A 144,179-nucleotide genomic window follows, 5' to 3' on the forward strand; every position below is an offset into this window, starting at 1 on the left:
GATGATCATAGTTTTTTATAATCTGTTTTGGGAGGTATAAATCATATAAGTAAATAAACAACATTCTTACAAAAGAGGGGCTTCCAACAAAGAAACCCCAATGACACACAATAAAATGATCATTTCTTATTACAGATAACACACCTTGCTTTTTAGGAGAAACTTAAAATGGAACATGGGGGAGCAAGTTTTGCAGAAGTCAGAACAAACTAATTTCATTTTCCCTGATGGGTTGAAAAGTTCCTTAGCAAGGATCAGGGAGTCTCAGACTCTGTGTCAGACATTTCCAGGAGAGTCTTTTTAGAATTTTGACAAGCAGAAGGTTATAAAGACAGCCATATAAAAATGTGGTAATGCATCTGTGATTCAATGCAAGTAGGACCCGGGGAAAGGGTAGAAAGAGGTGGGATTTGTGAAGGAATCTAACTATGGTAGGTGGGACTTCTTTGGACCTTGTGACCAAAGAGGACAAAGGGTAAGTTACCTAGCTCTGACTACCTTTGTTCTACATATTTGTCCTGTCCAGAACCAGCTCCTTGCATTTTCTGACTGCTGGCTTAGATCCAAGAGGAGGAAAAAATCAAGGCTTGCTTTCTCTTTGTTCCCTGCAGAGCATGGAACCCCCTCTTCAGCATGGCGCCCAGTGGCCCTGACACTGCTGACTTTGTGTGTGATGCTGCTGATTGGACTGACAGCCCTGGGCCTTGTGTGTAAGTCTGGGCTCTGCCTTGGGGATAATTCTGTCTCTAAGGTCAGTCTAGGAGGAGAAAACATTGTTATGGATTTTTCTACTTTAATTCTGGAGTGTGGGGCTAATTCAGTGTTCCTCCTTCCAAAAGCCACTGTAGAAATGACAAGTCATAGAAGTATTAAAATAAAATCATCACTTGCCAACTAGAATTAAACACTTGTTTGAGAGTAGAAGGATTTTGTCTAAGTATTCATATTTAAAACCATCATTTATTAAGACATACAGGCTTCATCCCTTTCAGATACCACAAGTGTAGAGCAGCAGTAATTTCTGCTCTTACTCTGCATGACCCAATGAGCTAGTGCAAGAGGAAGAGAGTTTTATCTCTATGCTTATACTAATACAAGGAAAGTAGATAAGGTACTTAATAATTGATATTTGTCAAAAAGCCTTGGAAATTATAGCCACTTTGCAAAAACTTGTCAGAAAAGGTAGAATGCCTGCACAAAAGTCTTATGTGTTCCTTCCTTCCTTCCTTCCTTTCTTCCATTTCTTTTGGCAGTACTGAGGTTTGAACTCAGGACATCATGCTTGCTAGATAGGCACTATACCTAGATAGGTTGAGTCATGCCCCAGCCTAAAAGTCTTTAAATTTTAAAGTAGAAATGGGTAAATTTGCCTCATTAGGTTAAGACCTTACAGCTAGTCATATTTCCTAAACAGTTAAAGAAAGTGATTCAAGGCAAAAGATAACATAGAAGAGCAGATTTTTATGTCAGGAATGGGGTTTTTATAGGAAATGTTAAAACTTATGAAATTAATTTAAAAATGAAGATGGTTTCTTCCAACTTCTAAATTTTCATTTCTTTTTGACATAACTACTGCTTTGCAATCACCATTCTTCTTAAGAATCTAAGCAACTCTGATGACTCAGGAGGGATTTCACTAGATTTAGAAAACTAAAATTCAAAGCTTTATTGAAATTTTCTAGTTAAGTGACATTAAGGAAGTTGCTTGTTCTTACTGATCACAGTTGCACATCCATGAAAGCATGGAAGTCATAATTGAATGAGCAACAATATCCGGCGTATTTCCAATACTGAATATAGTGATCAATAGAGAGATAGATTTATGGTTTTAGATTAAGTAATAGTTTGAGTGTGTATAAAAGTATTTTAAAGGCTTACAGCTGTGATACTTGAGAGACTGAAATCAGGAGGATCACAGTTTGAGGACAGCCTCGGCAAAATACTTCAGAAGATCCTCATCTCCAAAATAACCAGAGCAAAATGGACTGGAGATGTGGCTCAAGTGCAGATCACCTGATTTGCAAGCATGAAGTCCTGAGTTCAAAAATTCCAGTCCCACTGAAACAAACAAAAGAAACATAAACACTCCCATCAGTATTTGTTGAGCAGTTTGAGAATTTACTTCAGAAGTTAGGAACTGCTATTTTGGCTCCATATTTTCAGACAGACTGAGAGAAATTAATTTGCCTGAGGTAACACAATTTATCATGTGTGTAATGAAGCCTAAACTTGAGAGCTTGTTTGGAGCAAAGCACAGCTTAATTGAGTACCAAGAATGGGAAGAAGAGTCCTGTATAGGGGAAGGTTGTCCTCTTTTACCCAGGGCTCACAGCTTCCAAAGGGATACACATGGAGTGGTGAGGGAGGAAGGGACACCCAACTAGCCAGTGAGATTAGTGGAATCAACCCTGGAGATCAATGGAGGGACAGATGTCACAGCCAGATCACCCTCACATCCAAGTCCAAACGTGAATATATCAATGTGAGGACTCACAGTCTGACATCTTAAACAATATCTTTTTTTCTTTTTTTTTTTTGTATTTCCTGTAAGTGATAGAAATAAAGAAAAAAACTCCTGTCTGACTTGGTCACTTGGATTAGTTTTTCAGTTCTACCAGCTCTCCAATACTCAGCAAGACAACATCTCTCAGAAGGAAGAAATGTTGGGGAATCTCTCTCTACAGCTGCAGTCTCTCCAAGTCCAGAACAGGAAGCTTGCAGAAACTCTGCAGCATGTGGCTGAAAAACTCTGCCGTGAGCTCCATAACAAAAGTGAGGGTAAGCATACTCTTATCACATTTCCCTGTGTATCTTTTAATCTAGAGCTGGATTTCCCAGCAAGGTGACAGGGAACCACAGTTTCTTTAACTAGTTTTCTTGCAAATGTGATAAAGAGTTTGGACTTCAGGATCATGACCAATAATGTTAAGTTGGTAGCTGATGCATGCCTGTATTACAGTGTACCAAGGTGTTCTTCAAATGCAGACATTTAAAACAATGAAAATAATTAACTTGTAATAACTACAGTGACACTACAAGTAAACAAAATATAGGCTCATGCCTCAATTTAACTTGGCACATGTTACAAATTCACCGTCATTAAGAAGTTAATAAAGTTACTATAATTCTCAGATTCTAAGGATCATCTAAGGATCAGTTTGTAGATAGCATAAATTAAATCATAGTTGTTCTGATCCAGTATGACTTGGCTTGGTACCAAAAATATGAATTTTAATAATGACCATAGACAACGCCAATGCCAGATGAGCCATACTTTTATAAAGAAAATAACACTGAAGAAGTCTAAAAGCATGACAGTCTCTCTCTCTCTCTCTCTCTCTCTCTCTCTCTCTCTCTCTCTCTCTCTCTGTTTCTTACTATTCTCCTGTTCTTTCTGGGTTTCATGATAGCCTGCTTCATTCAAGTCATCTCTCTCTTCCACTCTCTTTATCATGCATGAATAGCTAGCAACCTACATTTTCATGTCTTCATTTTTTATTTATCTTTTTGGAGCTCTAAAGTAGGATGAAGTCTGTTTATCTTCCACACACAGAGCACTTCCTACCAGAAACAGACACCCCCTGATTATGTCAATACTCAGTAAACAACATCAATAGGCAAACCTCCACCTCTTTAAGAGATTCTTTCCCACATGACCAATGACTTCACTGGCCATAATTGTCTATCTTTTCTTACTTTTTTTCTCACAGCCCGAACTTTTCTGTGTTGGATGCTGAATTATCAAAATGATAATTCAAGTTTTTGTGAAACCAATGGTGTCTGAAATTTTCATCTAGCTGTATAAAAACCAAATAAATAGAAAATCTATGTAAATAAACCAAACTTAGTTTAAGTATAAAATTGACATATAAAATTAAGAACCAGGAACAAATGCTGTCTTAGGAGTTGGATACATAAGAAATAAGGTCTGGGCTACATACAGAAACTTACTTACATTTCTGTGCCCAGAGTCCAGGAAAATAAAGAAAACACAGAAACTGAAAGGACTATAAAAAAAGATGATCTGACTTTTTGGAGATGAGATATTTTCATGTATTTATAAAACTGAAGTGCTTCATTGATCACAAACAACTGTATCTGTCATTTTATGTCATAGACAGGTAGGAAACTTATAGGTAAAGAGAGTTCACAGAAAGCACATACATTCAGTTTAAAAATGCTTTAGTATTTTCAATTTTCCTAGTTGTGCACTCCATGAGCACAACATTTTAAAGCAGCCCATTTTCAGTGCACACATTAATCTGACCCAAAGTATATATTTCTTCTGAAATATATTTTGCATGTATTAGTGTCCATTCATGTGTGTGTCTGTCCAGGGGAATAAAATAATGTATTTGGAAAATTATATAGGTAAAGTGATATCTCTACCTCTATCTCTTTAGTTGCCTGATGTCTCTACCCATTTCACTTAGGCCCCTAGACTTTACTCTTTCTCCTTTTAATATAATTATTCCTATTTCTTCATATACATTCAATGAAATTACATCAATTACCATAGAAATATGGAACTTTATTAGTACATAAAGTACCCAGAGGTGCTCATTTGTGAGTATTACAGATATGTAAGAAAACATAATTTGGAAGGAGAATAAGGTGTTAACTGTATCAGTAGTTCAATAGTAATGGTTTATGTCTACAGAAACCATAGCAGATGTTATAATAAATTGAGATTCTTCTTCCTCCTGAGCCCAGATGCAGCTTCATAATTTTTTTTCAGCAGAGCATTACATTACCTCCTTCCTTCCCTCCCTCCTCCCTCTATCCCTCCCTCCACCCCTAATAGCAATGATCACAGTTCAAACAAATATGTGTACAGTAATGATCTAGTGAGGGTAATTAGCATCATCATCTCTGCAAATATTAATTATTTCCTATGTATTTGGAAACTTCATACTCTTCAACTTGTTTTGAAATATATCACAGATTGTTGTAGATTACCTAAAGCTATTAGAATACCAGAAACATTTTTTTCTCTTTAACTGTGTTTTTGTATTCTTTATCTAACTTCTAGCCTTCCTCCTGCCTCTTCTCTTGCCCAGTGTACAGTGACACCATTCCACTCAATTCTTCTAAGAGACCATTTTTTTAGTTTCCATAAATGAGTGAGAACATACTGTATTTGTCTTCTTGTGCCTGGTTTATTTCACTTAACATGATGTCTTCCATTTCTTTACACTGTGATACACATGACAGGATTTCATTGTTTTTTTATGGCTGAATAATATCCATTGCATGAACATATTTCATTTTCTTCACCCATTTATCTCTTCAGGGACTGACTCTTGACTTGATTCCATTTCTTGACTATTGTGAATTATGCTTCATAAACATGGGAGTGCAGATAACTCTTTAATATCATGATTTGATTTCCTTTAGGTTTATGCTCAGGAGTGTGATTACTAGATTATATGTTAGCCCTATTTTTAGGTTTTTGAGGATTTTCCACACTGTTTTCCATAGTGGCCATACTACTTTTCATTTTCATCAACCATGTATGAGTTCCCTTTTCTTTGTATCTTTCTCTGTTATTTATTACTTTTTTTATATTTTGGATAATAGCATTCTAACTAAGTAGGGTAAAACGATATCTCATTGTGGTTTTGATTTACATGTCTCTGATGATTAGTGATAATGGGCATTTTTCATATACTTTTTGACCATTTGTATGTCTTTTTTGAAAAGTATCTATTTATATCACTTGCCCTTTTAAAATTGTATTATTTGTCTACTTGGTTGGTGTTGAGTTTCTCATATTTTTTTTGTCTAATGAATAGGTTGCAAACATCTTATTCCATTATGAGTGTTGTTTCTTCACTTGGTTGTTTGTTTGCTATGCAGAAGCCACTTACATCCCATTTGTCTATTTTTACATTTGTTGCTTGTGCTTTTGGGTTCATGCTCATTGCCTACACTAAGGTTGTGTACTGTTTCCCCTGTATTTTCTTCTAGGACAGTTAGTTTTTGTTTTTATATTCATGTCTTTGATCTATTTTGAGTCAATTTTTGTGCATGGTAAGAAATACAGGTCTGGTTTCATCCTTTTGCAAATGTATTCTAGTTTTCCCAGCACCGTTTACTGAAGAGACTGTCCTCTCTCCAATATATGTTTTTGACATCTTCGTTAAAAAAAAAAAAATCAGTTGACTATAGGCACGTGGTCTAATGACTGGATTTTTAATTTTATTCCATTTGACTATTCAGATTTAGGCATGTTAACAGTTTGACACTAATTTTTTAATATACTGAAACCATTATGGAGATGATTAAATTTCCTACCACAACACACATCCACAAGAGATTCTGTTGCAGAATCTGCTTCTCAAAGACTGAAGGCCAGGTATCTTTGTAGACCTAAAACCATGACTCTCAGGAGCTAACTCCCATGTATGCAACCAGAACCTGTGTGGTCCATCTTACCCTCAACCTGTGCATGTACTTCTCTGGCTTGAATGCCTATCATGTTTTCTGACACATTTAAATTAACTTCATGTTTGTCTCAAGTATTTTTTTCTAAAATTTTATTTTTGTTTAGAGTGAGAAAAGAAATCGTCTCATAATGGTTTATGTTGTAATGTAAAAAAATCCCTTTACTATTAAATAAGATATTTTAAGAAAGATAATTATAGATTCTACCTTTCTTGAATAAAATTCATTTTGAGTTTCTAAACATAAGAACAGCCTTATGAAATTGAATATTCTCTCCAGGACTGAATTGTGTAGCAAAAGACAAGGAAGTTCCAATCATTTATTGCTAGGTTTCACTACAGTGTCTCTTTTTAATTTCTACTGTATACTCAGCACCAACTATAATTCCTGCCTGCAGGAGGTGTTTGGTATAATTTATATTTATCATTGCCTAGAGAATTAAATATCTAAGAGAAAAAAGGAATCAATTCTTTCTTGAGACATCAAATACTATATCATTTTATGAAAAGAAACAACAGACCAGGTAGAAAATAACTTATAAATTTTTTCCCCAAGGACATAAGTGCAGCCCTTGTCCAGAAAAATGGAAGTGGCATGGGGACAAATGTTACCAATTCTATAAAGAAAGCAAAAGCTGGCAAGGCTGTGAATATTTCTGCATTGCTGAGAACTCCACCATGCTGAGGATAAACACACAGGAAGTGCTGGTAAGGTTCTGAGGCTTCTCAATATTTGAAGGATTCTCAGGAAGAAGCCTTAAAAGATTAAGACAAAAAATTCTAAGGAGGTAGGAATATTGGTCCACAATTTTCCCACTTACTTCAAGCAAGGCCTAAGTCTTATCTCTATTGCTTTTCATGATTCCGTGTTCTTTATCAATTTACTTCCCCCATATAAATACAAGAAATAGCTGCCATTTTAATCAGGGATCAAATGCAGAATGTCTTGTCTTACCTCTTTCAGTTTGGTAGGAAGGGAAAAATATTGATGCAATATCAGAAAAATGATAACAACACTGCATGCCCTTCCATTATGAGTGACGAAGTTTTAAATGAAAAAATATTCAATTAAATCATTACCATAATCTGCAAATAATACGTTGCCTTCCAGAAGACTGGCCAAGGCAAATATGGGAATAAATCTGTAAGTGGGTGCACATTGGGTTAGTACATGCAATTAAAGTACACTATTAAAATAGTGCAGTTATTTCCCTTTCCCTAATGTTCATTATTGCTCCTGAATTGAATTCCTCCATCAGTGTTATTATTACTTACATTGTTTCTCTAGAATTTAGCTGAGGTCTGGTGCAGAGCTGATTATCAATAATTAAGTGATCAGATCCCTCTACAGTTTCTTAGCATCCTTGTAGTTACATGTTAGTTTCTACCCACTCCTTAAAATCTATGGAAATGAATCTTTGTAATACTTATCACTACCAAAATAAGGTTTTTATCCTTTCTTTTTGCTCAATTTATGCATAAAGCAGGGCAAATTGTTTTACTAATACAATGTATATAGGCCTGAATCCTCTTAATTTTTCTTATTCTCTTTGGTTTCACTGCCCCCAGTCCATACTGAAGACTCAGGTATATAATTGAATTATAAGTACTGGTAGGAAATTTTGTTGTGAAAGCCTATGTAGTTATTTCTGTTATCTATTTCTTACATTTCTATGTATCACTTTCATATGATTTATTTTCAGAGTTTTTAATTTGAAAAGAATTCTATTTATTTGCAAACAATATTTTTAAACACAGCTCTTTTCACATGTTTATTGTTTTGTGATACCCTCACTTTCTTTCCAATAAACCCTTGTTGAATTCACATGTAAAAATGATTATTCAAAGACTTGAGATAATGATTGCTAAGACAAAGCATTGCCCTTTATAAAGCTCATAGTATAGTAGAAAGAAAGGATATAAAAATGGAAATGTAATAAATACAGGTAATTTCTATGTTAAAATATTAAGGGTATAGCATAAGAGTGATAGAAGAGAGTAAATAACATTCAAATTTCAATAGAAGAGGAATTGTCATGTATGTTACTCTGTGTGTGTGTTATGGAAATTTTGAAATTACTCTTCTTCCTCTTCCCACTTTGATACATAGTCTGAATCCTTCTTTTATTTGTTTTTCATTGAGAGTAGGTTCATAATTGTCTCCTTATTACCATTTGTTTCCTAGATGTTTGGAAAGGTTACTTCCTCATTCCTATACTTTTCCTTCTAAATTCTTCCATTTTCTAGAATCATTTCACATGTCTTTATAAATGCTCCTCCTGCATTTTTATACCAATCTTAGTACTTACTCTTGTATCTTAAAAGTAATGGGTCACTTTTAAATCTTAGTTGATGTGATTCTTGGTTATAGAAAATCAGAATGTATTCCATATTTGCTAAGACAAAATATCCTATATATCAATGTGTCAATTCCATACTTCACAAATTTCCTAAGGACCTCATAACATTTTTTTTTTTTAATTCTTAAGTCTACTACTATCTATGGGAGGATCACCTTCAGGAGGTAGGACTCATGTTGTTCTCCTATGAGAACCACTCTGGCCCTGCATATCTCTGCATGGACATGTCGCAACACCCTTAATGTTAAAGGGTTTCTTGTGTCTTTCACAGGAGTTTGCCATGCCTCAGAGCTACTCTCAGTTTTTCTACTCTTATTGGACAGGACTGTCCCGCAATGGGAGTGGCAAGGCCTGGCTATGGATAGATGGATCACCTTACTCCTTTCAATTGTAAGTCTTCAGAACATTTTGTGGGAAAGGCATATAATAGGGATATTAATGGGATTTCAACAGTTTGGTCAGAAAGCATTAATCAACATCTGCTTTGTCCTGGATACTGTGTTTACAGTAGGATGTCTAGAGAAGTATGAAACAGTGCTTGCTTTTGAATGGCTTGTTAAATGGTGAGGCAGGCAGATACATAGCATTAGTAAAATATCAGAGACAGTTCTCTGGCTATTTTCAAAAATGTGTGTCTACAAAGAGAAAGAGAAAGAGAGAGAGAGAGAGAGAGAGAGAGAATTTTTTATATATGAATACAAGAGCCCAGGCTGTAGTGGTTGCCTAAAGTCACATAACTGTCCATAATCAGAGACAGGGTAAAACCATAGATTCCTTGGATTCTGTACAGTGAAATAGAGAGCACATCTTTAAAAACACACTTACTGAAAATAGATTTGCTGACAATATAAGCAGACGGTTATAAAACCACAGTTTTACTTATAATGGGACATTTATGCATAGAATTCTTTGACATAAGGAAATATACCTTCTGTACCAAAGTTTATTACATTGAAAGCCCAATTTGAACAGATACCTTTCTTCCCTATATAATGTAAAACATTTATTCTCCCAAGAGACGGGACATATTAATATAATAATTTATATTTAATAGTTAACAGAGTCATAGAAGGTAGATTTAAAAAATCAGTAAGACCATAACATAAATTTGAATTAGAATGTGTCTTTGTTGTAGTTAGAAATTGTTTTTGCTGTTTTGTGTGACTTGCTGCTTCTAAGAATGACAACTGAAAATGAAGTGACCCCATCTTCCCAGTTACACTCATTCTGAGTATATATTTTATGATTTTATTACCATGGAAAGGATTCTCTTATACTTTATGGGTGCTTAATATTTCATTATACATACAAACTCTAACTAAATTAGCTTTTTTTTTAAAGGTTTGAGATTATAATAGATGTCAACAGCCTAAGAAACAGAGACTGTGTGACTATCCTCAATGGAAAGGCTTTCTCAAAGGACTGCAGAGAACTGAGACGCTGTGCGTGTGAGAGGATGGCGGGAAGAGTGGAACCTGAGAGGCTTAAGTAGCCTTCCTGAAGCATTCAATGGGGGAACTGTGGAGCTTCAACTATCAGCAAGAGTGTTGAGCCAAGTGAGGCCAGTGCAAAGGACCTCACATGAGACCTTGAAAAATGGAAATCGATCAGGAATGGCAGTAGAAGAAGGGTTCTCATGCTTCCTGTTCAAGATCACCAACACTTCTGAATTTGGATCATGCATGTATTTACCAAAGAAGTCTTATTCATGGACATCAACCAACCCCAGAAATCCATAGAGTTGTTACTGCTCTTCTTGACTTAAGAGACAACTTTCTAGTTTTCTTCCTTAACAGCATCTGACAGTGTCTCCTTGTTTCCATGTTTTGTTTTGTTTTTTTTTTTCATCCTTGGAGAAGTGATAAACTTACCAAAGTAGAGGAATTTAATTTAATTTAATCCTTTGCCCAACCAGTCAGGAAATCTAGAAGAAATTTAGCAAGCTTTCCCTACCCTGTACTGCTAAATATACAACTAGTTCTTTTTATTTGTTTCACATTTTTTTGTGTTTTCCCAGATTCCCAATAAGGACTCCAACTATGGAGTCTATGACCAGATTTCCAACTGATTATAATTCTCTTTATGAGACTCTTAACTTCATACAAACAAATCTCTCCATGCCTAGTAAGACTCTAATGATTGCCTCTCTTCCCTAAGGATTTCTCCCAGGGAAGAAAGGGTCTCAGCTCAGTTCCACTTCACAATCATTGCCCCTAATGCTCCCTTCAGAGAGACTGAAGAACAGGAAAATCTCTCTTATGTGCACTTGAAATAGTTTAGCTTCAGTTCTGACTTCTTTCTACTTGATCTATGTTTGTCTTTCAGGTACTGAAGATTTAATAATAATAAATGTAATAATGTGAAGTGTGTGTAGTTTTAGAATAGATTTGTGATATGGGGAAAATTCAGCTAGGGAATGCTTTTCACAAAGTGATAACAGTCATTGTTTGATTGCTTGTGCCTTGAGAATTTGTAGGAACTCTAAGCATATTGATTATGTGATTATATGAGAAAAAATAAGTCTTTGAAATACATGTTGCCTTCAAGAGGATGATTAATAGTTCCAGTGAAATGTTTTGAGGCAAAGTCATAACATCAATGCATGGTCAATGAGCAATCTAAGTTGCAGTAGACCACATGATTTCCAATCAGGCCATGGAAAGTGAAAGAGACTGTGATATTCACTCACCAGACTCTTGACCAGACATACTATATGCCCAACCACAATAGAAGTCTTTGCAAATAACATCCTCACATAATTGTCTTTATTGGTTACACATAAATCAATTTTAGGGGCTTAACATTAGAAGGGCTCATCCATTATAAATCTTTAATGTTTCATCAGTGAAAATTGGGGCCTCTCAGTTATATTTCCTGCAAACACCAATCTCATTGTGAAGTTACATTAAGTTAGCAATCATATAACAAAAAATAAATCTGCGTTCACTTTCATAAGACCTCATTTTGATAAGATTGTCACTTAACACTACCAAAGATTCTTCCTTGAGAAGTTTTCTTTTCATTTTCTTCTGATTAGCTAGGAAATTGCTTCAATGTTGAATGAATTTTGTGTTGGTTCATTGTGTCATGCAAAGAGATGTGCATTTGTGGACAGAAAGTGAGGGTTTTAGACGTCTTATTCTGACTTACTAATTAGGCAAATCACTTTACTTAGTGGAGATTATTTCATTAAGTGTAAAGTGGAAATATTTATAATTTCTTCAGGACATTACTGTGGTTAAAATGAAATAAATATGAAATTGGTTTCATAATCTAAGTTGTGATAAAAATATAAGGGAAATTAAGGAAATATTAAAATATTGATTCATTTTTAAATATAGGGAAGCATGAACATACAAAAATAGCCATCCTTGAAGATTCATATTCATGAACAAGTTATATAGGAGCACCTATACTGGGGAGCTGGGGATATCCTCAAATATTTTCTATGGTTAAAGTGGATGTTCAATGAAAGTGGCTAGTAAAATAGGCTCATAACAAGAAATGAGGACTAGGCTTGTTGTGAAGCAATTGTTAGTTAAAACTTACTATTGCAGAAAGAAAATACTATTAACATGGAAAGTCAACAATTATGGATTCAACTGTAAAAGAGGGGCATAACACTCATTTATGTTTTGGTTCCTGGCATCCTACACTCAGGGAGGGATAACAAGTGTCTCTTTAATTGTCATTGTTTTGAAGAGTCTAGCTAGAGTGAAAGGTGAATTGTATTCTCACTTCCAATCTGGGACCTAAAGGGCAGTGTCATTTTAGAAGGTGAGCATAAAAAAAAATAGCATTTATTTGACATACTTTTTTTTCTTAAGCTTATTCTTCATCTTTGCCATCAATCGCCTTGTCCATATAATAGAACACAATACTGATCAAATTGTGAATAAACGCTTCAAAAGGACAGAAAAATGATAGCACATTTCCCCCCACATTTTTTTATTTTAAAAATATGAAATGCCATAAAATCAATGTGAAAATATGATTTTCTGAGAACAGTTTTCAGTTGGGAGTCAGAAAGCAGCACCTCAGGAATTGATTTTTCAGAATGAGAAGACTTTTTCTCATCTAGTCTCTGACGTGTGTAGGTAATTCTGAAGAAATCACAGGGAAAGTAGAACAAGGAACACAGCTTTTCCTGGTAGGGTGAGTTCTCTAGGGTACACAATGAGCTATTTCTTTCCTGAGGATACTGAACCAGCTCTCAAGACTTATCAACAGGAAGCAGGTCATGAGCCCTGTAACCGCAGGAAGTGCAAGAAGGGTAATGAGGAACTTTTATTTGGGGAGATGCAAGCAGACTGTGAACTAAGTAGAAGAGTTTAGCAGATTGTCTCAGGGCCAGCCTTAGTGTTTGGGAGTCAAGTCCTTTGTGGAGTGATTCTTACACTTTTTGAGGGCTACAAAAGCAGCACTATCTGATTTAAAGTGCACAAAACTTATATATTGTATGAAGAGATTTTCAGAGTAACATTACTAACATCTATGGTTATCCCAATAATTTTTTTTTGCATATTTAATGATACTGTCCCACCCATGGCATCTGTGAAGAAGCAGCACTGTGGCTGGGGACATCATAGGAGATATGCCAGCTGCATTGTAAATAAACTTCTAACTCATAAATACAGCGTCATATACTGGCTGGATAGCTTCAACTGGAGGATGTTTGCCTTTTGTTTCATTGTACTTTTTCTAAGAATTGTGTATGCTTCCTACCCTTTCTCTAAACATAGCTCTGTGACAATACTTTGAAGAATCCTAAAGACAAACAGTCTTTGCTACTGAAAATTACTGCTTTTTTTCCTCCATTATTCCTGGTTATTATATTTAGCTGCCAGCTGCCAGCTGTGAAACCAAACACAGGAGCCAATTCATACTTTTTTTGGAGGGCTATTCTTTTTTTTTTTTTAATTAGCAGAATACTAGAGAAAATTCCTTTTTTATATACTGCTATCATTTAAACTCCATGTCAAAGGTAAATACTGGAAAACAAAACAAAGACATAATCTTCCTATTTTGACAGGAACTTATCTGTTATAAAAGGACATTTAGGTTAAGGATTTTTAGTTTCATTTAAATTATTTCTGCAATCTCAGCAAATGAGGTACTATTTTTGCTTTATGTATTTAAATTTTTTCTCTATTATAGGCAGGAAAAGATAAGAGTAAAATTCATCTCAACTACTATAAGAAATGAAAGATTAAATAAAATTATATTGAATTTAAGAAATATTTTTGAGGGCATGCTATATGGTAAAATACTGTTCTAGGGATGGCAATATAAAAAATAATTATGTAACAAAAACAAATAATATAATAATAATTAATGAATTTTTCCTTCCAGTAGATGACAAGGTACTTTCATATCAGCTGTCTTTTGGGAATACAATGGTCTATGCTTCAAGGTGTCTACAGACATAGCACAGGGATTGTCTATAAGTTTATTTGAAGAGGGTTCATCAACTTTAAAATAGTCTCTTCAAGACCTGCAGACAATGTATGTACCCATTTTATCTTCTCAATATCCCTGAACAATGAAAGAGGATCATTTTTTGCCTAGAATACAAAAATAAGCTCAGTGAGTAGAGATAATTAATAATCTACTCCAGATAGCCACAACAGGCAATAATATGGTATTCAATTTAGTGAAAGGCACCATTCTCAAAAGCTTACATGTACTCATGATTAAGTCTTCAAACAATAGTTTGAAGTAAATCCTATTATTATTTTACAATGAGGAAATTAGACCACTGAGAAATGCAGTTATAAGCAATAGATGGAGTTTTTGTTCCCATTTCCTGCATGGGGAACAGGAAATGTCTCTCTCTTCTCCTCCCCTTCCCCCTGCTTTCATTCTAGAGACAACCCTTAGACTGAAAGTTATTCCTCTCCTAATAAACTGTACTGTTACTTTCAATGAATCTTTACATCTTGCTTGAATTCTCCTACTGGATGCAAGGACTGAGACGCAAGCACTGATGATTATGCAATTTTCTCCTTAAGTCTATTAATTTGGAAGAGATCCAAGATGGCAACTAGAGTGCAGAAGCAGACAGCGTGAGCTCTGTAAATCAAAAATTTTGCTGAGACGCTGGAGGCACACTTGGCAGAAAAAAAGCACCAAGAAGAATCAAAAGTTTGACACCCTGAACTCCCAGCCCATACAAATCTCCTCCATGCCACGTTAAACTGAGAAAAGAGGAGGTCTCTGGTGCCACTAGATGCTGGCTCCAAACCTACTTGGGAGACAGCCAGCAGACCAACAGGTGAGCACCAAGTGTCACACAGTATTCCCACAGCCACCCCTGGAATAAACCAGCATAGCTCCCTGCACAGACTGACCTCCTGCCCTCCAAAAAAAAAAAAAAAAAAACCAAAAACCAAAAAACTGAATAATATACAAGGAACTGAAAAGGAACATGCAACAGAGGTGACAGGGTGCTATAGGTACACTGGAGAAAGGGGGAGAGGCAAGGAGCTGATCCCTGTGTGAACTTTCAGTAAACAAAGACTGGAAAGGCAGAAGGGATGACAGCAGGCAAGTGATAAGCCACTGCCTGAAATGGGGCAGATAGTGGTCCACAAAACTCATCTCCTGAGCCAGTGAGCAACATCCAAAGTCAAACGAAGCTGCAAAATGGAAAAACAATCAGCAAACCATCATAACACGCTGACAGCAGGGAGTCAGCTAAAAGATCTCTGACCTTGCTCCAGAGAAAGGGAGCAAGGCAAAGAAACAAGCCCCCAATAAAACAACACAGCAAAAACCCAATTCCAAAGCAGGATGGCTGGTGGGCTATAGAGCTGTTCTCTGGAACCTAAGGGCAATATACAAACTCAAACTGCCACGCCTCACTGAAAGAGGAGCTGACTAAGCATCTGCCACCAAAAGAAAAAAAACTAGTGAGACTCCCCACCTACCTGGTGAGACTAGGACAGAGCCTCTGCTTAAATACCAACACCAGAACTGCATGCTGAAGGAGTAACACCAGAACTACTAAGACTGAAATTCTATTGTTCCTGAACCTGGAATTTTTTTGTGTGTTTGTTTGTTTTGTTTCCTGTTTGTTTGTCTATGTGTGTTTGCCCATCTCCCCTTATAGATTTCATTGGTTTTTTTGTTTGTTTGTTTTATTTTGCTTTGTTAGTTTTATTATTGTGAGTTAGCTAATACTAAATTGCACACAGACCAGGGACAGAACTAGCATACATACACTAACCTAAAACCCAACATGCCAACAACACAAAATTAAATCAAGAGTAAGAAAACAGGTGACTGACACAACCAATAGCCTATCAAGAACATAGTTACACAGTACCAAGTAGAGTGATGGGAACTCTAGAAAAAGGGATGAAAACCATTCTCTCCCCAAATATAATTAAATACAGGATTCAGAGGGAAATGAAGAAAACAGCTACCCAGTTCCAGATTCCAATAAAACAAAGATAAACTACACCAAGGAACCCAACAAAGCCCACAGAACAGCCTCAGAGAAGAAATTCTGCAAGTAATCACTAAAAATTTTATGGAGATGTTATTAGACATGGTCAACTAAAACATACAAGAGGCACTCAAGAAATTCCAAGACAGCAAAAATAAAGAATGAGAAGACACAGAAACAAATAAATGAACTCATAGGAGCCCTAAATAAAACCAAAGTGAAACAGAGAACACTATAAATAGAGAGATAAATGAATTAAAGTTGAAAATTGACAATATTAAAGAGAAAGTGACCCATTATATGGAAAAATCTCAGAAAAAACAATAAAATGGAAATACAAAATACAAAGGAAGGCCACTCCAGCAGACTAGAACAAGTGGAAGACAGAATCTCAGAACTAGAAGATGAAATGGAAATTAAAGGAAAAATTGAAGAGTTATTAGTCAAACAACCCAAGACCTGTGAAAGGAATGTGGAAGAACTCACCAACTCCATCAAAAGACCAAACCTGAGAATCACGGGCATTGAAGAAGAAGAAGAGGTGCAAGCAAAAGTAATCTGCAATATATTCAACAAAATAACAACAGAAAATTTCCAAAATCTGGATAAAACTATGCCCATTCTGGTACAGGAAGCCTCCAGGACACCAAACAGACTTGACCAAAATAGAACTACACCATGACATACTATCATTAAAACAACAAACACAGAGACTAGAGAAAAAATATTGAAGGCTGTAAGAGAGAAAAAAAAGAATAACATACAAGGGTAAATCCATCAAAATCACAGCAGATTTCTCAACGGAAACCCTGAAAGCAAAAAGAGCAAGGAGTGTGGTATTCTGGACACGAAATGAAAATAACTTCAACCCTAGGATACTCTACCCAGCAAAACTATAATTCAAAATAGACGGAGCAATAAAAGGCTTCTATGATAAGAAAAACTAAAACAATATATGACCACCAAACCACCACTACAAAGGATTCTTCAAGGAATTCTGCACACAGAAAATAAAAGCAAACAAAACCATGAGAGGACAGGCAGTACCAAACCACAAGAGAAGACAAGGAATCAGAAAGTAACATTAATTCAGCTGTATACAATCAAACCCTTAAACTTTAAAAACAACTAAATGACAGGAATCACCACACACCTGTCAATACTAACACTGAATGTTAGCGGATTTAACTCCCCCTGTATTAAAAAGGAAGATCCAACAATCTGTTGTTTACAGGAGACCCATTTCATTGACAGAAACAAGAACTGACTTAGGGTGAAAGGCTGGCAGAAGATTTACCAAGCCAATGGCCACCAAAACCCAGCACGAGTAGCAATACTAATCTTGGACAAAGTAGATTTCAAATTTACATTGATCAAAGAAGATAAAGAAGAACACAAGTTACTCCAGAGGCACCTGCACACCCATGTTTATTGCAGCACTATTCACAATAGCCAAGTTATGGAAAGAGCCAAGATGCCCCACCACTGACAAATGGATTAAGAAAATGTGGTGTCTATACACAATGGAATTTTATGCAGCCATGAAGAAGAATGAAATGTTATCATTTGCTGGTAAATGGATGGAATTGGAGAACATCATTCTGAGTGAGGTTAGCCTGGCCCAAAAGACCAAAAATAGTATGTTCTCCCTCATATGTGGACATTAGATCAAGGGCAAACACAACAAAGGGATTGGACTATGAGCACATGATAAAAGCGAGAGCACACAAGGGAGGTGTGAGGATAGATAAGACACCTAAAAAATTAGTTAGCATTTGAGGCCCTTAATGTAGAGAAACTAAAGCAGATACCTTAAAAGCAACTGAGGCCAATAGGAAAAGGGGACCAGGAACTAAAGAAAAGGTTAGATCAAAAAGAATTAACCTAGAAGTTAACACCCACACACAGGAAATCAATGTGAGTCAATGCCCTGTATAGCTATCCTTATCTCAACTAGCAAAAACCCATGTTGCTTCCTATTATTGCTTATACTCTCTCTACAACAAAATTAGAAATAAGGGCAAAATAGTTTATGCTGGGTATTGAGGGGGTGGAGGGAAGAGGGTGGTAAGGGAGGGGGTGGGGGCAGGGGGGGAAATGACCCAAGCATTGTATGCGCATATGAATAACAAAACAATAAAAAAAAGAAAGAAAAAAAGGACACTCCTTACTAATAAAAGGGGAAATACACCAAAAGGAAATAACAATTATCAAACTATATGCACCCAAAGTCAATGCACTCAATTTCATCAAACATACTCTGAAGGACTTAAATCATAAATAGACTCCAACACAGTGATAGGGGGAGACTTTAACACCCCCTATCATCAATAGATAGGTCATCCAAAGAAAAAATCAATAAAGAAATCCTAGAACTAAATCACACCATAGATCAAAGAAAAGTCCAGGACCTGATGGATTCACTGCTGAATTCTATCAGACGTTTAAAGAAAAACTAATACCAACTCTCCTTAAACAGTTTCACAAAATAGAAGGGGAAGGAATAACTCATTCTATGAAGCCAGCATTAAAATAATCACAGAACCAAAGACACCTCCAAAAATTAGAAATATGGACCAATCTCCTTAATGAGCATCGATGCAAAAATCCCCAATAAAATAATGTCAAACCACATTCAACAACACATCAGAAAGATCATTTATCATGACCAAGTTGGCTTTATCCCAGGGATGCAGGGGTGGTTCAACATATGCAAACCTATGAATGTAATACAGCACATCAATAGAAGCAAAGACAAAAAAAGCACTTGATCATCTCAATAGATGTAGAAAAAGCCTTCTACAAGATCCAACACCACTTCATGATAAAAGCTCTAAGAAAACTAGGAATAGAAGGAATTACCTAATATTGTAAAGGCTATATATGACAAACCTATAGTCAACATCATACTTAATGGAGAAAAACTGAAGCCATTTCCCTAAAAACAGGAATGAGACAAGGGTGCACACAGTCCCCATTTCTATTCAACATTGTTCTGGAATTTCTACCCAGAGCAATTAGGCAAGAAGAAGAAATAAAAGGAATACAAGTAGGTAAAGAAACTGTTAAAATATCCCTATTTGCAGACGACATGATCCTTTGTCTTAAATACCCCCAAAACTCTACCACAAACTCCTAGAGAGTAAAAACAGCTTCAGCAAAGTGGCAGGATACAAAATCAACTTACAAAAATGATTAGCTCTTCTATACACCAAAAAACGAACAAAATGAGAAAGAATATATATAAACAATTCCATTTACAATAGCCTCAAAAAAAATCAAATACCTAGGAGTTAACTTAACAAAGGTTGTGAATGACCTCTACAAAGAGAACTACAAACCCCTGAAGAAAGAGATTGAGGAAGATTGCAGAAGGTGGAAAGATCTCCCATGCTTATGAATTGGTAGAATCAGCATAATAAAAATGGCTATAGTACCAAAAGAAATCTACATGCTTTATGCAATTCCCATCAAAACCCCAATCAATGACATTCATCACAGAGTTTGAAAAATCTACCCTAAAGTTCATTTGGAAACACAAGAGACTGTGAATAGCCAAGGCAATTCTAAGCAAAAAGAGCAATGCTGGAGGTATCACAATACCCAATTTCAAACTATATTACAAAGCAATAACAATAAAAACAGCATGGTACATGCACAAAACCAGACATGAAAAACAGTGGAACAGAATAGAGGATCCAGATATGAATCCACACAGCATGCCCACCTTATTTTTGACAAAGATGCCAAAAATATACGATGGAGAAAAGACAGCCTCTTCAACAAATGTTGCTGGGAAAAGTGGTTATCTGTCTGCAAAAAACTGAAACTAGATCTATGTTTATCAGCCTATACTAGTATCAACTCAAAATGAATGAAGGACCTAAATATCAGACCCAAAACTCTGAATTTAGTACAGGAAAGAGTAGGGAATACTCTGAAAGTAATAGGTATAGGCAAGGACTTCCTCAGTAGAACTCCCAGCAGCTCAGCAACTAAAAGAAAGGATGGACAAATGGGACTACATAAAATTAAAAAGTTTCTGTACAACAAAAGAAATGGTCTCTAAATTAAAGAGACCACCCACAGAGTGGGAGAAAATATTTGCCAGATACATATCAGACAAAGGACTGATAACCAGAATATATAGGGAACTTAAAAAATTAAACTCTCCCAGGATCAATGAACCAATAAAGAAATTGGCAAGTAAACTAAACAGAAATTTTTCAAAAGAAGAAATTCAAATGGCCAAAAAACACATGAAAAAAATGCTCACCATCTCTAGCTATAAAGGAAATGTAAATCAAAACCACACTAAGATTCCACCTCACCCTGTTAGAATAGCTAACATAAAAAACACCACTAACTTTAGGTGTTGGCAAGGATGTGGGGAAAAAGAAGCTCTCATACATTGCTGGTGGGAATGCAAGCTAGTTCAACCACGCTGGAAAAAAATATGGAGGCTTCTTAACAATCTAAACATAGATCTGCCATTGATCCAGCAATCCCACTCCTGGGGATATATCTGGTTACTCCAGAGGTACCTGCACACCCATGATTATTGCAGCACTTTTCACAATAGCCAAGTTATGGAAACAGCCAAGATGCCCCACTACTGATGAGTGGATCAAGAAAATGTGGTATTTATACACAATGGAATTTTATTTAGCCATGAAGAAGAATGAAGTCTTATCATTCGCAAGCAAATGGAAGTAACGGGAGGACATCATTCTCAGTGAGGTTAGCCAGGCTCAGAAGACCAAAAATTGTATGTTTTCCCTCATATGCAGACTTTAGATCTAGGGCAAATGCAACAATGTTGTTAGACTTGGGTCACATGCAAAGGGGAAAGCACATATGGGAGATATGGGGATAGGTAGGAAACCCAAAACTTGAAAGTATTGCTGTCACCATTGGAGAGAAGCTAATATAGAAACATTAAAGCAACAGAAGTCAATATGGGATGGTGGTTGGAACTAGTGAAGAGGTCAGGTAGAGATGAATCAATTTGGGTTGTAACACACTTGTGCATGAAAGCAATGCTAGGAATCTCTCTGTATAGCTATTACCTCAACTAGCAAAAACGCTTTGTGTTTTTTATTATTGCTTACGTCTTCTCTTCAACAAAACTGGAGAAATGGGAAGAACAGGTTCTGCCTGGAAGTGAGGGGGCTGATGGGGGAGAGGAAGGGGGTGTGGGGAAGGGGGGAGAAATGGCCTAAACAATGTATGCACATATGAATAAATGAATAAAAGAATAAGTGCTAGATTATTAATCTTGATGTTAGAGACCTTGAGGTGTTTGATTTGTGGGGATGGCTAGTGAGAAGGAGCAAGGCTCACACCTTTATTGGAGGACATACAGATACCAGCATCCATTTATGTTAAGTTCTAGTTCTTCAATTCTCCAAGTGGAACTCAAAAGAAAACAACTGGACTGCAGAGAGGAGCCTTCTCCCTCCTTCCTTCCTTTTCTTCCTTCTTCCTTTCAGTTTAGAAATCCATCTCTGTCTCCTCACTCTATCAATTTAAGAATGTAATGCTTGGAAACTTAGCAAACACATAGAAACATCTGGCAGCCAGTAGTTTAGAAGGCAAATTTATTTATTTAAAAAATCAGCCAGCTGCACAACCTCTGGCAAAGATTTATAGATTTCTGAATAGTATTTACAGTTACTTTGAATTTTTCTAAAAAACATAATAAAGTTAAATCAATTTGTCCTCAATGCATTTGATTTTTTGGTCCTCTGCAATTTCAAGTCACTTTTACTCCTAATAATTTTCACAATGTCAATTGGAATCAAGGAAGTACTAAAGATGATTATAAACTATAAATACAAAGCCAAGTTTTGAGATCCTGGAATCAGGTTTCATAACCCATACATGGGTTCACTTCTGTATTTGCTCCTAGGCTTCTTGTGGCAGATTTTCCAATGGTGTGTTTCAAATACATGTAATAGGAGATGGCTCTGAGCAATTTCTTTCAGATACAGGATCTGAGTATGTGCATCTCACATATAAAATATTTGTAATTGTGGCAGTTATCTGATAAAAGGGAAGTGCCTTTGAGGTATCCACAGACCTGGGTAGTTGAATGGAGGCTTTTAATTGGCAACCTGGAAGACAAGTCAGCAAATCTGAGGTTAGATTTGAGGGTAACTCTTGAGAGATGTTTTATTTTGTTTTAACATGGCACCCTCCTGTGGTGGTTCTATCCTACTTCTTCAGTAACAGCTGCTTTGTCTTAGTAAAAATATGTTAATATAATTTGAAATAATGGCTTATACAGAAAAAGAAGTCATGTATACACAAAGATACGCTGTAATTAGTATCTCTTTCCTGACTCTTAATTCTCAAAATAGTAAGACACTTGATCCTGTTCACCAATCTCTTCAGTTCTATCTGAAAACCTTCAATGGATATTGCTTAATTATTACAGTCTCTTTCCCTTAGTGTTCTTAAATATTAAGTGATACAATGGATGCATACTCAATAATTATACTATATTGTTCATTCAGACACTTGAATTTTGGCATGAATTTTCTAGTATCAGGGATAAGAAGGATGAAGATGTAGAAGCTGTGAAGCTAGCTCATCATTACATTAATTCCAATCAGTAGACTAAAAATATCAGAAGACTAAAAATATGTCCTCTACAGGAAATCTAAGGTATGAAATAAAATAAGGATTCGAACTCCCTTTGTTTGTAGTTTTAGAGTCTTACAGGTCAGGGGGAAGAGAAGAACCATCTTGCCAAAGCCAAGCTCTGTTGAGTCCATCTTGAGATAGTCCCACCCAGTAATTGTAGCCCAGTTTGATCTTCTCGAAGTTGTGGGTGATAAAATCCTACAAGAACAAGACCTAAAATGTGAACAGAGAAAAACCAACAACAAACAAAACTCCTGTGAAATATAAAGTCTGATATTTTGCTTAGCCAGAAAATATCTTGTAGATTTTTCCTATTGCTGTATTCTCAATATGGTTAAAAAGACTATGGGAAAAATGGAGTCTGGTATGAAAATAGTTTCAATAGATTCAAAGTCTAACAGTATGTGTTGAAACAAGGTAAATATTATGCTGATCATTATCAGAAGTAAAAATATCCTTGGCATCATGTGCCACACAGACTACTCTTTCTGAGCATACTTCACTGTGGGAGATAGCTTTGAAGATTCCAGATGCAACTTAATGTAAGCACCTTTTGTTAAAGGAAACACTTTTAATTTTGTCATCAAGTTTTCCTAGAAAGTAATTTTGTGAAGTTATAATAACTTATTTCAAGTATTTTTTGTTTACTGCATATCCTTAACAAATTTGCTTTCCATTATTCTTGTAGAAATGAACTTCACTTAATTAGTAAACATAGCATATATGCATTTTCCATAAGGTGAGAAATGTGGTAATTATGAATTATATTCCAGACATTTACGGGTAGAATGATTTTAGGAAGCATCTTATTGTTTACTTGTTAAGACATTAGTGAATTAAACATTTCATTGAGCAAGTATTTATTTTTATTAGAACTATTCATCACTTTAATTTTTTCTTCTACTCTTTTCTTTCTTTCTTACTTTCTTTTTTTTTTTTTTTTTTTTGAGGCAGGATCTCACTATGTAGCCTAGGATGGCTTGTGATCATCCTGCTTCAGCTTCCAGTGTGCCATCACACCCAGCATATCACCTCAGTTTTCATACTTCTGTTTCTTCTTGATGATTACAAGATTATTACAGGTTATTTTATTTCTCAGTGACATTGAAAACAATACATATAAAATGTATGTACAATTATAATGTGTGTATGTCTTGGAATGAATCAGCATGTTCGAATATCCATTCTGCTCCCCCACTTTTCTACTAACCAAGAAGATAAAACTAACATAGTCTCGTTGATTTCTGGAAAACCAACCTGTTTTTAGTTTTTCCTCATTAAAGGAAAATAAATTGTACTAATTTTCTAATTTCTAGTTTTTCTCTTTTAAGCTTTTCACTAGAAACTATTATTATAGAAAATTAAGTTATTTTATCTGATGAGAATCTGTGTTTTCTTTTAGTAACAAACATAGTTTTTTCAGAATGACGTGAGCCCTTAAAACTGTTTACCATTTCTTCTTTGCTGTCAATTTGTAGAAGAGATGAGCCCTCCTTCAAACAATACTCTTTACTGGTGTGCCAGATACTCCAAATTTCAGAGGCATAGTAACAACTTCCTCCTTTCTGAATCCAGTTGTGTGGACAAGATCTGCATTTATGGGTTGCAAATATAGAATTTTCCTTATTATCATTGTAAAATATTAGTCACACATATCTTCCAAGTAACCTCTGGATCACCTCCAGTAAAACAGGACATTGTAACTAAATGGTACCCACGTTACAGCACTTATTAATTCCAGTTTCTTTGAGGCTAAAAACAGTAAGATTTTTATAATTTCTACCTGAAATAAATCTCTAAGAGTTGGTTTTGGTCAAATTAATTTGGCAATCTTTACTCAAATCTTTCTCTGTAAAAATTGATCTCATTTTTCCAGTTTTACCCATCTTTCTTTCCTTGAATTAACATCGTTTGTAGTCGTTGGTTTGCTTGCTGTTTCATGTCTGTTAATCTTACTGAAATGGGTTGAACTGTAAGCCTCAAGTTGATGTTTAAAACTCTGAGATTTAAAGAAAAAAATATTTGATATATAATGAAGAGAGCAAATAATGTGCCTTTGGGAGTGACTTGAAAACATGTAGGGGAGAAAAATTAAAACAGCATAAATCAGCAATATGCTCATTTTAGGACTTTGCCATAACCAAGAATGAAGCTTTAATATTTAGTAAGTTTTACAGAACCTGTCTTAAGAAAGTATGTATTCACAAAATAAGACCTATCAATTGCATAGAACCAAAGAACAAGAATTTAACCAAGAGAGTGTGGCACAGTTCTATACAGGGAAAAACTCAGGAACTTCAGAACTCTAGTTGGTAGAGAGTGGTCCTCTATTTATGGTGAAAAGTTTTCATCAATAGCTCTTATTGCTCAGGTACTGAGTTGCATAAAGCTCTTCAATATCCTTTGGAATCATTGCAGATCAGAGTCCTGGTTAAGTTAAAGATATAGTGTAATCAGAGATGACAATAATATCTGGAGGGTTAGCAAACATGTTGGAGGTACAGGTTTCAGAAATGGGTAGTGTCACTGTATTCAAAGTTAATGACTCAGAGGTTGGCCTCACTCATGTTTGGAATAGTCTGTTATATAGAAAAGCATTGTTAAGCACACAGCTATTCTTCAAGCATCTATTTGATTACATTCCAATCAGAAGGAACTAGATTTTTGACCTAACTCACTGACGATTACAGTATTTAAATGGTATCCACTATAGGGAACTTCATTCTCTAAACTATGTGCTGGAGTATTACCAAATTAAGTAATCATAGAATACTTGACAAACTGTAAAACAGGTAGAAATACTATTTTAAATTTAAAAAACTCATAAGCAATATAAAATTTGAGTAACTTTGAAAAAGATGAATACTAAATGCTATAGTTATTTTATGGTAAATACTCTCATTTAAAAAAAATCAGTTTTCTGCCCAAATGGTTACCTATAATTGAATGTAAAGCAGAAGCTAAACTAAACATATCAGAAATTAAATACATTTACAAATTTGAGTGGGTAGATAAAAGGTAATGTTGCCTTTTCTTTGGTGGGACTGGGGCTTGAACTCAGGGCTTTGTGTTTTCAAAGCAGGTGCCCTACCACTTGAGCCACACCTCAAGTCTATTTTGCTCTGGGTATTTTGGAAATGGAGTCTTGAAAGCTACTTACCTCTACTGACATTAAACTGTGATCCTCCTGCTGTCAGTCTCCTAAGTAGCTAGCACTATAAGCATGAACCACAGGCACCTGGCATAATGTTTCTTTTTAAAAATCTATCCTACTAATCATACACATTCCACCTTGACATTTTACTATACCTTTTGTTTAGCTAAACTTTTTGGAACCTTAGTATTTTTCCACATACTACTGGAAAATACATATAAGACTGAACTACAGAGCAGCCAAAACTATGTCATCCCTTCTATGAAATTCTGACTAGTGATTTAACGGCATGTGCCACTGCTTCCTTTGCGAATATGTGCATTTATTTGGATCCCCACTGTGAACATAGGCTTTATGTCAATTACCTGACCTGGAAGAGTTGTGCATCAAGGTGTGGCAGTATTGCATCTGAAGAGTGTAGTTGCTCTTCCACTGTGTAAAGTTCAGCAATAAGCTGTCCTGGTGCATGAGTTTTTCTTGCTGCTGCATTGCAAGAATGGACACCTGGAACCCTGAAAACAATGACACTCATCCCTAACAAAATACTGACACTTTATAACAAAGTCATCATTCAACACAAATGAAAATAAATTACTGGTTATTTTTGAGACTTAAGTTTGTGTTGTTTTAGGTTTTGTTTGAACTTCACATTGTTCAAGAACCAAATATTACAAAGATTGCAGAGCTGAGAACCTCTTTGTCATCTCTGTTTCTTTATTCACCTAGTCATTTCACTCCCCAAGAGAAGATAGCTTTGCCAATTTCTTTTATATTTTACCAGAGATATATTTAATTTTACAAACTAATACATGTAAAATTCCCTCTCACTCCTCTACAACGATGGTGACAATCTGCTTACCTAGTGTACATTTTATTTTATTATTTAGGTATTTATAAGTTCTCATTCCATGTCAGGACATGAACTTTCTGTTGTTCTGTCATTATGACCATTCAGGATTCCATTGCATGGATGTGTCATGATTAACTTCACCAATTCTCTATTGTTTTTTAGACAATAGATAATTACTTTGCATTACAGAAAGAAAAATTGCCTCATTTCACATGTGTGCAAGTGTATTTGTAAAGTAAGTATCTAGGTCAACAACTGTAGACATTTAAATGATATTAGATATTCCCTGATTATCTTCCACATGGTATTTCAACATCATTTGAATTTGAAGCTACCTTTTTATGTTTGAGGCTGAAATTATTTTTTACTCTCATTGATGAAAGTCAGATAAATTTTTTCTATGAAATGCATGATTATTTCCTTTGTAATAACCTAAATTGAGTTTCAAGTCTTTTCCTTTATTTTATTGTGCTGTGAGAAATAGCAAGGAATTAGTTTCAGCAGTGTTTCTGAAGTTTTCTCACATAGCACCAACCTTCAGACAAGTAAAGCATACTGATGAATAGTGTATCTTTGTAACCATGGGTCTGAGAATTTGGGAGCCAGATTATAGTAGTTTGATATCTTCAGTTATTGGTAAGAGTATAATCGGTGGTTTGTCCCCAGTCATAATGAGACCCTGAAAGACTTCTGCTGCTTAGGAAGCCTGAGCACAATTTTGCCTTTGTGATCAGCAAAACATAAAAATCCTCAAAAGAGACTCCCGCAAGCTCCTTGGTACTAACGTACCAGCCCTGTGTAAATGTCAATGTTTCCTGATCCAAGAAAGAAACTTACAGAGGCAGGAAAAGGTGCCTGCACCTGGCCTCTCCGGACCCCTTCTAGTGGAACAAACTTTGGCTGATACAATAAGAATGCAACAGCATTCTTGTTTTGTAATAAATCAACAATTAATAATTAATTATGAATTAATTCCTATTTTGTAATAAATTAGATTTATAAGCCCTGACATTTTGGTCCTATGAGTCTCTTTTAGAAGCCAACCTTCCTATCTGATATGTTGGTGCACTTACATGCTATGAAGGTAGATTTTTGTATGGTATAAACTGCACTGTGTTTCTTCAACTTTTCTTTTATCTTTGTGGTAGTTTATTCCACACAGATCCAATATTTTTAGCCATTTTTAGTACAAGAGTATTAAATTTGGGACTATAGTTTCACATGTATATTTTCAAAATTATATTTTAATGTGTCTCAAATTTATTTCATTGTTTATTGTAAAGTATGACTTCAACATTAAACATTCAACATTTTCTCCAAGATGTCTACACAGTTGTCTAATTTCATTTAAACACCCTCCCCCTATATTATTTTAGTTGCTACCTTTAGCTCACTTTAAATTTCTTTCATTTCTTTTTTCCAGTACTGGGCAAGTGCTCTACCACCCCTTTTTGTTTTAGTTTGTTTTTGGTAGGGTCTCACACTCTTGCCTGAACCAGCCTTGGACTTTGAGTAGCTTAAATTACAGGTGTACACCACCACAGGAGGCGTCACTGTAAATTTCTAATAAAATCCTTGGATTTATTTCTGTTTTAATTGTATTCAAGCCATATACTTATTTATTCATATGTCAGTAACATGGCCTTAATTACTTTAAGTTTATGATTTATTTCAGTATTAGACACTTTCCTACTATTTTTTGTTTTTATTTTCTCACAATTCTCACTAGGTTATTAAGCCAATTCTTTTTTAAGAGCATATTGTGAAGTACTTATCTATTATTATTTTATTAAACATCTTTCCTTAAAATGAGTATTGATCACTTAAAAAATAAAGGGAAAGGGTAAAATAGGTTTGTCTGGGGATGGGTACCACTGGGAAAGGGGTGGGTGTAAGGAAAGGTTGAAAGAGGGTGAATATGGTGGATGTGTTTAATATCCATATATGAAAATAGAAGAATGAACCCTGTTGAAATTGTTCTAAGAAAGGAGGGAGGAGGAAGAGGGAGAATTATAGAGGGAGTAAATCTAAGCTATACAGTAAGCACATATGTAAATATCACAATATATCTCCTTGTACAACTAATATATGTTAATAAAATTTGAAAAATAAAATGAGTATTTTTTAATCATACTTGGTTTTTATAAAGTTTCTTGAACTTAAAGCTTTATGTTTTTAGTCAACCTTGGGTCTACTGGTACACATGTGTCAGTTGGACATTTTTGTTGTCCAATTAACTGACAGAAACAACTTCAGAGAGAAAGATTTGTTTCAGCTCAATCCATAATGGAAGCGAGAAGAGAGAAAGAAAGGGAGGGAGGGGAAGAGAAAGAGAGAGAGAGAGAGAGACTCAGTGGCTCTCTTCTCTTTCCCTTTTTATTTTTTATTGCACCCAAACCCCCAGCCTATGGGAGGGTGCCATCCATATTCAGGAGCAGGTCTTTCCCCCTTAGTTAATCCTCGCTGGAATCAGCTTCACAGACACGTTCATGGTGTGCTTTACTGATCTCCTAGGTGCTTTTCAATGTAAGAGTTGACAATAACGATTAAGAATCACAATACATGCTAATCTTCTCATATGCTCTGTATCTCTCACTCTCTTTTCTGTATTTTGCTATCTTTTCACAAAGATAGCATTCATTCTGTGTATTAATTATGCTTTATCTTCTAGTTCATTAATTTATTCTTTAGCTGAGGAGATATATTAATTTTTTTTGAAGGGAGAGTAGAACAGGTCATTGCTTTTACAATTTGTGGATGCTTTATTAAGGTATAATTATCATCACACATACAGATTTGAAGGGTACCATCTGGTATATTTCCATGCATGTATTCATTCAGTGAACCATCTCCACAATTGAGGTAATGAGCAGGTTTAGCACACAAAATTTTCTGGCTTTAGTTTTTAATTCACATTTTGTTTTGAGGTAATTGTGGATTTACTCACAGCTGTAGGAAATAATAGTGATGCTACATGCCCTTTGCCCAGTTTCCACCCAATACTAGCATCTTGCAAAATGCTAAAAGTTCAATGTCACAACCAGGATTTTGATCTTGATATTATTACTACTCAGTGCTTCTTCATCACTACATGAATCCATCACTTTGGTCTTTTATAAAGCACACTCATTCCCTCTGTCTAACCATTCCTTACCACTACCCCATGCTCTAGTTCTATAGATTTGCCATTTCAACAATGTTAAATAAATGGCATCTTATAATATGTGCAACATTTTGTAATTGGGATTTATTCTTTCAGAATAATTTTCTGGAGAGTCAACTGGATTGCTATATAAATAACTAGCTAATTACTTTTTAAATTATTGACTAGAATTTTTCAATTTGGTTACCACATTTGTTTAATCATTCACCCACTAAAGGACATCTGAGTAGTTTTCTGGTTTTGCTCATTACAAGTAAAGTGGTTTTACACATGTGTGTAGCTTTTAGTGAACATAAATTTTCATTTCTCTGAGGTAACTGCTCTGGAGTGCAATTACTATGCTGCTGTGAGGTATCAAGTGTAAGCTTTTAAGAAACTGTGGTACTGTTTTCCTGAGTGGCTATAACACTTTACATTTCCACCAGGAATGTATGAATGATACATCTTCTCTGTGCCCTCACATTCATTGATGTGGTCACTAGTTCTTATTTTTAGCTTTCTGATAGGTGTATAGTAAAGTCCCACTGTGATTCAACACCATAAACCATGCTTCTTTTGAGAAATATCTTTTCATGTCTTTTTTCCATTTTCTGATTAAATGGCTTGGCTTTTCACTTTTGAGTTTTGAGAGCATTTTTATACTTTAGATTAGTGACTATGTGGTTAGCAAGTGTTTCCTTCATCTGCAACTTATGCTTTTATCCTTGTAGTAGTTCATTTTGCAAGGAAAACACTTTTAATATTGAGGTGTGTGCAGTGTATCAATTTTTCTTTTTATTATTCTTTTGATGTCAAATCCAAGAACTCTACCTATCTTTATAACGACAAAATTTCTCCTACATTTCCTGAAAGTTTTCTATTGTTATGTTTACAGCTAAGACTGTGATTCATTTTGAATTAATTTTTCATTTTTTGATTTTTTTTGCCAATTTACTCAGAATTATTTGAAAAGGCTGCTCTTCATTTTATTGATTTTGTACCTATGTCAAAAATCAGTTGAGCATATTTGTAGTATAATATAGAACCTAGAACCTGTCCACTGGTCCATTTAGCCTTGACAGCTAAATGTATACAGCTATATGATAAATTTCAACATCAAGCAGTTTGTCTATTCCCATTTTATTCTCATTTTAACAATTCTAGTTCTTTTGATTTTCCATATACGTTTTAGAATAACCTTATCCACGTCTACAAGAAATTTTGGAAGGAATCACATTAAGCCTTTCCCCTGCTGAGTCTTACAATCTGTGATCATAGCACATTTCTCCACTTCTTAGATCTTTGATTTCTTTCATCAGCATTTTATAGTTTTCAGCATATAAGTTATATACATATTCTGTTAGGTTTATTACCTAATCATTTTATTCTTTGAACAAATATAAATGGCACTGTGTTTTTAATTTTGGTGTCCATGTGTTCATTGCTAAATACATATTTTTTACATATTTACTTTGCATTCTCACTTTGCTGACCATATGGTCATTAACTCTGGGTTGAAGGTCTCTGATTGTTGCATATCATTTATGGTATGTTTTAAAAATACATGACGAAGAAAAAAGTTACATTAAAATTTTCATAAAAACTTGCATTAGAAGAAAAACATGAAATCTTATACTTTATATATATTTGTTATGTTTCTCTAGTTCAGTATATTGTTTAGTTTTTATTCCTCACTTGCTGCAAATGATTTACAACCTCAACACCAATAAAAGTAAAGTATTTTGCTTCCCATGTAGGATGAAACTTAAAAGAGCAGTCTCATTTCCCTTTCTCCCATTTTACTAAAGTTTCAAAGTGACAACAACTTATAAAATGTAGGTAACTTAGAAAAATTTCATGATATTTTAAAAAATATGTTTCAAGTTTCTAAAAAGGAAGATCATTCTGTTTCATTGTCTAAATGTGATAGATTCCTTATAGGATAAAATAAAGAGCATCACTGTCCTACTGATCACTCAGTTAGGCATAAACTTTTGCTAAAAAGAGGGAGAATAATCAAAGCACTTTGAATCCTGGGTTTCTTGAACTATCCATGGTGAACTAGGACAGGAATGTCTGCTTTCTCTCACACATGGTTCTTGATTCCTACTGTTTTCTTAGCAACATGTTCATTATGGTTATTTAAATACATTTCATATACCAGACAAAGAAGAGAAAATTATATATATATACTGGACAAGATGTATTATTGAGGACATGTAAAATAGCATGTATTATAGGAAATTTGGCAATTTAATACTTGTAATTGGAAACAGTAGTTTTATTTTTATACAAAAGTCAAATTATATACTTATTCATTTGACAATACTGCTTCAAGACTGTATTGTCAATTAATTTTGTTTTTAGTTGCAAATGATTTTATACTTTAAGCTTTTCTTATCTTCTTAGTGTTTATACAGAATCACTAAAATTCATTACATAGAATTAATATTTAAGCTATATATTTTTGATATTTGCAATGTGAGTTCAATGTGTATCCTATTTATTTATTTAGGGACTGGGGTTTGAACTCAGGCCTTCCAGTTGGGTTTCCAGACCAATCAATGTGGATTCTTACACTGTAAAGTTAGAAAGGAACTTGGCAATATTTCACTAAAAGTCCACAGTTTTTACAGAAGAAACTGGCTTCACAAATGTTAATTGACTTACCTGCTATTTCCCTTTCAACTAATTTGTTTCCAGTGAGTGTGATAAACAGATATTTAATGAATGAACATCTCAAAACTGGACATTTGCTTAAAATAAAAAATTTTAAAAGAACAGAGAGAACATAAGGGGAGATAAGGAAAACTTTCTGGAAGTTCTAACAGTTGTGCTGGGCTGTCAAATTGCATTTGAGGTGATAGACAAGGTAATAATTATTGATTGAGATCTTAGTAATGCATAAAACATTTCTTCAAGAACTATGAGGAAAATGAAGCTTTTAGCATTATGTGAGCCAGATCAAGCTTTTTGAAATCTAAACCTTTCCTTTCCCATTCTCAGACATCATAGTGTGTCCTGTCCAATGGATGTCTCCCTGATAGAGAAATGATTTCCCAAGGAAAATGAGAAAGGAAAGTTATCCAAACAACAATCTTCATCACTACTTTTCTGAGCATATTTTGTTAGTGATAGCATGAATGATATTACAAGTCCTTAGTTCTGAAACTGAAGCTCTACGATTATTATATTTTATAAAAATTTCACTTGCCAAAAAAATTTCACTTGGAATATAAGGAATAAAGCAGTGTGGGTAAATGTGGATGATCCGAATAAAGGTTTTCAGGATTGCATTAAACATTTGAAAGTATACCTTGACTAATGTAAAGAGAAACACATTAAAATAAAAGTCAAGCTTGGAGTAAAGGTAGAGTAGAAACAGAAGACTGCATTCTGAAATCTTTCAAAGTGCATGTTTTGCATGCTAACATGACTCAGAAATCGAGTTATAATAGAATAATGGGGATATAGCTTAGGGTAAAACATTTATCTAGCACACATGAGGCCCAATGTTTGACTCACAGCACAGAGAAAAAAGAACCAAAGAAAAAAACGTGTGTATTTACATTCTTCTCCCAAAGAGACCCTAGGATGTTAGTTTGAATTAAGTAACATATAATTGATCACTGAAGGTTATATGTTGCATTCAAGAGCTCAGTTATACCAAGTAAATGTGTTAGAATTTAAATAAGAAAGCCTTTACTTCATATCACATAAACAAGTATACCTATTCATAGTTATCGACTTCTTCATCCACTTACACATTTTGACGTTATATTATATATATCATTAGATATGTAAATCATAACAAGTATAACTAGATTATTTTGAAGATATGCCTTTGTACTTACACATGATGCCCAAGAAAATGGATGTTGCTAATAAGCCCATGCACAAAATACAGGAAATCACAGTCACAGTACACCATGTCCCTAAACATGGAATAGAGACAAAGGACATAGCGTTAGAGAAAGAACATGACAGGAATGGAATGGGGTGAGATGAGACTGAATGAAAGAAAGAACTAACATTGGCATTCCTGCTGCAGAATCGTTGAGGCTTAAAGCTTGTAATTTTGTGTAACAGGAAAAAGGGGACCTTTGCTTGAACTTTAAAATGAAAGTTATAACTTGGAATGCATATGATTTGGAAAATACCAAATTAAGTGATTTAGTAGAATATACCTCTAATTCTTATGTAAAATGTTATAACCTTACTAATTATATGTGTTCTTTTTCAACATTCTTTAAGAATTATAACAAGAGGGTAGCAATCGTGGACTTTTGAGAGCAAGATTCTCCCATCTCTTCAAAGTCACCTGAACATAACTCATTAAAATATATTTGTTTTAAAACAACAATCTGATGAACAACTTTTTCCAGCTAGGTTTCTAACTCTCCAGAGGGAAAAATGAAAAGCGTATCTTAACACTAATCAGAGAAAAATAAATAAAATTTAGTTTTAGATATTGTGAATGGCTAAATAATACTCTGCCTAGGATGTCTGTACCTTAATCCCTTGAATCTTTTGTGGACAAAGAGACTTTAAAGATGGTGTTAAGGTAGAGGTCTGAAGTGGGTAGTCACCCTGGAATATCTGGGTCTTTATCAGTAATAGGGAGGAGATTAGAGGGGTAGAGTATGGTACAGTGATTTAAAGCAGAGTAACATGTGAAGATGAATGTTGTTAGACTTGAAGATGGAGAAATGAACCAAGAAGCAAAACAAGTAAAAAATGCAGCTCTACAATATACAAAAAACAAGAGAATGGGTTTTGTCATTAGAACGCTACCAAAACCTTATTTTGGCAAAATGAAATTCATTTCAACTTATGACTTCTAAAACTGCAAAGTGAAAAATTTGTGTTGTATAAATACTTTAAGTCTGTGATTTGTTAAACCAGCAAAAGGAAATGAGTACATATATTAAACAATGAAAATATAATTGATTACTATAGCAAATAATTCCAAGATGATGAGATTTTGCCATATTTTCAACCTTTTTTCTCTATTACTTAGTTAGTTATCAGATAAATTACTAAGCATTTTATGCAAGAACAAAAATAGTTAAAATTACATGGGAATTACTTTTCTTTTTCAGAGAAAGAGGGAAGGAGGGAAGGAGGGAGAGGAACAGGGAGAGAGAGAGACAGGGAGAGCCACATATTTATTGCCCACTACTCTTTTCCTTTTTCAATTTTAATCACTCCTCCAATTTATATCACTTAGTGTATCAAGCACAGTAAATTACCTAAGTAGGTTATCTCTGATTAGAAGAAATGTTGTGAATTCATCATAGAGCAAGAAAGAAAAAGGAAATTCTAGTCTTCCAGTAAATAATTAGAATTGGTTACCTGAACATTTGTTGGAAGACAGACATTTCTGAGAAGGGTTTGATGGTGGATTATCCCACTGAAGAGAGGTGTATATTTCTTCCTCATGCATGTCTGAGGTGTTTTAATAAGTAAAGCAGTCTACACAAGAGCAGGATGGTAAAAAAAAAAAAAAACCCTAAAATTGGCTACGTTCCACACTACTGCAGAAATATACCTGGGTTTAAGGACAGATGTATCTTCATCCAGAAAGTGGAAGTTTTTGAAATTTAAGACAAACATATGGTAAAGAAGGAAATGAAAATGGAATGAACAGAGCATGCCCAAGTCTAGGAGATGTTATTGCAATGACTTTGAAAAGGCAGCAGATTTCAAAGATAATAGCACTGATTAGTATCAAAGTGAACAGTTTATCAGTGTAAAGAATGCACTTCTATTTGATATAGGATATGAAGCACAGAGATGATTTAGGTAATGAGGATATGAATATAGTTTAAATTGTGCAAACCAGGGTGTAGAAAGCTTTGTATTTTTTAAACAAGAAAGCTAGGAAGGGATTTTAGTCCCAAAATGAATTTCATTCTTTGCCTTGAATAGGGTAATGCTAGCTGCTATGATAAGTAAACTTCAAAACATCAATCACTATTACAGAAGTTCACATCTCATTCACGTAACATTTTAGCTCCAGTAATCTTGGATGGTGGATAGCTTTCTCCCTAATGGAACTTGGGTTTCTTCCATGATGTGGGACACTAGAAAGAAAAAGAGAAGATGACAAATCACACTTGCTTCATGAGAGCCATAACCTAGAAATACTAATGGCATGCCCATTTGGATTTAAAGGTTTGACTTGAAAATGTAAATTTTGTCTGGGAAGTAAGCTTTCAGTAACTTCACTCTGGAAGGGAGACATGAATTATTGAGTGGACAGCTGGCCATTTCTGTCACATCCTGTGACTACAGCATTAATATTGAGAAATTTGATTCCTTAATTATCATTTATCTTTTGGCCACTTCTTATGGCCAAGGACAATTTTCTCAGTAATTTATAGTCTATGAGTCCCAATATTCTGCAAAATTGCAATGTTCTTTTTGTTTCAGTATCTCACTGGATCAATCATTGTTCTTTACTATAGTCAGGTTCCCAGAAGTAAACTTTCAAGGGGGTAGTCCAAGGGAACATGCCAAAAGGACTAAAGTTTTCAAAAAGGTTAGTAAGAGAGCCAGAAAGGGCAGGGTGTGGGAGAGGAAGGGTAGTGAAATATGCATTGGGAAGCTATTATCACCTCCAGGGCTTAAAGACTAAGTGCAGAGTGTTTATTGGAACTTTGTGACCTGACTCACCAGGGCCATGGATAAAGATGTAGAAATGCAGCCTTTGCCAAACCAAGGCACTGTAGAGAGAGAGCCAGAATTGGAATCAGTGTTCTACTTCTGATCATTATCAGCACCTCTCACTGGCTGAATTAACTGGAAGCCAGAGGTTGAGCTTGCAGAGTTCAGTCTTCTAAGGCATAAGGAGGGGGTCTTCAGTGACAAATGAAAAATATCCAGCACATTCCTCAAATACTCCATATGATGTTCCTGTGGCCCAAGATTCTAATTGGATAAATAAGGTGCCTCCATACCACCTTTTATGTGGGCTAGGTTCTATTGTAACAGAAGCAGACACCTAGATATGTTCACAATGGTAATTTCAGCTCTGTAACTAATTCACCTTACTAGTCAGCCTGCTGTTAATTGCACAAGTTTTATTTATTTATTTATTTGGTAGTACTGAGGTTTGAACTTGGGGCCTCATACTTGCTAGGCAGGTGCTTGACATCTGAGCCATGCTCTCAGCCTTCAATTATGCAAGCTTTAAACAGACATTTTTCTTTTCTTTTCCTTCTTCTTGTCTTTTCTCCCACAACCCATTCTCCCATGTGAGGGAACTCAAAAACATCTTCTCAGTTCTGGGCAAAGTCATCACATGCCTCTCTTTATCTCATTGACACTGGGAGTGAAGGAATATTCCGAACAGCAAGACATACAGCTGCAGCATCTAGCACTAGTATATGGGGAAATACATAGACTCAAGGTTCCCTTCTGGCTCAAGGTCATGCCTCTCAGCAGGTACATCCAGAAGCCCGAACTGTTAGATTTTCTTTTAAAAGCCCATTTCCCCCTCCCTAGTGGGAAGGACAACAGCTTTGAGACTGAGTTTTTGTCCTCCTCATTTTCCTTGCAAAATTAATAAACCCTTACTTCCTTTTCTCTAAAAGTTTGCTTATGCTATATGTGAATTGACATCAAGTTCAGAGGAATAAATTTTCAGAATCACTATCTTGAGGTGAAAAAGATAAAGAAACTATAATAATGCCAAATATGTATTGAGACTAATATTGGGGATGAAAATTCCAACAGCAGTTATGCATTTCTACTCGCTCTTCAGATTTTATCAACAGTAAAAATCAGGTGCAGAAAGATACAGTTTTCCCAAGCACAGTATATTCTCTCATAAATTCCTTTGGGATAGCCATTGGCTTCTCCCAATAAAAGATCAATATGTTATTTATGTTGCTTTTGGTATTTTTAATCATGTTACCTATTATTTATTATTCACTGTACCCATGGCTTTCACGTGAATTATTTTGGTGCTCAAAACAGTTCCAAAATAGCTGCTACTATTAATATAGTATAACTTAATTGTAAATTGAGGTACCGAGAAGCTAAATTTTGATGAATTTTACTTAGTAAGTTTCACATTTAGTAACTGAAACTGAGTAGTCTCATCACAGCATCTATACTATTCTGATTTCATGTATAAGATGCTTTAAATATAGGTACCAGAAAAATAAAAGAATTTTCATAGGCATATTTGATTGACTTACATTTTTTATTTGTGTTTAGCCATATATAAGATATTATTCTTCTAAATTTGAGTGTGATAGGCCATATACTGTAGCTCACGCCTGTCATCCTAGCTACTTGGGAGGTGTAAATAGGAGGATCGAGGTCTAGGCCAGCCCAGGTAAAAGAATGCTAAACCCTATTTGATAAATAACTGAAAGCAAAAGGTGTTAGAGGTTGGTTCAAGTAGTAGAGTACCTGCTTAGCAAGCACAAGACCCTGTGCTCAACCCTAGGACCACCAAAACATTAAAATTGGCAAAAATGATATCTTTTGAGACTATTCCAGGAATTGAGGGAAGAGGGATGAAAAAGAGCAGCAGAGGGGGGTGAATTCAAATATGATATATTTGATACATTGCAAGAACTTTTGCAAATACTCCAATATACCCCCACCCAGCATAATAATAATAAAAATTTTGCATGACACAATGATGTGTAAACAAATGCTTTTGCATTGTGGAGAGATGAAACACTAAAGTCTCAGAGATACTATTAATTTTTGGACAATTTTCCAGTTCCTATTTGGTTTCTCTAAATAAACAATTAAATGTAAGATGCATAAGGTCTTGTGTTCAAATTCTAGATCCACATCTGACTCCACATCTCCCAAAGCCAAAGTCTCTACACCCTTGAAATGCAAGCAGAATTTGAAGAATTTCTGTTCTTTTCCTGAAGTCTCCTAAATCTGCTTGCTTACTCACAGTATAAGAAAAGATAAAGATTCAAATGTCCTTGGGTGTCAGTGCACAAAGCTACAAAAGTAGCACATATTCACTGAGTATTTATTACCAGCCTGATGCTATGATCAATATGTAATTATATCAAGTGATTCTCACAGTTACTTTCTTGATAAGGTAATAACATTAAAGTCATTTCATAGATGAAGAAATTGTGTTTTAAAGAGACTAAATTACTTACCAAAAACCCACATAAGGAAAAAGTTCTACTGCAATGTTTATTGAAATCTATTAAAGACTACTTGTATCCGAATCACGTGGAAGTGTTTGTTTATCGACAGGTCTTTGTTTCTCCTTAGCTTTCTGCCTGCCTGCCATCACTATTTGTGTTTGGACATCTCCGTGTTTATACAAACATGTCAGTTGAGCGGGTTGAGAATCATGTTTATAAGTTGTATTTTTTACTAGTTAAAGAAAGGAAGCTGTAGGAAAAAAAATGCATTTTTTTTTTTTGCCTGTTATCCTGTTAAGGGAGCCTCACCACACATTCTATAAATACTCCCAGAGTTATTCAGCAAAAGTCAAACATAGAACTGTTAGGAAAAGAACCCGATGAAGCATTTCTACTTGTTTCTCTATCTTCTGAACTTTGGGGCTTGATAAGAAGCATTTACTCATTTTACAAACCCCATGAGGTTTCTTGCAAACTTTGCTTTCCTTCTTTTGCAAAGAAAACTGCTGTGGTTGAGTCTGATCAGAGGTGGACTTGGAATAGTAATTTCATTGGATAGTGTTTTACGTATTAGGCTATTTTCTAATGTGAATAGAGAAGTCATGGTAAAGGTTCTCATTTAGCTTCTGATAATAACTAATACTCTGAAGTTTTCTTTCAGCTATATAAAATGTTTACATATGAATAAAATAAAGCTCTGAAGTTTATTTTAGGTGAGGTATTTAAAATGACTAATAACCTATTTTGAATATAAGAAAATGAAAGTTAGGGAAGATGCAGAAGTGGTTTATGGGTTTGCTTTCTAAATTATTCTACTGATTCCAAACTTAGTATTATTTCTACAACTTTATGCTGTCTTTATTACTTAGATAGTTTGAATTATTCTTTTATTTATTTTACTTTATTGTGGTACTGGGGATCAAACTTAGGGTCTTGTACATGCTAAGCAAACACCAAACCACTGAGCTACATTCTCACCCTCACTTAGATATTTTGAATTGCTTAAGTCAATTAAGCATTAACCTTTTTGTTCTAACTTTACTTTTATATGCATATATCTGAAGACCTAGTGAATCACAGTATGTTTAGAAAAGTAGAAATGGAAGGCATGAAGAAAATTAATGAAAAATTTAACAATTGAAAAACAAACTCACATGTTGGCTTCTGCATGTGTAGAGGGCTGGGCAAATGGTGTTGGAAGTAAAGATAATATAAAAAAATGACTCCACGGGGAAGAAAGGCTGAAATAAGCAATTTTGTGCTAGGGACTTCTTTCCTTCAGATCATTTATTGTACAATCAAACATTTGTCTGATATCCTGTCCCTGTTTTTGCATTAAAGTAGTTGGTCCACCTTTGCCACGCCAGCTTTCCTCTCACACATTAAATAATGTTTGTCCTCACAGAAGGTAGGGCGGATTTTCCCATTATGAAAATAAGCGCAATTCATATTTTCTCTTCTATCTCCAGAAAGGTCAAGCCTGTGAATAAAACAGAGTGTGTTCCTTTGAAAAGTGAATAAACAAGCAGCAGTCAAACTCTGTGTTTAGGACTTTGTTGCACAAACTGGAGACTCCAGGAAAAATGTAGAAACAAAATAAAACAAGTTGATGTTCTCAATTGTGAGAAACTTCCAGGCTTCTTCAAAGTATACTCTATGTGTACTTGAAAAGCTCAATAGCAAATTAATATAGTGTAAGATGAAGGAGCAAGTGAATATTACATAGTAAGAGTAAGGAACAGGTAGATTTGGCTTTGAAATGCTGCAAAAAGGCTGTATCTACAAGTTCAGGGTTTGATTGTGTATTGAAGGAAGAGTAGGATTTAGATACAGAGAGAAACTGGAGGCTCCTGTAGGGCCAGCTGCTACACAAGATGGAGAATGTTCAAGGAAAAGAAAGTTGATCAAATATTTTGAGCAGAGATTTTACATTATTGAGAGATGAATCTAATGTAGCATTCTACATTGTAATTGTCCACTAGCTTTTATGTTCTCTGCTGATGTATATTTATTACATTATTTGTCAAATAGCTATGAAACACCAATCATGAGATGAGGTTATTTGATGTGTGGAGGGTAGAAGGGTAAAGAAGACAACATACATTACATTACAGTGGATGGATATTGGCAAGGACCTACAAATAAACAGGCAAAGAAATTTCAGAGTGGTAAAAATTATGAAGAAACAAAAACAATGAAGATATGATAGACTGTATGGATGTTAGTCAAAGGGAGGCTAATTTACTTTGGGCAATTAGAGCTGGCCTCTCTAAAGAATTAATGTTTAAACAGACTTAACTCACAAGGGTGAGCCAGTCATAGAGTCATAGAGATTGAATATTCTAAGGGAAAATAAAATACACCCCCAAACCAAAAGCAAACAAACCCAGAAGTACAAAACTCATAAGCCAAAACAAAACAAAACAAAAAAACAAACAACAGCTGCCCCTCACCCCAGCTTGACTTTTTCATAGACCAGAGAGTGTACCACTCCTACTGCAATGTTTGAATAAGGCAGCCAGTAGACAAAGCCCAAGATCTGAAAGATGTTCGCATGTAGTTGTGGTATTCTAAGATCCCATCCAAAGCAAATATTTGTTAAATATTTAAATTTGAATAACTTCACAATTTACATAATAAGATTGTTTAAGTTTTGGTTATCAGTTGTTATTTTAGTTGGAGAAAGACTGTAATCTTAACACATAGGATGAACGAAGGGTGGTGAGTTTAGAGACTGGAGAGTAATATTAAACAATTCAGGTCTTAAAGCAGATGGATGGAGTCTCATGACATGAACATTACAATTGCTTTGTGTCCTACAATGTACCTGATTCTTGGAGACTCCTAAGGCAGACAAAATGATACTGAAAAGTTAAGAAAACCCTTAAGGTAATAACTTTCAACCATAAAATAATGAGGATGATAATTTTGTTCTAAAATATGTGAAGATAATCAGATCAAGTTACACACACATGATATTCCAAAGGTAAAGCCAGACTTAGAAATAAATGTGAACACTATTGGCTTAGATAAAGGGAAAGAGAGAGAGAGAGAGAGAGAAGTAAGATGCTTTTATTTATCAAGCTTCTTTGGTTACAAACAGGGTTTAAATGACAGCTGTTGCTTATAAAACCGACAGTAGAGTAAGAAACACATCTCAACTTTTAAGTAATTTGTACTCAACAGGAAAGATCTTAGAATAAATCTAACTAGTAGTGCCTTTTATTCTGAGTGTCCAGTGACTTACATATTTTTGGGAGGAACTGAACCATCTTCCCACATCCAGATCTTATTAGAATTCTGGCGGGACAATCCAACCCAACGAATTAAAACAGTCCTGGCTTTGATGTATTCCTATTAGAACATAAATAAATATAAGGGTCAGAATGCCTCCACAGCTCTTGGATGTGACTAACACAGAGCTTTATAATAAGACCTTGCCCACATGAGCTGGAGAATATATTATGTATATTATATATATACATTATATATGTATATTATATAAATTATATGTGTATTATACAAATATATTATGTATTTGACATTTAGAACTGTAACAAGCTGAGTTGTTTTCAAATATAAAAGAGCTTATAGTACACAAGAAAAATTATACACAAAATTGTATTCTAATCTTCATATTTGTTTATATTATATACTCACATTTCCCAGCAATTAAAGTCCCAAATATACTACCAAATATGATTCAAATGTTAAGCAACAAAAGAAAGAAAACAAAAAGAATTTCATTGTTTATAGTCTTTAGAATTAAACTCTACTTGCCTTGGCTTTATTGATTACATATAGAAATATTAATTTGTTTTAGTTGATTGGATAAAGGAAAAGTATCTGATGGCTTCGTTAAAGAATTTTACAAATACATACAACTGCCTTTCCCAATTTTTGTTTTCTTTTCTTCTCCTTCTTCTTCCTCCTCCTCCTCCTCCTCTTCCTTCTCCTCCTCCTCCTCCTCCTTCTTCTTCCTTCTTCTTATTCTTTTATTAGGTATCCCAGGCTGGTCTCAAATTCACAATCCTCTTACTTCAGCCTTCTGCCTGCTGGGATTATAGATGTGTACCACCACATCCAGCTCTGATATACTTTTCTCTACTCAACAGTTATCACTATTGTCCTATATGCTAACCTCAATTTTTAAATTCATTGCTGCCCCAACTAGAATACAAGCTTCTGGAGGTTAGGAGTATCTATGTGCTTTATTAACTTCATAAGAACAGGTCCTGTGTGTTCCAGCACATATTTGTTGACTAATAGATGAGTAGGCAATAAATCTCTGGGCAACAAAATTAAAAAGGAGATGAAATGTTCATATACTCTCTACCCTCCTAGAATAACAGATAAAAACCCATTATTGGAAAATAAAAAATGACTTGAGTTTCTTGACAGGCATGTGAGATTCAGAATGATATCTCAGAGGCAATCTTGTGTGAATGTCACTTTTTGCTCCTTAATTCTTAATTCCTGACCTTTTCTTTAAAACATATCCACAAAGCATACTTCCTTTTAAGACCTGATGGTTAAATTCCACCTGAAATTCAACTATTCTTTATTTCTCAAAAATTATATTACTTCTCTTAGTTACAAATTTCCAACCTGGCATCAGCCTAACAAGATAGTAATAAGTGTCATTAAAATCCAGAACATGTTTATATGTCTCAAATTAACCTCTGTATCCTGAAGTTGAGATTTTAGGGCATTCCTCTGTCTGCCTGAGTGCAAAGAAAAGTTAATTTGTATATCTAAATATCTCTATGTGTCTAATTTATAGAAAGCATAAGCAGATGGTGCAGAAAGTCAGAATAACAGGGCATACAGAATCATGAATGTTCACGAGCTGACTCACTATAGCCCTTAAAAAGGTATATATCAGTTTTACTGTCTAGTGATAGTGATCCTGTGAAACATGCCCAGATTGAATATTTGAGTTCTGCAATTTTTATTAAGCTTGATAACTTTCTTAGATTAGAGCAAACTGGAAGATATAAGAACAAATTTTGTTTTTTTTTTTAAATAAGCCAGTGGCTCACTGTGGTAATCCCAGCTACTTGGGAGGTGAAATCAAGATCACAGTTTGAGGCCAGTCCAGAAAATAGTTCACAAGACCCCATCTCCAAAATAACCAGAGTAAAATGGTCTGGAAGTGTTGCTCATGTGGTAGAGCACCTGCTTTTCAAGCGCAAAGCTGAGTTCAAACCCTAGTCCCAATAAAAAGAAAAAAATGTCAAATGTTACGTTTGAGATTTTTCTCTTTTTTGCATCCAAAATATTTGACACAGATTCTCCTTACCAGAATATTCTGGTTGGCAATCTTGATAAGAGTTGCATTCTTGTCAGTGCAGAACTGCTTACTATCTTCCCATGTCAAGTTGTGCCTGAAGAATCCATAGCAACTATCTCCATAATATCTCCAATTTGTGTCACAAGGGCTGCATTTATGATCTGAAGGAGAAAGCAAGTATCAGGACCACTTCACTCTAAATCTGGCTTGCATTTCCCTCATATGCTGTGTTTCCTGTCCTTCGGTTACCATCACAGAAATACTTCAAGAGTTCATTAGATAAAGAGGTTACCAATCCATACTTACCGTAACTGCCCCTTTGCTTTTGTTCTAATTGTCTTATTAAATCTTGGCAGAAGTTTTTTGCTAGTTGTTGCAGAGTTCCTGAGAGATTTTCATTCTCAGCTCGCAGGTAATTTTGCTGTGTGAAAGCTAGATGTAAAAAATTACATAAATTAAAATTTGTAATTGACATCATTGTAAAAGTTATATAAGAATCTTGCAAATCAACTTTCATTTCCACAGAATTACTAAAATCTGAAGAGTTTACTAGATACACATGAGTAAATGAGTGGTAAAAATGGGGGAAGTTATTGAAGGAGATAATCACCAATAAATCACATTTTCTTAGGTACATGTTTTTAGGCAGACTTCATAGAAGTGAGTGACCTCAGTTACTTTATGCTCTTCATGTAATAACAAAATATTAAATCATTTAAGAATGCATATTGAATTCTTGTTATGCTTAAAATACTGTGATATTCATGTAAATAAAACATGATGAAAGATAGCTTCTAACATAACTTATAAAAATAGTCAAACAAGCAATAACTATACAAACTAAAATGTGACACTGTAAACCCTTACAATTAGATTTACAGGAATAGACTTATAATTATTGGACTTACAGGAACAGAAAAAGAGTATTTCAGTGAACAAAATGGGAAAGAAGAAATTTTAGATAAAGGAACTAGATGGAGCATCACATCAAACAGCAAGACATAGATATAGTTATGAAATTAAGAAAATCCTGCATTGGCTGGGTCTTAGAATATGCGAGACAATGAGAGAAGAAAACATTGCAAAAGATAGTTTGGATCCATACTTAAAGGCCAGTTTTAAATTTTGAAAATCATTTTAATTGGTAAAGAAACTTAAAAGTAATTATAATCAGAGGGAAAGATCAAAGTTCTCCATTATTGAGAATAAACATATTGGCAGCTGTGTGTAGGACAATTGGAATAATTGTAACGAGACAAGTAGTGACAGTTAGGTAGGTTAGTAGGACACACCAGGACCCTTAAGTACTGCCTTCCTCAAATCAAATCTTTGGCAAAAAGTCAATACTTACACATAATTCCCAGAGCTACCAGCCCAATGACCATCCCCAGAGACAAGATCAGCAGAATTAAAGCCATCACACGCCACCAAAAAGAGGAAGCAGGGTCATCTGTAGGTATTACAATAAATACGTCAAAGAGCAGACAGAGGTGTCACCCCTTTCCCTGCCTTAGGGTTTTCCACGTACTATAAACAGCAGCATGAACAGATCATCTCTGCCTTCCCTTGATGATAAACAGCAGTAAGCATATTCTACTCCCATGCCACACATCTATTTCCATTCACAATGGGTTTTCCCTTTCTAATCCAAAATATAACATTGTTAAGGCCTCACCTAGTTGTCTATGCCTTTCCTTTAGTAAGCAACCACTGGAGAATCATATCCATTAACTAGCATTTAGAAAATGTAGTTTTCAAATATTCCTTCTCCCCTTGGCCTCTGGGACCCTAACATTAAATTCTAAAAGTTAATTTAATGGCACCTGCCATTATCCTTGTTATTGATATTCTAAGTATGTCTGCATTTGAGTCAACGCAGACACTGCTCAAATGCTTCAGGGAAAGAGCATCACTGAAGAAAAAATAACAAAATAAGACTGACCTATTTTTCTAATTACTTTCCAAATTCCTGGCTGTGGACCTTCTTACCTGAGGTAGGAACTGGTTTTCGAGGTTTAATATTTAGAGTGATGTATCCGTCTTCATCCTGCATGGCTTCCCTTGGACTGCAAGTGAGCTCAAAGTTCAATGACTTTGCGAAATGCAGTGTCCAATGTTGTAATTTCAGTGTTTGTCAGCATGTGATCCTCCTCTCCCGGTTAGGGTAGAACATTTCAGCTTAGACACATTGTGTGTGTGTGTGTGTGTGTGTGTGTGTGTGTGTGTGTGTGTGTGTGTGTGTGTTTGTCTTGTTTTCCAGGAAGCTCTTTCATGGTTGCTCAGAGATACATGGACCTTGAACATAAAAACACCAAAATAATAACAATGTGTGGTAAAGGAGTAGATATGGTATTTGTTTCCTGTTTCTTATCTTTAACTTTGAAGGAAAGGATGTTCCATCATGTCTGTTCTTCCAAAGAACAAAAGTTCATGCTTCATCTTAACCCTAGAAAAGTTAAAAACATATTGCTTAAATGAACTGATTTCTAATGAAAATTCATGGATAAAAATAACAGCATTGTGAGGAATAAATCTAATATTAATTGATTCGATGTGGTACTAAGGTAGATATTCATACACTTATGTTAGAAGCAACCATTCCTAACTCTCACCTTGAATTCACTCAAACTCTTGCATTTTTGTAAATCAATTTTTTTGAAAACTTGAGGACACCATGAGGCAAGTCTCATATATTTAGATTTGGGCATTGAAGGACAGCAATCAAGAAACGTGAAACAATACAGAGCTGGTGACTTAACATATTTCTCTTTGATAATGTTTGCACTTTAAAATTAATTTCCTAGAATTAATTTAAAAAATCTTAATTTCAAGGACATTATTTAACGCCAAGTGTAGTAGTGCTTAGATAAAGAATTTTATGGGGAAGAGTATTTTTGGATATAAATATGCATCCCACACATTTAACTTTATGAAATGGGCTTTTAAATGATTGTTTTGGCTTATGTTGTAAGTATTTATAAGAACATCCATACAAAGCTAGCTGATATATTCATTTTAGGAATATTAATGAGGATGTTGTGTAGCGTGGGTGGCTATTATATAATTATAAAACATTTAACTTTGTTAAACCTACATGGTCAATAAAGTTTCTCTTCTGAGTGATTCATAGGCATTTGTCTTACAAATGATCTTATTTCTATTTTGCTCTTCAGTTAAGAGAATCTTAGACTTGACTTTTCAGTATCAGAATCACAGGGACTCTCATGGCGAATATTTTGTTTCCTACTGTTCCCTTTGGTATGTCTTGTACATGTCTTTTCCTCCTCCTTATTTGCCTCACTGTGGATTATTTGTTAATTTACTGAAAATAATCCTATATTTTAATTTTTCTTTCCCTATATACCTCAAATTATTTTGAGAGTGAGGCAAAGAATACAGTAAACAGAATAGATAGGAAAGACATTGTCTTATTTTGTAAATCCAAACCTAGCATAATCCAAATATTTGCACCATAAATCAATCCTTAATAAAAAGAATCTTATTTCAAATAAACATGAAATCTCATAAAAGTACTAGAAATAAGTTTCTTAAATTCCCAGTGCAGCTTCTGTTCTCAAACTTCTTATCTCAGGTAAAATAGTGATTTTTCAACAATAAGCAGTATAAATTCAGGCTATTCTTCTACCATTCATCTATGACTACCTCTATTCCTGTTACTTCTGCTTCAGTCAGAGGGTTCTTCCTTTTCTTGATAGTGCAGGATGACCCCAATCTTCCAGCAAAGCCTGACCTTGACCCTCCCTTGCTTCCTTTGTCCACATCTTTTTATGCACTGAGTTCTGAAGCTTTTTTCTTTCTGTTTCTTGTTCTTTCTGTTGTTGACTTATCTTAGTTTCTTTTCCTTAATTATGTACAGAAACAGTAAAAGACACTTAAAGAAATAAAAAAGACAAAGAAATAAAAAAATGGATATGGAGGTTATAGTTCAAGTGACATGTTTTTCAATAGTTTTACTCTGTTCTAATGAAATAGGTAACTTCTGAAAAATTTAATCACTTAAATTAAGTGGAATATGTAACTGTGATCTGAGAACATTTGGAAACATTGTATACTGTTGTACACATTTTCTTTTTCATTAACAAACAACTAAACATAACAATTATCTTGCTTTGTTGAATTGAATTCTCTGGGTCTTAGGCAAGTGATTTAATTATGAAAGTGTACCTTTTATTTTTATAAACCACCAGGAACATTCCAGGTTACTTCTTGATCCGTTAGCATGTAACCGGAGTTATAGGCAAAGGTCCAGTTGCAGTGGTTCCGCATGTCAGATCCTGCTATTCGCCCCTATAGGCCAAATAAAGAGCATGTAGAAAGGAGATTTATTACGTGGCATGGGAACACCTCAGGAAGAGGCAAAGTAAACACTTCAGTCTATCTTTGGGGTACAGACACAAGCTTTTGGTTTAAATAGAGAAAAAACTGGGACAGGAAAAGAGAAGTATGGATGATTAAACAGTCCCCAGCAAAGTGTGGCCTGGTCATTATCTCAGTTCTGATTCTGTAAGGGGCTCTGGAAAAGTTGTTATTGCTGACATCATTAGAGGGGAGCAGTCTGGTTCCCATGAGATGATTGCTCCTGTTCCAGAGTGTAGACTCATCATTATAGTGATTGTCTTCATTTGGGGGTATTCTGCTCTGTGAGGCTCTGCTGTTCCATTGCTTGGGGGCAGTTCAAGATGTTATCAACCAGGGATTGCAGAAAAGAGACTCAAAGTAAAGTATTTACATGGAGTCAGGGAAGCCACATTTTTCTCCTGATTTTAATTTGTGGGCCCAAGTGAGGAGTCAGTGACTTTTAGCAAAAACAGTTTCTAAGTGCTTTTTATAAGTGCATGGAACAGTAATTTGGCATCAGAAGAAGATACGTATGAAATGAGTAAACCTCAGATGATATATTATTTCTTTCTTTTATCTGAGGCTCTGGAATTTCCTTTGGTTCTTTCCTCTTAATGCAATTTATCATTTTTTTTTTTGGTCTTTGGTAAATCCACCACAAATTGAGGGACTTATGCCTATATCTATGTACTATAAAATATGTATCTGTCTCTATTTGCATTTCTCCAAACATAACTTTTTGGTGGCAGAAGCATGCAGCACAAATACAAAGAATTGCAAGATGAAAAATTCTCTGATAACATTTAGTCCTACTTTTGCTTCTCCTTTGCTTCCCTTTCTGTATATCCTATAAATACATGTAAAATTACTCAGCAAAATTTAAACAGGGAAGTGCAGAAAAAAGAGATAGCTGTAACAAAATTTTCTTCCTTTTATAAAATCCACAGACTTTGTTAGGCATCTCTTAATCATTTGACAGGGCCCCTTATTAACATAACTTATTTCCATTTGAATATTTTCTCCTCCCATCTTTTCTTCATTCAGGAATCAGTAGCCAAAAACAAGAGTACTTTACTCCAATTTTCTGATGAGTCTTAATTTGTAATAAAAATGTTTCTTTATTTAATGGTTCAGGGACTAAAAACACTATTACACAAATTATCTTTTGTTTTAACTCAAATATTTAACTAATACTAATAATCTTTCAGACACTGAAATTGGTGCTTAGTGATTGGAGAAAGTCATAGAACTGGTCCTCGCATAGCATAGTCCTGAAATTTAAGCAACTAATCTTTATTTTTAAGGATTGAGAACATCTTCCTCAACCCCACTAAACACCATTTTAATTCTTGTCCTTCATCCTTACTTTATTCATTTCCATAACATACCACACATATATACATAGGGAAAAACCTTATATATATTTGTTGAATGAATGAATAAATGAACAAACACATGTACAATGGGCATTAGTATCCTAATTTTATACATGTGGATGAGACATTTAAGGAATTTGGGAAAGTTTTCTATGATTCCATTTCTTTTAAAAAACAGCACAGTGTTTTTGTGCTGTTTCACTACATTATGATGTCTTTCAAATGTAAGTGATTCCCAGCCGCTGCCCCCCGCCAAAGTTTATGGATAAAAACAATTATCTCTGTTTATGCAGAAGAATGGGTAAAAGAAGTCAGTCTAAGAATTAACCTGGTGGATGGGATTGATCAATATACAATGATGGTTTCTGGCTGGGGAAAAGAGAAAGATAAGGGAATGATGCTGACTACTGTGGGCATTATCACAATGCATCCAAACGGAAAAAACATATTGGAGAACATGTTGCCACTCATGACACATGTACTCCACTTTCCTGTACATCACTTTTAAGTCAAAGCATTAGGTCTTTTTTATCATTAATAACCTGTTCTTGCTCTTAGCACTCTCCATTAAAATTGGCTTACCTTAGACTTGCTAGCTTTGCACACACATATTAAATGTTGATTATCTTTGGAAATGATGGGATTACCTGTCACTGAAAAAAAAGCATAGTTTAATTAATATTTTCTCTTTTAATGAAGGAGCTTCTTTAAAAGTACTTGAGTTAAACAGCAACTATCAGACAAGAGTTATGACAGAGCATATTGTTACACATAGCAGATAAAATGCAGGAAAAATGTGTTAGACTGTATCTGTTACCACTAAAGTCATCAAGCATATGTATATAAAACGTGTGTCAGTAAAAAGTTAGTCACAATAAGATGGAAAAAGAGATTCCAAGGAAAGGCAAATAATGCACAAGACCTGAAGTTGAGAGGTGAATGTTTATCACCAGGACAAATATCTGAATAAGGGTATGGGAGTTTGAATAAGTATAGTATAATTGAGAAAAAGTGAATTGATCAATCATATTTGAACTGAAGATCATGTCAGGGTATTCTGAGATATAAAGTACAGTACTTGCCTATTAAAATTACCACAAAACCTACACGACAGGGAAAATTAACTAATCAATTATCCAAACGTATTTATTTTTTACTGTGTGTCTTAGATGTTGTTCTATTTTCTGGGGACTGAGTGGTAAATGGAATACATGAGTTGTGCTCTTAGTGAAGAAAAGGAACTGAAAAAATGAAAAGGCAAAGAAAGCAAAAAGAGAGATATGTCACATTGTAAGTGCTATGAAGGAAAAAAAATGATGTAATATACCACAACTGATTGTGATCATTGGGTCGATTTGTTCAATCTTTGCTGTAAAATGTTGGACAATTGCACAAATTTCTTCCATTTTAAGGATCATCCAGAATATCTCAAACTTACTGCTGATATAATAAAGTGATAACTGCTTCTGTATGTTTTTATCAGTTACTTTTGTGGTACTTACTTTACTTATGCAAATTTTACTTATTAGGAAAATAAAGCACAGAGGCTCAGTAGTTTATCAAAAGTCACTGTGATGCAAGTGAGATTCAGGATTTGGGTTCATCAATATGTCTTGATGGCCTGTTATTTAATTCAGAATATCTTATCTTAATTTGGTGAATATACATTTCCAAATAAATTCCATTCTATATTCATCCTCTGTCTCCTCCTTGTGGCTGTTTTTTTGTTTGTTTGTTTTTTGTTTTTTTTTAGTTTTATTCCTTTGGGACTTTGGTATCTCTGTCTTTAATCTTTACTGTATTCCTACTCCTATTTCATAAAAATATTCTGAATTAATTCCCACTCTGGTCATTCCTTGTGTACTAACTAATCTAGACATTCTTCCAAAGCATTCTCTGATATAAACACAGTATTTGGGAATGGAATGATTGCTTTAGAATAGAAAGAGAATTTAACTTCTTATTATATAAACTCAGCATTTCTTACAACATAATCCAAATCTACTTCCTCATTTAAGACCTGGGTGCTGTTATTTTCTGCAGTAAATATTTCTAATGGATATAGTTCATGCAAGAGCAACAAGAGAAGTCAAAGGAGATTTCAAGTTTTTAGCTGAGGAATAGGTAAGCATGAAGCTCCCTTTTGCTGAGATGTGGAAACAATTTGGGAAGGGTTACACTCTTTTTTTTTTTGATGTATTCAGTTTTAAATCCTATAATATATCTAAGTAAATATATGAAGAATCACATGTGTAGTTCAGGAGATCAAGTATGGATTTGGAGATATGAATTTAGACACCATAATGTATGGCTGTGATATCAAGCCATCAATCTAGATGAACTCATCCAGGGATGAGTATAACAGAAAAAAAGAGGGCCAAGAACTGAACTCTGGACAAAACACTTTGAAATCAGTTATGGAGAAGTGAACCCCAATGGAAGATTGGGAGTGAGTGAAATAAAAGGGAAAATGAGAAAATTCTGTCCCAGGGAATTTTGGAGAAGACAGTATTTAAAGTAAAGGAAATAATCAATTATGTAAAATGCTGCTTATAGGGTAAGACAAAGTCCAATAAATGCTTATTGGACATGTTGATATTGAGGTTAATGATGGCTCTGAGAGGTTATAGATATAGTGTGAGGGGAAAAGCTTGATTAGAAAGTTTCAATAAAAGTAGGAAGAGAAAGAAGACATAACTTCTTGAATCCTTTGTTGTCAAGAACATTGGAGAAATGAGTCAGGTAGGATGTGTGAGACATGCAAAAGAGATATTTTTGCTTGTTTTTAAAATGGTAGGTATCATGTCATATTTATAGAATACAGTGAGTGAACCAGTACAGATGAAAAAGGAAAAATTGATGATGCTAGAAAAAGAGAAAGAGAAAAAAAAATCTTTGTATTAGGGTTGGGCGCCGGTGACTCATGCCCATAATACTAGCTATTGGGAGGATGAGATTGGGAGGATCATGATTTGAAGCCAGCCCTAGTAAATAGTTTGCTAGACTCCATTTCCCAAATAACCAAAGCAAAATAGATACAGGTGTGGCTCCAGTGGTAGAGAGCTTTCTTTGCAAGTGCAAAGCCCTGAGCTCAAACTCTAAACCCACCAAAAAAAAAAAAAGAAAAAAAGAGTAAATAAAAAAAATTGTATTAGGTAAAGGAGATGGATTTTAAAATACAGATGGAGATTTATTATAGGTAAGAGTTTGTATAACTTAACCATTTTTGAAAGGATACCACATTACATACAGCTGTAGATGTTTCTGTGTATTTGGCGAGCAGAATGTAGGAAACTCTCCTGATTGTTTTTATTTTTCCAAGATAATAGGAGAGCAGGTCATCAACTGAGTTTATGAAAAGAGAAATTTGAGAATTGAGAAAGGAAGATAAATTGTGAATAATATTCTAGGATATTAACAAAAAGGATTGGTTAGTAAGAGTGTTGGGAAATTATAAGTCAAAAGTCTAAATAAACTAGTTAATATTTTAATAGTTAATAGTTAATAACATTCAGCTATTCATAAGCAAGTATGGAACAGATAAAATTGGATTGAACCAGGTTTCATTTTCCAGATATTTATGATGAAGGAAGAGATAAATAAGATAGTTGTAGCTACACATAAGGAAAGGACTATTATATTCAACCTTGTTAAATGGTCTAAGCCAGGTTAACTAAGCAATTTGACATAAGAGATTGATGACAATGGTCAGTGAATTTGATATCTCAGGGGAAATCAAATTCTTGTGGCCCATAGAATCACTAGAGTTGGTGGGTTGGGAAGACATGAGTTGAGGTCATAAAATTGAGACAATGGAGAAAGTACTTATATTGGAAATCAAATTTTCAAACACTAGTGCATCTCTGTCCAATAGAAACTTCTGCAATGATGGAAATGTTATATATCTGTGCTGTTCAATTCCATACAAATAGCCACAGCTGTTGAACACTTGAAGCATGACAAGTGTGCCTTATGAAATGATTTTAAGTTTTATTTAATTTTAATAAAGTTAAATTTAAGTAATCATATGTGCCTGGGACTACAATATTGGACAGCATAGATCTAAAGTATAATTATCTAGTAGGTGGGCAAATTTGTGACTGTGGATGACATTGTTAGAGGTGACTCCAACAGCAGAGAAACTAGTGGTTCTAGTTAGGTATTGGAATTATTGATGATCATGAGAAGGAGGAAAAGTGAACAGAAGATTAAGATAGTAAAGAGACTATTGTTCTCCCAATTGGTAAATTATTGCAACAAAGTGGGATTTTTTGAGACTATAACAGATAAAGTGAGCTACAGAAATGCTGGAAGATCATAATGGAGAAAAGCATATATGGTAATTTCTAAATTAATAAAATACTAAAACTGATAGATTATATATATTTTTAGGATCTTACTAGTAGAAAATATGCCAGAGGTATGATCTATCTTATTCCTTTTAGAAATAACCAGGAACCAAGTGATATTTTTTCATCATTTTTTCACACAGCACTATTTCAGGTAAGATAGTGAAAGTTCCCTTTCTTAGGGAACTTAAAGGTGTATGAGAGAACCAGAAAAATGAGAGCAAGAGTGCAACCTTTGAAAAATTTGGTGGAAATGAAAAACCAGAGTAGAGATAGAAAAACAGCCTTGTTTCTCATTTTTATAATTATCCACTTGATTTAACTTTTCCTCATGCTGTCTCTGCCATTATCTATCTTACCTAGAATAGTAAACATAAGAATAGATTTATTGTTCATTTCCATGTTTTGATAATGGAGTTTAGTTGAAGTATAACTTAGAGCATTCAAATACCCTTCATTGAGCAATCCATTAATTTGGGAAAAAAATGAACATGAACAAGAAATTTAAGTACTTTCATGCCTTTGGAGGTCACACACAAATTTTACTAAAGAGTGTGTTGTTACATTTTCTTCCTACATTTCTTTCACACACTGGGGGTGGGTACATTTCAATCTTCAGACCGTTGACTAAAATTGTATTCACACAGATGTGTGCCCTGGGGGGTCTTGAATCACTCCCCAACCATCAGAAAACATAAAGCCAACCCAAGCCTTGTATGCACATATGAATAATAAAACAAAACAAAACAAAAAAAAGAAAAAATAACTGCATAAACTAGAAGTCATAAGACCATAAGGACCTAAAAGAAATATTACCAACATTAATAAACTTTGTTATATAAAAAAATAAATAAATAAAATAAAGCGGACACCAAATCATCCACCAAAATAGTTACTTACTTTTCTCTTGCTTTCTCCCAGAGCAAAATTTTAATGGAGAATTCTTAGTACTTTTGCCCATGTATAGCTCCAAAATATTGTTTCAGAAGGGCTGGGGGATAGCCCAGTATTAGAGAGCTTGTATTGCATGCCCAAAGCCCTGAGTTCCATCTCAAGAACTGGTAAGCATACACACACACACACACACACACACACACACACACACACACACACATACACACACACACACACACACACACACACAAAGTATATTTTCTTGAATTACTTTCTTCTTATTGCTGTAACATATTGCTACAGTTTTAACAGCTTAAATAGCACAAGTTGATCATCTTACAGCTCTGTAGATTAAAAAGTCTAACGGGTCTCATTGGGCAAAAATGAAGATTGTTGGCAGGAATGTGCTCCTTTAAAAAGCACCACAGAAGAATCTGTTTCCTTACCTTTCCATTTTCTAGCTCAAATGCATTGACTTCTAGCTGCCTTCCTCCATAATCAATCAATAATACCATATCTATCTGACCCTTCCTTGTTGTCATGTAATTCTCTGATCATCTAAGAAAGTGTCTCCAATTTTAGGGACTCATAGAATTAAATTAGGTAATTCATGTAATCCATCATAATCCAGCATAATTTCTTCATCTCAAGGGTTGTAACCTAATCACAACTGTACTGCTTTGTTTGCCATACAAACTGTCATATTCAGAGAGTCTGGGGATTAAGGCATGGACATTTTTAGGAGCTATTCTACCTACCACACATTGTTAACAGCAATTTATTTTCTTACAAAACAGTAAGTTTTATTTTAAAAAATATGGAGGATTTAGAAGTAGATATAGACTGTTAAGATACCCATGAGTTTTATTCCTATTGTGAGTGAATAACCAGGTCCATGTGCAATGAGCTGTTTCTTCTTGTGTTCTTATAAACAATAGCAAGAAGTCCCTCTATAAAAGCTGTCAACTCTTTGTTGTTCATATTGTTGAAATGCTTGATGTTGCATTCTAAACCCTTGTACAGTGAATTTACTTTAATTTTATTGTAGAAACCTTTCCATACATTTTTTGGCTTAAGAAAAGAATACAGAGGTTCATTATCTTATCAGTGTTTTTAATGACATACAAATAAATTATAGCTTAAAGAGGCTACAAAACCCCCATAACCTGTGTTCCATAAGGATATAAAGTTATTTAGCATTATTTACAGCTGTACCTACCCCAAACTCTACCTTTTAATTTTTTTAAGTCTGAAAGATTTGTTTTAAGTAAGTTTCAGCTGCTTCACAGAATAATGTGGCCATCCTCTTGTTTAAAAGAAAAACAAATTAAAAACAAAAACAAAAATAGATTACAATGCCTGAGTCCCATTCTCTCTGGAATCGCCTGCTTTTTTCTACTCTCCTGAAACTTCAGGGAGTTATTTTAAAAATTCTGTTTAGGATAATTCGATCAGGAACTTAGTGAGCCATGCCAAAAATGAACTCAGTTTTAACAGCTACTGACGTCTTTATGCCTCATTATTCCTATTACCAACAGTATCACACACAGACATGTTTGGATTACTTATGACACTAGCCAGGTGTGTATGGTACAGCTTTTCCTGCTTTATCTCTGTTTGATATCTGATGTGGTTGAGGAATCCATACAAGATTTATTAGCTTTTGACACAGGTAAAGCAGACAATTTCAAGCATTCAGAACAATGTAAGGATCATGGGAAACATCTCAGGAAACTACTGTTCTTTCTGACCTCCAAGCACCCCTTTTTGGCTTCAATTCAAGGAATAATGCTTACCCAAGTTCTTATACTGGCTTCCAATGTATGAAATGGCCAAAACAGTCCTTTTTAAAAAAATCTTCTCTGTCTCAAAGCACTCCTGTCAGTATAGCAGCCACTCCCTTCAGCACAACAGTACTTCTTTATCTGTAGTTTCTTTTTTTAAGTTAAAAAAACATTTAATATCTCCTAATTTCTGCAGGCTAGAAAGATGAGTGTAGCATAATTGAGTCCTTTGGTTCTAGATCATCATAAGATTTCAGTCTTAAGGCATCTCTGTGGAAGAATCCACTTCCTAGTGTACTCACATTCTTGTTGGCAGGATGTAGTTCCTCAGCATGTCTTATGCCATAGCCTCAATTCCTCAAGAGCTGCCAAGGGTCACCATCAATTCCCTGTAACTGGGGTCTCTTCAAGGTATATCTCATAGTTGTCAGCTGTTTTTGTCAGCTAAAGTATAAGTTGGAGAAGGATCTCCAAATTTAGAATACACAGAATGACATCTATCCAGTGATATCTTCCTTCTTAGTCTAAGAAGATGCAAAATGCAACCATTTGTCTTTCCTTTTTGAAGGAATGTACACCTTCCTTAGGTCAATATAACCTCCCAAAGTTCCACTGGAATGGAAGTCCCTGAAGGTCGTTTAGCTCCCACCATTTAAAGCACATGTGTTATCAGTCATCAAGACTCCCAACAAATTGGTCACTTCTTCCTGTCTAACCTAATTATCATGATGTCATTGACAGCTTGAGTGGCATGTTCAGAACATAGTGTTTCATTTAGACTGTATTATGAAAAGAGCAAGAGAGTTAGCATAAATCTGGCACAGTAATATAAATGCCTATTGCTGTGCTGTTGCAAATAAATGAGAACTTTTCTGAAGCTTCTTTCTGATATAAATGGGAACATGTTTTCATCTTCTTAGTGACTATGTACAATGTATACCAGTACAAGGTAACTGCATTAGCAATAATTACAGAACCCATTTGGCTTTTGTAAGTAACAGACTAGTGAATAGTTCTTCCCCCACCCCTTTTTTTTTCCAGTACTAGAGTTGAAATCAGGGCTTGGCCCTTGCTAGGCCGGTGCTCTACCACTTGAGCTACTCTAAGAGTTATTTATGTGTTTATTTTTTATTTTTTTGTTTTTATCCTGGCTGTGGCACATGGTGGCATTTATGAAAGTTCTTACAATATATTAAATATATCATACTTTCCATGGCTTCTGTTACCTAAATTCAGCCAGTCTGAAAAAAATAGATGAAAAACTCCAGAAATAAACAACTCATAAGCTTTCAACTGCAAGCAAAAAGAGAAATAATTCTGTTATAGTTAAAGATTGGTAACATTCTCATTTATAAGGAAAACATTTGACTTTTCTCACTTTCACTACAGAGAAACTGTCAGTCCCTCAGGGACACTGTCAGGGACAATGAGGGGTGATATGGATCAGTTGAATATCTATACACAAGCTCCCCACCTTGAAAAGAATACTGGCCCAGCTGAAAACATTGAAATATTAATTATATAACATGTAATAGTCCTTTCTCCTCTAATGACTGAGGAACTGACCTGTGTGACTCTGGTATTTCAGGATTTTTCTGGAGCAAGAAATAACCAGAATGGAAACAACTAAAAACAAGACAGAGGAGTATGTGAGAGCTACTTAAACTGCTTTTTCTAAAAAGCACAGACTCCTTATTTGGATCCACAAATTAACTAAAAGCATGGGAAAAGTGTGGCATCCTGCTTTAATTTTGTACCTGTCTGTGCTTAAGTCATTCTCTCTGCAGTCACTTTGTCTTCCAGGAAGGACAGAACTGATCAATAACATCTTTCAGACAAGGCACTGAAAATACACCTAAGGAACGGCAGAGCCTTCCAAGACAGACCACCTCCCAAATGAGTTCAATTACTTATAAAGAGGAGGCTGCATCGTGAAGCAAGAGTCATCATCCCATGGGAACCAGATTGCTCCCCTCAAGAGATGACAGTGATAACAACTTCTCTGGAACCCTAGAGAACCGGAACTGAGATAATAATCAATCAGGCCACACTTTAACCAGGACTGTTTAATTGTGTATACATTTCTACTCCACCCCAATTCTTCCTCTATTTAAACTTAAATCTCCATCTGTACCCTGACGATGGCTGAAGATGAACTGAAGAGCTGTCCTCCTGTGGCATGCCTGTGCCACTTACTAAACCTCTTTTCTCTACCCTTCACCATGTCTCTACTTGGCATCTTGGGGCAAGTGACTAGACTTGACATGTGGAATCCTAGGAGTTTTAGCCCTGAGCCTAAAAACTCCAGAATTCACAGAAAGCAAGCTGTGACCTTGGAAATGGCAGATGGTTTCCGGAATTCAAAGAAAGCAAGCTGTGACCTTGGAAATGGCAGATGTTAAGTGCTGTGAGGTGCTGGCTTTGATCACAATACTAAAGAGAAATGTGCAGTGGAATCCCAAAATAGAGACCAACAACCATGAAAGAAATTAGTAGAGTGAGTGTTCCCAAAGTTGAGGAGAGGCTTTCAGGACCTCTTTAAATTGCTCAATATCACTCTGTTGTGAAGCTGTACATTGTAATGAAAAGTTTTGATTGAATATGTCAGAGATTTGGTTTGGGGACTGAGGGATTTCTATTTATATATGTTGTCTTTGATACTTATATCTTGTTAGAGATACTAGAGGAATATTCCTTTAGACACCAGACTAGAAGCTTTTAAAATAAATCAAATATAGGTGTATATAACTGAAGGGAAAATTTAGAGGATGAGTAGGTCAGACATGGGTTAGAACTAGTTTTTCCAAGTATTTTTAAAATTTATAATTGAAATGGCAAGAATAATTTATAATATTGAATCAATAAAATGCCATTATTATGTGTATTATATCATATATATACAGAATATATACTTATATATATACACAAAATATGAGTATGAAGTAAATGAAATAATATTAGTGTTTTCTTGATTGCATAGATGAAAAAAGTGAGGCTGAAAGAAATTAAATGGTTTAATGAACTTCATATAAGTAGCAGATGGTGGAGCCCAGCCTCAGCTCTGGTTTCAGTTTTTTTCTCTCTCTGGTAAGACATTAATTTAGTGTGTAAGATGACATCTTTCATGTCAAATGCCTGTTGACCCTTCGGCATTTCTCCTGAGTCATCTGAATTATATGAACCATTTTCTCCTGCTCTTCAGAATTTTTGGGTTTTTCTTTGTGTGTGTGTGTGTGTGTGTGTGTGTGTGTGTGTGTGTGTGTGTGTGTGTATGAGATTTGATGGAGGTATACAGAAAGATGATAAGAAAAGGCTTTGCATGTGTCTATCTAATAAAGTGGTTGTAGATTTTTGACTTGTTTTAGTTTTTAATTCTAATTCTAATATTTGAGGAAAAGGGAAGTGTGTATACACTGGTGTGTTTGTATCATTGTGATATTCCCAGACATACATGCAATATATTCAAATTAAATTCAACCTCTATGATTCTCCTACATTAATGCTATCCCCTTCTTAAAACAATTTCAGCAGCTGTCATTGTTCTGTTTTCATGTATGCGCACAAAGTACTTTGACTATATTCACTTCCTTTTACTCTCTCCTTTTCTACCCCCATCATGCTGGTTCCCAACCTCAAAAAAGAACCTATATTGCATTCCTGTAATTTATTTTTGAAGAAGAGATTTCACATATGAGAGAGAACATAATATATTTCTCTTTCTCAGTCTGACTTACTTACTTGACTTAACAAGATGACCTCTGGTTGCATCCATTTTCTTGCAAATGACATTTCATTCTTGTTTATGGCTGAATAATATTTCATTGTGTATATATGCCACATTTTGTTAATCCATTCATTCATTGATGGGCAGCTAGGCTGATTCCATATTTTGGCTATTATGAATAGTGCTGTTATATAAATATGGATACACATTTAACTCAACTGTTTGCTAGCTTACATTCCTTCAGAGATATACCCAGAAGTACAGTGGGATAATATGGTAGTTCTATTTTTATTTAGTTATTTATTTACTTTTATTTTATCACTTTTACATTTACTCACATGTGCATACACTGTTTGGGACACATCCCCACATTCCTCCCCCCCCTTTTCCAGGCAGAACCTTTTCAACCCTCTTGTTCTCTGATTTTGTTGAAAACAAAACATAAGAGATAATAAGAAAGGCATAGCATTTTTGCTAGTTTGAGATAAAGACAGCTATACAGAGAGATTCCTACCCTTGTTTCTATGCACTTGTGTATTGAACCCACACTGGCTCATCTCTACCAGACCTCTTCACTATTTCCTAGTTCCCTTCCCATAGTGGCCTCTGACAGTTTAAGATTACTTTATTCACTCCTCTACAGTGAGCACATCAACCACATTCAAGTTTTAGGTTTCCTTCCCTCTCCCTATTCCTCCTGTGCATGTCCTCCCCTTCCTGTGTAACCCATGTCCAATAATATTACTGCATTTGTTTTAGGTCTATAATCCACATATGAGGGAGGGCAGGCAACATTTGGCCTTCTGAGCCTGGCTAACTTCGCTTAAGATGATGTTCTCCAGTTCCATCTATTTACTTGTGAATGACAAAATTTCATTCTTTTTTGTGACTAAATACAATTCCATTGTGTATAAACACCACATTTTCTTAATCCATTTGTCAGAAGTGGGACATCTTGGCTGTTTGCATGGCTTGGCTATTGTGAATGGTGCTGCAATAAACATGGGTATACAGGTGCCTTTGTAGTAACCTGAGTCACATTCCTTAAGGTATATCCCAAAGAATGGTATTGCTGGATCATATGGCAGATCTATGTTTAGTTTTTTAAGAAGACTCCATATTGTTTTCTAAAGTGGTTGTAGCTACATTCGTACCAGCAATGAATGAGGGTTCCTTATTCCTACATCCTTACCAATATTGACAGCTGGTGGGGTTCTTGATGACAGCTCTTCTATCAGGAGTGAAGTGAAATCTTAGTGTAGTTTTTGACTTGCATTTCCTTTATGGCCAGGGATGGTGAGCATTTTTTCATGTGTTTTTTGGCCATTTGGACATCTTCCTTAGAGAAAGTTTTGTTTAGTTCAGTTGCCCACTTCTTTATTGGTTCATTGATATTTGGAAAGTTTAGTTTTTTGAGCTCCTTGCATATTCTGGTTATCAGTCCTTAGTCTGATGTATAGCTAGCAAATATTTTCTCCCACTCTGTGGGTGGTCCCTTCAACTTAGAGACAATTTCTTTTGTTGTACAGAAGCCTTTTAATTTCATGTAATCCCATTTGTCCATCCTTTCTCTTAGTTGGTAGGCTGCTAGAGTTCTACTGAGGAAGTCTTTGCTTATACCTATTGCTTCCAGAGTATTCCCTGCTTTTTCCTATACTAACTTCAAGGTTTGGGGTCTGATATTAAGGTCTTCAATCCACTTTGAGTTGATACTAGTACAAGGTGATAGGCATGGATCTAGTTTAACTTTGCTATAGGAAGATAACAACTTTTCCCAGCAACATTTGTTGAAGAGGCTGTCTTTTCTCCATCGTATGGTTTTGGTGACTTTGTCAAAAATAAAGTGGGCACAGCTGTGTGGCTTCATATCTGGGTCATCTATTTTGTTCCGCTGGTCTTCATATCTGTTTTTGTGCCAGTACCATGCTGTTTTTTTTTTTTTTTTTTTTGCGTTGGCTCTGTCATATAGTTTGAAATTGGGTATTGTGATACCTCCAGCATTGCTCTTTTTGCTGAGTAATGCCTTGGCTATTTGTGGTCTTTTGTGTTTCTAAATTAACTTCAGGGTAGATTATTCAATCTCTGTGATGAAATTCATTGGGTTTTGATGGGAATTGCACTGAACATGTACATTGCTTTTGTTAGTATAGCCATTTTTACTAATGTTGATTCTGCCAATCCATGAGCACGGGAGATCTTTCCACCGTCTGTGGTCTTCTTTGATCTCTTTTTTAGTGGTTTGTAGTTCTCCTTTTAGAGGTCATTTACATACTTTAAGTTTATTCCTAGATATTTGATTTTTTTTGAAGCTATTATAAATGGAATTGTTTTCTGTATTCTTTCTCAATTTGTTCATTGTTGATATATAGAAAAGCTACTGATTTTTGTAAGTTGATTTTATATCCTGCTTAATTGCTGAAGCTGTTTCTGGTGCCTAGAAGTTTTTGAGTGGAATATTTGGGTCTTTGAGGTATAGGATCATGTCTTCTGCAAATAGGGATACTTTGACTATTTCTCTACCTATTTGTATTCCTTTTATTTATTTTTCTTCCTTATTGCTCAGGCTGGGAATTCCAGGACTATGTTGAATAGGAGTGGGGATAGTGGGCACCCTTGTCTCATTCCTGATTTTAGGGGAAATGGTTTCAGTTTTTTCCTATTAAATATGATATTGTTTATTGGTTTGTCATATATAGCCTTTAAAATGTTGAGGAACATTCCTTCTATTCCTAGTTTTCTTAGAGCTTTTGTCATGAATGATGTTAAATCTTATCAAAGGCTTTTTCTGCATCTATTGAGATGATCAAGTGGTTTTTTGTCTTTGCTTCTGTTAATGTGGTATGTTACATTTATTGATTTGTGTATGTTAAACCATCCCTGAATCCCTGAGATGAAGCCAACTTGGTCATGATCTTTCTGGTATTTTGGTGGATTCAATTTGCCATTATTTTATTGAGGATTTTCACATCAATGTTCATTAAGGATATTGGCCTGCAGTTCTCCTTTTTTGGATGTGTCCTTGTCCTGTTTGGGGATGTATATAATACTGGTTTCATAGAATAAGTTAGGCAATGTTCCTTCCCTTCTATTTTGTGGAAAACTTTAATGCATGTTGGCATTTGTACTTCTTTAAAGGTCTGGTAGAATTCAGCAGAGGATCTGTCAAGTCCTGGACTTTTCTTTTTTGGGAGACTCTATTGCTGTTTCAATTTCATTATGTGTTATAGATCTGTTTAGGTGGTTAATATCCTGTAAGTTCAGTTTTGGATGGTCATAAGTATCTAGAAATTTGTCCATTTCTTCAAGATTTTCAAATTTATTGGAAAATAGGTTCTCAAAGTAGTCACTGATAATTCCCTGGGTTTTATTGATGTTTGTTGTTATATCCCCTTTTTCATTTCTGATTTTGCTAATTTGGGTCTTTTCCCTCTTCGTTTTAGTCAGATGTCCATTGGTTTGTCAATCTTGTTTATTTTTTCAAAGAACCAGCTTTTTGTTTTGATGATTTTTTGTATGGATTTTTTGGTCTCTATTTCATTAATTTCTGCCCTTATTATTATTATTTCTCTCCTGCTTGTTTTGGGTTTTTCTTGTTCTTGTTTTTTCAGGAGTTTGAGATGTAGCATTAGGTCATTTATTTGAGAACTTTCTGCCCTTTCAGTATGTGCACTCATGGCTATAAACTTTCCTGATATGACTGCCTTTGCTGTGTCCCATAAGTTCTGGTGGTTGGTGTTTTCACTTTCATTAACTTCCAGGACCTTTTGATTTTCTCTATTATGTATTCTATGACCCACTGATCATTGAGCAGTATGTTAATCAGCCTCCAATTATTTGTGGTTTTTCTGCTATTGTTTTTATTATTGAGTTCTAGTTTTACTGCATTGTGATCAGATAGAATGAAGGGGGTTATTTCTATCTTCTTGTATTTGCTGAGGCTTGCTTTGTGCCCTAATACATGATCTATTTTGGAGAAAAGATTCATGGGCTGTGGAGAAAAATGTGTGTTGTGCTGTTGTCTGATAAAATATTCTGTAGACATCAGTTAAGTCCATTTGATCTATGGTATCATTTAGTTCTAGGATTTCTTTGTTGATTTTTTCTTTGGATGACCTCTCTATTGGTGTTAGAGTGGTGTTAAAGTCTACCATCACACCGTGTTGGAGTTTATATGTGCTTTTGTGTCCTTTAGTGTATGTTTGATGAAATTGGGTGCACAGACATTGGGTGACTATAGGTTGATAATTATTTCCTTTTGATGTATTGCCTCTTTTATTAGCATGAAGTATCCTTCTTTGTCTAGTTTGACCAATGTAAGTTTGAAGTCTATTTTGTCTGATATAAGTATTGCTACTATTGCCTGTTATCAGAGTTCATTAGCTTGGTAAATCTTCTTCCTGCCTTTTACCTAAAGGAGTGTTTATTTCTGTCAGTAAGGTGGATCTTTTATAAACAACAGATTGTCAGATCTTCCATTTTCATCCAGTGTGCCAAATGGTGTCTTTTGATGGGGGAGTTGAGTCCATTGATAGTCAGTGTTAGGTATGTGGTGATTCCTGCCAGTTAGTTGTTTTTGTTGTTTAAGGATTTGATCGTGTGCAGACAAATCAGTGCTGCTTTCTGATTAATTGTCTTTTCTTCTCCTGTGGTTTGATGCTTCCTGTCCTTTCATGGTTTTGTTTGCTTTCATCTTCTATATGCAGAATTCCTTGGAGAATCTTCTGTATTGGTGGGTTGGTGGTCATATATTGTTTTAGTTTCTGTTTATCATGGAAGACTTTTATTGCTCTGGCAATTTTGAATAATAGTTTTGCTGGGTAGAGTATCCTAGGGTTGAAATTATTTTCATTTAGTGCCCAAAATACCTCACTCATGCCCTTCATGCTGTTAAGGTTTCTGTTGTGAAATCTGTTGTTTTTTGTTTATCTGAGTTTACCTTTATATTTATTTGTTTTTCTCTTTTATAGCCTTCAATATTCTTTCTCTGTTCTCTGTGCTTCTTTTAATGACAATATGCCATGGGGAGATTCTATTTTGGTCAAGTCTGTTTTGTGTCCTAAAGGCTTCCTGTATCTGAATGGGCAAAACTTTCTTGAGAGTTGGGAAATTTTCTGTAATTATTTTATTGAATATGTTATATATCCCTTTGGTTTGCACCTCTTCTCTTTCTTCAATGCCCCTGATTCTCTGATTTGGTCTTTTGATGGAGTTGCTGAGTTCTTGCATATTCCTTTCACAGCTCTTGAGTTGTTTGACTAAGAGTTCTTCTGTTTTTTCTTTAATTTCTATTTTATTTTTGAGGTCTGAGATTCTGTCTTCTACTTACTCTATTCTGCTGGAGTCGCCTTCCTCTGTGTTTTTTGTTGATGATATGGACTTTTTATTTCAAGGATTTTTGTTTGATCTTTTTTCTGAAGTTTTCCATATCTTTGTTCAACTCCTCTTGTATATTTTGGGTTGTCAGCTTTAATTCATATATCTTGTTTTCTATAGTCCTTTATCTCACTTTGGTGATTGTTGAAGTCCTCTCTGAGTTCATATTTGTTTCTGTTTTTTCTCATGTTCTTTATTTTTGGTATCTTGACATTCCTTGAGTACATCTTGAACATTCTGATTGACAATATTTAGTATCTTCTCCATGAGTTTCATAATAATTTCTTCCAAGATTTACTCTTTGAGGGTTTTTTGTGGGTATCACTGGGCTCCTTAGTGATATTTATCATTATTTTGTTGGGTCAGGAAATGGGCATCCATTTTTCTTCATTTCCCACCAAGTCCCCTATTTAATTATTTTTTGAGGAGTGTGGTTTCCATCCCTTCTTATTCTTCCCATTTCTGCACTTGGTACTGTTCAACTATGTTCTTGATAAGTTAGTTGGTGGTTTTATCTAGCTGTTTTCTTTCCCTTGTTTTAATTTTTGTGTTGTGACTGATTTGGTTGTCAGCTAGACTGATGCTCTCCTTCTAGCCTTGGCCAGGAGGTATAATTTAGCAATAAAAAATTTACAGATTCAATGCCAGCCAAGTTGTTTGCATATTATATGGAATCTATTAATAATATCTATTAAATAATATCTATTAAAGTTGGGGGTGTGATGGTTATTAGGCTAGATATAGAAATTTGTGTAATTGGTAAAGGTGGCACTAAAAAGAGGGGGTGGCAAAAGTGAGGTTGGGTGGAGGAAGTGGCATGGAGGTTGCTGGGTTTGTGGCCATTGTGCAAGTTTGGGTACATTTCTGTTGTTGTAGTGGAAGGTGCTTGTGTCAGGGATTGGAAGGGGGCTCCAGCTGTATACAATTGATACAGTAGGCTAGTCAGCTGGTGGTGAGTGTGTAGGAGGGAGGGATAGTATGGTGACAGGTTGGAATCCTGGTATTGGCATATAAGCAGAAGCTCTGATGTGGTCTCACCAAGTGACTGGCTTGTGAGTAATATTTGTTTCCTTCAGTCCACACATTACAATTGGGAGCTGAGGTAACTCACTGCCAGTTTGTGCAAAGTGGTCAGAGCTGTTGCTGTTTTCATCAGTCAGCAGATGCATTGCCTTATGGCTCTTCCCCCAGCAAAGTGGGGCAATTCAGTTTTGAGTACTAACCTCTGTCCCACAAGACAAGCTCTGGGAACTACCACCTGCCTGCTTTGGGAAGTTGGATTGTCGCCCCACCCTCACTCTCACTTTTGTTGCTTTCCCACATTCATTCAGTGAGAGTTCAGCACTGAGAGTTCAGCTCCTTGCTCCACCCCAATTTTCTGGGCAGATCTCACCATTCTACCCCCACCTCCACTGTCCATGTTATATTACAGTTTGCTGTTTATGTTTTTCAGGTTTTTTTGAGGGGGGGTTCAGTCTGCCCAGGGGCTGCACTGGATTATGTTCCCAGGGAGTTGCTAGGGGAGTAGCACATGTTGCATGATGCTCCTTGTTCATTCTGCAGATTCATGCAAGCAGCTTTAGAACCAGCAAGTGGGTGATATGGCACTGCCTTTCCCAGCACTGCATGGCATAGGGAGGCTTTCCACAGGGGGGTCCAGGATGTTGCAGAGTTCGATTCTGATTAATGTGCTGTCTTCTGTTTGTTCAGTATGCATGTTCTAGAATGTTTTCTATAGCTTCTTTTGCTATTGATTTCTAGTTTAATCTATTGTGGTCTGACAATATAAGAGTAAATAGTTCAATTTTATCATCTTTGTCAAGACTTTATGTCCTAAAATATTATCTCTTTTGTAGAAAGTTCAAAGGGCTGCTGATGATATGAATTCCATAGCTGTTGGATAGAATATTCTGTAGATGTCTATTAAGCCCAGTTGATATGTATGTTGATTAATTCTGAAGTTTTCTTGTTGATTTTATGTTTGAATGATCTATCTGCAGTAAGAGGGGTTTTTTAAAGTCATCCACTGTTTTTATTTGGAGTCTGTCTGACATTTTATGACTCATAGTGTGTCCTTTATGAAATTGTCTGCACTAACATTCAATGTGTATATGTTTATAATACTTAAGTCCTCCAGATGGATTGCTCTGTTTGTCAACACGAATTGACCTTCTTTGTCTCTTCTGGCTTGAGATCCGTTTTGTCAGATATGAGTATGGCTACTCCTATTTGATTTGGGGCTACAGTTGCTTAGAAAATCTTTTTCCATCCTTTCATTTTAAGCTTATGTTTGTCTTTGTCAGTGAGGTGCAGTTATTGTTGCCAACAATGATTGTTTCTTGTTTTTTTTTTTTTTTATCCAGTCCACCAGTCTGTGTCTTTTGACTGAAGAATTGAGGCCATTAAAATTAAGAGTTATTAATGAAAGGTGTGCAATAATTCTGGCCATTTTTGTTGTTTGATTATTTTCTACTCCTTCTTTGCATATATACTCATCTGGTGTATTTATTTTCTCCCCCATATTTTCAACTTCCATTTATTTTCCTCTTCTCTGTGCTGAGTTTCTTTGAGTATCTTCTGCAGTGCTGGTTTAGTTGCCATAGGTTGCTTTAGTTTTTGTTTATCATCAAAGACTTTTATTTCTTCCTCAATTCTGAAGGACAGCTGTTCCAAGTAGATTAATCTGGGTTGGCATGATTTTCTTTAAAAACTTGAAATACATCATGCCTCCTTGCTTTTAAGGTGTCTATTGCAAAATTTGTTATTATTTGACTAGTCTGTCTTTATAGGTGACTTGATGCTTCTTCCTTGCAGCTTTTAATGATCTATATATTCAACATTGTCTATGTTTAATTTTTAGCTATAATATGACATGAGGAAGTTGTATTCTGGTCTTCTCTGTTTGGAGTCCTAAATGACTCCTATATCTAGAAGAGCATCTCTTAGTAAAGATTTGGGGGCTGGGGATATAGCTTAGTGGTTTAGTGTTTGCCTTGCATGCATGAGGCCCTGAGTTCAATCCCCAGTACCACAAAAAAAAAAAAAAAAAAAGATTTGGGAAGTTTTCTGTAATTATTTTATTGGATAAATTCCTATGCATTTAGCTTGCACTTCTCTTTCCTCTATGTCCACAATTCACAAGTTTTCTTCTTTTAATGGAGTCTCAGAGTTCATGCATATTCTATTTACACTTATTTTTTTCCCTCATTGTCATATAATTTTTCTATCATATTTAGCTTGTCTTCAGGTCCTGATATTTGGTCTTTCATTTGGACAAGTCAACTGAGGAGGCTGTCAATTTTTATTTGACTCATAGAGCTTTTCATTTCCAGAATTTTAATTTGATTTTTGTCAAAAATATCAAATTTATTTATTTGCCCTTTCATGTATTACATTGTGTTTCTTATTTCATTTAGCAGTTTGTTTTTATCTTCTTTGATAAAAGCTGCTTTATCATTTAGCTGTTTATTTGTATTCTCTTTGCATTCATTGAGATGTTAATACATGTCCTTTTTCACTACTAATAATTTATTATTTCTTTGAGTTCAATATTTGAGATTTCATCTATTTACTATCATTCAGATCCTTTATTGTGTGATTGTTTATTTTTGAGGTATCATGTTGCCATGTTTGTTCTCATTTCTTGTATTTCTGCATTGAGATTTGTACATCTGAGGTCCAGTCATTGTTTGAAGGTTGTAATCACCTAAAGTTTTTTATTAGTTGAGCTATTCTCTATTTTCTGGCAGGACTATGGCAGAATAGTTGCAGGTTTAATGTGTTGTTTTTCACCACTGACCTGGAGGTATAACTCACCAATAATTAATTCACCAATTCAAAGTTAAATCAGATAGTTATATGGAATAAAATACATCATTAACAATATAATGTATATCTCCAATCATGTTATATATGAAAGAGACTAATGTTATTATGTGCTACAGAGTTAGGAAAGAAACAACTGAGGATTCCAAGATGGCGGCTAGAGGTAGGAAGCAGAAAGCGACCCTTCTATAGTGAAATCTTGGAGAGACGCTGGAGACACACTTTGCAGGCATAATCACTGAGAAAAGGCATAACTTTGACCCCTCCACATCTCCAGCCGGTGCAGAGAATCTCCACTTCACGTTAAACGGAGAAACGAAGAGCCCCTGGGGCCGCCAGTGGCCGCCACCCATATGGCTTGGGAAGACGCGGACCAGGTGAGCTTCGCGGTACCGCGGTAGCCCCACAGACAAGCCTGGGCCAGAGCAGCATAGCCCCCTGGACAGACTGACCTCCACCCAGGGGAAAAAAAAAGAGAAACTGAGTGATAAGCAATAAGAACAGTTAAGACACGCTGGAAAGAGGGTGGGGCGCCCTGAGTGCTGAAGATTGAGGGAAGGGAATCCTTCCCGGGACTGTAAATAAACAAGCCAGGTGGGCCGGGGAGCCTCTGGCGGGAGCGGGGCACGCGCTCAGCAACCAGGAGCGGGGAAGCTTGTGAGAGGAGGGAAGACCCACTTCCCATGTGAACTGCAAACAAACATGGTGGCTGGCAGGAGCAGCAGCACCGCCCAGTAAGCAGGAGCAGGAAAGCTTCTGAAAGTGACAGTGGGAGGAAAACTTCAGAGGAGAGGGGGGAAGACCCACCTTCCACATGAACTGTAAATAAACACGCAGGCCTGACAACACGGGGGCAGTGTCACCTTTCCCAGTGCTTGGAAAGGGGAAAGCCTGTAGCAGAGGCTCCTGCACAGGAGAACTCTGAGCAAACAAAGCCTGTGGGACCAGGTGAGTGCTAGCTCACCCCAGAGATCTGCATAAATAACGCCACCAGCTACAGGCTGAGAGCAGCAGGCAGGCAAGCCACAGTTGCAGATACCACTCTCAGAACTGCCTCCAGATGCTTTTTTTTCTTTTTCTTCCTACCTACCTTTGATGAGAGAACAACCGAATTACACCTACAAGCTGAAAAACTTACTGAAACTGTATTGCATTTGAACTGGGGACACTTGGTGGGGCTTTTGTGTGTGTGTGTGTGTGTGAGTGTGTAGTTTTGTTCTACTTTATGCATCCCCTTTGATGAGACAACTACAGAACAACATCTGAGGCACCAACTCCAGGACTGGAGATTGAGATGTACACCCAAATTATTAAGACTGAAACTGCATTGCATATAAACTTGGAAGTTTTTTGGTTTCTTATTGTTGTTGTTGTTTAAATTTTCTATTTTCCATTTTATTTTAATTCATTTTTATATATGGATATTACTTTCATTTACTTATTTTTTATTTTTTTTATCTTTGATTTTCAATCCTCTCTCTGTCTCTCTAATGTCTGTTCAGCTTACTGTCGATTAGTACACTAACACTCCCTGTTTATACCTTTGAAACTCTCTTGTCTGATACCTTGTTCTGCTTTCTCCCTCTTGTCTGTATATTTGTTTTCCCATTTTCTTTAACTTCTTGCTTTCCATCTCAGCTCACTCTTCCATTCTAAATATGACCATTGTTATTATTACAAGCTAGAAAATGCTTAATTACACACAGTACAGGGACAGTAACAACACCAAGGACAATGACAGGAAGACAGAAAAAACAGGGAAACCAGTTTCCCCACAGCAAAAAATTAGTACAGGAACCAGAGAGGAATGAAGAGAACAGAAACTCACATCCAGACTCCAACAAAACGAAGATAAACTATGCCAAAGGACCCAATGAAGCCCACAAGAATAATTTAAAAGAAGACATACTACAAGTACTCAATGAGAATTTTATAGAGATGATACTGGAAAGGGTCAACCAAAATGTACAGGAGACACTCAAGAAATTCCAAGACAATAAAAATAGAGAATTTGAAAAAGCAAAAGAAGAAATAAAAGAAACCATAGAAGCACTGTATAAACACCAAAGTGAAAGAGAGAACACAATGAATAAATGGATAAATGAACTCAGGACAAAAATAGAAAACAATAAAGAAGAAAACTGCCAGGATATGGAAAACCTCAGAAAAAAGAACAAAACAGAACTGCAAAACAAAACGGAAGGCCAATCCAGCAGAATAGAACAAACAGAAGACAGAATCTCAGAACTTGAAGATGAAATGGTAATTAAAGGAAAAACTGAAGAACTATTAATTAAACAACTCAAGACCTGTGAAAAGAAAATTCAAGAACTCACTGACTCCATCAAAAGACCAAACTTGAGAATCATGGGCATCAATGAAGGAGAAGAGGTGCAAGCGAAGGGAATGCGTAATATATTCAACAAAATAATAACGGAAAATTTCCCAAATCTAGAGAAAGATATTCCCATACAAATGCAAGAGGCCTCCAGGACACCAAACAGACCAGATCAAAATAGAACTACTCCACGACATATCATCATTAAAACAACAAGTTCAGAAACTAAGGAAAGAATATTGAAGGCTGTAAGAGAGAAAAAACAAGTAACATACAAAGGTAAACCCATCAAAATCACAGCAGACTTCTCAACAGAAACATTAAAAGCAAGAAGAGCGTGGGGTGAGATCTTCCGGGCACTGAATGAAAATAACTTCAACTCCAGGATACTCTACCCAGCAAAGCTATCATTCAAAATAGATGGAGCAATAAAAATCTTCCATGATAAGCAGAAACTAAAACAATATGTGACCACAAAGCCACCATTACAAAAGATTCTGCAAGGGATCCTGCACACAGAAAGTGACACCCAACTTAACCATGAAAAGGCAGGCAGCACCAAACCACAGGATAAGAAAAAGCAAGACAGTAGAGAGTAACATCAAGTTAGGTACACACAATCAAACCTTCAAACAACTAAGATAACTAAATGGCAGGAATCACCACATACCTATCAGTACTAACACTTAATGTTAATGGACTCAATTCACCCATCAAAAGACACCATTTGACAAAATGGATTAAAAAAGAAGATCCAACAATTTGTTGCTTACAGGAGACTCATCTCACTGACAGAAATAAGCATATGCTTAGGATGAAAGGCTGGAAGAAGATTTACCAAGCCAATGGCCCCCGAAAACAAGCAGGAGTAGCAATACTTATCTCTGACAAAGTAGACTTCAAACCTACATTGATCAAACAAGATAAAGAAGGACATTCCATACTAATAAAAGGGGAAATAGACCAAAAGGAAATAATAATCATCAATCTGTACGCACCCAATGTCAACGCACCACCTTATATTGATACCTATTCTAATATTCTCACATCTTTGAAAGTTCTATTCCCTTCTTTTCTTATCAAGGCAAGCATAATATTTCTTTCTTAGAATGGAGAATTTATTTCCCCATAGTTCTGAAAGCCATACTATTAATGTGTTTGTACCATTTTCTAGAGTTCTTGCCAGGTTATTAAATACTCTATCCCAAGAGAGTGCATCTAAATCAATAAACTCTCTTTTACCAAATTTTGTGTTCTCCCATCCCTGTCCTAATATTCTGAGAGTCTAGTTAAGTGTCTGTCTCTCTATTCTTGTGACCTATTTACTAGGTCTGCAATCTCTCTCTCTCTCTCTCTCATTATGAGATCTGATCACACCCTAACCAGAGTATCTAGTTATTTGCTTGTGGGTAGGATAGATGGATGAAGATTTTAGGGGGCAGGGGGCATATGCATCTTGACTTATGGTGTGAAGCCTCTACCATGTTTTTAAGCAAGCATAGAGCATTATCCATTAAGAGGGAGAAATAGTTCTATTCTGAAGTCTCAGGGAGCTCAAAAAAAATCTGATGATCAAGAATTTTGGGGTCATCAATCAAAGATATCCCCACCTTATGTTTTCTCAATCATGGCCTGATTTTGGCAAAACAGCGTTGTCCAGGTTAAAATGTAAACACTTTGCTGGAAGAATGGATCATGTGGTAGAGTGCCTGCTTAGCAAGTATGAAACCCTGAGTTCAAACCCCAGTTCTGAAAAAAAAAAAATTAAATTCCTTGGTATTCTGCCCCTCTTATTATTAAGACCCAGGATTATTCCTCATTTTTCTCTGCTTTCCAACTGAATGAGATGTGAACTTTTTCATTTAATGCCCTGGCAATATTCACACTTACATTTTTTTTTAATGATACACTTCACAATGTGTCAGTTGAAGTTGCAACAGCTAACCAGTTTCCCTGTCCTTATTACTTTTATTTCATATTTTTAAAACACCCATTACATATCTTTAATGCATCCTTGACTCTACTCATTCACCATTCCAGTCACCATTTGTGAAGATTTTAACATTTAAACTTTAACTTTATGCCTGGGTAATCTTTTTATTTTTCCTTTAACAGCAGTGATGGGTTTCTTATTATAAGTTATTCAGCAGGTAAATCAGGCCCCACATCTCATCTTACCATTTGAACCATTCTTGCTATCCATTATTGCAGGTTTGGTCTCTGTAAAACAAGCTTTGCTGGAAGTTATCAGGAAGGGGTTTAATGTGAAGTGTATGTTTCTATACTAGCTACCTATGGAGGAGAAAGAAAGAAGGTGAAGTTGGCCAAAGGCAGAAAATAATCAATGATGTATTCTCAATTAAGTATTTGCCTGTCTCTATAGAAAATTCTGAAAATAGAAGGGTCCTCAGATGGCCCATGTTAGGGCAAAGATGCAATGTCAGTTTTCCAGACATTGGAAATGGAAGTAATGGGGAAATTACACAAAACTTTTGCATGTAGAGGTTTTCCACATTTTTTATTAGGTTTATTGCTATTTTATGATTTGGACTGCTATTGTAAATGGGATTACACTTTATAATTTATGTCCACTTGTTCATTTTAATACATAACATGATTGATTTTATATTGAGATTTTATTCAATTATCTTGATATAATACTTATTCTAAAAATTAAAACATATATTGGTTCTTATATACATAATTATATTATATACAAATAAAAATGTTTTGTTTCTTCTTTATCCATTTTTCTTGCCTTGTTTCACTGCTAGGAACTCTAATAGACAATAATAGTTGTTAAATAGAGTGATCAATAAGGATCACCATCACCTTGTTCTAGAGCTGAAAGGAAAAACATTCATTCTTTTGCTAGTAGTATGATGTTAACTGTTAACTATAACCTTAAGGTTTTTTTATTTGTTGCTTTATGTCAAAATTCTTCATATATTAGGGAAATTTCTAGTTTTATTAGAAGTTTTTGTTATGTTTGGGTATTAAATAGCATCAAATTTTTTCTACATCTATTGAAATGATATATTTTTCTCTCTAATTTTTTAAGATTTTAATGAAACTGTTTTACTAAAATAAATCCATGTTGGTCATATTGTATTTTTCTTTTTATATATTCCCAGATTTAATTTTCTCTGGTTTCTCTACAAGGTCGTTATTGGCCTGATTTATCTTTTGAAAAGCAGGAAAAGTTATCTTCAAATTCTTGTACCCCCAGAACTTATGTTTTTATGCTGAACATGTATCTGGATTGTATGTAGATGATAAGGTGTGACTTAGCTTCTTTACATTCTGCAAATGAGGAGAGAGAGACGTAAATGTTAGAAGAGGCAGAAATTTAGTCATATTATTTTGTGATACATGAAATGTATGCTTTCTGAAGTTCATTCCAATTGTGGGATATTATCTGGAGCAAAACAATTGCACTAACTACACTCTTTCATCTTGAACTTCACTCATTAGCATACTTTCAGCCTTCACTGAATTGGCTTTCTTCTCACATAAGATGTTTTTCTTTAGAGTGCAGTCGTCATAATATACATACAGTTTATGTATATATCCACAATACGTCATATTTAAGACATTTGTGTTTCCTTCAAACCTGAAAGAGAAACAAAGAGCATACTTAGAAAGACAGATATTTAAAATACACATAAAAGTAACTTTGCTGTATGGTATTATTGCTCCTAGACTCTGCAGTGTCTAAGGTAAATTTGAATTCACGTTTAGAGTATTGAGTGTCCAAGTTAATCATTTTTATTGACACATACACAAAGTGAAACACACTTTACTTCTCTGTCTTCTCTATTTTCCCATATGTGGAATATTTACTGTCACTTAATTCTAGACTTATCATCTCTTCTGAGGCTAATATCACTTTAAAACTATTCTGGCTGCTCACAGTGCCTTATGCTTCTCATCCTAGCTACTCAGGAGGTGGAGAGTGGGCAGATCATGATTACAGGTCAGATTAAGCAAAAAGTTAGTGAGACCCCATCTCAACCAACAAGCAGTGTGTGGTGGTGTGTGTCCATAATCCTAGATAGCAGGATCATGGTTTGATACCAGCCACAGAACAAAAATGTAATACTCTACCTGAATAAAAGCTAAAAAGCAAAGGGCCTGGGGGCACAGTTCAAGTGGTAGAGTGCTGCCTACCAAGTATAAGACCATGAGTTCAAAGTCTGCTACAACTCCCCCCAAAATAATAATGTCACTGAAAAATTCTATGGTTGAACTGGCCTGAGAGTGAATCTTTGACACCGTCGTCCTCAAGTATTTTCCAATAATCACTAAAATGAGAATTAACCTAATATATGGTACTCTAAGTGCAACATCATCTCCAAGTGGCATTTCCTTCTAGCCATTTTTCAGAGATTTTTCTCTGAAGTTGTGACTTATTACCAACCTTTAACACTGGATAGTTTATCGAGTGATCCAGTAAAAACTAACTTATAAATTAAAAACATTATTGATGCTCAATCTAGTATCTATGGTTAGGTCAATAAGTAATGACCATTAAATAAGTTCATCAATTAAAATTTCAAGAAATTTTCTGCTTGTGGTAACAATGTACAGGCAGTACTTATTATCATCCACTTCCAGAAACAAACCCCAAATAAAATTAAGAGCATAAAAATAAAAACAAATAACAGATACATATATATGATAATTTATTTCAGTATTATTTCTTAATAATTTGAAATAACCATGAAGTTTTTCATTCCGTTATAGATTACCTTTCCATTTTTAATAATTGCAGGCACATTTATATTCTTCTTTTTCAAAGCAAGATTTCACTCATACTCTCTACTAATACACAAAGATAATACGTTATCTTTATCTCAAATTCTTCATTCCAGCTGAGACCTTTAAGATATATCTTCTCCCCTTTCTTTGTATCTATCTTATCCCCATTCAGTCCAGGCATTGCCAACCACCAAAGATAGAGCCATCCTGTCTTTCTGACCCACATTCCTGTCCTATTTCTAGCTGAAGATAAAAACAAAAATATCTACTTGTTGTAAAACCTGTGGTGATAAATGGGTAGAAATCTTGGTATTTAAGCTCAGTGCGGCAGCACTGCATTCCAACCAGTAGCCCTGACCTGCCCCTGCTTGATGTCTCTGCAGTCAGTTCATATGTAATAAATGTGAGGCCACCAACATATCCAGCACATCAGCTCTGATTTCTTTAGGTAGTCTACTACTGTCTGCTTCTAAAATTTCAGAAATTATGACACAAGTGGAATTTTTGACACCTTTTTATGATTTTTCCCTGTTACAATTAGATCAGATATAATATATAAATCCACTTATACAACGAATTTATAATCATGGTCATAAATAAATTACACAACAAATTATTATGTATATACATATATACAATATACATATATTAGTAGATTTACACATTATATGCAATATATCATGTTGAATTTTGTTATTCTTTATACTGTAATGTTCTTCCAGTCACTTTAAATTTTTGCACAAAAATCTCCACTTCAAATATCAGATATAGAGCACAATGCATTTTTTCATCACTCCTCTATCCCATCTCTCTGTGTCTCTCTCCCTCTTTCTCACTCTCCCAAAAAAAGTCAGTTATAACAAAAATTCCAAAAGTAAAATTTATTCTTGGTGAGTCTGTGTATTCTAAGTGATGTATTTATTGTACCATATTCTTTATATACCTAGAATTATTCAGTCTGCACATATCATTGCAAATATAATCATTCCAAAACTCTTAACACAATGTTAAACACTTATTGGAGCCCAGTGAATTTGTAGACTTCCATAATTTTCTTATGGAAAATTATGTGTTAAAAACATCTCTATAATTTGGCTAAGTTTATTAGTGACTTGTCAAAATAAAAACGATATTTTTGCCAATTTTCTGCATGATTAAATATTTCAAAGAAGCCTGACAGAGAAGATATTTTCAAGGATGTAATCTCAATTGAAACTCATTTTAATTGCAATCTATAACCCTCCCGAGGAAAACTTCTCTACTCAATGCCAATTATAGAAATTATCAACAAGAATAGAGACTTGCCAGCAAGGGGTACACGCCTACAATTCCAGCAATCAGGAGGCTGAGGCAGAAAGTTCTTTAGTTGGAGGCTGGCCTGGGCCACAGAGCAAGTCCCAAAAAGCCAGGAGCTGAGGATTTACCTCAGCGGTACAGCACTTGCCTAACATGTGCAAGACCTTGGGTTCCATTCTTAACATCTCCCCACCCACAAAAACGAGACTTACCAATCAGAGGAGATAATGTTCTCATCTACTCTCTTAGTGTCTATGGCCTTTTTTCTGGGAGATAATCCCAGCCAATAGTTGTATAACTCTTTTGATTTTACAAATTCCTACAGGAAGTAGAGATGGTCTGTTTTAAAAATTGTCTCGTATTTCTGTACATCACCTTATAACGTAATTTATCACAAATTACTATTTTAAGATACTACTTTGGCATTGCATTACTATTTTTCAATGTCATTGAAAAGAAAATGAAAGTGCTTCTTGTTGTAAAATTTTAGTATTTTTAAGGTATCACTTTCTGTTTCACAAGGAGAAAGGACCTCTCAATTCATTGTATAATCTTCACTTAGGGTCAATGAGAAGTTCACAGCCTTCCAGATCAAAATCTTTGAGCCATAACTATTTAGCCCAGGTGCAAAGGAAGCAGTTAATGAATTTAAACAAGAATTATCAGAAGAAGAAAGAAGTAGAAAAGCAATGCAGCCCAGTTAGAGAAGCAAGGCATAGGGACAAATACCTTTGTAGCCAAGGTAACGTGTTTTTTTTTTTCCTTATTCCAGACTTAACTTTTTATTTTTAATTAAATTTTATTTCATTTTAAGATTCTTTTCTTTATTTCTTTTACTATTTTTATTAGCATTTATTAATAGTGCAAAGGGGTTTCATAGTACTAATTCCATAATGTGTATTGTATACTTTGAGTAAGTTCACCTTCTACATTATATTCCCTTAACTCTCTGACTTCCTCTTCTCTTTTCAAACAGTATTTGGTGTTTTTTATATATATGTATATATATATATATATGTGTATTTATGTATATATGTATATATATGTGTATATACGTATATATATATTATCTTACTTCAACCCTCTACACCTTTCAATATAAAAACATTCTATGAGGAAATATCAATGAATCATTTGAGAATGATCTAATTAAAAAGACAAAATGGATTGATTTCTCCTTCTTTGATAAGGTTTCTTACAGCAGAGGAGCTAAGATTTTAGAAAATACAATTGTGCTAAAAATATATACATGTTATTACTATCTGAGTGGCCAGAAATACTAAGTAATAAGTGAAATAGGAAGTTATTTAGACCTGGAAAGAAAGAAGTGAAAAAAATAAATAAAGCAGGAGAGAATTCACTTTTCTTGGTGCCAATGGCTAAGGGCAATTTTTCTGTTTGGCACTCATTCTTGTCATATCATCCTAATTTTAGTCATTTATACATATTTTATGCTAACCTATTATAACTTGACCTCTTCTTTTAATTAAAAAACATAAGAAGATAGAAACAAAGAGTATCAGTTTTATGGAATTGGTAATCCTCAGAAATGACCTTCAGAACCTCTGTTTTCAAGTAAACTTTCAGAAATTCAATTCTTGATTTCTAACTTGGAAATGCTCAGACCTGAGGTTTCTGGGTGCCCTGTATTAATCTTGGATGGTGTTTATTCAGGCTGCGATTGCGATTCTCTGAGATAAGTGTATGGTCTCACTCACCTCCCTCCTCAACTAAAATAAAAAGTGAGTGGGTTGATAATGGGTCTTCCCTAGCATGCTCCACCTGCTCCTATTTTGTGATAGCAAAGTGATTTCTTTTCTCACACTAAGAGTGACAAGGAGCCTTACCAATATATTGTTGTTCTTAATCTTCAACAGGCTGCCATTCTCAGCAGAACATAACGTGTTGCCATCTATCCACGTTGCATACCTATCATGCTTGTAATAGCAGCTATCCTTGTGCCACGTCCAGCTCTTTGGACAAGGTTTACATTGGTGCTCTGGAAGAAGAACATAGTTTTATTTGGCTTCTGTGACTAGTCCTCATCATTGTTATTATTGCCACATTCACTGTTTTTCTTCTTTTTTTAGGTAAAAGGGTAAGAAAATGAATACTGTATTGTCAATCTATATGTCACCACAATGTGTCTACCACAAAACTTGAACAGAAAATTTTATATTAGACACTGGGATTCAAGTGTATCCAACTTCACAAGGAGAACTGAATAATCTCATTTGGTCATATTTTGTATTCATTTATAATCTCACGAAATATTTCGTGTGGTTAAGAATCAGCCCTACATATCTGCATCAATGCTGCCTTGTTCAACTAGTGCACCTCAAGCTCTCAACAAGTCTGAGCTTTCAGACTTGTTGAATATCAGAGAAGCTTCTGAGGAACACAAGGAACATGTTTGCTACAAAAGCTTCAGAAACTTACAGAGGAATTATAAGATCAATTTTCCCCCAATTCCAAGGGTAACACTGATAATTTACCTCTTTTCTATGGTCTTTTTCATCAATCATTTGCTGAAGTTTTGGAATGAAGCTGTCTATAAAGAGGTATGTTTTCCAATCTATTATCGATTGATCTCAATAGTAAATTAAATTAGAGATACTAAATTTATCTCTGTAAATTTCAGACTAGAGAAATTGTATGCTGTCTTAATTGTTCATTATGTCACTGTCATACCTGGAAATTTGGTGGTATATGATTATCACTAATATCTGTTTTTCAACTATGTGGAAATATCAATGACTCTATTAACCATATTTAATTCCTTTTTCAAATAATGGTTCTGTTGGGGAATGATTCTTAAATGCCTCTAAGGTTTATTTCATTTTCTGGTAAATAGCCAGAGAGCAATGCAGGATTACCTGGTTCTTCATTATAGAGTTTATGACACAATTTGGTGGCTAATTTTTGCAATGTGATAGAGAGGCTTCTGATCTTTTCAGAGCTATTTATGTTATCCATCAGTTGTAGGGAAACATTTCTCTGAAGCTCTTCTTTGGTATTTTGCAGTTTATAATCTCCAAATCAAAAAAAAAAAACAAGGAAAGAGAGAGAAATGACAAAATAGAAACTTGTAAGCTTTCAATAGAATTATCATCTTAAATATTTTTACACAAAAATATTTTAAAAATTTCAGGGATAAGGAATAAGACACTCTATGGGAGTGAGGGAAACACACTATGTCAATGTTACATACTGCATTATAAGGTTTCTTTGTGGGTATATCACATATTATTATTAGAAAGCCTAATTCAAAGAATAAACTTTGGTTATGAAATTCATGAAATGGTAGATGCTTTCTCTTTTAATCAAAATGAGTAATACATACACATGCTTCCCAAGACTCCCAGTCCAATGAACAGCAGAAGGCACAGGAGAATCAGAGCCAAGACTGTTTTACACCATGTATGGGAAGAAGCAGGAGGTGCTGTTGAAAACAAAAATTAGCAGAGATCCGGAAACAGCATACACATTAATTTCATTCATCCATTTTGCCTTCATTTCTTTCATAAAATGTACCCATAAAGGAATGTAATTTGCTAGAAACTCAAGGACATTAAAAAAAATCCTCTTCAAGAGTAAGTCAGAAACATCTGTGTTCTCATAGCCTCGTTTCAAGCAACAAAAAGGCAAAAGGGAAGTTTATAAGAAAGAGGGGGGAGGAAAGAAAGCAATTGCCCAAATGTGGGGAAAGTGAGTAGCTGGCACCTAACAGAGAAGTTAATCTGAGTAGTCATCCCTTAAATGGCAGAGTTATGGTTTAACAAAGCAATTTATCAGTTGTTTATGTATTCTCATAAAATCCTGAGCATGTAACTATAAATCCCAAATGGTGGGCTGCCTTTTTCATGTCTCGGGGTATCTTCTAATCACCCTTTGGCTTACTCTGGATCTACATTGTTTCCTCATTTGAATTCAATATGAGCATGTAACTATAAATCCCAAATGGTGGGCTGTCTTTTTCATGTCTCGGGGTATCTTCTAATCACCCTTTGGCTTACTCTGGATCTACATTGTTTCCTCATTTGAACTCAATATTTTTTCAAAGTCCTTAACAAAACACTTTTTTTTTTTTTTTTGGCAGAATTGAGCATTGAACTAAGGGCCTCCCACTTTTAGGCAGGCACTCCACCACGTGAGTCTTGTCTCCAGCCCTTTTTGCTTCAGTTATTTTTGAAATAGGGTCTTGATTTATGCCCACCCTGGCCTGAACTACAATTCTCCTCTATGAGCTTCCTTCATAGCTGGGATGACATGTGTGTGGCACCATGCCTAGCTATTGGTTGAGATGGGGTCTCCTGAATATTTTACCTGCGTTGGTCTCAAACCACAGTCTTCCCAATCTCCACTTTCCAAGTAGCTAGGATAAAAAACACTTATTTAATGCTTCCTTTTGTTGTTGCTTTTACTGAACAGTGAATCCCAGAACAAATCATTTCCCTATAAGGATTATGAAATTTATATTGTAAATTATTATGATGTCATTATATGATCTAAATTATCATCATGTGTACATATGAAAGCATTTCAAGCATAAATTCAAGGATAACCTGATGCTTCTGAAATATGTTTTACACCTCACAGTTGATGGTGAAATAATGTTTTGAAATACAAAGAGAACTGAAAATAAAAAATGAAACCAATTTCTTTATGCTTTGGAAAATCATTATTTTTGAAAGGGTTACATGATCAATATCTTATCTATGATTTAAAATTACAAATTCAAGTGTTGTCCTTAGTAAGAATTATTTTCTCATTTATGTATGTATTCAACTATTTAAAAGTTATCATGTACCTTGTATTTATTAGATATTATTGTGAGTGCTAATAATATTAACTAACAAAGCCTTAAAATCTGTATAGTCATGGTGATAAATCTTAGTGTGACAAGGAACAATGCATAGATGGATCTCAATGGGAACCAATATGAAAATCACTGGAAGACATTATAGACATCGAGGATATGTAGTTCAAAGACCCTAATTTAGGGAAAGACCTATTTGAAAAAAATTAAAACAATAAATTAGAGTAACTAAAGAATTATGACCTCTATGAGAAATGACACTTGAAGAAATTAAAGAAATGAAATGAGCATTCCATATGAAAATGTGAAATAGGTACTGTAGTTTCTGGCCTTGATACCTAGGGAAACGTGACAATGAGATACTGAAAATCATTGTATTGAAAGCCAAGTGACTGAATGAAGAAACTTACAAGAGTATAGTGGGTGACATAAGAAAAGGGAACTCAGAAAATCTGGAATATTCCATTAAATAGAGTCTGATCTAGAGGAAAGAATAAACAAAATGAAACAAACAAACAATAACAACAAAAAAACTCCAGAACAGCCATAGGGAAAGCAGAAACCATGAGGATATGTCTGGAAGAACATGCAAAGAAAGAAATATGCAAAAAAGGACTGTTCAACTTTATGAATGCTACAGAAAAGTGAAGCAATACAACATTATAGATATGACTATTGAGATTAAACAGGGAGGCCATTAGTGACCTAGACAAGGACAGTGTCCATGAACAGAAAAGAAGCCTAATAGAGTAGGTTGAGAGGGGGAGGAGAGGTGAAGAATTGGCAGTCAGTGGCCAAAGGTAATATTTTCAAATCTCATTCTCTCTCTCTCTCTCTCTCTCTCACACACACACACACACACACACACACACATACACACATACAAGCATTTTCCTATTAAAAACCTATAAAACTAAAAAACCCATACCCATGACTTTCCTGGACAACAAACGGTCTCTATTTCATAACACTTTACAAAACTCAGTCATCTGAAAATATGACTCCCTTCCAAATGCCTTGAAGTGCAAAATTAAAAAGTAGAAAATTTGTAAATGATTGCATTCAGTTTCAGTGGTCAATGCTTAAAAAAAGACATAACCATTTTGATACTTTTGGAAAAAATGAAAGACAAGTAAAAATTCAAATTGACTAATACCAGTATCACTATCAATTCACTAGTACTTGAGATGTGGGCTACAACAAATTCTACCACTTTACAACACATTCATAGCTCAAAATCTTACCGTTTGTCTCAAAACTGTCAAGCTTCTGAACAGTCTCTGTCCTACCAGAGTCCTGGAATTTTAGATTTGCATAAGTAACTTCTTCAGACATTGATGACTATGCAAAGAAAGCTCAACAAAATATTTTTCTTTTTTCAGAAAAGGCGAGGGAGAGCTAGCAGTTGAATACTGAGGAGAATCTGCAATTTTAACTTCCGTTTTTAAACTGAAGCTCACACTTACAAGCTTGAACTTTGCTTTATACCTATAGTACCAGTCTCCCATTTCTCACATCTGCCAATAAGCTGCCCCTCATCTGTGGCCTCAGACAGGAATAGACACTGTTGAAAGAGGAAATATCTTTCTTCCTCATATTTCTTCCTTTTTCTCATTTCTACATATATGCCAGCTACATAACAGCATCTGAACTAGTATTTGTACAATATTATTAGCTATCATGCCAGGGCACACAAGTCATTAGCACCAAGTGGTGTGGATATTACACTCAATTTATTTTCAACACAGAAGTAATGAAAAAAGATGATCTCTCTAAATATTCCCTGGTCCACAGCAGTGGCATAGCTTAGCTGTTCTGGGTTTATAATGGCCAATATCCCCAGAGAAAGGTTGGATTAGCCAGGAGACTGAACGTATACAGAGAGGACTTCCAAAAAGAGTGAGAGAGAGAGGACCATTCCTTCAACCTGTTTTCTAGGTATAGGTTAGCTTAATTGGGGTTTTGGAATGCTTAGTTTCCTTAGGTAACAAGAAAAATATTTAGGGATATGGGGCCAGGAGCTACACCAGGAGTTTACATGCTAATAGTAAATATCTGTGCATGAGGGCTCTGTGAACAGCTTTGCCACCAGGAAGACTGAGATCAGCCTTACTGTCTTTCCACAGATTGATTCAACTCATAAGAGCCATATCACTAAACTAACAAAAGGAGAAAAGAAATGAGTATCCAAGGTCAGCCAGGTTTGTGTCCTATCAGGTTGACTCAGTACTCTTAGTATTCTTAATCACATTTCTTGATCAGTTTCAAGTAGAGGTTGAGCAAAGATTGCTTTTGAGCAAGTCTTCTCTTAATTTTCATTAATAAATCTTCCTTTAAAATTCTTAGTAGTATAGCTACATGTAAATAATATGCAACGGATAATGTAAAAGAGAATGGAAAGTTTTTTAAAGAAATTTGATAAAATATTAACTTCTTTATTATGTTAAGACACATATTAAAATTAAACAAAAAGAGCTTATAAAAGACCTACTAAAAATAAAGAAAATTATCACAGGCACAAATGTGTGTGTGTGTGTGTGAGACTGGGGATTGAACTAATGGCTTCATACTTACAAAGCAGGTACACAGCCATTTGAGCCACAACTCCAATTCATTTTGCTCTGGTTATTTTGGAGATAGGGTCTTATGAACTATTTGTTGAGGCAGGCCTTGAACCCACCTCAATCTCAGCCTCCCAAATAGCTAGAATTACAGGTGTGAGCCACCAGTGCACAGTTTCTATTATTGTCTTTGAATTGGAAAGATGTTTCTAAAGAAGACAGGAAAAGTCACTAAAGATGGACACAATTGACAATATAAAAATTAAATATGCTTACATGTCAAAATAAAATAAAAATACCCAAAGTTAACTGAAAAAATGTAAATACACATACATATATTTATATATATATATTATAGGTCATGAAAGATGAGGGGCTAATTTTTTAAATTTACAAAGAAGTTATACAAATTGATAGGGAAAGATGAATACTAATAGGAAAATTGACATCAACTAATAACAGGATACTTTTTTCTTTCTTGGGAGGAATTACCTTTTAATTATCTAAAATTATATTTTTATTTTAGAAGAACAAAATATGGTTAGAGATAGAGGTTATTGATTTATAGTGCTATACATATGGCTCCCTCCCTACCTACTTACCTCCGTTCCTTCCTATCTTTTTCTAGCTGATAAATGTCCATATTGTTAAAACTAAGAATATATTTCAAGTGTAATGAGAATAAAAATAATCTAGTTTAGTGTCCAACCTCTTACATAGAGCCTAACTAAATATAAGTTGAAAGAATAAACAATGAATGGAATAAACTTGTCTTAGTTTGAGGGAAAGTGAGGGGGAGCCGCTACATAGTCAGGGCCCTGCTGTGTATTTTGATCTGTTGTTTCAAATGGAAGATTGTTTAATGGATCACCACTATAGACTGAAAAGTATGTGGTTCATTGGTAAGGGCAACAAATGAAAAATTAAAAGTCCACTGGATTTTATTTAACCAATGTATTTGTACAAATAAGCCCCATATAAGAATTAGCTAAAATATTTATTTCCGTATAAATAAACTGAGATCTGAGGTTATTTAATACTTTGTCCCACACACCCTGTAGTGGTCTTTATTCTAATAGAATAAAAACACATTATCTGCAAATATAACTATAAATGTCTTTCAGTAATAAACATAAATGAAAAAATGATCTATATATTACTTATATTTTTATGGGTTATAAATGGGAGCAAGGGAAAGAAAAAGAAAGGTGAACAGAGTACACAGTGCCTAAAATTCTGAGTCAGATAATTTTAAGAGTTAAGAGACTGCCATATCAGTGATATACTTAGGTACCAAAAAAAGAGAGCCCACAGTTAGGATCTATAGAGAATAATGGGGACAGTTTGAAGAGAATTGAATAATGGGAAATTCATAAGATGTAGATAACCAAACAGATTATCCTACATAGTTAATCTGTTCTGTCCTTAGAATCCACTCTAGCTTTTTACAAAAGAAAAACAAATATAAGGACACACAAAATCCTATCAGCAAGCAAATCACTGTGGGTTAATACCAACTCAGTCACACTCCCAAATGGTAATAGTATCTATCACCATTGCAATTCATATATGGTAGCATGGTTATAAGCAGATCAAAGGGAAAAAATCGTTACCAAAAACACATTGCTACTATAGTCTTTCCACACAGAGCTTACTATGAGGTCTCAACCAGAATCAGCTATTTTTTCTCATCACCTATTTCATTCTCCTCTTATCCTCTTCCAGACCTTTTTATTATTCTAAAACATTTAATTTGATCACAAATTTAATTTAATTCACATGTCCATTTTCATAGGCCTGGAGTCTTTTGTAACCCTGTTTACATAGGACCACTATAGTTTTCTACTGGCCTATTTTATGGATAAAAGGAGCACAGATGTATCTCTCTTATTTCTTGGGTTCCACATAGACTCTTGCTTGCTTCATTGTGTAGCTACAACCCAAGCTGAATTTGGCATTTTAATTTTTCATTTTAACAATACTACAGTTGCTTTAGGAGCATAAGTAGCACATAGTTGGAGAACTGTCCACTGTCAATCTATAATTCAGCAGAACGATGACTATGTTCTCTGATGGGAAACATTACAAACCTTTGGTTCTGGGACCTCCAAAGACATCAAAACAGTTTGGCAAACAAGAAGCAAAAATTCTTTATGTGTGCTTTCACATGTAATACACAGAGCACTAACTACTACTTTTATACTTCTGTTTCCCAGACATAATATTCAGGATACAGTGGGTTGACATAATATTTTGACTGCTATTTTGAAGCATATACAATAAGTTATAAGGAAGCAGCCCAATTTTCTGAAGTACTGTCTTCCAGATTAACTGTGTCTAAGTCTTAAGAAAAGTATTCAAGTCATTCCTATGTAGTAATAAGCTAGCTGACTTTGAGTCATGGGGCACATGCAAAGTTCATTGAATTGTCATTCTCTGCCACATTTCCTTTGCCTTGAAATGAGTTTCACCATCAGAAGACATGTAAGGAATGCCATAGAGATTAATAAATTGTGCTGTGAGTCTGTGATTAATTAATTACTTTGTAAATCTCATTGATCCAATCCAAACTGAATTCTTCTCTTTCATTTAGGAAAATAGTCTCACCTAGCTCAACAAAGTCCATCTTTTCACTATGTTCATTGAACATGTCTTTTATTTTAACTAAGCATTGTAGAACCACTTGACACCAATGGCTACTTTGTCCTTATTAAACTTTCATTCTTGGATTCCGTCTTGATGTCTCTGTATTAAATTATTTTGAAATTCAGTGCTTTTCACAGGGTTGAAGTTCTTTATAATTTTCTCTATTTACTTGAACACACACACCATTATCCCTATCTGATATTTTTAGAATCTAAAGCACACATAGGTCAGTTTGTATGTTATGTCTTGTCAGTGGGTATTATTCTGTTTAGTCCTCTTTTAGTTTTCTCTTTAGGATACCTCATAATTGCTTAATCAATGTCAGGCATTCCACATTAAAAATAATAGAGATTCTGAATGATATGTCATTACAAAGAAGTTATCATTTTTTTTCTGGCAAGCAGGAATTATATAAGCAGTAAGTCTTGATCAGTTGGAGCCCCTCAAGTTTTGTCTTTTCATTTTTTAATGAATTTTACCCTACTTTTATAATTTTTTGTAGGTGGTTTCATCTGATACAGTTCTATGGCTGGAACTGGAAATCTGCATCTTATTCTTGTGTAAAACCTACTGAGTACATGTGTGCATGCGTATATGTATAATTATCAAACAACTCGTGCACATCAACTTTTCTGAAATCTAAGATTTGTTAAAGGAAAATATCACAGATGCAGAAGCAAAGATGTTGCTTAGTTTCCCCCTCACCCTCCATTCTCTTGCACAATGAGCATTAATGGGGCAGGTCTGGGTGGACTTCAGTGAGCAGACCGATGTTTTCATATGAGAGGTTAGGTGCATAACTGATGAGTCAGCAACTCCTCTGCTGCCATGATGAAGGACTAAATTCTAAGCATTTGGTCATGGAAGTATAACATGGGAAAATCTTGCTTCTCCCTTATTCTGCTACCTCATAATTTTCACCATAGAAACTACCAGACACCACACATCTGTAGGATGTGTCTGAATCCATCACCTGAGCCCTTCTTTAAGTATGTTATACCAATTAACAGCCCTGACCTCCCTACTGTACCCAGTTATTTTGGAAACTTAGCAGGAGCTAAAACTGAACGGATAAATGTTGCACAAATTAATTCTTAGTCTCTAGTCTTGACTTCGAGGCTATTTGGTCCAATCAGACGAGATCGGGCGCGTTCAGGGAGGTATGGCCGTAGACTATTTGGTCCAGTCAATAAGCAAACCCTTCAATGTGTAAGAACTATGAGGCTGGACCACCATAGCAGAGGGCAACTAGAGGGGAAGGGGAAGACTTAGTTATTCTCAGCACTCCCGCTTTTGTAAGAACAAACTAATGCTGGATAATCTACAAGTTCATAACTTTTCTTAAAAGAGATCAGAAAAAAATATGCTGTGTGTATATATGTATGTGTATGTGTACACATATATGGGTATATATATAGAGAGACATATATAATGGAATATTACTCAGCCATAAAGAAAAATGAAATTATGCCATTTGCAGAACTATAGATGGAACTGGAGAACATCATGTTGAGTGAGATAAGCCAAACTCAAAAAGCCAAATATTGTATGTTCTTGCTTATGTTTGGAAACTAGACTTAAAATGGTGATAATAATAATAATATAATTATAATAATGGGATATGAAAGGGGACCATCTTGAGGGGATCAATAGAAGGGGAGAAGGAAAGGACACTGAGAAAGAAAGAGTATTAAAATATACTACATGTGTATGTTTGAAGACAGCATAATAAAACTGACCAAACATTGTTTGAAAAAGGAAGGGAAAAAAGAGGGAGGAGTGTGAATATAATGGAAGGAAAGAACTTTTTCAAAGTACATTGTATGAAATGTATGGAATTACTACAAAGAAATTACCTCATAATATTAATGTATATTAATTCAAAAGATAATGAAACCATTTGAAAAGAGAGAGAGATGTGAGGTTATAAGGCAATGAACTAAGCTGAAAAATAGGGAAGGGTAGCCACTTTCAAAGGGAAAGGGAACATGAAATCTTGCTTATCATGCTGTTACAAGGCATTCAGGTAAATCGCTTTAACTAGTTGCTTAAGGCAGAGTACAAGTTTGCACAGGAATAGAGAACACTGGGGAACTGCAGGCATGGAGGTAAATCATAGTCACTTGCAGCCCCTTTCCAGGCCTCAATGAATACTGAAAGGCTTAAAACAAGTTAGAAGACTTCATAAAGTTTTCCCTATATTGCTGAAGAGTGGAGCAGCAGTCATTGTAACAATGACAGGAAGCCCTGCCTGGAAAGGTCTCCCTTATGGAGCAAAAGCCTTGGAACACTGGGAACAGAGCAGCTGGGGAAATAAAACAGAAAGATTTCTATACTCCTGCGAGATGGACAGGAAAACATCCTCACTACTGCACTCAAACGGCTTCCAGAAATTGCCCGCTTACTTAAGCTCTGGTTATTCACAATGGTAACTTTCTCAATTCTCTACTTTCTTTTAGTGTTTCTTTTACCTTCCCAATAACTACCTTGCATTAGATTCTCAGGTCCTGCTTCTCCAACTCTAATGTTGACTCTTCCTACAAAATTTTCTCTAGATCCCTTTCACCCTTGAAATGAAGGAACTCACCCCTCGCTCTGTTTCTCTCTCCCTCCTTCCCTTCTTCTTTCCTTCCTTCCTTCCCTCCATCCTTCCTTCCCTCCTTCTTTCCCTTTTAAATGTTTAATATTGAAAATACTGAAGGTATATAGTGTGAGGATTTGACTATATACATGTTTCTTTTGTTGCACATTCCTTTCCTGTGTTAGATACCTGCATTGTATCACTCACTACCTGAAGTTTTACAGAGAAGTTTAAGTAAAACCCCAAACCAAGCACTGGAATACTAAGTAATTTTAAAGATAAGAAAAATTGTGTCTGTAATAGGTTGACAGATAAAATATAAGAGATACCAATTAAATATGCATTTCAAGTAAAATTATTTATTTTTAATGCAAGTACTCATCACACAATGTTTGTATTTTTCATCTTTGAAATATTTGTTATTGATTTGAAATCCAAATTTAACTGAGAATCCTGCACTTTAAGCTGCTAAATATGGTCATGCTGTCTATAAATAAACCCTAGAGAAATGAAGACTAATTTAGGGATTAAATTTCTGTTAGTGGGAAAGGGAGATTTATTCTCAATACCCCACAGAGTATACTCTCTTTATCTCTCTATACTTATACACACATAGATAAACCTTTTCATTATCCACTCTCATGCTTTTTTCATAGCATTTGTCAAGTATGTGTGTCAAATATACCTAATTAACATTTTCTAAATGACTGAGAGGCATGAGGAAATGTATTGTGTTTATTTTATAGAATATCTGCCTGCTACTCTAAGCCCTAGCCTTCAGAAGTTACAGAAAGATTGTTGAATATGTTAGTCATCTTTTTATTACTATGACAAAATATCTGAGGTAATCAACTTGTAAATGAGATAGATCAAGGCACCTACTGCTCCCTGGGACACTGGGGCAGTAGTTGAGGTTTTGTTATGCTTTGTTTTGGTATGGTATGTTTGGTTTTGGTTTTTTGTTGATGATACTGGGGTTTGAATTCAGAGCTTTATGCTTGTTAGTAGGTGCTCTACCACTTTAGCCACATTCCCAGCCTTGGCTTTTATTAAGTTTTTATTGTAAACCACTCTTTAATGTTTTCTGTGAATGATTAACACTTTCAAGAGTGGGATCATTTGATAGGCCCTTCCTTTATGTCTGACTCCCTTGAGCAGAGGATTGTCAGCCAAGCAGCCCCTCTGTACCTGGACAGACTACACTCCTGCTGTGAACACTCCATGGACACCTTGAGGAAGCTGCATTACAACCACAGCCACTTGCAGCTGAAGCACAACTCTGGGTTCATTTGCATGAAGGACTGTACTGTGATTGGTGCAAACCCCCTTGCTCCTCCCCGCCTTCAGGCTCTATAAGCAGGTTGCTCAGCTCACTTTTGGAGTTAGCTGTGAGACACCTTCCTGTGTTGCCCTCCCCTAGTGTTACATTAGCTCCAATAAAAAAGCTTCTTCTGAATGACTTTTCTTGCCTATTTTTGATATTTTATTATCAGTAAAGGGAGTTGAGCTGGTAACATGAAGAGAAGATGGTGGAATAATAGCAGTAACAGCATAAGTGGTAGCATCAGTAGCAGTGGCAGTGGTAGGTAGAAGAGGATAGAAGAAGAGTTCCAGACAGCAGTCAGGGACAGACACAGTGGGGAGTAGACATGGTGGAGAGCCAAGGATGAATTAAAATAGAAATCTGTGGCTTTTCACAGCCACAGATAAGAAACTGCAAGCCCTACTCATAGAAAAAATACCAGGGAGCCACCACGCCTTAAGGGCCAAAGATATGACACCCTAAGCCAGAATGTTGTATCACTAGTTGTTATAGGAGCTGCCTGCTATTGCTGATGCTGATGCTTAAAACCAAGAATTTCACTAAGTGCTTAGTGCCAGACTGCTGGCAATCAGACTCTAGAGGAGAAAGCCTATAACCTGACCTTCTAAAACTGTAAGTCTAAGGCCTAGACCTATAGGGTCTAGTTCTCGGGGTTTGCTTGGAGCCATAAGCCTCTGGGTTTGTCAGCATAGACTATAAGCCTTTGACACTCAAGGGCTCAGGACTACCAAACAGCAGAATTGGTTATTCCTTGCCTACTCATGATATCTGAGCAGAGCGCAAGGATCCCAGCCAGCTGACTGGTAACATGAAGAGAAAAATGTTTACTTTTGCTCATAGTTTTGGAGGTTTTGGTCTATGAATGGTTGGCCGACTGATTTTGGGCTTGTGGTAAATCAAAGTCACACACTTCATAACCAGGAAGCCAAAAAATAAATGAATAAAAAACAGAAAGAGGAAGGCACTGGCATCTCAAAATCCTTTTCAAAGGCATTCCTCCAAAGACCTCCCACTAGACCACACTGCGCACAGATTTCACTTACTACTCAATAGTCCCACCCTGGAGAGTTAACCTCTAACACATAATTTATGCCTTTAGGACACATTCATAATCTAAATTTAACACTAAATGAAGTAAGAATATAGCTACTGAAGTTTCTGCAAAATAGGCTTACTAGTAAAAGAAACTTCATAGCACAGATTCTTAAATCCATGCCACCACAACAACATAAAAAGCTGAAGCACTTATTATGCACCAGAATGCTTGGTCCTATTTTGACCATTTCTGACTTTCCTTATTTCTCAAAGATGTGTCAGGAAACAAGTGCCCCACAGACTTGATGTAGTAGTCCTGGGGCATGAAGCCAGTGAAGGCAATGTTTCCAGTCAACCAAGCCTGCCACAGACCATCTTCTGATCATTGTACAACAGCTACTGTGGGCTCTGCCTAGACCATTATATTCCTTATCATTGATTCTTGCATCTCAAGGAAATTGAATTCCAAATCTCACAAGATGTAGCTACCAATAATATATTTTTGTTCTACTTTGTATCTAAAACATTAATAAATGAATTTTTAAAAATCTTAAAAAAAATTCAATGCTAGAAAAAACATGAGCAAAACAGGAAAGATTGTGAGCATATACAGTGATTTAAAGATTTAAAATAGGTAATATATTCTGAGCAAAGAGGTAGTATTTCCTTAGGAAATAAACGGGAAACTCCAATGAAGCCTTGAGGTTCCAGAAATCATATTTATTTTTAAAAAAGTAATTTGTAAGACTGGAAAATTTTTTAGTTTCTGTTCCTATTTCTTCTTATCCAACAGGAAATGATACTGTTACGTTATGGTCAAGGAAGAACTACTAACTTATAGACCTCAGTCACATTTATGAAAATTTAAAAATGCACAAGTAAGGACCAGAGGATAAAAAAACAGATGAACCTGGTGTTTTAAAAAAGAACTATAGTTCAAGGCCAAGAGTGGCAGTGCAGGTCTATAATCTCAGCACTCCAAATACTGTGGCATGAAGATTGTGAATTCGAGGCCAGCCTAGGCAGCAATCCGTCTCAATAACAAACAAAACAAAAGACTAAAAAAAAAAAAGGGCTATAGTTCAATGTGTCCACACAAAGTTTACTTTATTCTTTATTTCAGTAAGCTCATTCTGAGGCTTAGATTTGACTTTCCCACACCTGAATATTTTGAGATCCATTCCAAAGTTTTTTATGGTCCTTTTCAGTCTCATATCAGAAATTGGTATGCTTAGCGCAGCATCAAAACTCCAAATGATTATACCCAAACTCAAATTTCAATTTAAAACCCTACATTTCCTGAGCCTGCAGAGAAGGGAGTGTGCTGTTTCCTTCTTTTCCCCTAGCCTCTATTTGTTTCTTTCTCTTTTTGGCTCCTCTTGGGGGAGAGCAACAAAACTTCAGATGCATACTGTTGAAGGTTTTTTCTCTTACCAGGTACTGTTATGAGGTTTTCAGAAATCATCCGGTTTGGTTGAAACTTGTGTCCTACTAAAAATACTTTCCTTGAGATGGTTCCTCTTCAGTGTTTGGGGTCCTATAGAATTTCATTCTTAGAATTTCATTGCCCGGTAGTCCTCTTGCATGGAATTACAGGCATGCACCACCACACCTGGCATAACTTTATTTTATTCTTTTTATGAAAAGTAAAACACGTGAATTATCGATGTTTTTACTATGTTGTAACTATAGTGTACTTCAAAGCACTAGTTTTTCCTGGTTTTTAAATTCCCCTGTACATTTAATTAGCAGTAGTAAGAAAGTTTTCAATGTTTTAGGATAAAAAGTTAAAGGTCAGGAAAAGCATCATACTTGCCCATTGTTACAACCATTCTGCATGATTTCAGCAGATACAGCAGTTTTCATTGTTCTGCACTTCTGTGTAAAGTGAATATTGCTAACATTTGAAACAAACCTTTATTCAGTTACCATGGAAACATGTAAAAACAATGGCTTTGCTTCACCAAATTTCACAACACAGTCTGCAAGTGGGCTTAAAACTCAAAACTTCCTAGCTATTCAAGAGGCAGAGATAAATAAGGAGGATCGCAGTTCCAAGCCAGCAGTCTGCGCAGTTAGTTCAGGAGACCCTATCTCAAAAAACCCTTTACAAAAATAGGCCTGTTGGAGTGGCTCAAGGTGAAGGCCTTGAGTTCAAGCCCCAGTACTGCAAAAAAAAACAAAAACTAAATCAAAAAATCCTCAGAACTTAAAAATAGTAGACCAGGAAAAAAATATGTTAAAAATAAGAAAAAAAAAAAAAAACGCCAAAGAAAGGGGGAAGGGGAGATCCACCAAAAGGTTCAAGAAAATACGTAAGAGCTTAATGTACAGACAATTCAGAAGTTTTATAACTGTATCAAAGGGTAGAATTTTAGGGAGACTGTTTTTAGGGAAGGTCAATTACCACCCATTTTCTGGTAGGAGGTGAGGTGTCAATCAGAAACTGAATTCCCAGTCATCACTGGGCCCCAGCCAATCCTGAGCCTTCCCTGCTGGAGCCCGTTGGTGCGTCAACTACCGTTACTGTCCGGTCTTATAGAAGGTCAGGTGGCCAGGTGACTGGATGAGACCACCTGGCCCTAGTTCTCTGGGGGACTGAGCTGAGGATGCTAGGTTGCTACGCTGTTTTCCATTTAGAGAAAACTGGGTCCTGATTCCAGAGGTTTGCAATCACCAGAATTAATTAGCTGATATTTTTACTACTGCCCCCTCCCCATTATATTCAGCCTTTGGGACCGCAGAAGCGCCTTCTCTGAGAAATGCAGGAAGAAGAGAATAAAGATAGGACGAAAACTGAGGCTCCCAAGACCAAGAGCTTTGGTAAGGGGCTGCATGTAGTTTGTCCGCAGTTGAGAAAGGGTGCTGTTCCTGATCCCATCTTGACGCTTTGCTTTTGAGAGGAGGGATAAGGCAGAGGGTACTATCCACCATAGAGACCTTAAGTAAAAGCAGTCCTCCTGACAAAACAAAGACATTTTAAAAAGGCAAATACTCCTCTCCTCACCAGATTTCCCCTGCTTGCAAAACGCAGCATTTTCTGTAAGCTGCTGAATAATAGGGCAAGAGGGTGATAAAGAGAAATTAATAAAGGGATTTAATCTGATTAAAGGATGATATATACATGCCTGAAATGCCAAGGCGAACCACCTTGGTTCAATAGTTAAAAAAAAAAAAATGAAGTACAGGAAGGTAAAATGTCCTGTCTGAGGGTGGATATCAGTGGAAGAAGGGAGGGCAAACAGAGAGGGTAAAGGAGGGTGAATATGGTGGGTGTATTTTTGTATTCATGTATGAAAATAAAACAATGAAGCCTGTTGAAATTGTTCTAAGAAGGGGGAAGGAGGGATAAAGGAGAATGATGGAGAGAGGATGAATCTAATTAAGATACATTGTAAATACATATGTAAATATTACAATGTACCACCCCTGTACAACTATTATATACAAATAAAAAATAAAAAACCTTAGGGGGAAATTTGTTTTTTAATTCTGCAAGCAAGGCAAAAGAATGAGTAACAGTTCTGGGAAATGACTGGAAAAAGTGGGGCCACGGCAGCTGTTGTGGAAAGGTTACACCTAGGACCCATTTTTACTTTTCTAATATGTTAATTACGGGGCTGTGACTAGGAGAACACACAGAAAATAGAGATAACAGTACTTGGTTTTTTGTTTTTGTTTTTGTTTTTTGCTTGTTTGAGTATTGTTTTTCTCTAGAAGATAATGACTTGTGTTTCCCTTATGTATAGAAGCAAAAAAAATGATAATCATCTCGAGTTTGGTATGTGGAAGCCTTGCATTTCTTCTTTGGGGGATTTTAAGATTTCCTAGAAAATGTAAGTGAGTGACTTCTAAAAATATTGATAGTATCATTACCAATCCAGTCTGATACCAGTGACTAGCCCTTTCTTCCCTTATTTTGAGCATGTTCTCCAAGCCAGAGCACCTAATTGCTCTTCAAATTTACTTGTCTAATTTACCTAATAGAAGATCAGTCTTTCAATAAATATTTGTTGAGCTCAGGTTTAGTGCTAGCTGCTGATGATTCAAAAAATGGAAATGAGGGATTTCTTGCCTGAAGAAATAGGCACATATATAAAGGGTTCTAACAGAAGAAAAAAAATTGCCACATAGAAATATGTTCAAGGGGAAGCAGAAGAAATGAAGGTTATAGGTTGGCTTGTGATATTCACATTATGCTTTAGGAAGGGAGAGGTATTTACATTGAATCTTAAGGTCAAGTAAGAATTTATCAAAGAATACCATAGAACATGCGTGTCAGATAATCATACCAAGTGCAGTGATAACACAGTTAAAAATAAGTAAAAAGTAGAATTTGTTGAGTTTCCATAGTATGCTATCCTTCTCACTCCCATCAGTATTTTACACTTGATTCCAGCATGTTCTAATGGGAGCATAAAACTTTCAAATGCTCCCAACACCTCACCTACTCTACTGTCTAGACATCTGGTATTCTCAGTGGAGTATTCGTGCTCTACACCAGGTCCTGTATCATCTTACTTGATAAGTAAATTACTCAAGTAATTGTCTTCCCTTATGTCATTTTTATGCTCAATTAAAAATCTCCATCCACTATACAACATGGTGCTATCTATAATCCCAATAGTAAATGAAAACAAAAGCAAACAAGTAAAAAACTCATTAGACCCCACTCCTTTAGCTACCATTTTTTTCTACTTCATATTATACCTCCCTGAAAAATTTTTGTAGTTTTTAAAAATAATTTTTATAATACTCTCTCTTTTCTTTCTCTGTGGGGGATTGATTTCAGGGCCTCCTGCATGATAAACATTTTCTGTACCTCTGGACTTCACGCACAACCCAAATTGCTAAGTGTATTGTGTAAGAGTTGTTATTTGCTTGTTTATTTTATGATACTGGGGATTGAGCTCAGGGATCTCAGCTTGTAAGGCAAGCACTAACAAGCTGAGTGTTTGTTAGGTACCACTTGAGTCACACCCCCAGCCCTTCTGTTTTTATTTTGTTTCATGATAGGGTCTCCCTAACTTTGCTCAGGCTGGCCTTGAACTGCTCATCCTCCTGCCTTTGCCTCCCAAACTGGAATTACAGAAATATCCTGTCATATCTGACTAGGCTGAAGTCTTAACCTCTCTTCTATAACCTTCCCTATCTGTTGTTTTCCTTTTCTTAGGAAATAGTAAATTATTGTTCCAATTTTAAAGCCAAAAGCCTTATAAACATTTTTTACCTTTCCCCCTCTCATTGTTAAATATAATTGGCAAATTCTGTGTACTCTCAATATACAAGCAGAATCTGAGCCCTTTCACCTTCTCTACTGTTAGCACCCTATACCTAGCCATCATCCATCTGTTCCAAATGTCCATCTCTCTTTTAACCCTGATCTGGAACACTATCCAGTAAAATATAATGCAAGTCAACATGTTATCCATATATATATATATATATATATATATATATATATATATATATATGTGTGTGTGTATATGCAATTTACATTTCTAGAAGCCACACTAAGAAAGTAAATGGAAGTGAGTAAAAATAATTCAAATTATATTTTCATTTAGTCCAGAATACTGAGCTAATACATTTATCATGTCACCATGGAACAATATAAAAGTTATTAGTGAGAGCTGGGTACATGACTCATGTTTATAACTCCAGCTACTGGGGAGGCAGAGATCAGAAGGATTGCCATTTGAGCCAGTCCCAGCTAAAAGTTAGTGAGACTCTCCTGCCCCGTACCCCCATCTCAACCAATAAACTGGGCATGGTGGTACGTGTCTGTGATCTCAGCTACCTGAGTGACATAGGTCAGAGGATCACAGCCTGAGGTTGGCCCCAGGTAAAAACATGAGCTCTTGCCTGAAAAGTAACTAAATCAAAAAAGGGGTGTGGACATGGTTCAAGTGGTGCAACACCTGCAGAGCAAGGCTATGAGTTCAGTTCCTGATAATATGTATATGTGCAATTTTTACATTCTTTTTTTTGCACTGATTACATTTTGTGTGGATTTTACATTTGCAGGACATTTGAATTTAGACCACATTTCAAGAGTTCAATATCCACATGAGGCTAGTGGCTATTTAAAATTCTGCAGTGGTTTTCCACTCACTTGGAGTAAATCCAAAACCCTGCCAACGGCCTCATTGGATCTAGTCACCCCATTACCTTTCTGAAATCATGTACTTATTTCACCTGGTTAAACAAACAAGGATGTGGACATCTTCACTATTGATGACTTTCACCTCAGTTCTCTGCAATATTTTTTCAACTGCTTAGAGACATCTTCCACTGCAGGTGTACCTACCTCCCTAACCCACTTCCTTCGAGTCTTTACTAAACATACTCTTCTCATTTCAAACTATCCTATGCTAAATTACAAGAACCCTGCTCCCCTTCACTCTGATCTATTTTATGACAAACTGTGTAATTTCAGACATGGAAGTTTCACAACAAGGATTTTTTTCATGTACATTATTGTATTCTTTTAGCTACAAAAAATGTCTGGCATGTAGCCAATGTTCAACTGGTAGTTGCTGAACAAATAGATGAAAGACTGAATAAATCAGTGAGTGAATAATAAAACTGGCTTTCTAGTGACCTATGTTTTGAACCAAATACTTGATTTTTATATTTGTTATTGATTTGAATTTGGCATTTTAAAATAATTTTGAACTTGATACTTTCAAATAATTTTAGTGACCTGAAAGTTTTTACTTGGCATTCATACTAGATCTCATGTTCAGAACCACACTGTTAATTTATCTTTCCATCTGACTTCCCACTCACAGGTTTGGCTATGAGTCAGTTTCTCAGGTGTGAGTAACTAGGGCAATAAGTTAGTAGACAGATGTTGTAAAACAGTAGTAAAATTTCAACCGTTTTTCTCCTTCCTCTGTTATTTTGTTTAAGAACAAAGGACAGAGAAACAGCTTCAATTTCAGGACAAATGCTGTCTTTGGAAGACAGTAGAATCTCACTTCAGTAGATGATAGAGAACCAGGTTTTGAATATAGAGAAATTTATTTCCAGTGAAATTTGTCCAACATGACTTACTAAATTATAGGAAAGGAGATGACTAAATAAGGAAGATTCCAAACGCATAAAGAATAGGAAAGAGTATTACTACAGGATGTTGAGTGTTTGGAAGCCTGTTTTTATTGCTGTTTTCAGTTATGCATAGGTCTTCATTCTCCAATGCTAATTTCCTTCATTCTCCAATGTTAATTTCCCTCATACTTTGTTCTTGGTATTCAGTTGTCCTTTATATTCAATCAAACATCCCTCTGAGTTGATGTCTAAAGTTAAATCATTCAAACTGAATGTGAAAGTAAAATATGTAAGTGAGAAATATATAAAAATATTTTACACTAAGTCTGGCTTTTCTTCTTATACTTTCTCTTCTTTTTTCCTTTATCACCATGTTAATTTTAGTTGGAATTACAAAGATCTTTAAAAAGAAGGCATGCTTGGATGATGAAAGGACATGCCCACAAGGTTGGATACAAGTCAACAAGAATTGCTTCTTTCACTCTGAACATGAGACAACTTGGCTTAATGGAAATGAAACCTGCAAAGTGTATTTCACATCTCTAGCTTATATCAACAATGAGATTGAAATGGTTAGATGTCTCCTTGGCATTATCAGTACTATTTAATGTGTTGAGTAATATTAATTGGCAGGCCTACTTCTAGGAAAGATATATTAGTCAATAAAACAGTTAAATGTCTTTGCCCTTGGAGAGCTTATGCCTTAGAGGAGACAGAAAATGCAAAATAATCATAGTAAATATGTACATTATAGAGTACTTGAAGTTAGTTTTATGCAAAAAGTATACAGGTTAAGTATGCTTAAGTATAAAATGAGTTCTCCAAGTGAGTAGGTTGCTGGCAAGGTCATAGCTTATTGAGATGATATTTCAGCAAAGATGTACACAGGTAAGGCAGTTAATCAAGGAAGTATCGGGGGTAGAAGGTCTCCAGGAAAAGGAATCATATGCAACTTGGGTCTTAAGTTAGGGTCATGCCTAGAATACTCAAGGAAGAGAAAAGAAGTAGATAGTTAAGATGTCTAAAATGAGGAAGTAAGTGAGGATGTGGATCCTTTAGGTCTTTAGCTTCTTTTTGCCCCAAGTAAAATAAAATGTATACAAATGATGAGTAAAAGTGTACTATGCTCTGACTTGAGTATTAAAAGAATCATTTTCTTTGCTGTGATGAGATTGGCAATTGAGTGACTATAAAGGAAGGGAATTGTGTTATCAGGCAGTTTATGTTTAAGATAATAATGGATACAGACAATGAAAATTCTGTTTTATGTGGTGAGAATGAGAAAACTGGGAGACTCTCATTATAGCACTCTGCATTTTGTAACAGGATACGTTGATGGAGTCTATGAGTTACCCTTCATATTGGATTGGACTGAACAAACTCAATCCACAAAAAATCTGGAAATGGGCAAATGGAAATCTATTCAATAATTGGTAAACCTTAATAACATTTATTTAGTATTAAATGATTAAGAATGGTAAGAATTTTGAGTCTAAAAGCACCTACCTCAATAGTTTCTTCAACCCCTTTCCCTCAAAAGACCCTCCACATATAGATGCTAAAGAGAACCTTCAGGGAAACAAATTGACACTCTTTCTTTCCCATTAATTTTTTATTAGGATATATTTGTTGTACAGGATGGATTCACTGTGACAATTCCAAATAGGCTTATATTGTGCATTGGTTAGACCACCCCCACCATCTCCTCCTCTACTCCTTCCCTACCCCACTTAAGACTATTGCAAGAGGTTTCTTTGTTCTGTTTCATATAAGTATATAAAGTTCATCAACCACATTCCCTCACCTTAATCTCCTTTGATCACCCTCTCCCCTCTCACTAGTAACCTCCCCCCACTGTACCTATTTTATAGCCCTGTCTTTCATTATTAATATCTAACTCAATGTTCAAAGGGGTTTCTAAATGTATTCCCACTGTAAGTATACTTTACTTTGGTCTGTTCAACCCCTTAGGAGTACTCTCCCTTACCTTTTTACCTCCTCCCCACCTTTTTCAATAAGCATTCTTTAGTGAGAGTTTGCCATCAAATACCATGCTTACTTCTTTATGTTGAATTAGATTATACTGCATGGGAGTCACAGTGTTCCTTTTAACCTGGAAAAGATACAAGTTTAAGTAGTTTGACTCTTGCCTAAGTCCACTTGGGACTTTGCCTTTTTTTTCTCTTTTGTTGTGATTTCATTGAGCTCTCATTGATGGGAGAATATTTGAAGATACACTGAAACCTATATTTTCCACATCTGCCAATGGCCTGACATGGAAGAGAATAAATTGGGAAGACAGATGTTCACCCTGATTTACATTTATTTAAACTTCTAGTACTTCTACATATTTTTTATCCTGAAGAGCTAATTGTACCCTTTGACTCCATTTTTGTTCTAGAATTTTTTTAATTTTCCCCTAACTTCAAAGTGGAAACAAGTACCTAGAAGGATATTGTGTTCTTTATAGAGGAACCAGTAACTAAAATTTGCTGAGCTTCTTCTTTGTGACAAGTACTTGTCTAGTGGCATTCATATGACATGCCAGATATTTTATTATGCATAAGATATGACAAAGTTAGTGCAGAACTTACTAAATTTAGAGAAACTTCTGCAATCATTGTAGTTACATAAAATTTAGGATGAAAATACGTAATGAATTGAGAGTGAATGATTATGTTTTAGCCAATAATTATGTTTTAATTTTTAAAAATGTAAGAAAAGATATGGCATAAATTAAGCTTCCAGTGACAAAATCTAATAACCTATGATATCTCATTGAAAGAAAATATTGACAGCTTAACAATGTTTAAATATTATATGTATAATCCCATTATTTAAAAAAATGAGGGAGAAGTAAAGGTATTAATTGATAGAAGTTGGTGAATTATTTTGCTATAGTTGCCATAATAAATCCAAGAGATGGAGCAACTTAAATAATAGCTGTGTAGGCTACAAGTCCATGTTCAAGGTGTTGGCGTGTTGGTGTCTTCTGAGGTCTCTCTTCTTGTTATGAAGATGGCCACCTTCTCACTCTATCTTCACAGTTTATCTTTTGTGCACACTCAAGTCTATGTTTAAGTTATTTCCTCTTATAAGAACATCAGTCATACTGGATTAAGTCCCACCCAACAGACTTCATTTTAAGCCAGGCATTCTTTGTGATATGTGTTTGCAATCCCAATGTCCAGGAAGTAGAGGCAGGAGGACCACAAGTTTGAGGCCAGACTGCTTGCATAGTGAGGTCATCCAAAAAACAAGATAAAAGAAAAGCCCTCATTTTAAGGTAATAATCCCCTTTAAAGCCTCATCTCTGAATACAGTTAAATTCTGAGGCATTGTGGATAGGGGTTTCAACAAAGGAAACTTGGGAGTTGGTGAGTTCTCAGTTGGTACACAGGAATGCACAGGCATGGAAATACAGTTGGCGAGTTCTTCATACATGGATTCCACATCAAAGGTTCCATGTCCATGGATTCAGCCAATTGCAGGTGGAAAACATTAGAAAAATAACAAATCATGTCTGTACTGAGGATGTCCAAATATCATTTCTTGTCATTATTTCCTAGGTCATACAGTATAGTAAGTATTTATATAACATTTGCATTGTATTAAATAGTGTAAGTAATTTATGGATGACTTAAAGTCTGTGGGAGGATGTGTGAAGGTGATATGCAAATATGGCACCATTTTATATAAGGCTCTCTGGCATCTGTTGGTTCCAAGGTGGGGGTCCTAGAACCAATCTCTCACTGATACTAAGGGATGATTATACATTACATTTTGGGAATGGGTAAGGATAAAAATTTGAAGTTACCCAAGAAGTAAGCAAAGGGTGGTGCAAAGTTCCCAAAAAACAAAGTGCTAAAAGCATTTTAAATTACTGTAAAACCAGAAATTCATCACAACTTATCATTTTATTATTTTTCTCATTCTGAATTTTCAGTTTTATACATTCATATGTAACCTCACATAAAAATTTAAAAAATACTATCTAGCTATTTTGCTTTTGATTACTTATATTATATCACTCTCCCAAGCAATTAATAACTTTTGCATTATGATGATGGCTGCAGGGAATGGCCAACTGAACCCATATTTCAGCAGTAAGATAGGATAATTTTATAATGCATTAAGGGGTTGTTCAAGAAATGTCAGTTACACCCCATTATATCACCTTTTATATGCTAAATAAACTCAGATTTTTCCTGTTTTTGAACCAGAGTTATCATTATGTATTCATCGTGTATGCCAGACTGGCCTCAACCTATTCATCTTCCTGCCTCCATCTCCTTAGTGCTAGGATGATAGATGTGTACCACCATTCCCATCTGTTAAATTTTATTCTAAAGCATAAAGGGAAGATTCCAATCCATAACAAAAGGATTTAAGATGTTTTCAGCATTGTCGACATAGCATCCTTTGCTTCCCACCAACAGAGTCTGGAGGTAAAGTAGGGCCTGAAAACAAAAGAGAAATAGTTGATTTAGTTTTCTCTGCTCCTTCCACATTGCACATTCAGACATGGTCATCATGGTCATTCAGGATTTGAGCTTGCTGTGTTGTTATATTTCATGAGATCCAGTAAAATAAAGAGTTAATCTTTACTTTATTCCAGGTATGCTGTGGAAGAAGGTGGTGATTGTGCCTTCCTACATGAGAAAGGCATTAACAGTACCAATTGTGATGAGATAAAAGGCTATATTTGCAGCACAAAAAGCTACTGTCCTTAGATAACGAGCTCTTTAATACGGAAAATAAAGAAAAACTATCACTTCAACACATTTTAAACTTCTATGGATTCATTTTTTTTCCATATGTTTTAAGTTGATTGATGAAAGTTTAAATAAATTTCATCCTCGCTTAAATAATTATTAAGAAGTCTAGATGTTAAAGTGAGCTTTTACATGGTGTTGCTGAACCACTTAAATTGGTTCATCTAAGGCTGTGGGCATTGTGATGATCTTGGTCAGAACTAATTCATTAGCAGAGCATCAATGGAAGCAACTGGAAGGGAAAGGAGTATAAGAGGCTTTCACTTATATGAAATTCAATAAAATCCTCATAGAGAAAAAAAGAGCAGCTCCTGCTCTTTAGGCAAGCTTGAAGAGTGTTCATTTAGTCTTAAGTAGTGTGTAACTCATTTAGAACAGGGAAAGAAGATCATGGGAGAAATACTCAGAGATTGGTAAGGGATCTTTTAACATCTTCAGAATGTTCCAGCTTTACCCTGGAAATAAAGCTCATGTTGAGCTGTGGACAACTCTCCATGAGTCTCTAGACCCTCAGGTTAAGAATCTGAATTACATTAATTGGATTTGTTGTTGCCATTGCCATTTGTACTGAAAGTAGCAAAGGAATTATGCTTTTCCTTATGAGTCATGGAAAGCAGAAAATGAATATTTAAAGACAAGGAACATGAGGGAAGAAACCTAGTGACTTTGAAGGAATTGTTGATGGCACTAGTTTAGTCTATGATCAGAAGACTTCCACATTCTTATCCTGCGTGGAAGAATCCATGGCAGGACACGTGAGTGTAAATGGACTTTATTGAAATTTAGGGAAGGGAAATGCAAAGGGAGGTGTGGTGAAGCCCAGGTGGAAGCCAGAAGTCAAGAGAGCATGTTTCTGCTGTTCAGGTGCTTTTAAAACCTACACTGACCTATGGGAAGGGGAGAACAAGGAGATTCCCAGCCAATAATCCATGACTGGGGAGGGGCATAGAGAGTTTCCAGCCAGGTAAGGTTGGTTCCTGAGCCAAAGCATGGTTAATCTAAGATGCAATATTTTTTTTTATGAGTTCCTAATTTAACCTGCCTGAGAACCATGGAGATTTCTCTAGACTCAAAAGTAGTGGAATTCAGATTCTAGGGAATAGGCAGATCTTAAAGGAACAGACAATAAGGATTAACACTGGCCATCATTTAAAATCTTGGCATCTTTTAAGCCAGGAGTACTGGCACATATCTGTAATCCCAGCACTTGGGAGGATGGTGAGTTTGAGGCCAGTTTGGGTGAGTTACAGAGTAACACCTTTTTCTTAAGAAAAAGGAAGAAAGGAAGCAGAAAAAACAAAAAACTGCATCTTTTAATATTTTACTTTACCTTAAGTGTTTTCCTCATTTTATATTTACTAACAATGAGTAATTTTCTTTTGAGTATTAACTTGAATGGTGAACTAAGTTAAGTATTCCTCTCAATGGTGGATATTTTATATCATTTTTCTTAAATGAGCAAGTTAAAGCTTAAGTTATTTATCTAATATATTAAATAGTAGAACTACATTTTCAATTAAATTCTCATACATATTATAAAAATTCAATCAATATGGACAATAATGTAGAAGAAAACAGAAGTCAGGTTACCACCACCAAAAGCAATTTTACCATCTTTTCATTCATTACAGGGACTGGGATTTAATAGTGTATAAAATGTGTGAGTGGGAATAACACATTTTCTAAGCTTTTCAGATTACTATGATACAAAAGACAAACATCAGAAACAGGAGGATATAGAGGGGCTTGTGTACGCTCTAGCTCATGGTTTACACAGCTTCACTGGAGCTCCTTGGAAGGGTGCTGCCTTGCATCTCTTCATGGTGAAACTGGTGTCAAACTGCACTGAGACAAAAATGATATGGAAAAATACAGAGTGCACAATGATGAATATTTGAAAGATTGAGCAGAAAAGAGAAAGGAACAAAAAAGCAGAGGGTGAGCTTTATAACCATGATGGGAAAGATTTGGGTACTTTAAAGAGCATAATTTTTTCAGGTAAGGTGAGTGTATTTCATCCACTTTCAATTCACTCCCATGACAATACCCAGAGTGGACCTTTCAAATGTACATCAGACCACACTACTACTCTGATCAACATTATTCTCTGTCTTCTCATTTTGCTTGGTGTACTAACCAAAGACCTTCTTTAGAAGGACAGCAAAACTAGCCTGCTGTTACTTACCTGACCTCTTCCACTACTATTCTCCTCCAGAAAAAAACTGGTTTCCTGCCCTTTCTGGAAGGACCTTGGTTGACTTCTGACAGGGTGATGTTCTGCTATATATCCACATGGCTCCCTTCCTCTTCTCCTTAAAGTTCACTCAAATTTCACCTTTTCAGTCATGTCTACCTTGATTACTGTGCTATAAAAGCCAATGCTCCCACAACTTAACATTATTAATCAACTCATCTTGCCCTATTTTTCTTTGTTTAATAGAGCTTATTTCACACTGAAATAACATAAGATTTACTCATATTTTATCTTTTAAAAAATGCTTAATCTCACTGAACTGGAAACTTCATGAGTATAAGAGCTTCTGTCTGCTTTGCTCATACATACATCCTGAGCACCCAGAACAATATCCAACCTTTATTAGACACTTGGTATTTGTTGAATAAAATAACAGAGATGAGTGTATGCATGTATGTAATTCCAAAAGGCAAAAAGTGATTTGTGCATGTATTCATAACATTGCATGTACTGTTCGTGAATGGGAAGTACCAGTTTTATAGATATAAGTCCCACGAGAAAAATGTTTTCCAAAAAACTTACCTGAATATTGAATTTAAAGTTGCAGTGGGCCTGGCTCAGCACTGAGCACCTACATACTTGAAATCCAGTGCATGAATGAAGGATATATTCCATTTTGCTCTCCAATGCCTTCCCTTTGGAACAATGTAAATTATTGGGTAGGCAATGTAACTCATTCTGAGGGACACAATGCCCATTTTTTCATGTGCACATCAACTTTATGAGAAATAAAGCTAGATTTCCCTGACTCATGTTTTTCTCTTGGTTCTGAACCCAGGTAGGAAAAAGGAGAACATAATTTGTTGGGCATGTAAATACCTACATGACAAGAGCGCTCTCCAAAGAAATCTCTTAAAAAATTCTCTCTCTCAAATCTCTCAACATCTATATGTCTCAGAAATTTGAGAGAGTGTTCCAAGGTTATGGAATCGATTCTAATTTTGTTTCTTCTGAAAATCTGTGTAGGTTTCTTTGAGGATCTCATTGTAAACTTGACAACTATAATTTGGAGTGTAGAATAAACTTTGATCTTCATATCTGTTACAAATATAAACATTCATTGAGATGTATTTATTTAAATAAAGAACCTTGTATTAATATATTCAAAACACATAAATACATGCCTATTATACACATGCTCCAAATACATAGGTATAAACACGATTATGCGTCTCCCATGTATCAAGACACATATACATTAAAATATTCACATATATGCACAAATGTAAGCATACGTGTATGCAAATACACATATTAAATATACATATGAATACCCATGAAAATGTAAAAGAAATTGAATTGCTATATTACTGAAAAAAAATCACATTATTGTGTATAAACAGGCTTATTCATAATGATAAATGGATCAATTCATCAGGAGAACATTGCTACCATATATTCATCTAATAAGAGACTTTTTTTTTTTTTTTTTTTTTAGAGAAGAGGAGGTCATTTAATGACACAAACGACATTACTTTCCTTGGCTCCAGGTGGTCCAGGCTCACTTTTAAGTTCACCCGTGGTCAGAGAGGCAGGTTTTTCTTACTGGAAAGAGCCTCTCTCCCACTACCCACATGGAGAGTGAGCCCAGAAACAAAGTCCCCCTGGAAGAAGTCCCGGTACGATGCAAGTCTAGCAAAATAAAATGGAGGGATAGTGGTCCAGGTGGAGCTGCAGAACCAGAGGACTCCTGCCCAAGGTCCAGGGCCCAGAGAACCACTCTGCACGCCTGCCATCACTTGCACAGACGTTACCCCAACAAGAGCGGTTTGCTCGATGGTGGCTGCTAGCTGCCCTATTCAGGCTTTGCACAGCATGCACACGGAAAGAGACTCCAAGGACTGCAAACAGTTCATTTTGGCAAAAAAGAAAAAAAGAAAAGAGAGGAAACAAAAAGCTGAAGTGGGTAAGCAGAATTAAAAGCCACTGAGTGAAAACTGTGTATTTTCAACAGTATGAAGTTAGACTATCTCTACATCCTTATTTTTTTTTAAAGTCTCTGCCATCCTCTCCCCTAATTCAGGTCAAAGTTCATAGCAGCAATGCAGAAGTCCTGTCAGGCCAGATCCCGGGCCAGGCTTAGTCAGTCCGGAGGATCATGGGAGGGTGCTCACTGTCCTCGTCCAGGCGCAGGGCGCTGGCTTCATCTTCCAGGCACGCACCGCCCACAGCGCCCAAGTCATCTGTGTAGGCTTCTAGGTTGGCGTCCTGCCCCTTACCAAGTCTTGTGGGGCACGAGGGCAAGTAAGCACCTTTGGCTGCGGCTGTGCCGTACGTCTGGGTCACTAAGGGGCAGTCATGGGAGGCGGAGTCCACGATCTCACTGGTTGTCTCCATGCTGCCGTCCAGCCTGTGCTGGCGCATCAGGGCGCACTCGCCGCCCTCCTGGGGGTCCAGGTTGTACATGTACAAGTAGCCGTCGGATGCTCCCACCAGTAACCGGGGAATTTTTTGAATTGTGGTCAATGAGCAGATGTTCTTGTGGCCGCAGAATGGCAGGCGGACGGTGGCAAAGGCTCTGCCTTGGTTGAACATTTCTGTCACCTGGGAGGGCAGGTAGCTGGTGGAGGCCATGAGCACCTTCCCAAAGTAGCCCGTCCAGGTAGTGGGCTCCTCTGGAGGTTTTTCTTTCACAGTCTCAAGTTTGAAGATGTGCACCGTCTCAGTGTTGCTGGACGCGGAGAGGAACATACTGTCCATGCTGAAAGCCAGAGAGCAAATGCTCACACACCTCTTCACTCCCCTCCGGAACTCAAAGAGTTTCTGTCCCTCTGGAATGGAAAATACCCTAATCACGGTCCCCTTCTCAGAAGCGGTGGCAAGTTTGCTTCCGCTTGCGTCAAAGGCTAGCGCAGCTAAGGGACTGTCGTGAGCTGGGATCATGTTCGCCGCTCTCAAGTTGATGGTGTCGAAGACTTGCACCTCACCGATGCTCGCGCTCCCAGGATAAGCCAAGTAGCAGTTGTCATTGTTTATGGAGAGTGCGCACAGGCCTGCAGGGTTTGGGGGCGTCTCCCTGATGGTGTGCAGCACCTTCATGTCCCGGATGTTGTGTATGTAGAGCGAACTCTCCAGGCACACGATGAGCCTCTGCCTATTGAGCTTCACGGCCAGGATGGTGTTGGAATAGCTGTAGTTACAGATCTCCGTCCCCTTCTTAAAGTGGGAGACCTTCAGCTTCCTGGGCGCTTTGAGGCTGACGATGGCCACCAGGCTGCTGGAGAACAGCCTCTCCACGATGCACACGTCTTCCGCGTCAGGTGTTGTCCTGGTTGAAGTTGGCGAACAGCAGCTGGCCGGCGCCGGCCTCACCGCTCTGGCTCGCCAGGTTCGTGGCTGCGCGCGCTGCGGGTCGGCCCGCAAAGGGGCTGCGCGCGCGCGCGTGGCCGGAAAGTGTGTAGGGGGAGCTAAGGGATGGGAGAACCGGTCAAGCTAAGCTCAGGATCGTCGCCCGGTTCCACTCGCCACCTGAGTCGCCAACACCCGCTGCTCGGGGATCAACCGCCGCCTCATCCTCCCGTCCCGGCTCTTGTTTATCTAATAAGAGACTTAAAAAGTATCAAAAACTGAATTGAAAGGCAAGGTAGACAAATATAATTGGCCATTTGAACTCCTTTCAGTAACTGAATAATTGTAGAGTGATTTATAGAACAAAAAAACGCTATTAACCAATTTTAATACTCATAGCATAATCCATCCAACAATAACAAAAATTCACCTTTTTTTGATCTCATATAAAAAATTGAAGACAAATCATACCTGGGTCACAAAATAAGACATATTCCAAACAGTTTGAAAATTTTGAGTTGCTACTTTGAACGGAGCACAATAAAAATGGGAAGAAACCAATAACCAACATATTCTGGAAATCCCCACATACTAAGAAAGTAAAAATGCACTTAAAATTAATGGACAGAAAAAAGAACAAAGTATCACAAGGGAAATTACAAAATATTTTCAACTGAATAGAAATGACATGTTGAGGTATGAAGTTAAAGTAGTGCTTAGGAGGAATGGAAAGCAATACAATGTTAGAAAAATTTAAAAATAGGTAGCTAACATTAGAAGAGAAGTAAGCTTCAAATTAATCTAGACTTCCACATTAAGTAGGAAAACAAGAGAAAGCTAAGCCTAATGTAAAAAAAATGGATGAATGAAGTGAAAACAAATCAATAAGAGAAAAACAAAATTAAATGTTAAAATAATAACTAGAGTTTTGCAGAACTCAATAATGAAGGTAACATCTTGTCAGCCCAGCAAGCTAATAATAGAAGGGAACTTTCTCAAGTTCAAAAATATCATCTACAAAACACTACACCAAAATATTTAATAGTGGAAGACTGGGTTTTCCTCCAGAGATGATCTTCTATGCAACATTTATGGGGAGTGCCAGCCCTGCATTCAGGTAGGAAAAAGAAAAAATATATATTAATTAGATATTAACAGCAAAGTGATCTTTATTCACAGGTGGCACAAACACCCACATAGGAAATCCTTTGGAATCTACAAAGTCGATTTTTGTAACTACTGAATAGAAATAAATAGATTTAACAAGGTCTCAAGATGCAAAGTGAATATGCAAAAAGCAAATATCTATTTCCTAAAAACAGACAATTGAAGAGTAAAATATGTACCATTTACACTGAAATAATGCAAAATATTTAGGGGTATAATTAATCACGTATGTAAAAACTTGTATACTAAAAGCATAAAATATTTCTGGGTACAAATTAGTGGAGGCTGGATTAGGAATGTGGCTCAAGTGATAGCTTATCTTGAAAGTAAAAGACCTTGAGTTCAATCTCAAGAAAAAGAAGGAAGGAAAGAAAGAGGAAGAAAAGGAAGAAAGAAGAAGGAAAGACACATTAAAAGAGTCTTAAATAAATGGAGAGGGACTGCTCATGGGGAATACTAAAATGTCAAGTTCTCACAGATCATACAAATCCAATGCATTCTGAATAAATATCCTGCCAGGTTTTTTGAAACTAAGCAGATTTAAAAATTTACAAGCATTGGGAAAGGACCCAGAATAATAAAAAAAAATATTGAAAGGCTGGTAATTATGTTGGTGGACTTACACTACCCAATTTCAAGATTTAATATAAACTGCACAATCAAGAGCTCATGGATAGAAAGGAGAAAAATAGAGGGGATGAAACAATTTGGATTATAATGCATATATACATGGAAACATCACAATGAAACTCCCTGCATAGCTATCTTAAGCAAACAAAAAAGTCTTTTTTTAAAAACAGAGAGCAGGAAGGTAAAACAGATCCTTTCTGGGGATTTGGACCAGAAGAAGTGGGAAGGGTATAAGGAAAGGGTATAGGAGAGTGAATATGGTGGAAATATTATGTATTCACGCATGCAAATGGAAAAATAAGACCTATTGAAAGTATTCCATGAATATGGGAAGGGGGGATAATGGAGAATGATTGAGGGGGTAAATTCAGTTTTTATAAAAGTCACAATGTACCCCCAGTACAATAATAATTTTTTTAAAAAATATCGAACACATGGGGTTGACATAAAAAGAGGAAATCTATCAATGAAACCACATAGAAACAAGAAATGGCACACAAGGGGGGGAGGTGAGGATAGGTAAGACACCTAAAAAATTAGTTAGCATTTGTTGCCCTTAACGCAGAGAAACTAAAGCAGATACCTTAAAAGCAACTGAGGCCAATAGGAAAAGGGAACCAAGAACTAGAGAAAAGGTATCCTTTCTATGTATATAAGATAAGGTAAGATAAGCCTTATTCAGTCTTCATCATTTTCAAAGATTGTTCCTATGTAGATTATTGGACATTTATTATAGCACTACATAACTGATTTAAAAATCTGTAAATGAATTAGCACTTTCATATTGAAACAAGCCTGCTAGCCTATGTATAAAAGCAAAAATGTTTGCTGTTTATAAGAAGGGATGTGATGGGGTGGGAGGGCAGGGGTAATTTCAAGTTAATTATTAATTTAAAAATGAACTAGCAATTTTGTACCTGGTGACTTTGTGGTGCACTCACCTCTGATAGTGACTTGAATTCGGTATGTAAAAAGGGGTTAGTGATATTTTATTGCTGCTAAAAATGGCAACTCCCTCTGTGTCCTTTTTTTTTTTTTTTCTTAAAGCTCTCAGTGTACAAGTGGATATTTGGATACAAGACCTTACTGTAACAAATAAGGAAGGTGATATCTTAAGCATGTGAAATGGATATAAAGTTCTGCTCTTAAAGAGTTGATCTTAGAGTATGGCTAAACATCTATATATGCAATCTATTAAAAGAACTTAATTCAGCTATTATGTCTTGATTTGATTGCAGTTTTGTTCCTAATTATAACCCCACCACCACTGCCACCATTGGCCTGTTTTTATCCTATGCAAGTGTGCAAAATGAACACTTGACATCTAACACCTGCCCATTCCCCTTTCCCAATCTCTTGATGATTGTGGCATCTGATCTTAACTAGGTATGCTGAAGGCCCATGGTTCCCTCCAAAACCACTATTGATACCACTGCAAAAGCAAGCCAGCAGCGAGACAGTGTAGAGAGGTTGGGTTGCTTCCCTCTCTTCCTAATTGCATGTTCAAAAATAAGCCATTATTGATCTTAAACATCTGTAGGATGAATCATACATTGGATTATTTTTTATATAGATGTAAACATGATATTTCAAATTGAAAGCAACATCTCAGTGGATTCAAAATTATTACATGCTGTTGTCTAAAACGGATTAGAAAATTTATAACTGTAAAAATGAAATGCACATATTGATATTTAAAATGCATAATTAAGAAAACCCATTGGTGTTGTGTTTTTCTTGTATACGATAATTGAGCCACTGCTGTTGGCACTGTTTGGTTTTCTATTTTAACACTGAAGGAGTGAAAGTATTGCCTATATTTATGAATTTACTACTAAAATCTTTACCAAAAAAAAAAAAGTCTGTCTAAAATGTTTGGGTGAAAACTGTTAAGTGTTTCTTTACCCCCTCCTCTCGCCAAGTTGGACACCAAGTGTATAACCTACGTTGCTTAAGGGGATTTCACAATTATATCAAATCAATAAAGTAAAAATGGAGTAGTTGTATATATATGAAACATTGTGTACAGAGGGGAGATACTGAATACCATTAACATTCTTGTCTTCCTTTACTTTTTTTGTCCCCTCTAATATCTAGTCTACTTTTTAAAATTTCTGACTTCACCGTTTTTTGAATTGATAATTCCAATTTCCACATTATTGTTATTGGAAAAACCACATCTAATAAAGATTTTAGTTATTCCCGTGCAAAAAAAAAAAAAAAAAGAATTAACCTAGAAGGTAACACACACGCACAGGAAATCAATGTGAGTCAACTCCCTGTATAGCTATCCTTATCTCAACCAGCAAAAACCCTTGTTCCTTCCTATTATTGCTTATACTCTCTCTACAACAAAATTAGAAATAAGGGCAAAATAGTTTCTGCTGGGTTTTGAGGGGGTAGGGGGGAGAGGGAGGGGGCGGAGTGGGTGGTAAGGGAGGGGGTGGGGGCAAGGGGGAGAAATGACCCAAGCCTTTTATGCACATATGAATAAAAAAAAAAAAAAGAAATGGGCCAATGCATATGTTCTTGGATTTTTTTCAACAAAAACAATAAAGTAATTCCAAAAAGAATTACTTTTCAGTAAGTGGTCCTGGAATAATCAAACAAAATATTCATGCTAAAAAAATAACATTGACGTTTACCTCATACTGCATGCAAAACTTTTCTCAAATTGAATACAAAATCTAAATGCTAGAGCTAAAACTTTAAAATGTCTAGAAAAAAAAAAGGAGAAATCTTTGAACCCTGAAATAGACTAAGATTCCATAGAGAAGGCAAATAATTCACAAACAGTGGAAAGAATAAGTGATTAAATAAGGCAGTTTTGATATTTCAGATGAACCATGAAGAAACGAAAAGTGAAACTACAGTTTGGGAAAGAGTATACAGAGCCAGGGCCAGTGGCTCATGCCTGTTATCCTTGCTACTCAGAGGCAGAGATCAGGAGGATTGCAGTTCAAAGCCAGCCCACGGCAAATAGTTCAGCAAGATCCTCTCTTGAAAATCAAAAAAAGGGCTGATGGGGTGGCTTAAGGTGCAGGCCCTGAGTTCAACCCCTGTACCACAAAAAAAAAAAAAAAAAAGAAAAACCCACATATATAGTGTATGGTGCTTATATCCAAAACACCTAAAGAACTCTTGCAACTCAGCATTAGACAACCCATTTAAAAATGGCCAAAGTACTGAAAAATCTTATTACCAAAGAAGATATCTGAATGATAAATAACACACATTAAAATAAGCTTATTAGGTTAGTCATTAAAAGGCTATAAACTAAAACTGTATAAGATACATTACATATATATTAGAACATATAAAAAGAGACCAACAAGAACAAATGTGGTTACCATTTAAAGCATCTGGGATCTCATCAATTTTTGCTGGTAAGAAATAAAAATCATATATTCATTTTGGAAAACAGTTTGACAGTTTTTTATAAGGTCAAAATAACACATAATTCCACTTCTGGGAATTCATCCAAGAGAAAACATGCTCCCACAAAAAGTCTTGGTATGATATATGCACAGCAGTTTCAGACATAATTGTCAAATATTAGACACAAGCATAATTGCACAATTTGAAGTATAAATATACTATGAGAATAATGAAAATGACTTGAATAAAGTCAGAAATAAAAATGATGAATAAATCTGAAAAGGATTATTATAAGTGAAATTAGTCAGAGACAGATCAGGGGATCACCTTTCCCTTAGAGCACTGGTAAATACTGTTTAAGCACTATTAGTGGTAAGTCTTTATTATAAGAACCTATTTTAATATTTACTTTTCCCTAAGATAAGATGCTGAGATGATTTGAATCCCCAGTTGGCAGCTGTTAGAGCACTCCCTGGTGCCCTGGCTACTTTAAGTGAAGGACTACCAGCCAAGCAGCCTTCATGCCAGCACTATTTGCTATAAATACTTCATAAGCACATTAAGGAAACTATGTGACAACACAGTCTGTCCCTGAGGTACAACTCTGGCTCCTGAAGGCACTGTCGTCTTTGCAACTGGATATTTTGCCAAAACAAGCCTTGGTGAACTCTAGAAAACCCAGCGGTAATGTCTGCCCTGGCCAGAGGGGAAGCTCTTTGACTGGTGGCCCAGGAGAAGACCTGTGACTGGTGCAAACACAGTCCTGACTGCAGATGTAGCTCAAGTGGCAGAGCACCTGGTTTTTAAGTGTGAAACCCTGAGTTGAAATCCCAGTCCCACAAAAAAAAAAAAAAGAATTAAAAAATAAACAAAAAAACCACAGTTCTTCTTTTTCATGAAGGGATTGCCATGATTGATTGGTGCAGATACCCAGATCACATCCTCTTTCTGGTATGTAAGCGGGCTGTTTGTCTCACTTGGGGAATCAGCTAAAATGCATCTTCCTGTACTGCTCCTTGGTGTTGCAACCTTAAGTCCATGAGAAGCTTCTTTTGAGTGGTCTCTTCTTGCCTCCTTTTGATTTTCATCATTAATAGAGCAGCCGAGCTGATAGCATGAAGAAAGAAAACACAGCTCCCATGGCTGCAGTAGAGACAGGGCAGCAGAAGGCTCCCCAGTAGTGACAGAAGCATCAGTGGAGATAGCATGGTAGCCAAGGCAGCCTTCACCCAGATAGCAGAGCCAGCAGTGGCTGCAGTAGTGGCAGTAACAGGGAAGCTGGCAGGGGAACCAATACCAGAGACTGAGGACAGCCCTTGCCCCAGTTGCAGTAGCAGTAACAATGAAGCACTGATGGTAGTAACATCAGTCAAGGTAAAAGAGGTGGAAAGCAGAAGCCCTAGGAACCACAAAGTACTGTGGAAGTAGAAAGTGAAAGACTTGGGCAGAGAACTGAGACTGAAGAATGTCAGAAATTGTAAAGAGCCAGAAAGAAGGGAAACTACAAGCCCTGGATGCTGAAAGACTTCCAGAGAGCTTAACACTTGCCACCAAGAAGAAAGCTTGCCCACAAGAAATCATGATACTAAGTGTGTTCAGGTAGAAGAGCTAGGGATCCTGACATCTGAAGCTTCAGAGCTGGACAGCTCACTGGCCCTGTCAAGGGCTGTGGATCCCAACATCCAAGGCTCAAGAGCTGTACCACCTGTAGCTGTAGGGCTAAAGGTCCCAGCACCCAGAGTCCAAACAAGAGCTGTGACACTAGAGGGCACACCCTACTTCTGCTCACTGCAATCTGATGCTGCCACCAAGGATGACAAACACCAACAATGACTTGATTCTCCTTGACTACCCACAAATCCTATCCAGGTAGAACAAAAGGACCCCAGCCAGTTGATTGGTAATGCCATGTACTACATTATTCTGTTTCCAGGAAATTCTAGGGGAAGTAAAACTATAAAACTATACTGAAATAAAGCAAGGAACCAAGATCAGGAAGGTTAATGATTATAAAAGGAAATGAAGAAAATTGAGAGGCAATGGAAATGTTCAATGTGCTTGTGTTAATGTTGACATGATTAGCTTCGTGATCTTCTTGTTATGCTTCAGTCAATTTTCTGTTGTCTTCCCTAAACTAACAAATCTGTCTACTTTTATCTTTAATCTGGCTGTTTTCTCGTGCAGTGTATTCTTGGATTGGGGAAGTCTTTTGATGGGATAATTGTCCTTTTCAGCATAGAAGTTGCTCAGTGCTTTCTGCATGATGTACATAAGCAAATTTCTAGTTTTTTCTATTGATCTGAATCAATTACCACATTTGCCATGATTAACTCAGATTTACGGGATGGCAGGTATGACAATTGCATATACAGGATAGGTAAGTTTTAGTAATTAAGTAAGAAAGAAGTAAAGAAAAGATGGTGCAGATATTGTGTTCACACATATGTAAATAGAAAAATGAGACCTGTTGAAACTATTCCAGCAATGGGGGTGGGATAAAGGAGAATGATGGAGAGGGTGAATTTAACTATCATAAGTTGTAAAAACTTTTGTAAATGTCACAATGTAGCCCCAGCAAAACAATAATAAAAAAATTGAAAAATGAGGTATTTGAAGATTTAAAAAAAAAAGAGAGAGAGAAAAAGTGAAATCCAAGAAAGCCTAACAATGTTGATCCCTTTACTGAAAGTGGAAGTTTCCTAAAGTGAGGTGAAGGAAGTGCTTTTGAAAAGTGGGAGATTTGTGAGTGCATGTAGTGTTTTATATCCATGTGGAAGGTCATAAAGTTCATATTTAGGAAAGTATTTGGGGTGAATTTTATGGTATGTGTGCTGTCTCTCAAGAAAGATGTCTGCAAGTTGTTCTTTTGTTTTAAAAAGTTTGTTTGTTTATAATAGCTTTGTCCAGGATAGAAATCAAATTTTCCATCTTGTTACTGAAATTACTTTCCCATCTCAGCCTACACTTCAGGAGACTATGGAGAATTAATTAATGTCTAGCTGAACTGGACAAAAACATTTCTAAATGATTGCTCTAGGATCTGGGGAGTTTCAAAATTCTCTTTATATCATTGCCGTATTCATATTCTAGGAAGTAGAAATAGAACAAGAGAAACTCTGGATGTAGCATGTGATACTTAACAAGACTGGAAGAGTTTTTGAAGAATTGTAAAAATAAACTCAGGAAATTTCTGTCATTGCATCATGGGAAGAGACAAAGCACAAAGGATAGTGAGAAGCTCATTGAAGGTTAGAAGAAAGCTTGCCCACAGGAAATCATGATACTAAGTATATACAGGAAGAAAGAGGGAACCCAAGACATTCTGCTTCTAATTCAGCCTGTCTTTCAAGCTTTGAATACACTTTCTCTGTGAATTCTTACTGTCCAATTACATACTAGCTCTCCTTGGGTTAGCCTCACATTCCAATCTGAAAAGCATCCCTTCTATCTGCTCAACAGAGTCATTGTTAAAAACACAACAATGCTGTCTACTTATCAACAGTTTTTCTGTCTGTGGTTTCATACCCCAAAAGTATTAATGAGAAAATATTAAGTAGAAAATTCCAGAAATAATTTATGAGTTTTAAATAATTTATATCAATAATGTGATGTTACAATTATTATATTTTATTATTAGCTATCATTATTAATCTCTTTGTATTTTTATATATGCAGTTTCACACTACCTACATTTTGAGACATTTGGGTGGGTCTTGGAATGCACGGGGGGCACTACTCTATATATAAGTGAACATATTCTCCCAGATTGTGTCTACATTTGGCAATAGTGTGTCAGACAAGACTATTTTATCATTAGTAGAATTATCATTGTTGTTTTTAATCTTTTTACATTTCCATGAGTACCAAATTCCTCATACCTCCAATCATGATGCTTACCACAAAAGATAAAGTGCTATTGTTTCCTGACGTTGGTCAAACACATTAAATTTCCTCATAAGGATTGCAGAATAAAAAATTAGCTTTCATTGAAGGTCTTTTTTCATATGAATTTATGACTTTGCTCTCTCTCCTATCTTTAATTTTACGGCCTCATACGCCTGTTAAGGACATTCATTCTAACCATAGCCCTTTTGATGATGCTATCCTCTGTTGCTTACAATCCCCATTCCAATTATTTCCAGATTGGAATACCCATGCTTTTCCTTCCTCATCCTCCCAACCCTGAATTCTAAGCGATTTACTGCCTTTTCAACTAAACAGCTATATCCATTGTTTGCCATTTATTTTTCTTGCATGTGGTCAAATCTTCATATAAATTATTACGTCAAGATACATATGCTTTTAATGAGAGCTTAACTGACTGTTATGTAAGAGGAATACCTCTTATAAATTTTTTTCTTTAGCTTGTAGTTTGCAAGTTGAAATGTCTGGAAGATGAATCTTTGTGTGCATGTCCTATCTACTATAGTGGTCATCCTTTGAATAGGTGAGTATCCTAACTCAAACATTCCATGGGTCTTCATTCCTGACCAGTCCAAATATTTTCAAATTTAATCTTGGATCTCTCAGTTCTGGTATAATAAAAGTTTTGTGGCCTGGCACCAGTGGCTCACACCTGTAATCTTGGCTACACAAGAGACAGAGATCAGGAGGATCGAGGTTGGAAGCCAGCTGTAGCAAATAGTTTGCAAGTGATAGGTCTTGAAAATACCCAATATAAAAAAGGGCTGGTGAAGTGGCTTAAGTGGTAGAGTGCCTTCCTAGCAAGCATGAAGTCCTGAGTTCAAACCCCAGTACCACCAAAAATAAAATTTTTTAAGGTGTTTGTGGATTATGTCCTCAGTTCAACAAGTTTTACCATATTCTTTACCTCTCTAAAACAATTGCAGAGTACAACCATCTCTGCTTATATAAGAGTTTCTGATCTTTCATTAAAATAATCTTGAATTCTCAAATGACCACCAGTTAGAAAAAGCAGTATTTTTTTCAGTGAGAGTACTGTGAACAAATTACTGCTAAATACATTATATTCCATTTTTTATTTTTAATTCTCACAAGATTATGAAACAGAGTTATGAAATCCATTTATAAAGATATAAAGTCTAGAATAAATTGGCTCTCAAAAGTAAGAAAATCCAGAGCTAAGATCAAGATCCTTCTCTAACATTAATGCCTCATCAGTATTACCCACCTTGCAGCAACACATATATAACTATAGCAATTCTTTATTCTAATTAATTTTGAGTCAAGAGTAAATTTTAGGATGTGTAATGGTGCAGGCCCATAATCCCATCTACTCAGGGGTTAGGTGAGACAGGAAGATCCTGAGTTTGGACAAATTTAGGGAGAACTTACCTAAAACACAAAATACAAACAAAAGGACTGGGGTGTGTGGCTCAACAATACTTGTGAAGTATGTGTGAGGCCTCTGGCTCAATTCCCACTACCACAAAAAGTAAGTTATATTACTTATGCTTGTTCTATGAGATATTTTTACATTTATTTTTCTCATAGGAGAGACAAAATTTTACCTCTACCCACTTAGAGTTTTCCTGCTGGATTTGAGAATAAAATAGACATGAGAGAAAACAATAGAAGAAAAGCATGCACCTTTAATTTAACACAAGTTTTATGTGGCATAAATGCCTTCATAAGCAAATGGAGACTAAATGAATGACAAAGGGTTGAACACATATTCAGCAAGGAGAAATAAAATGTAAAAAGGTGGCAAGGAAAGGGGCTCAGGCTAACGTGGAGAAGTGACCAGGAGGTTTAATGAGGTTTGTTTGCATAGATTTCCTTTTGCCTCAACTTTCCATCCTGATACTAAAAATATTACTTTCCTTCTGGTACAGAGAGGATATCTTTCATGTGGGAATTTCATCTTCCGCTATTCAGGAAAAGAAATAAGTGTAGCCATGAACCCATGGTCATTGCTTGCCCATTGAAAAGATTAATGACTGGAAGAAAAGTTTTGGAGTCAAGAAAAAAAGATTTACTTGAAAAGTCATAACACCAAAGAAGATGGAGGCTATTGCCAATGAGGGCCATCTTGCATAAGGGATACAGATGCAAGGTTTATATAGGGAGTCATGGGGAGATGTATCAGTTAGGCAGGAACCAGAGTAGGTATAAGGTAGCTTTTTTGGTGTATGGGATGCTGTTTTCTGTAAATCACTGGATATTCCAGGTTCTATAAATCTAAAGAAAAATTACTGATTAGAAAGTCTCATGACTTATGTCTTTTCAGTTTGTTTTCCAAGGAATAGTCAGTTCTGCAGTTATTACTAGAATAAAAAAGGCATCTTTTCCTTAGAGGAAGATAGCAAGTGAGTGCTTTCTCCTGAAGGACCAGGTTAAATATAGAAAAGCAACTTTGGGGAGGATAGATGAAGATAACATTTGCTGGGGAACAGCCACCTATGGAGGTGTCTTCAGTCAGAGATGTCTTGTATAGCAAAGCCAGTGGGAAAGCAATAGCACATTGCTCAGCTGGGTAACCTTCAAAATTAATGACTTTTATGGTCAAATAAAAGCAAGTGGATCTATAGGGTTTATTGAAGTCTTCCTTCAGTAACAGGTCAGAGTGTTTCTTTGTATCTTGTTGCTTTTCAAGTGCCTTTAACTAAAAATAGTGAATGTAACAAGGTAGCACATTTCTGGATGTGACATTATGAACCCCTTCACTATTATAACATGTTAAAAGATGAAAAAGAAAGAAAGAATGGAATAAGTGGCCTGTGGCAAGATTTTATTGGTTGCAGCTGCAAGATTTATAAAGGAGACATTAGTACTCTTCTAGATGTTGTAGGTTCATTTTGTGCAAAGAACGCAAAGATAGGATTTAATTCCTGAGCAATGGTGTAACAGACCTCAGAATGTGATTTTCCACATGCATTCCTAGCTTAACTTAGCACTTCGAGTTGGCTTGTTAGTGCTTAGTGCTCCTGGTTCCTGTTTTCTTGGTCATTCCCAAGTATACTGATAATGTTTTTGAAGTCTTTACATTCATGCATTCATTGATTAAAAGCAGAGAAGAAAGAAGAGAGTTGAAACAGTATGTGTCATTGTTATCCATCTGTAGTAGTTTGGATTCACTTCTGAGCATCACAAACATGAATAAATAAATCACAGCAGAGTGAGGAGTGCAGGCTTTGGGGTTTGACCTTATTTGAACATTTAATTGACTTTGTACTAGTGACATTAATTTATTCAAGTATTTGAAAAACAGGAACTTAGTCTGATTCCTATTACTCATAAGTTGCTAAACAATGCACGTTGAGATGAATTGATCATCATTCCAGCCCCAGTACTAAGTATTACTGAAATGAAACAAATGTTTCACTAACTCATATATTTCAATTATTTGTGTTTCTTGTGGTAAATTTCACTTGCTTAGCATGGATGTCCTCTCTTATGTATGATAACTCCATTTCTTTGAGGTAAATGGGAGCCTCAATTTCTTACTCTTGTCCTTGAAGCCTAAATTACATTTAGTTCTCTAGTACTCTACCTTAGCTGCAGAATTCATAGCTAAATTTTATGTATCGTTCTGGCAGAGTATCAGCATCAGTCATGAGGTTGTGGTTTCATTTCTCAAAATAGAAGCCAGGAAAACAAGATAAAGTATAGACTGCTTGCCCACTCAATGGTCTGACTTATAAACAGAACTGAATACCATCATCACACCAATGAAGTTAACTTCAGAGACCTCAAAGCATGGAAGGAAAAAATTAAAGTGATTCAGCAGAATGTGTAGAAACACCGTTTAGCCTATTTTTTTGTATGATAATTTCTTCTTTTTTCAGTTTTATCTGAAAGACCCCAAAAATATCCTAAAACATTGATATGCTTAGCAGATTGAATTAAAGAAGGTGTGTTTTTTTGATGGTACCATAAGTTGGACAGGTAGTAAGAGATTTTTCAATTCACTGATGTCAGAACTTGCTCAGACTGATACACAAAAAGACATGAGAAATAAAAGTGAAGGTTTTTAATCATTTCAAAGTTAAGTTCACACAAAGAGAGAATAATAACATAGTATCTGATACTATATGTCAATTATGTCAGAAAGTTTTCTAAGCACTATACTTGTAAAAACTCATGTGATCTTCAACCACTGCTTATAATAATATAAGAATCCCCTTCCAGAGATGAGGGAATGTGAAGAGAGATGTTATGTACCTATGTCACATGGCCATAACTTGTTGAAATGGAATTTGAACCCAGGCAAATAGCCTATTGATGACATATCTTTAAACTCAATGCATATTGTTTATATAGCTAAATTATTTTAATTAAATGTTCTGAGATTATTAGACTGTCTTGAATCCCTCTATGTTTGCATTCTACCAAGAATAGCCTGGAAAAATAAATTTTAAAAATATGTAATTCTCAGAATTTAGAAATAAGGACATGAAAGAAGTACATATACTTTGAGGATGTGAGCCAATGAGTGGAAGATTTATGATAGGACAAAGAGAGTTGGACTCCATGGAAGGGATTAGTTGGTTTGTAAAGACCTGACCAATAGGTTTGAGTTCCAATAGCAAGAAGCTGGTAGAGGAGTATCTGAGTCTATCATTCAATAGCTTCTACTACAATAAATCATATTCATCTAGAAATTATCTTGATTTCTGATTATATGAGAAAAATAAAACAGCATTCTTATTGTGATCTACTCAAGCTAATTTTTCACTTAGTTTTCCTATCTTAACAATACTTACACTTTCCATTAAATTCCTATTGCTATGTAATCCTGCCTCTATGGTTACTGGGAGAGGTCATGTGCAAAGAGCAAAATAGAAGCCTAAGATCTTGTCACACTGGCTTTATCAGTTGCCATAGAAACAGCTAAGGACTGAGGTAGTCATTCAGGTGGATTTAACACCACAGATGTTTTTTAGTTTTGTGTTTTGGCTGTACTGAACTCAGGGCCTCATACCTGTGCTTTCTAGGCAAGTGTACTGTTACTTGAACCACATCCCCAGCCCTTGCAGTCTGTAGTCTTTGTCATTCACTATGAGTAGAATGCTTCGAAGGTTTAAGACTTTGAATTTAAAGGAAAGAAAGTAAAATATATTTTCCCCCTCAATTTCTCAAGTAAGATAAGGAAATAATCTTTAAAGATAATTAGCTACAGGGTAGCTCACAGAATTTCAATGACTTGATTAAAGTCCAAATAAGAGATATTTTCATAAAAGAGCAAAATGAAAATCTTTCTGAGCATACTAACCCAAAGACCATGCTCTTTTCTGTTGTTTACTGTAGAAGTATTAGGACAGCAAATTAGAATGTGAGTCATAAATGATGAAATGGCTGGGGTGAGAAGCACATTCAGTGGTAGTGATGTGCACTAAATTATTAAGTCATAGATATTGCCTTTAAGAAAGAATTTATGATGAAGTACACAGGAACTTCCATGCACTGGATTGGAATAAGTAAGAAACTAGGAGATCCTTGGAAATGGACAAATGGTACCACATTCAATGCTTGGTGAGTTTCAAATTCAGTAGAAAAGTTTTTTTTATTATGATGTTATATTAAAATTTGAAATCATTTATAATTGTATTATAAATCTTTCTATTTTCTCTGTGTAAGAGAGACTTTTGTATGAAAACTGTTTCAGCCTCCAATCCATGTGCCCTTTCAGAGAGTTTATAATTCTTTTCAACTGTCCATCTTAAGCAATATTATTTCTCTGCGGTGCTAGGAATCAAAACCAGGGTCTTTTTTTCTAATTATTCATTCATTCACATGTGCATACATTGTTTGGGTCATTTCTTCCCCCGTTTTGCCAGACAAAAAATCTACCACTGAGCTACATCCCCACCTCATGCAGTATTATTTATTTTTAAATTTTTTATTAATGTAACTCCTTCTTGTGTGAATGTTTTCTCCTTATTTGTATTCTATTTTACCTACAGAAAGGAATGTAAGACTCTTCTTTTGCACTCATGTATTCCTGCCTTATTATTTCAGTCAATGCTAGATAAAAATGAGTATTAGACAATTTTTGAAATATATATGATAGGAAAATTATACTCATTATGAAAAAGAAATCTTTGAATATCAATAGAGAAAATTAATAAAAAACAGTATTATGCATGGTGGGTTTTGGTTTTTAATCACAGTGTATTTCAAAATACCATGTGAATATGAACTTATATTCTTTATTTTTAAAAATTATGTTCACTAAATTTATGCCTAGAAACTAGGTTTTGTTTTTGTTACTTACAGAGATCTTTGGATTTAAGAACATTCTCTTTCTCAAAAGATGATAGATAGATAAATAGATAGATAGATAGATAGATAGATGATAGACAGATGATAGATAGATAATCATACATATATACATACATATATACATACACACATATATGATGGATGCATAGAGACAGACACAGATATATCTGTCTAAATATGTCTACCTATCTACCATTGTTCTAAATAAAGATACAGATTATAATTTCAACAAATACCAATTATTTATCTTCTTTTTTTGTATCAGATATTTTGTATAGCATATCATGTTTGGTATATTTTCTGGAAGCTCAGTGGTTTATACAAAGCTTCAAATTACTCTATTCTTAATCTTCTTTTTATTATAACTGCAGATGGTTCTCAAATTAATTTATCTTGCTCCTTTTTGGATTTGAAATTAGAAGGAATGGATCCTTCACTTTCCTGAAAGGTGATAGGGTCTATAGTTCCAAGGAAATTATTAGTATCAAACTCTCCTACATAAGTAGTCATTGTAAACAAAGTAACATTCAAGGATGATCTATAGCTATAATGATGGATATGATAAGTGAATTTAAAGTGATTATGAATAGGTCAGCCAAGAACTACAGTTTAAAAAAGTAAAGCAATGTATGTATTCTCCACATATAAATATTAAAAAATATTAACCAGAATGAACTTGGTGTACATGTTACAAGACAATCACTAGTGAATGGACATTTACTTTAATATATCCTAGAATCAAAGAAATACCTACCAGGAAAAAATGCCAACGCTATCATCTGTTCAGTCTGCTATAACGCAATACCTTATATTGGTTGTTTTATAAATAACAGAAATTTATTTCATGTAGTTGTAGATGCTGGAAGTCCGAGATCACTCAGATTTGGTGTCTGGTGAGGGCCACTTTCCGATTCATGGATGCAGCTTCTTATTGTAGCCCCAAATGTTTGAAGCGACAAGGCAGTTCTCTGGGGCCTCTTTTATAAGGGTCTGACTCACCTAAACACCTAACGGTCTAATCACCCCCAATGGTCCCACCTCTTAACATCATTACATTGGTGATTCGGACATTGGGGGCACAAATATTCAGACCATAGCACCTAAAAATAACAACTACTGATATATCAGAATTATACACTAAAATTATAATGTTTATATTATAAAATATAAACTAGTATGATAAGTATCAACAGTAACCAAACAATAAGCTAGTAAAAAATTTCAATCTGCCAAATAATAAAAAGCAAATGAGGAGTTTGTGACACATCCCTGGATGCATAATAAAATTCAAATTCTGTCAAAAATTATAGCACAATTGCCTTTATTACATTCATTTGAGTTCAGTTGCTTGCCATGGTGACTGTGATCTTTCTTTAAATGCAAGAAGGCATGTGAGTATTGGTGAATAGACACTTAGAGCAGAGCAGCTGGAAAGAAAGGGAGCATTTAGGTTATAGGGCAAACACATGGAGACATACACAAAAGTCCTCTCCCATAACTTCAATGGTGGCTTACTTCCTTAGCCACAGATAAAAGCTTAATTCCCTCATAAGCCCTGGCTTTGAATGTTTTGCATGGGACTATATGCAGATGTAAAATGCTTTAAGTAATCGTCATAAATATTATCGTGGAATTAAGTATGAGCAAGTTAACATCTGTATACCATATTGCCAACAAGAAAACTGAAAAAAAATTGTTGCTATGGATTACAGTTTGATGTATTAAATTTTGCTTTAGTTAATTTCCCGTTTTATCTGGCTCATAATACAGGTTCATTTATCTTCTTACTTCAAAATTGCAATTTAATTTTGTGAATTGCTTAATAGTTTATAGCAACTCTTCTTCCCCTTTTCTTTTCTTTCTTTTTTTATTGATATTTTATTTTATTTTTTTTGTTGTTCATTTATTCCATGTGCATACATTGTTTGGGTCATTTCTCCACCCTGTCCCCTCCCCCACCCTGCCCCTCTCCCCCCGTCAGTTCCAGGCAGGTCCTGTTCTGCCCTTATCACTGATTTTGTTGAAGAAAAGACATAAGCATAATAAGGAAGACAAAGTGTTTTTGCTAGTTGAGTTAAGGATAGCTGTACCGAAAGATTCCTACTATTGCTTTCATGTACCCATGTGTTACAACCCATGTTGATTCATCTCTAACTGATCTTTACATTGGTTCCTGATCCCCTTCTCATGATAACCTCTGTCACTTTAATGTTTCTGTATTAGTTCCTCTAGAGTGGGGATATCAAATGCTTTCATATTTTGGGTTTTCTACCTATTCCTATATCTCTTGTACGTGCTCTCCCCTTGTCTTGTGATCCAAGTCCAACCACATTGCTGCATTTGCCCTAGATCTAAAGTTCACATATGAGGGAGAACATATGATTTTTGGTTTTCTGAGTCTGGCTGACCTCACTCAGAATGATGTTCTCCAGTTCCATCCATTTACCTGCAAATGATAAGATTTAATTTTTCTTCATGGCTGAGTAAAATTTCACTGTGTACAAGTACCATATTTTCTTGATCCATTCATCAGTAGTGTGGCATCTTGGTTGTTTCCATAACTTGGCTATTGTGAATAGTGCTGCAGTAAACATGGGTGTGCAAGTACCTCTGAAGTAACCTGTGTTACATTCCTTTGGGTATATCCCCAGGAGTGGGAATTTCACAATTACTAAGACATATTTTTTCTGATGGCTTAGCATAAAATTCAAGCAACTTCTTGAAGGAGTTTAACAATTTCTTCACTTGTAGAATAGATACAAACTGTTGTATTTATTTTGAAATATGAATGAGTTTTGAATAAATGAAAGGAAAATATGAAATTTTATAGAGCATTTCAGTTTGAAAACTAGGGACACAGAACAGTTTTCAATTTAAAAGCAAGTAATGTTATAACATGACTTCAGATGGTCATCTCATACTTATAGCATTTTAGTAATATATTTTCAGTTATTTGATTTATCGTAACTGCTAATAAAGTTGGAAAGAAAGAACAGACTCAGAGAAGAGGCCAATGCATGTAAGCTACTATGCTTATATATTATGTATTATATGTGTTTATTTTTATTGCTATCAGTAAGAAATTATTTTAAGAAATTAAATTATATGTCCAGATAGAAATGATCTTATGATCAGCAAATATGACTTGAAGAAGAGTATCATGGGCTAAATGTAACTACATAAAACTTTGTATATATCCTTAACTCACTATATTCTGTTAGGGAAATCACTGCTAATGATGAAGCATATAATTTTACAGAAATATTTGAAAAGATCCATGGCAACAACAAACACCATGGAAGTCCAGGAAATCATCAGAGACTACTTTGAGAACCTATATTCAAATAAATTTGAAAATCTAAAAGAAATGGACAGATTTCTAGATACATATGATCATCCAAAACTGAACCAAGAGGAAATTAATCACCTGAATAGACCTATAACACAAAATGAAATTGAAGCAGCAATCAAGAGTCTCCCCAAAAAGAAAAGTCCAGGACCTGATGGATTCTCTGCTGAATTCCATCAGACCTTTAAAGAAGAACTGATACCAACCCTCCTTAAACTGTTCCATGAAATAGAAAGGGAAGGAAAACTGCCAAACACATTTTATGAAGCCAGTATTACACTTATCCCAAAACCAGGCAAAGACACCTCCAAAAAGGAGAACTATAGGCCAATCTCCTTAATGAACATTGATGCAAAAATCCTCAACAAAATAATAGCAAACCGAATTCAGCAACACATCAAAAAGATTATTCACCATGACCAAGTAGGCTTCATCCCAGAAATGCAGGGGTGGTTCAACATACGAAAATCAATAAACGTAATAAACCACATTAACAGAAGCAAAGACAAAAACCACTTGATCATCTCAATAGATGCAGAAAAAGCCTTTGATAAGATCCAACATCATTTCATGATAAAAGCTCTAAGAAAACTAGGAATAGAAGGAAAGTACCTCAACATTATAAAAGCTATATATGACAAACCTACAGCCAGCATTATACTTAATGGAGAAAAACTAAAACCATTCCCTCTAAAATCAGGAACCAGACAAGGACGCCCACTATCTCCACTCCTATTCAACATAGTACTGGAATTCCTAGCCAGAGCAATTAGGCAAGAAGAAGGAATAAAAGGAATACAAATAGGTAAAGAAACTGTCAAAATATCCCTATTTGCAGACGACATGATCCTATACCTTAAAGACCCAAAAAACTCTACTCAGAAGCTTCTAGACATCATCAATAGCTATAGCAAGGTAGCAGGATATAAAGTCAACATAGAAAAATCATTAGCATTTCTATACACTAACAATGAGCAAACTGAAAAAGAATGTATGAAAACAATTCCATTTACAATAGCCTCAAAAAAAATCAAATACCTAGGTGTAAACCTAACAAAAGACGTGAAAGACCTCTACAAGGAAAACTATACACTTCTGAAGAAAGAGATTGAGGAAGACTATAGAAAGTGGAGAGATCTCCCATGCTCATGGATTGGTAGAATCAACATAGTAAAAATGTCGATACTCCCCAAAGTAATCTACATGTTTAATGCAATTCCCATCAAAATTCCAATGACATTCATTAAAGAGATTGAAAAATCTACTGTGAAATTTATATGGAAACACAAGAGGCCACGAATAGCCAAGGCAATACTCAGTCAAAAGAACAATGCAGGAGGTATCACAATACCTGACTTCAAACTATATTACAAAGCAATAACAATAAAAACAGCATGGTACTGGCACAAAAACAGACATGAAGACCAGTGGAACAGAATAGAGGACCCAGATATGAAGCCACACAACTATAAGCAACTTATCTTTGACAAAGGAGCTAAAAATATACGATGGAGAAATAGCAGCCTCTTCAACAAAAACTGCTGGGAAAACTGGTTAGCAGTCTGCAAAAAACTGAAACTAGATCCATGTATATCACCCTATACCAAGATTAACTCAAAATGGATCAAGGATCTTAATATCAGACTCCAAACTCTTAAGTTGATACAAGAAAGAGTAGGTAATACTCTGGAGTTAGTAGTTATAGGTAAGAACTTTCTCAATGAAATCCCAGCAGCACAGCAACTAAGAGATAGCATAGATAAATGGGACCTCATAAAACTAAAAAGCTTCTGTTCATCAAAAGAAATGGTCTCTAAACTGAAGAGAACACCCACAGAGTGGGAGAAAATATTTGCCAACTATACATCAGACAAAGTACTGATAATCAGAATATACAGGGAACTTAAAAAACTAAATTCTCCCAAAACTAATGAACCAATAAAGAAATGGGCACATGAACTAAACAGAACTTTCTCAAAAGAAGAAATTCAAATGGCCAGAAAACACATGAGAAAATGCTCACCATCTCTAGCAATAAAGGAAATGCAAATTAAAACCACGCTAAGATTCCACCTCATCCCTGTTAGAATAGCCATCATCAGCAACACCACCAACAACAGGTGTTGGCGAGGATGCGGGGAAAAAGGAACCCTCTTACACTGTTGGTGGGAATGTAGACTACTACAACCACTCTGGAAAAAAATTTGGAGGCTACTTAAAAAGCTGGACATCGATCTACCATTTGATCCAGCAATACCACTCTTAGGGATATACCCAAAAGACTGTTACTCCAGAGGCACCTGCACATCCATGTTTATTGTGGCACTATTCACAATAGCCAAGTTGTGGAAACAGCCAAGATGCCCCAGCACTGATGAATGGATTAAGAAAATGTGGTATCTATACACAATGGAATTTTATGCAGCCATGAAGAAGACCGAAATGTTATCATTTGCTGGTAAATGGATGGAATTGGAGAACATCATTCTGAGTGAGGTTAGCCTGGCCCAAAAGACCAAAAATAGTATGTTCTCCCTCATATGTGGACATTAGATCAAGGGCAAGCACAACAATGGGATTGGACTATGAGCACATGATAAAAGCGAGAGCACACAAGGAAGGGGTGAGGATAGGTAAGACACCTAAAAAACTAGCTAGCATTTGTTGTCCTTAATGCAGAGAAACTAAAGCAGATACCTTAAAGCAACTGAGGCCAATAGGAAAAGGGGAACAAGTACTAGAGAAAAGGTCAGATGAAAAAGAATTAACCTAGAAGGTAACACCCACGCACAGGAAATCAATGTGAGTCAATGCCCTGTATAGCTATCCTTATCTCAACCAGCAAAAACCCTTGTCCTTCCTATTATTGCTTATACTCTCTCTACAACAAAATTAGAAATAAGGGCAAAATACTTTCTGCTGGGTATTGAGGGGGGGTAGAGGGAAGGGGAGGACTGGGTGGTAAGGGAGGGGGTGGGGGCAGGGGGGAGAAATGAACCAAGCCTAGTATGCACGTATGAATAATAAAAGAAAAGTGAAAAAAAAAAAGAAATGGGCAAATGAACTAAACAGAACTTTCTCAAAAGAAAAAATTCAAATGGCCAAAAAACACATGAAAAAATGTCACCATCTCTAGCAATAAAGGAAATGCAAATTAAAACCACACTAAGATTGCACCTCACCCCTGTTAGCATAGCCATCGTTAGCAACACCACCAACAACAGGTGTTGGCGAGGATGCGGGGAAAAAGGAACCCTCTTACACTGCTGGTGGGAATGCAAACTAGTACAACCACTCTGGAAAAAAATTTGGAGGCTTCTTAAAACTCTAAACATAGATCTACCATATGATCCAGCAATACTACTCTTGGGGATATACCCAAAAGAATGTGACACAGGTTACTCCAGAGGCACCTGCACACCCATGTTTATTGCAGCACTATTCACAATAGCCAAGTAATGGAAACAGCCAAGATGCCCCACTACTGACGAATGGATTAAGAAAATGTGGTATTTATACACAGTGGAATTTTATGCAGCCATGAAGAAGAATGAAATGTTATCATTCACAAGTAAATGGATGAAATTGGAGAACATCATTCTGAGTGAGGTTAGCCTGGCCCAAAAGACCAAAAATCGTATGTTCTCCCTCATATGCGGACATTAGATCAAGGGCAAACACAACAAAGGGATTGGACTTTGATCACAAGATAAAGCGAGAGCACACAAGGGAGGTGTGAGGATAGGTAAGACACCCAAAAAACTAGATAGCATTTGTTGCCCTCAATGCAGAGAAACTAAAGCAGATACTTTAAAGCAACAGAGGCCAATAGGAATAGGGGACCAGGAACTAGAGAAAAGGTTAGATCAAAAATAATTAACCTAGAAGGTAATACACACGGACAGGAAATCAATGTGAGTCAACTCCCTGTATAGTTATCCTTACCTCAACTAGCAAAACCCTTGTTCCTTCCTATTATTGCTTATACTCTCTCTTCAACAAAATTAGAGATAAGGGCAAAATAGTTTCTGCCTGGTAGCGAGGGGGTGGGTGGGGGAGGGAGAGGGTGGGAAGAAGGAGGGAGAAATGACCCAAACATTGTATGCACATATGAATAAAAGAAAAAAGAAAAGAAAAAAAAAGAAATATTTGAAAAGATCCATGGCAACTGGATTCTAATTTCAGCTATACCAATACACAGTTGTGTGCTAACATACAGGAGATATAGGAATAGGTAGAAAAATAAAAACATAAAAGCATTTGATGTCCCCACTCCAGAGGAACTAATACAGAAACCTTAAAACAACAGAGGTTATCATAAGCAGGAGATCAGGAACCAATGTAAAGATCAGTTAGAGTTGAATCAACATGGGTCATAACACATGGGTACACGAAAGCAATAGTAGGAATCTCTCTGTACAGCTATCCTTAACTCAACCAGCAAAAACACTTTGTCTTCCTTATTACGCTTATGTCTTTTCTTCAACAAAATTAGTGATAAGGGCAGAATGGGACCTGCTTGGAACTGAGGGAGGAAGGGGGGTAAAGGTGGGGGAGGGGAGCAGAGTGGAGAATTGACCCAAACAATGTATGCACATGTGAATAAATGAACAAACAAACAAACAAAATACATAGTTGTGTGCTAAAAGGTATAAAATGACTAATATACCTGCCAATTGATGATTCTAGAGAGGCTATTTACTCACTATTATTACTGAGAAGTTACCATTTAGACAAAATAAATCTACTATGCAGGTATTCATAGACTGCTCAAATAAGTACCACTGGAAAGCTGCAAAACACAATAAAAATACTCCAAATGTTTATGGTAGCCTGGTAAAACACTATAAATTGCAAACTTTGGATACTAATTGTGCAAAAATGTTACTGACTTAACTTGGCTTCAAGTGCTGTTTTCTACAATAAGAAGAAATGTGAAGATAAAGATGGATAGAAACAAGTGCTGAGCAACACTCTGTTAGTTGTTCTCTCACTTTATATAATAATAAGCACAGAGCTGATGTGTGGGTGGGCAGATTTGTAAGCATCTAGTATGCTATCTAATATCTATAAAACAGAGGAATCTGTTAAATGATATCATGGAGACATAAAAAGGAAAATCCAGAGTGTGAGAAATTATATTGAACCATGACCCATTTTTTTCTTTGAAAAATAAATAGCAAGGAAACAATAAGAGTAAGGAAAAGTGATCTATGGATTAAGAAAGACTCACAACATACCAACCAAACATAATTAGAATTGATTCTGATTCTAAGAAATCAAAGGAAGTGGAGAAAAAGGCATTTTAATGCTGACTATACAATGAATGCAAGAATAACTTCTTAAATGATATTTAGAAGTTATTGCCAATATTGATAGAAATCATGGTAGGTAAAACTCTTATATATCCCCAAAGATTCCAGAATCCTAGTATAGATGGTGTGTGCAAGTCTTTCTTGACTGTGGTATGGTAAGAGGAAGACCCTTTGCAGACAAAAGAAGGGTCCCCAGTTTGTCTATATTGAGTTCATCAAAACAGACATTATTCCAAATGAGCTCAACTTAATCAGATGCAACTCCTTAAAAGGGGACAAGGCTGGTCCTCAAGAGAGAGATCTGTCCTGTCATTTCTGAAGAGTTCAGTTTTCATGCTTTGAGACTGTGTGAAAGTGACTCATGACAAAGAGATGGAGAAGGCTCTAGGGACTAAGAGCATCCCTGGCCAGCAAAAAATCAGTATCTTCATCCTACAATCACAAGCAAGTGAATTGTACCATCTGTCATAAGAGCTTGGAAGAAGAACCTCGGCTCCAGAAAGGTATATCATCTGCCCAAAACCTGAACTGCATCCCCGTGGGACCCTGAGCAGAGAACTTAGTCAAACTATGCCCAGACACACAAGCATGGAAACTGTGATGTAATAAATGCATGTGGCTTTAAACTACTAAGCATGTGGTCATTTGTGACACACTGATAGAAAACAAATACTGTAGATTCAGTGATATTGTGGTTCTTTTAAGCAAAAGAAATCCTTACCTGTAAGAGTCACACATCTCAATATTAAGTGGTATATCTGGTAATCTAACTAGAGGGAGTGACGATGATGCGGACATAGATGAAAAATATTGATTATGTATTGCTAATTCTTAGTGCTGTTTGAAAGGTACATGGAGATTTACTATATAATTCCCCCTACTTTCACTTATGTTTTTATAACAAAAATTTCAGTATAGAATAAAATAAACCTTGTAAAAAATATTCTTATGACTCTCAATTTAAAGATGAGGAAATTGGTGCACATAAAGGTTATATATCTTTATATATTTCAGATAAATATCAGAACTGAAGTAACATCCCTGCTTCTTTGGCTCTATAGCCCATGTTTTTAACCACTGCACCCTACTGCCTCTATACTATGTTACATTAACCACAGTTCTACAGGGAAACAGAACCAATATTATTTACATATAGATATACATATACATACACATATATATCTCTTTATATATTTCTATATCTATCTGTATATTTAGAAATGTATCTATATCTATCCATATATCTCTATATATATAGATATATATTTCTAGATATATATATTTCTATATCTATATATATATATATCTGTAGCTGTAGCTATCTATCTATCATCTCTCTCTCTCTCTTTCTCTCTCTCTCTTAGAAAGACTTATTTGGAGGAACTAGCTCATGACATTGTGGGGGCAGGCAAGTTCAAAATGTGCTGAGCCAGGAAACCCTGGAGACAATTGATGCTGCAGCTGAAGTCTGAAGGCAGCCTGGAGGACAAAATGTGTCTTCCTTTGGGAGTCTCAGTATTTTTTTCCTATAAGGACTTCAATTGATCAGTTAGGAAATCACACACAGTATTCAGTATAGTCTGCTTTACTCAAAATCTATAGTTTTGAAAGCTAATTTCTTCTAAAAAAATATCCTCACATCAACATCTAGACTGGTATTTGATCAAATATCTAGGTTATAACCTAACCAAATCGACATGTAAAATTAACCATTGCAGTTGATCTACATTAAATATTCTATGCTGTAGTTGTTAGTATCCCCATTTGTAACATAAACTGAGGTCCAGTTTGTTAAGTCCACATGACCAGTTTGCTGAAGTCTCTTGATTCCAACACAGGTCTATTCCCAAAGCCACACTCTTTCCACTGCAACCCACAGCCATAGTGTATTACAACTTCAATGGACACTCAGTTAATGCTTGCCAAGTTGGGTATGCCAGGGAAGCCCCTACCATGTTAGATCACTAACATGCTATTTTTATTCTTCTTCAATTATGACAATCACCCTTTCTTGTAGCTTCATGTGCCATGCCACAGTCGCACTGTGGAAAGGCTGACATTTCCATTCCCATTCCTTTCTCTGCCAGTACTTCAGGCTCATTGTGTCACAAGGGTGATTGCAGGAGAGGTATTCAATGATCATCCCCATGAGTAGCTCATAACAGACAAAAGAACATTACTGATAGACTGTTGACATTTATGTTCTGATTAAAATCCATTTTTATCTGCACTCAGTGCAAAGGAAAGAATATCATGAGAAACATTTAAAAATTACAACTATCTACACTCCTTCAGATGTATGCCATGAAAAAAGAATAATGAAACCTGTTGAAATTGTTTTAGAAAGGGAGGGAAGGAGATTAAAAAGAGTGCCTAAGAAGAAACCATCTGCTCCTGAATTTTAAGAGCATTTTTACACTTGATCTTAGAAAAAAGGCCAAGAAATGATTAAGAGCATTTTATTTATTTATTTTTTAAGCTTTTATTAGGATGTATTCATTACACTAGTTGGTATTCAATTCCAACTAGATTTATATTGTACACTACTTACATCACCCCCATCGTTTCCCCCTCAACTCCTTCCCCACCTCACTTATAGCAATTGTAAGAGGTTTCTTAGTTCTATTTCATATAGGTAAATGAAATCCATGAACCATATACTCTCACCTTAATCTCCTTCATTCACTCTCCCCGCCTTAGCACATGCACTGTACCTATAGTCCTGTCTTTCGTTATTTATATTTAAGATGATGTCCAAAGGGGTATCTCAATGTATGTCCACTATAGGTAGTCTTTACTTTGGTCCATTTAATCCCTTCCATTACTCTCCCTTACCCCTTTACCTCCCACCCCTCATTTTTCAACAGCTTTCAATACATATGCTTATATCTTCTACCTCTACAGATGTATGTTCTACAATATTACTGGTGCTCTGTCATTCTCTTTTTCTTTTTCCCTGAGTTCCATAGAGCAGTTCCACTATTGCAATCATGTTCTACATCTGAGTTTGTATGTTTGTTTTTGTATAGATGTATACATCTGAGTTTGTATATGATCATGTTTGCTTTTGTATACATGTTTGTCTTTTGGATCTGCCTTCCACATATGACAGAAAACATGTAGCCTTTGTCTTTCTGAGCCTGGCTTTCTTCACTTAGCATGATGTCCTCCAAATGCATCCATTTACCTTCAAACCAACTGTCATTATTCCTTATGGCTGAATAGAACTCCACTGTGTACAAATACCACATTTTCTTGATCCATTCATCAGTTACAGGGCACTTGGGCTGTTTTCAAAGCTTGGCTATTGTGACTAATGCTGCAATGAACATTGGTGTACAGGTGTCTCTATTGTACCTAACTTTTAAAGCTATGGTAATTATTATTTCCTCAAATTACTGGCTGACAGAAAACAATGCTTACATGAAAACTAAGTTTAGCCACCTAGATTAGTATCACATGACAAGGGGAGAGCACTTACGGAAGATATATAACTAGGTAGAAAACCCAAAACATGAAAGCATTGGATGTCCCCACTGCAGAGGAACTAATACAGAAACCTTAGCGTGACAGAGGTTATCATGAGAAAGGGATCAGTAACCAGTGTAAAGATCAGTTAGAGATGAATCAACATGGGTCATAACACGTGTTCATGAAAGCAATGCTAGGAATATTTCTGTATAGCTATCCTTAACTCAACTAGCAAAAACTCTTTGTTTTCCTTATTATGCTTGTCTCTTTTCTTCAACAAAATTAGTGATAAAGGCAGAACAGAACCAGCCTGGAACTGAGGGAGGAAGGGTGGAGAGGTAGTGGAGGGGGGTCGGGGGGAGAAATGACCCAAACAATGTATACACATGTGAATAAATGAATAATAAAAAATAAATAAATAAATTTAGCTACCTAATACTAAATTATTAAATTGGTAGAAATTTTCATATTATTAGTAATTGATTTCAATATAAGCATTAGACACATTTGAATGGTATGATTAGTATTTAAGTATTAAGTATTTAGTATGATTAAGCAAATACTTATTTGGCATTAGAAACATGATATTTTCCCTTGTGTTAGAAAAAGCCCAAGAACAATTATAACTGCTCAATACAAAGAAACAGACTTTTTTACTTCTTTTTCCCTCTTAGAGAAGTTACATTAGAACTCACCTACATTTAGACATTTTGTGTCAATGATTCCAGGTAGCTCTGTTTCCATGTCAATGTTATATGTAAGACAATGCTCATTTTATCTCACAGTTTCAAGAACAAGAAAGATAATTATAGAAATCCAGAACTGATCTGGTTTTTTCAATAACAAGATTAAACACAATAAATACCACCTCATGAAAAAAAGTAATATAAATGAGGTGAATTTGAGCAAAGTACTTTATATGCATGCTGTAAATATCACAATGAAACTCCTTTTTACAGTTAACATGTGCCAATATAAAAGAAAAACGGTGCAGAAGTCTACTTAAAATGATTTTCAGAGACCTTTTTCTATCAGAATTGCTATGTGCTTGGTAAACAGGCACTCTACGACTCAAGCCATGCCCCCAGCCCTTTTAGCTTTACTCTCTAGTTTCAGATAGGGTTTCACACTTTTGCCTGGGCAGTCTTTTTGTTGTTGTTGTTCATTTATTCACATGTGCATACTTTGTTTGGGTCATTTCTCCACCATTCCCCCCAACCCTGTACTGCCATCCTCCTACCACTACCTTCCAGGTATCTAGGATTATAGGGATGGGCTACTAACCCTGTTCAGAGAGGTCCTTTAAAAAAAAAAAACTGCTCTATTCATGCATTTAGGTCATTAGCACTCAAAGTTTAAAAGTGAGAATATACTATTTCTGAACTAATGATTCAGTTGTTATTATAAAATGATGTCAACATTTTCCTGGATGTTCTTCAAATGCAGAATAAATACTAATTTCATATTTGAATTAATTTAATTTTTCTTAAATTTAAAATAAAATCATAATAGTATATATATGGCTAGTCAGTTTAATTAACCAATTTTGGGTGATATTGTTTAGCTTATCTTGGTATTAAAAACAATTAAGGATTAAACCTTTTCTTCTGCAAGTGAACCCCAAAAGTTCAGGCCAATCACAGTCATCATACAAACAAGGATCCCAGTGCATCCAAATACAAACATAAGACAGTAGTATTGAGGATATCAGGAGAAATCTGAACTAGTTAGATGTTTCTCATGAGTTTAAGAACTACTGTGATTATTCACAGTATAAACATTTTTCTGTTTTATTTTTACTGCAAATGTAATTCATGTTTATTTAGATATGGCTTTAAAACATATAATTAATTACAAATTAAAAAAAAACTACAGTTCAAAATGAAAGACATGCTACTGTTGCTAAATGTTTTTATTATCATTGTCTTGCCATTATGTTGTTCATTAATTATTTGGTGACATTTTTGATTAATTAGAACGTTTGATAATAAATGTAATGTATCTAGAGAATATACATACAGATTATCATTGACTTATTATGGTTTGAATTATGAGGTTTTTTTTCCCTTTGAAGTGATGTGAAAGTGGTATATTCCATAGAAACCATACCTGGAAATTTGAATTTTGATATTTTACTTATCGCAGCCCCAGTCAGCCATGTGACTATGAGGGTAAACAAACAATGACTCCATGATGTTGTACTATGCTGCCAGTGTGTTAGTCCATTTTCTGATCCCATAGCAAGATTTCTGAGACTCTGTACTTTAAAATGAAAACAGATTTGTTTAGCTCACTGCTTTGGAGGCTGAAAGTACAAGATGTGGCATCAACATTTGTTAGTCTCTGACTATTTTACAACCTGGTGAAGGGCATGACGTTGGAAACGGTGAGAAGGGAGAGCGGTCACACAGAGACATAAGAAGCAACAGAGATTTAGGATTTGGGTTGGATTTTTTTTTTATAATAAACAGCCTTAAAAATTACATTATACCCAAGGATAGTACCGCAAAGACCTAGCTTCCTAGAGGAAACTCTAGGAAGGCCCTACCTCTCAACACTACCACACTAGCCACCAAACTTCCAGCACATGGGAGCTACACTCAAATCCTATCCAAATCATAGCAGCCAGTGGTTTTCTGATATTGTGCTTGTGTGCTTGTATCCTATCATGTCTAGAAAATTCTTATCTCTTTGTGTACACAAGATATTCAACATTTTATTATAATATAGGGTTGTGGTACATGAGTTTGCCTAACTGTAAGCTAGTATAAGTGTTCTCAGCATTTTTAAGGTAGGCCAAGCCAGGCTATGATGCTTCGTAGGTTAGCTGTGTTATACGTATTTTTGACTTACGACTAACATCATCATAATTGAGGAACATTTGTGCTATTATATAAGTAATACACATAATATATCAATATATATTATAATTACAATACATATCAATATATAAAATGTGATATAAATGTTTAGCTTATCTATATAACGGTTATTCATATGAATATTTCTAGACTCTTTCTAGTCAATTTGCCATGCTAATGGCCAAAAAGAAGGTCAAGTAATTTGATATTCTGATAATTTCTCCTTGGTTTTTATTATTTTATAAGTGAGCAAGATTTTAACTCCATCATGTTGATTATACATTTCACAAATAGTTTGTCTTCTAAACCATAATGCAAGGTACTGTTGCTGAAATCTAAGTAATATGTGTCTACCTTACTTCAAAAGATTTTATGGATTTGTGCAGCTGATCATATCTATAGTGTTCACTTATAGGATTTGCAATAGATTGTAAAACTTTTAAAATTTACTATTTAATTATCTGTATTAAAGAATAAAACCAAAATAACTCCAATTTTTTTTGCCTGTGGGTATTCTCCTTAGGCAAAAGTGGAAAGATCTATACTCAGCCATAAACCCTCAAAATACACTTTGTAATTTATTAGGATATACCCATCATTTGCAGATGGAGCTAGAGTTAACTGGTACCAGGATACAGACATTCTCTCCATACTTGCCAGGGAAACATACTTTCAACTCATTGCCAAATATTTATAAAAATCATAACTTTGAATTAAAAATATTCTTTTTTATAAGCCAGCATTAACATACTGCATAAAGACAGGTGAACAGAGAGCCGAGTGCCTGGAGTGCACAACAAAGAATTACCACCCTAGAATTGCTTGTCTGGCCTTTTACCTACCCGGGATGACATTAATTTTGTCTCCACAAAATTAAGAATGTATTTATTATTTAGAACTGGTTAGCGACTGCTAGTGTCACTCACATCCTTACATTTGTAACAATTTGTTTTAAGAATGCCAGTAGTTTACCACACTTTTTGGTAGCGTTTAGAAGTGTTGACTACCTTAAGAAAAAAGCAATTTCTTTTAATAACAAATTACAAAATTGTAATTGTTAGTTAATGAAATAAAAATATTCCTGAGTATAAGTTAATACGATTTAAGGGGTGAAAATACTAAAGCCTGGAATTCAGTATGGCAGCATACGTAGCTGCTTACTCATCTGTGTTTTACGTTTTCTCACTTGTTTTTAAAAATCACTTTTGAGTATGTCAGCTAGACTTACTTACATATTTTAATTATGACTAATAATGGAACAGTCAAAGTAGTAAAGAATATGTTAATGGTGCTTATTTTTCAAATGTAATTCACGTTTACAGTATTGCTCAATGCCTCGTCACAGAATTGAATAGAGAAGCAAGGCTGGTGCACACCTGCGTTTGGAGAGCCCTTTGTAACTTCATATTAAGTGATGACAGAGTTTATTATGTCCTTACAGTTGTTAAAGTTGAGTGATTGACTTTGTGGTCCAAAATGCTGACCCTGTTCTTCATAAATGACTTGTCATTTATACAACATTGCAGCTATCAGTTGGAGAATATATTATAAAATTTTCACAGCATATCAGAAACAAAATGTTTTTATTTGTACTATAAAAATGTAACTTTGCTGTTAACTCTGTACTTTTTTATCGAAAATGTTTATAAGTTTGCTTTTAAACTTTGTTATGAAACCATTTGCAAATCACACACTTGATTTAATAAAATACTTTAGCCACAAAAAAAAAAAAAAAAGAAAATGCCCTATGAAACCAGCCACTATTTCAAGAAAACAAATTCATTACCTTTAACTACTTTATGAGAACTCTTGGGAGGAATTTCTTTCTGATTTTTTATCCAAACTAATTATCTACCTTCAGCAATATCCAATGGGAGTTTAACAACTGGTCAGATTTCCCTTATTTCATCAGTAAAAAGAAAGTTTTAAAGCAAATGTATGACAAAAATAAGTAAGATTACATCATGTCATTTTTTCAGGCCAAATTTATTTTCCCAGTCCTATCCTTCTTTCACCTATAAATGTTATTTTCTTGTGTCTTAACCTATATTTTACATATGAGTATATACTTGTCTATTGCAAGATGGCTTATAAATTAAAGAAAATAGTACAGTACATGCACAGGAAATTAATGTGAGTCAATTCCCTGTATAGCTATCCTTATCTCAACCAGCAAAAACCCTTGTTCCATCCTACTATTGCTTATACTCTCTCTTCAACAAAATTAGAGATAAGGACAAAATAGTTTCTGCCGGGTATTGAGGGGGTGGGGGGGAGAGGGAGGGGGCGAAGTGGGTGGTAAGGGAGGGGGTGGGGGCAGGGAGGAGAAATGACCCAAGCCTTGTATGCACATATGAATAATAAAACAATAAAAAAAGAAAATAGTATAGTTTAGTAATTACACAAAAAACATCACAAGATATATTTTCTACTCTAAATAACTATGAGCTTTCAGATGATGAAAAGTGTTTGCCAAGGCTACGTATTTAGTTTGTGGGGTTTGGAGTCCAACACAGTCAGTTTAACTCAAATAGTCTTAGATTTTACGGCATCAGACTAAGTTACTAGTGACAAAGGAAGTATCTGTTTCCTGATATTAAAACCAAAAAAACACCCTGAGCCTTTAATTGATCAGAAAAGTGCCAGTATTTTAAAACTCTAACTTACTAGATGTAAAGTGAGACAGTACCTAAGAATATTTAACAACAATACACATGGCAGAGCTATCTTTGTGACTGGAAACTGAATTTCTGGTCTATGTACTACTGATTTTCATTGTGGCTATTTCAACAAGATTGTTTTCAAAAGATTTTTATACAGACAGGATTCAGGCACCAGCAGGATTATTTGCTTTTTATTGTGTTCATCTAGAATAACTGTAACAGACTTAAACAAGCAAAAACAACC

At 35.5% G+C, this 144,179-nt stretch overlaps 5 protein-coding genes and 1 pseudogene across 21 annotated transcripts in view; 2 read left to right on the forward strand and 4 right to left on the reverse strand.

The window, feature by feature from the left end:
• Positions 1-12,078, forward strand: part of Clec1a (C-type lectin domain family 1 member A) — a 22,183-nt gene extending 10,105 nt beyond the window's left edge. Inside the window, exons 2-6 of one of the 3 annotated variants that reach the window (XM_074076069.1) lie at positions 612-710; positions 2,602-2,778; positions 7,003-7,154; positions 9,130-9,196; positions 10,148-10,286. In XM_074076069.1, the coding sequence (XP_073932170.1) occupies positions 612-710; positions 2,602-2,778; positions 7,003-7,154; positions 9,130-9,171 (470 nt within the window). In that variant the 3' untranslated portion in view covers positions 9,172-9,196; positions 10,148-10,286. Of the gene's footprint in view, positions 1-611; positions 711-2,551; positions 2,779-7,002; positions 7,155-9,077; positions 9,197-10,147 lie in introns of all 3 variants that reach the window. The other 2 variants (XM_020156148.2, XM_020156149.2) reach the window with 2 other exon arrangements.
• A 9,778-nt stretch (positions 12,079-21,856) lies between these two features.
• Clec9a (C-type lectin domain containing 9A) lies at positions 21,857-40,480 on the reverse strand. Of its 14 annotated transcripts, none has more exons than XM_074076070.1 (8): positions 40,342-40,477; positions 36,729-36,891; positions 36,060-36,136; positions 33,905-33,985; positions 26,429-26,570; positions 24,356-24,494; positions 22,981-23,102; positions 21,857-22,372 (listed from the first exon to the last, which is right to left on the reverse strand). In XM_074076070.1, exons 2-8 carry the CDS (start codon positions 36,824-36,826, stop codon positions 22,240-22,242), a joined length of 792 nt encoding a protein of 263 aa, XP_073932171.1. In that variant the 5' UTR covers positions 36,827-36,891; positions 40,342-40,477; the 3' UTR covers positions 21,857-22,239. The 14 variants fall into 14 exon arrangements, with proteins under 14 accessions (XP_073932171.1, XP_073932185.1, XP_073932173.1 ...); XM_074076072.1 differs by having other exon boundaries at positions 21,858-22,372; positions 35,406-36,136; positions 36,729-36,778; positions 40,342-40,404; XM_074076077.1 differs by having other exon boundaries at positions 21,859-22,372; positions 26,424-26,570; positions 36,729-36,778; positions 40,342-40,404.
• Positions 40,457-46,684, reverse strand: Clec1b (C-type lectin domain family 1 member B). Of its 2 annotated transcripts, XM_020156144.2 has the most exons (6): positions 46,470-46,679; positions 45,832-45,930; positions 44,787-44,912; positions 44,490-44,641; positions 42,435-42,541; positions 40,457-40,667 (listed from the first exon to the last, which is right to left on the reverse strand). In XM_020156144.2, the coding sequence occupies exons 1-6, from the start codon at positions 46,531-46,533 to the stop codon at positions 40,523-40,525; spliced, it is 693 nt and encodes a 230-aa protein (XP_020011733.1). In that variant the 5' UTR covers positions 46,534-46,679; the 3' UTR covers positions 40,457-40,522. The 2 variants fall into 2 exon arrangements, with proteins under 2 accessions (XP_020011733.1, XP_073932186.1); XM_074076085.1 differs by lacking the exon at positions 45,832-45,930 and having other exon boundaries at positions 46,470-46,684.
• Positions 46,685-75,834: 29,150 nt separating this feature from the next.
• Positions 75,835-84,912, reverse strand: Clec12a (C-type lectin domain family 12 member A). The gene is made up of 6 exons (XM_074076086.1): positions 84,623-84,912; positions 81,903-82,001; positions 81,436-81,591; positions 80,407-80,558; positions 78,772-78,878; positions 75,835-76,115 (listed from the first exon to the last, which is right to left on the reverse strand). The coding sequence occupies exons 1-6, from the start codon at positions 84,711-84,713 to the stop codon at positions 75,944-75,946; spliced, it is 777 nt and encodes a 258-aa protein (XP_073932187.1). The 5' UTR covers positions 84,714-84,912; the 3' UTR covers positions 75,835-75,943.
• An 11,375-nt stretch (positions 84,913-96,287) lies between these two features.
• On the forward strand, positions 96,288-105,311 carry LOC109681397 (C-type lectin domain family 2 member F-like). Its single transcript, XM_020156151.1, has 5 exons — positions 96,288-96,348; positions 97,275-97,361; positions 100,963-101,150; positions 101,905-102,011; positions 105,197-105,311. Exons 1-5 carry the CDS (start codon positions 96,288-96,290, stop codon positions 105,309-105,311), a joined length of 558 nt encoding a protein of 185 aa, XP_020011740.1.
• A 4,212-nt stretch (positions 105,312-109,523) lies between these two features.
• LOC109681398 (WD repeat domain phosphoinositide-interacting protein 2 pseudogene) lies at positions 109,524-110,978 on the reverse strand (annotated as a pseudogene).
• Between the last annotated feature and the right edge of the window lie 33,201 nt (positions 110,979-144,179).

Source organism: Castor canadensis, chromosome 6 (genome assembly GCF_047511655.1).
Source record: "Castor canadensis chromosome 6, mCasCan1.hap1v2, whole genome shotgun sequence".
NCBI lineage: Eukaryota > Metazoa > Chordata > Mammalia > Rodentia > Castoridae > Castor > Castor canadensis.

Coding starts and splice junctions, on each gene's coding strand:
- Clec9a (XM_074076070.1), bottom strand. CDS start 36,826: ATGATCAGAAGTAGAACACTGATTCCAATTCTGGCTCTCTCTCTACAG. Junction 36,137..36,728: donor CATCTTTATCCATGGCCCTG/GTGAGTCAGGTC, acceptor TTTTCTTTCTAG/TGTCCCACATCATGGAAGAA. Junction 24,495..26,428: donor TTGATGCACAACTCTTCCAG/GTCAGGTAATTG, acceptor CCATAAATGCAG/ATCTTGTCCACACAACTGGA.
- Clec1b (XM_020156144.2), bottom strand. CDS start 46,533: ATGCAGGATGAAGACGGATACATCACTCTAAATATTAAACCTCGAAAA. Junction 44,642..44,786: donor AAAGCAAAGGGGCAGTTACG/GTAAGTATGGAT, acceptor TTTCTCCTTCAG/ATCATAAATGCAGCCCTTGT. Junction 40,668..42,434: donor TCAGTTCCTCCCAAAAATAT/GTAAGTCACTGG, acceptor TTTTATTCACAG/GCTTGACCTTTCTGGAGATA.
- Clec12a (XM_074076086.1), bottom strand. CDS start 84,713: ATGTCTGAAGAAGTTACTTATGCAAATCTAAAATTCCAGGACTCTGGT. Junction 80,559..81,435: donor ACTCTATAATGAAGAACCAG/GTAATCCTGCAT, acceptor TTCTTCTTCCAG/AGCACCAATGTAAACCTTGT. Junction 78,879..80,406: donor TTAAGAACAACAATATATTG/GTAAGGCTCCTT, acceptor TACTTCCTGTAG/GAATTTGTAAAATCAAAAGA.
- LOC109681397 (XM_020156151.1), top strand. CDS start 96,288: ATGCAGGAAGAAGAGAATAAAGATAGGACGAAAACTGAGGCTCCCAAG. Junction 96,349..97,274: donor TCCCAAGACCAAGAGCTTTG/GTAAGGGGCTGC, acceptor CCTTATGTATAG/AAGCAAAAAAAATGATAATC. Junction 101,151..101,904: donor TCAACAATGAGATTGAAATG/GTTAGATGTCTC, acceptor ATTTTGTAACAG/GATACGTTGATGGAGTCTAT.